The sequence below is a fragment of the Alligator mississippiensis genome, chromosome 10 (assembly GCF_030867095.1).
Source record: "Alligator mississippiensis isolate rAllMis1 chromosome 10, rAllMis1, whole genome shotgun sequence".
NCBI classification, from domain to species: Eukaryota; Metazoa; Chordata; order Crocodylia; family Alligatoridae; genus Alligator; species Alligator mississippiensis.
The window spans coordinates 44,752,298-44,856,582 of NC_081833.1; the positions used below are offsets into that span (position 1 = coordinate 44,752,298).

The window sequence follows — 104,285 nt, forward strand, 5'->3', positions numbered from 1 at the left end:
CCCAGAGGGTGCAGGTCCCAAATCAGTCCAGACTCTGGGTGGTGGCAGCATTACCCCCAGTCTTGTGGGTGTGCTCCAGAAAGGGGGTCGGCTGGACACAAAGCACCCCCGGGGAGGCACTCAGAGCCTGGAAGGTGGTTGGGCACAGTGAGCTGGGTGGCTCAATTCAGGAGCACCCTCCAATGGCCCACCACAGCCAATACTGTCAATTTTCCTTATATTGGTGCTGATCTGATATGGGACTGATGTGTCAGTGCACCTGTACTATTAACCCTTAATTTGAATTGAAATTCGATTCAGACTGTGTGATGTGAATCAGTTTAAATGGTTTAGAAAATGGTGAGTACATCTACAAATGGCCAACGTAATGACTGAACTCAGAGGCCGCATCCAGATGAGAGGCCATGTCCACATAGTGCACATTCAGCTGTTCCCCACACTGTAAAGTACCAGCACGGGGGGGGGGGTTGACCCTGGGAGATCCTGGGGTCCAAAAAAACTGTGCAAAAAAGAAAAAGCAGAGTGGCACACACATGGGGCAGCATGTGCCACCCAAAATCAGAGCCTGGCCAGCCAGAGTCATACTCTGGCTGCCGGCCAGGCTCTGAGTGGCAAAGTCACCAATGCTGTAGCCCCAGGAGGCCCCCAGTACCCCAAGTAAGGCTTCTGGGGCCAGCCCAATGCTGTCCCCAGCCTCCCTTATGCCAGCCAAGTTAAGCTGCCATGCACCAGAGTGTGCATGACACAGGCATGCCCCAGGAACAAGTAGCAGCAGCACAAGGTGTGCTGCTTTTTCTTGTCCCTGGAGAAAGAAATGTCCATGATCATGTGGACACCGCCATAGTGATCAAGTCTAATAGCACAAAAGGTGGCTACTCTCAGATCATGATTCCTAAGCCTAACTAAGCCTCCTGCCCCCTCCATCCTCCCACAACACAGGAAAGATCATATCCAAGCAAATTTTTAATCCTAAAATGTTTTAATCTATATCTAGCTTGCTAAATAGATGGGGCTCGTTTCTTCAAAGGTGTTCAGCATTTGTAGCAACCAATGGTTTCAGCAAATGGCCATCCTGAAGAAAGTCCAGTAAATACCATTCTTTCATCTCATATGCAGGAACTTCAAATCCTTCCAGGGAATAGCAGCATATTGAATGAAAAACTGCTGAAGACTAGTCATATTGCAACCTCAGGCTTTCAACAACCAGTAAGTATATGAGAAATGTTATTAGAGAACCGTTTCTGGAAATGCTCTCAAAAGGCAGGTTGCCAAAAACCTAATTGCCACAGTACTCTGAAAAAAAATGGTGGGAGAAAAAAAATGTTTTCAGTAACAGTAATGTAAACCCCACACACATCACAAATGTATTACTAGAAAAACTCTCTATAAAAAAATGTTATTGTGATTTACTGGAAATTGTTTGGCAGCACCAAGCACTTTCCTTGCATATCCAAGCTGAACAGGATATGCATATCTGGCAGCTTGTGAAGCAGTAGAAAGTGGATGCTGTAATCATGTGGATTAAGGATCAGTTCACTGGGTTAAATATTCTGGTGACAATGGGCATAACTTCTGTTGAAAACAATGTATCTGTACTCTTTTGTAACAGCAGATCATTTGGCTGTTAGTCTTCAGTTAATAAAAATACTCTGTTGGGGGAATTTCTTGTCCACCTGACCCATACTAGCATCACCTGTCGGCAGTGTTGGTATACAGAAGTTGCATAGCTAACCCCATAGCTCTGTCTCAGGCTTCTGAGCATTCTTCCTAATTAAATATTTTTCTTTGGTAATCTACCCATCTTGATAGTCTTCTCAAGTGCTGCACATAGGAAAGCCTTAAAATTAAATACTCTAATCCCTAAGATCCAGAATGAAATGGAGATTTATGGAGGGCTCTTACTTTTCAGTCATAGTCTGATTTTGAAACTAGTTTAAGATAAGCCTGGATGGATGTAGTATCAGACTTAACTGATTTAGGTTAAATTGGTTTATTGAACTTCTGTCCCAGATTCCTTCCAGATTCATGTTAACTCACAGTACCCCAGTATCCCAGGATGTTTTGCACCACTCTCCCCCCCACAAGCCCACCCTTGCAGGGTGTGCAGGTGCACCTTGGCCCAAGCTATCTGCTCCAGCCAAGCAGGGAGGCATGTTCTAGAGCCCCCCTGGCTTCTGGCCTGGACCACTGGAAACATGTGGCTGCATTACTGGAAGCAAAAGTAAATGTCTGTTCAGCTGCATATCAGTTCAATCTATACAGCTGGGACTAACCTGTGAAGATTGAATCAATTCAGCCTTGGGCTTTTTGACTGTCTGTACTTAGCCCATATGTCCAACACAATTCTAGTTCTCCTTTCTGTAGTCAAAGTTAAGAATGGTAGAATTTTGCCCTATTATCACTAAGAAAGTATTTAATAAGACATCTATAACAGAGAGATTGTTATGCCTCAGCTCTGTGTTCTTGGGCAACCCTGGCACAGGATGCAGTCTGTCTGACTCACAAAGGACTCACCCCCCTCCCTCCCCTCCTCTACCTAAACGAAACTGATTAAGATGCAGTGAGAGACACTGATTAAGATGCAGTGAGAGATGCACCTAAAACTCTCCAGATAAGGGTGATAAGAGTGAAACAACTGCCCTAGGTCTCATTTACATCCAAGATGGAACCAGATGACCATTCATTTACATGAGAGATGGAAAACAGAAAGCCTGAAGCAGAGACTGCAGTGAATTCTGGGACCAGAGAAGCAGGAGAGCACTGCATGATGGGGAATCTGTGCTTCCAATGTTAATCAACCCATGTTCACACACACCCAGCTCAGCATTTATCAGACCAGTTCTAATCTGGATTTGCTAAGGACTTTTCTCCCCCCCAGACACACACACACAGCTCTAAGTTTAATAGGCATCTCAGGCCGTACATTCCCCAGTCCCCACTATGGGAAGCCTATTTAAACTTGATTGACTAAAACTCGGTTGCCGGGTTAGGGAATGCTGAGGCAAGAGACCGGGTCTGAGGGGGTATGGGCAACATTTGAACAATGGTTAAGGGTTCATCACAGCATCCAGCCTGCTGGAGCCCTAATCCCAGGTGTTGTCGTATCTTTCCCGAGATGACTGGTGGAAGTCCTCTCCACAAAAGGTTATGAGCACCCCAATAATTGCTTTAATCTGGAAAAGTCATGCTAAACTGAGGCTTGTGCACAAGTAAAAATCCCAAATCCTGATGCTGCAAGCTATCTATTGTTCCTGAAGAAACCATGAGATATCCCATCAGTATATCTGCCATCCATAGAAATCTCAAGCTGGCTCCCAAGTATTTGGTTACTCCCTAATCTTAAGTGTTTCCTGCTTATCAATCAGTTTCCTGAGATGGTCCAAACCAGATAACCCCTTGTCGATAGAAAAGACAATGATTTACACTACTGAGGGTGCTTCAAAGCAGCTGAACTGAGGGTATAAAAATCTGTAAGTGTGTGTGCTTAAAAAAGAGAAAGAAAAAGAAGAAGCAGGAGGAAAGAGGGAGAAAAGGAAAGAAGAAGAAAACTCCTGTGCTGACACCATCCCCTGTCATTCTTGGGACGCTGGAAGAACAGATCATCTCTCTCTTCAAGGACTGTGCTACGGACTGTGCCTGTCAGCTTTGCAGCCTGCGTACCGTGGACTAGGTGAGATTCCCAGCATTCTCTCTCGTCTGTCTAGGCATAAACTTCTGAACCTGCACAGTATTAGTTAAGCTTGAGCTAAGTTTCCCCAAATACTTAGTGAAACCAGAATATTATTGTCATTGTTTGTGTTTGTTTTTCTTTTGCATGTCTATTACTACTAGTACTATTATATATTTCATATGCTTAGCAATAAATAACTTTTATAGGCAAACTGGTAGTAATTGGGTATATTTTTCCTTCTCTGCTTCTTTTTCCTCCTGTGCTCTGCAGCAACGCTTCTTTTACCTATGCTAAAGATCCCTGTGAAGCCTAAATTATTGTGGGGTCTGCTCATCAAGAGGCCAAAGATTGGGACGTGCTGAGTTTGAAACACATAAGGGGATCAGCTTGTACAGGCTGATTGACCCAGTTTGACTCAGATGTGCCCTTATGAACTGAATGCTGGCCCATGAGGGTGTCAGCTGGACACCCAGCCGGATTCAGAGGGATTCTGTTTACCTGTGTGCTTGTGTCTGACTGCATTTTATTGTTGCTCTTATGAACTGATTCTTGGCATATGAGGGTGTCAGCCTGTCCATGCTGATCAGCCCGGCCAGATCAGGCGTGTCACGTTAATTTGTGTGTGTTTGTGTGTATGACTGATTTGGTGACTGGAGGAACCCAGTCCCATTGAGATTGAGTCCTGCAAGATAGCTCCACTGGGGGTGAGGGCTTGCAGAAAGGAGAAATACAGCTCCGTATAGTAACACAAGCAGCACATTGACAGAATCACCAAGACCCTAGAAACTATCCCTAATAAATGAGCACACCCCAAAGTAATGGGCAAATTCGGTAACAAGATCTAGCTTTCAAAGCAATGGTATAATATCTCAGAGATTAAAAAAACAGGGTAAATGATTTTATTTTACTGATTCATAGTATTTGGCAAGGGAAATATAATAAGAAAAATATCCCTGACAATACTGCAATCTGTGATAGGCCCCATGCATTCACAAATCTACACATGCAACTTGAATGTGTCATACCATCCTGATGTGCAGGAAAAATAGTAAATATAACAGGTGACCAGCTTGGCTTAGCTCTTCAATGACCTTAAACACAAAAAGGAAGCTTAAAAGTAATGGAAACTTGGATAGATGACTAGGGAGTATAAGAATACTACTTGGGTATACAGGGATGAAATGCAATTAGAGTTGCAGTTAGCAAGGGCTGTAAAGGGTAACAAGAAGAGTTTCTACAAGTATGTTATTAGTAAAAGGAAGGTCAGGAAAATTGTAGGTTCCTTACTGAATGGGGGAGGTAACCTAGTGACAGACACTGAGGTAAAGGCCAAAGTACTTAAAGCTTTTTTTACCTTGGTCTTCCCAGGCAAGGTCAGCTCCCAGACTACTTCACCAGGCAGCATAGTTTGGGGGAAAGGTGAGCAGCCCTCCATGGTTAAAGAACAGGTTAGGGACTATTTAGAAAAGGTGGACATGTTGCAAAAACCCCAGTTTTTCTTTTTTTTTTTTTATTTAAAAGTACATTCCCTCCCCTTCCCCAACCATTTCTGACTTTCTCTCTGCCCTCTCTATCCCTTATAAATGATTACAAATAATAATAGGTAAGCTAAAATAAGTTCTTATACTCCCTTATAATAACAAGCCCCTTTTATTTTGTAAATAGTGTTCTATTATGTTTGTATTGATTTTTACTGTTTTATATTGAATTTATATGATTTAGGCCTATGCCTGTAAAGTAATGTCAAGTTTCCATTTTCAATGTCAAGCCTCCATCTTGTGTCCTCTGCCCGAGTGTAACCTATGTTGTAACTGTGACTCATGTCTAACCAGTCTCACGTAAGTTCACTCCTGAATGAATGGGAGTGAATGAGGGTGCTTGAGATACAATGGTAGCAGGTCTCTACTGAATGATCAACTCAACAACTGGACCACCAATTCAATGACCGGACCATTGCCTTGCATTGACTCACCCAGGAACCACGGACCTCACCCAGGAACAGAACAGAAGCCCAGCATTTGAAAAACAAAGAACCTACAGGAACCCAACATTTGGAAAACAAAGACCCTACAAAAACCAGCAAACTCACCATTGTGTCCTACCAGACAATGAGGACATCTGAATCTCCACGTAGGCATCTGAGCAGGACTGTCCTTGCCTGGACATGTCCCTCCCATAGGAGACACACATAGCCCACCCCTATAAAAGGGGTGGTAGAATGTGACCTCCTTGGGATGCCCTCTCCATCTGGACCAGCACTGCGCCACGCCACCTATCCACCCAGAGGCCCTTCCAGCAACCGCCTCTGGACAACACCTTGCTGGAGAAGACCCTGATTGGTCACCCTGACAACTCACAGCCCAGGATACGTAGCTATCACCCACCTTCCTTCCCTAAGCAAAGGACCTGGACTCTGTCCCTACACACTTTAACTTCAATCTTTCCACCAAGGCTTTTTCTCTCCTGCTACCATTGTGTGTGTGTAGTAACCAATAACTTTGTGAGCTGTATAGTACATTGCCTGTCTAATAAAACTGATATTTTTAACCCTGAGTTGGTCTCTATCTTGCTGCAGGCTCCCAACTAAATCCCTGTCTCTCTGACCTCCCTCCGGGCTTTATTCCTCTCTGCCGCTTCTATCTCCCCCAGCTCCAACTTTCTCTCCCTCTCTGATGACCTCCCACCCCAGCTCTTTGGTCTCCCAGTTCTAGCCCCTGCTCTGCCCCCCATCTCTTCCTCCCTATTCCTCCTCATTGACCTCCTGGCTTTCCGTTTTGTGTCTCACCACTTTTGCCTTCTCCCCGATCCCTGTCTCTCTCTGCAGCCTCTCCCCAATCTTCCCTGTCTCTCTCTGTTCCCTGTTTGTGTCCCGCCACCTCTGCCTTCTCCCTGATCTCCCTGGCACCTCCTGTAGTGTCCCCTGATGTTCTGGCTTGTCCCTGCTGCCTCCAGCGGCTCCTCACTTTCTCTCTCTCTCTCTTCCCCAGCCTTTCTCCAGCTGCTGCCTCTGCCTCCCAGCTCCACCCGCAGTTTCTCCAGTCCCCATTCCTGGTCTCTGACCCACCTCCCAGCTGCCCTCCCCACAGCCTTTCTCCTGCATCCAATGCCTCCCACCTCCTTCCCAGCTCCCCCTGCAGCCTTTCCCCAGCACCTGGAGCCCTGATCCAGCTCCTGGCACCTTGACCCTCTCTCTGGCTCCCCTGCAGCCTTTCCCCTGCACCCAGAGCCCCCCTCCCCCTCCTGCAACCACCCCGGCACCCATAGCTCCTTCCCAGAGCCCCCCTCTCCTGACAGCCCCGACCTGGTTCCCAGCTATCTGCAGCTCCCAGCACCCATAGCCCCTACCCAGTTCCCGGCTGCCCACAGCTCCCCCGCAGCACCCAGATCTGGCTCCAGCACACGGTCTCTCCTTATTCTGCCCCCCAATCTAGCTCCCAACATCCATGGTTCCCTTGCAGCCTCTCCTCAGCATCTGAGGATCCCCCACTGCTCCCTGACCCAGCTTCCGGCTCCCCTACCTGGTTCCCAGCTACCCGCAGCTCCCTCACAGCACTCTGATCCAGCTCTGGCACCCGGAGCCTTCCCCAGCTCCCCAGTCTGGCTTTTCCCAGGACCCACAGCCTTTCCCCTGCAGCCTGTCTCCATTCTCCAGCTCCTAGCATCTGCAGCCACTCCCCCGCAGCCTTTTCCTGGCACCCAGAGCCTTGATCCAGTTCCCAGTACCCAGAACCCCTCTCCAGCTCCTGGCACCTGCAGCTGCTCCCCCACAGCCTTTCCTTGGCACCCAGAGCCCTGATCCAGTTCTCCTGCAGCCTCTTCCCTACAGCCCCTCTCCAGTCTCTGGCTCCCAGCACCTGCAGCCTTTCCCCAGCACCTAAAGCCCTGATCTGGTTCCCGGCACCTGGAGTCCCTCTCCAGCATGTGCAGTCTCTCCTGGCACACCTGCAGCTTTTCCCTGACACCTGCAACACCCACAGCTCCTCCACTGCTCCCTGACCCAGCTCCTGACTCCCCACAGCCTCCCTTGGCTTCCCTGCAGCCCCTCTCCAGTTCCCCATCTCCCCCCAGTCCCAGTTTCCCTCTCCCCATACATTTTGGCTCCCCCACAGTCTCTCCACTCCAGCTCCAACCCCAGCCTCTGTGCCGGCTTCTCCCCGGCATCACTCCTCCACTCTGCCGGCTTTCAGCTTTTTTCCTTTAATTAATAAACACTAATTAACCTTAAGTAACCTCAAGCCCCAATAACCTTAAGTAAGCCCAGGGGCCACAGTAACCTTAAGTAACCCCAACCCTAAATGACCCTGAGTAACCCCAGGGGCCACTTGACCTTAAGTAACCCCAAGCACCAAATTACCCCAATGCCCCCTACTGTTAACACACAGCCATGAAAGTCTGTGTTTGTGTGTTTGTGTATATGTACATGTGTGTGTGAACTCATAGTGGTGTTTGTGTAGTTTGTGTGTGTGTATATAATTTTCTATCATGCCCTCCTAACAGCACAATATTGGGATCCCGAGTGTTGATCTGGCGTGTGTCAAGTCAACAGATGTGTACAAGTAAATGAAGCTGAATGAAATGCATCCAAGAGTGCTGAGGGAGTTAGCTAATGTGATTGCAGAGCTGCTGGCCATCATCTTTGAAGACTCATGGTGATTGGGGGAGATCCCAAATGATTGGAAAAGAGCAAATATAGTGCCTACCTTGAAGAAAGAGAAGAAGGAAGATCCAGGGAACTACAGACCAGTCAGTCTCACCTCAGTTGCTCGACAAATCATGGAGCGGATCCTCAGTGAATCCATTTCTAAGCACTTGGAGGAGAAGCAGGTGATTAGGAACAGGCGGCATGGATTCACCAAGAGAAAGTCATGCCTGACCAACCTGATTGCCTTCTATGATGAGATGACTGGCTCTGTGGATGTGAGGAAAGCAGCGAACATGATATACCTTGATGTTAGCAAGTCTTTTGATATGGTCTCTCACAGCATTCTTGCAAGCAAGTTAAAGAAGTCTGGGTTGGATGAATGGACTTTAAGGTAGCTAGAATGTTGCTTGGATCATAAAGCTCAATGGCTCAATGTCTAATTAGCAGTCAGTATCAAGTGGAGTGCCCCAGGGGTCAGTCCTTGGCCCAGTTTTTTCAATATCTTTATTAACAATTTTGAAGATGGGATGGAATGCACCCTCAGCAAGTTTGTGGATTATACCAAGCTTCAGGGTATAGTAGATATGCTGAAGGACAGGGCTAGGACTCAGAGTGACCTGGACAAATTGGAGGATTGGATCAAAAGAAATCTCAGGAGGTTCAATAAGGACAAGTGCAAAGTCCTGCACTTAGGGTGGAAGAATAACATGCACTGCAACAGGCTTGGGACCAGCTGGCTATGCAGCAGCTCTGCAGAAAAGGAACTGGGGGTTAGAGTGGACAATAATCTGAATATAAGCCAACAGTGTGTCCTTGTTGCCAAGAAGACTAACAGCATACTGGGCTGCATTAGTAGGAGCATTGCCAACAGATCAAGGGAAGTAATTCTTCCCCTCTATTCTGCACTGGTGAGGCCACACCTGGAGTACTGTATCCAGTTTTGGGCCCCTCACTTCAGAAAGGATGTGGACAAGTTGGAGAGAGTCCAGCAGAGGGCAATAAAAATGGTTAGGGGGCTGGGACACATGACTCAGTGTCAACTCCCCAGGCACTGCTAGGGAACAGGTACAAGGCCCTGGCAGCCGTGGAGAAGGAGGTAGGAGAGGATGCCTCCAAGGGAACTTATGCCACTCCAAGCATGGCACAGGCCAAGAGCTACTGGAACACCAAGAGGAAGAGATGCCAAGTTTCATCATCAGTGATTCCATCCTGAGAGGAACGGAGGGGCCCATCTGTCACTCTGACCCCATGGCACATGGGGTTTGATCGTGACTGGAGTTCAGATTGGAGATATCACAGAGATGATCTTGGACCTCATCTGACCCTCTGAACAATACCCCATGGTCCTCATCCATGTGGGAACAAATGACGTGGCCAGGGGCAACCCGGACCACATCATGAGAGACTACAAGGCTCTAGGGGCAAAGCTCAAGGAGACAGGGGCACAGGTGGATTTTTCATCTATCCTTCCAGTGAGCAGATGCAGATGATGCCATGAGATGTGCATTGCTGAAGTCAACCAGCAGCTTCAGAACTGGTGTTACCAGGCAGACCTTGGGTTCTTGGACCATGACTCACATTTCTGCTCAGAGGACATGCTCGGGTGGGACGGGCTTCATCTCTCCCCAAAAGGTAAGCATGTTTTTTCTTCCAGGCTGGCTGATCTCATACAGTGAGCTTTAAACTAGGTTCACTGGGGAATGGGGATGCAGAGGACCATGAAGACACTTTGCTGTCAAGCCAGGTGACGTGCACAGGTAGTACCCAGGTAAGTGACGGGGGCAGGGCAGGCTTAGGAGCAAGGGGGCAGCATGGGCACCTACAGAAGGCCTCAAATGCCTCTATACAAATGCTCGAAGCATGGGGAATAAGCAGGAGGAACTCACCCTCCTGCTAGCTAGCAAAAACCCAGACCTAGTGGGGCTCATGGAAACCTGGTGGGATTCTACCCATGACTGGGCCTTGGACATTGAACAATACAGGCTGTACAGGTGAGACAGAGCAGGAAAAAGTGGGGAGGGGTGTTGTGCTATACGTCAAAGAGCAATACACGTCCTCAATGATCAAGATGGGGTTAGAGGAGGGGTAAAATGAGGCACTCTGGGTAAGAATGCAAGGGGGGCATGGGAAAACGGACTTGATAGTAGGCATCTACTACAGTCCGCCTCACCAGGAGGACGAGCTGGACCTGGAATTCTCAGGTCAGCTCACAGAGGCTGTAAAGTCAAGGGATGTGGTTGTTATGGGTGACCTAAATTACCGACCACTTACATAGGTTCCTAGCCAGGATACAGGACCTCCACCTCACCCAGGAGGCGTATAGTCCCACCAGGGGAAATGCCTTGCTGGACTTGGTCCTTGCTACACACGATGACCTGGTGAGGGGTCTGCGGGTATTTGACTACCTGGGTGACAGTGATCATTGCCTGCTGGAATTTACTATCCAGCGCAGGGTGGTGAAAGCAAGAAGCAAGGCAGAGATCCTCAACTTTAGGAGAGCTGACTTCTGTAAGCTAAGAAGGTTAGTAGGAGAGGCATTGGGGTCTCAGAGCTTCAATGAGATGGGAGTCCAAGACGGGTGGTTGTTCCTCAAGGAGACGATCCTCTGAGCTCAAAGGGAGTCAGTCCCAATGTGCACCAAGGGGGGCAGGAGTGGTAAGAAGTCCCCATGGCTCAACAAAGGCATCCAGGGGCCTGAGGGCAAAAAAGGAGGTGTACAAACAGTGGAAGCAAGGGGCTATCACCAAGAAGGATTACACCTTCATTGCTTGGGACTGCAGGGAGGCTGTTAGGCAGGCCAAGGCAAAGATAAAGCTAGGGCTAGTGATCAGAATTAAGGATAATAAAAAGTCCTTTTTCAAATACATAGGAAGTAAGAAAAAGGCACCAGGTAATGTGAGGCCCCTACAGGATAGGCTTGGCAATCTGGTGATTGCAGAAAATGATAAAACTCACCTTTTTAATGAATTATTTCCCTCTATATTCCTGAACAGGAACCGGGACATCTCCCCTACTAGAATTGCAGACAGACCCATGGGCGGCACTGCTATGCCTAGGGTCAGGGACGACCTACTTAGGGAACTTTTAGAGGGGCTGGATGTGTTTAAATCAGTAGGTCCAGATGCTCTTCACCCAAGGGTGCTGAGGGAATTGACAGGGGTCATAGTGGGGCTCCTGGCACAGCTCTATGAGTGATCGTGGGGCACTGGCCAGGTACCAGAGAATTGGAAAAGGGCCAATGTGGTCTCCATTTACAAGAAGGGGGAGAAAGGAGGACCCCAGCAATTATAGGCCAGTCGGTCTTACCTCGGCCCTTGGGAAGAGCTTTGAGAAAATTATCAAGGAGCACATCTGCAAGGGCCCAGCAGGGGAGGTAATGCTCAGGGGCAACCAACATGGGTTCATTGAGGGCAGGTCCTGCCTGAATAACGTGGTTTCTTTTTATGATCAGGTCACAAAGTCCCTGGACAAGGGTTTCAGGGTGGATGTCATCTTCCTGGACTTTAAGAAGGCCTTTGGTATGGTTTCCCACCACATTCTCTTAAAAAAGCTTCAGCCTTCACAAGAGAATTTACAAACTCACCAGGGGGGCCAGTGACAATTGGAGAGGCTTTGTTCCCCCGAGCACCACCCAGGGTTACTAGGAATAATGGCCACAAATAGTTAGAGAGAAGGTTCAGGCTGGACATCAGGAGACATTACTTTACAGTTAGGGCTGCCAGGCTCTGGAATGGGCTCCCAAGTGAGGTGGTACTCTCTCCTACTCTGGGGACCTTCAAGAGGAGGCTGGACAGATATTTGGCTGGGGTGATATAACCCCAGCACCCGTTGCTGCCCAGAGCAGGGGGTCGGACCTGATGATCTGTTTAAGTCCCTTCAGACCCTAAGCACTAAGCACCTCGATCCTGGGTAAGCTTTTTGAGAGAATTATCCTGGCGCATGTCCTCAAGGGGTCAGCAGGGGAGATTATGCTTAGGGGCAACCAACATGGGTTCATTAGAGGCAGGTCCTGTCCAACCAACCTGGTGGCCTTCTATGACCACGTCACAAAATCCTTAGATGCAGGTGTAGCTGTGGACGTAGTCTTTCTGGACTTTAGGAAGGCCTTCGACACTGTCTCTCACCCCATTCTCATTAAAAAACTAGGAGACTGTGGCATCGACACCAACACAGTCAAATGGGTCGCTAACTGGCTGGAGGGCTGCACCCAGAGAGTGGTGGTGGACGGGTCTTATTCAACCTGGAGGGATGTGGGCAATGGGGTTCCGTAGGGCTCAGTCCTCGGACCTGCACTGTTCAACATCTTCATCAGCGACTTGGACGAGGACGTAAAAAGCACCCTGTTCAAATTCGCAGATGATATTAAGTTGTGGGGGGAAGTGAGCATGCTAGAAGGGAGGAATAGGTTGCAATCAGACCTAGACAAGTTACAGGGGTGGGCGGATGAGAACAGGATGGGTTTCAACACTGACAAGTACAAGGTACTGCTCCTGGGGAGGAAGAACCAGCAACATACCTACAGGCTGGGGAACTCCCTTCTTGTCAGTGCAGAGGCAGAAAAGGATGTTGGAGTCATTATTGATGCCAAAATGAACGTGGGCCGACAGTGTGGGGATGCGGTCAGGAAGGCTAACCATACCTTGTCATGCATCCACAGACGCATCTCAAGCAGGTCCAAGGAGGTGATCCTTCCCCTCTATGCCACACTGGTCAGGCCGCAGTTGGAGTACTGAGTCCAGTTCTGGGCGCTGCACTTCAGGAGGGATGTGGACAACATGGAGAGGGTCTAGAGGAAGGCCACTCGCATGATCAGAGGGCAGCAGGGCAGGCCCTACAAGGAGAAGCTAAGGGACCTGAACCTGTTCCGCCTCCACAAGAGAAGGCTGAGGGGGGATCTAATGGCCATTTACAAACTAGTCAGAGGGGACCAACAGGCATTGGGAGAGCCCCTGTTCCCCTGAGCACCACCAGGAGTGACTAGAAAGAACGGTCACAAGCTGGCAGAGGGTAGATTCAGACTAGACATCAGGAGGCACTACTTCACTGCCAGGGCGGCTAGGATCTGGAACCAACTTCTGAGAGAAGTGGTGCTGGCTCCTACCCTGGGGGTCTTTAAGAGGAGGCTAGATGAACACCTTGCTGGGGTCGTTTGACCCCAGTACTCTTTCCTGCCATAGCAGGGGTTCGGACTTGATGATCTGCTCAGGTCCCTTCTGACCCTGCCAACTATGAAACTATGATACTTATGAGGAGATGCTCAGGGAACTGTGCTTATTTAGTCTGTAGGGCTAGGATAGAAATTACACATAAACCAGTATAAGTGATTGAAAACCAGTTCAAATCTGTAATACAACAGAAGTTCAGTGCATATAAACCACTTTCAAAATGACCAAAACCAGTTTAAAATAATCCTGGATGAATTATTGGATTTAACTGAACTAGGTTAAATTGGTTTATTGAACTTCTGTCCTAGATCCCCTCCAGATTCAAGTTAACTCTCAGTCCCCCCAGCATCCCAAGATACTTTGCACCTCCCGCACAACCTCTCCCCCACCTTGTAGGGTAGACGGGCTAGCCTTGGCCCAAGCTGTCTGCTCCAGCTGACCAGGGAGGTGTGCTCTAGTAGCTTCCATACAGGGCCACTGCAGGCATGTGGCTGCATTTCTGGACTCAGAAGTGAATGTTTGTTCATTTGCTTATTGATTCAATCTATGCAGGTTACACTAATTGGCAAAGAATGAATAGATTCAGCCTTGGGTTTTTTGACTGTCTATACCTAGCCCGGAAGAAAAGACTGAGCGGGGATTTAATAGCAGCCTTTAACTACCTGAAGAGTGGTTGTAAAGAGTATGGAGCTAGACTGTTCTCAGTGATGGCAGATGACAGAACAAGGAGCAATGGTCTCAAGTTGCAGCAAAGGGAAGTTTAGGTCAGATATTAGGAAAAACTCTCTCATTAGGAGGGTAGTAAAGCACTGGAACAGGTTACCCAGAGAGGTAGTGGAAGCCCTGGCTGGAATGATCTAGTTGGGGATGGTCCTGCTTTGAACAGGGGGTTGGACTAGGTGACCTCCTGAGGTCCCTTCCAACCCTAATTTTCTATGATTGTATGATACATAGGGCTGTTGAAAGCACAGAAAAAAATAGTGATAGGCATGAAATAGTGATAGGCCCAGATCCAGCAGATGAAACTTGGATAATGCTGGGGATTGTGTACATAGCGATGAAGTTGGATTCAGATTTCTTGGGCCACACCTAATCTTTTGATTAAACCTCAATCAATCAGCAATTGAACTCAGACAAAGTTTTTATTGGATAGGAACATTGCAGCTCAAGTCCACTAAAGCATATAGGAGTCAGGAAAGATATGCAGCAAATTGCACCACTAAATTAGAAAACAATAGTGCTATTAGAGCAAAGCATAGTCAACTAAAGCTGACGTGAACAACAAAGATAGTTTCAGTAGTACTGTGGGTAAATACTGCACAGCTGTGTTAATGTACTGAGGCTCCAATGACAGGAAATCAGCAATCATGAAGAAACAGAACCTGTCACACATCACTGACAGTTTGGGGAAAGGGCTGATCACTGATCACTCTTTCTAAGATCTGAAACTGAAACCTTTACATGCAGTCAGGCATCACATAGTACACTAAGAAAACAGGAAAAAGACCACAGGAGAAAAATAGCACATCAAAATCACTAACTAGAAGCAATCAAGGCTGAGTGACACTATCACAGGCAACTGCTGCTATAATGTAAGCAGGCAGCAGTGCATACAAAGCACACAAAGATACATCTCTACCATACAGAAGGCATCCGTGCTGAGTAGATGACAAATGAAAATCTTTGTGGTGAGGCAACATCCAGTATGAGAAAACATCTGGGAAACAGTGACACAGCAGGGTCTTTGGTTGAAGATGTGGCAAAAAAACATGCTTGTCTCTCCGCTCTAGCACAGACTTAGATGAAGGAAACAACCTTGTCTTCCAGGAATAAACCTATTAATTTTATTTAGCAAGTGTTTGGAAATAGTGGTCCAAACAGTTAAAAATATTTAGCATGATGCTAACAGCAATCTCATTTACCTTGAAGTAGAATTTCACCAGCAGAAATTAATGATAAGATGACTTGTCAGACATAGTCATATATGCCTGTAATAAGGGAGACTATTATTTGGTCAAGCCAGCAAGAAATTACCAGTAAGGAGTCCTGGATTCTGTTCCTGATTCTGTGACTGACTCACTGTGTGATCTTAGGCATGTTACTTCAATCCCCTGTGCTTCAGGTTCTTCTCCTGGAGAGCAGAGATGACATTTGTTTGTTTTGGGGCTTATTTCATGTGATATTTTTAAAACTCATTGAAAATGTTGCAAGAAATAGGCTGAAGTGAAAATAGTTGATGCAAATTGTGTTTGGTCTTGCATGAAGCCACACATTAGTGGCTTTGTTAGTAAGGGCTATAAGTGTACAAACCAAACAAAACATAATATCAGGAAGGGAAAAGTAGCATATTTTGTTGCCAAATATCATATCTCTACCATCCTGAACTATACACAGATTTTTCACACATTGAGGTTCTAGTACAAGTGTGGGCAATTATTTCAGCTGGAGGACCATTTCACGAGTTTTGCTAGGGGAGTGCGTGTGTGTGTGTACATGCACATGCATGGGAGAGCTGCCTGGGCATTAGGGCACATGCAGCCGAGTTTGCTCCAGTGGTGCGGTGCAGGTGCAGGTGCGGCCTGCAACTGCCCCCACAGTGCTCCACATGGTGCCAAACCCCACCTGGGGCAGCCCGCACCACATTCCCATCCACACCTCCTGGCCCTGGCTGCAACCAGCATGCATGGATTCCTGGTAGGACTGCTTCCAGTGCAACTGCAGCCACCCAGATGCTGCTCAGCTCCTCCTGCTGCGCTGCTCTGGGAGGAAGGGGAGGCTGAAGTCAGGAGGCTTCTGCCCCAGTGTGCAGGGCTCCAGCTCCTGGATACCTTCCACTGACTCAGCTGGCCACAGGTGGCTGCTCATTATGCAGGGCAGGTGGAGTGGGCAAACAGCAGCTGGGAGCTGGAGTTGGAGCCCTGTGCACTGGGGCAGGAGCCTCCTGGCTTCAGCTTCCCCCTGCCTGAGTGGGACAGCAGGGGCAGGAGGAGTAGCCATTGGAGGTGAGGGGAGCTGAGCAGCACCTCAGTGGTTGCAGCTGCACCAGGACAGCCCTTCCAGGAAGCTGTGCATACTGGCTGGGGCCAAAGCCAGTGAGTATGCATGGGAGCACGGAGCAGGCTGCCCTGGGTGGGACTTAGCCCCAAGCAGAGCACCGTGCGGGCAGCCACAGGCTGGATCCAATCAATTAGTGGGCCAGATATGGCTTGTGGGCCATATTTTGCTCACCCCTGTTATAGTATATATTACATTTACTTGACTGTAAGATAACACTGATTATTAGATGACCCCCAATAATTAAATTCTATATATGGAAAATTTATAAATATAATATAATTTTCCAGGTATGGAATCTAATTTTTGCAGATTTGTCTTGAATTTGTCCCCCTCCCACTACTACAGCAGGGAAAATCTTGGGGGGTCGGGTAGCCCTTTTGCCCTCTGCTTTCCCACAGCTTCTTCACCCTGCAGCCCGTTTTTCCCCTCCTTACTATCAGACCATGGTTTCCCTAGGCACAGGGAAGCAAGGAGCAAATTTGAAATAACTGGCCTTGAAATAAATATAGCTGTAGTAATTTGCATATAGTACCTTAAACTATAGACTTAGTTCATTCAGAATTTATACATTTTACCTTTTTCGAAACTACTGCAGATTTTAGCAGAGGTATTCCATAAACAAACTCTTAAGCAGCACTTTGGCACTTATATGTAGAACAAATGATGCATGATATTAGTTCAAAGCCAAAAGGCTCACAATTTACCATATAGTTCATTGGGCTGGGCCTCAGCACAGTCAACAGCATTTCAAGCCATGGTGATCCTATAGCTCAGCACTGCTCAGTATGTGTGAACTCCAGATACCTGCCACAGAGGATGCATGTGCTAATTAACCCCCCACTCATTACTGCAACTCAGTGTTCTTGTCACAAGTCCTGGGATCCTCCAAAAATTTATATGCAGATGAGGTACAGGGCAACCTGGTCTGGCTTCACTGCATGGAGGGCAGGGTCACGTGCAACAGGCTAACAGAGCAGGCAACAGAAGGATTCTGGTTGAAATGTTTTGGGCCCCACTTGGTGATGTTTGTCAGATATTTAAGGCTGGTGAAAAACAAGAATAATTAGAAATGGGAAAGAAAGGCACAGCTCAGCTGTGCAAGTGAAGAGGAAGTTGGAATATATTGAACGTACTGGCTCAACATGACTTGAAAAAGAATCAGTGCTGAGGGGGACTCCATTTAACGGGGTCTCCCATATGTCATATTCAGATGCGCTGCACTAACTTAAATCAAGGGAAGTACCATGAACACCAAAGCAGTTTTCCTAGTCACACCCAGGGATAACCACTTTTCTGGCATGGGGTAGTACCCACAGAGGTAATGTATAGTAAACCTCCCACTTGCTGCTCCAGATGGAAGATCTTGGCTTTAAGACCACTTTATGGAAATGGGAGACTCCTCCCTAGCTTGGTCCTGTGGCCTTATGGCTGAGAGCAAGTGAAACTTGGGGGCATCTGAACCCCACACCTCCAGGCTTGGGCCTGCATGTAGGATGCCAAAGCATTTGGAAACATTTGAAGCCCCAGATGGGGTGAAAGATGTTTGCTGGTAGTAGGGCCACTTATGATTCTTGACTGATTCACAGATTTGGAATTGATTTGGCTGGTTTGGATTAGAACACAAAAAATCTCTGAAAATTATTTTTTTTTAATCTAGGCCTTTTAAAAAAAAATTTTTAAAGCTGCATCTAGGCCTTTTAGTTAAAATCAAGCATTTTTGGCATTAAGGAGAGAATGTCAGGGGAGGCTCTGGCCCTCCTAGTACCAGCCTGGTACTGCAGTACCTCCAGGCTCAGTGCTAGTTCCCTACAGAGAGAGTCACCCACCCATTTTTTAAGGGCCACACACATACCACCCCCACACACACACAGATTCCATTAGCATTTTTGGCACCAGGGGAGAGTGTTAGAGCTTGCTCTGGCCTCTCTGAGTGCTCACCTGGTATTGCAGTACCTACAGGCCTGGTGCTCATTCCCTCCTGGGGAAGCAACTGCCCATTTTTTTTAAGGGGCACAAAAAAATGGTTCCCATCAGCAGGCTTGCCCAACGTGAGCGATGTACTTTATGGTTATGTTCAGTGTTGGCTGCATTTAATCAAATTCATAGTTGGTTTCCATTACTGAACACATGCTGCTTTTAGTAGGAGTTCAAAGTTAGATAATAAAGTTAATGAAGTTTCCTTGTATGTGAATGTAAGCGGTCAGTGACATGCCTCCTGGAGCCAAGTTGTCTGTCCGCTGGAATTGCAGTGTTCTGTCCTTCAAAAATCTCCTGCCACACCTTGATGTGAGTAAGAGAGAGGTACCAAACACTTTTGGGAGACAAAAGGATCAGTTAAAGGCTCAGGAGGTCAGTTTATCTTTGCAGAACTCCACCATCCCCATACCCTGCCCTAACCACACCAGATTTTCCAGGCCTCTTGTTGCTTGCCTACTGGACTGAGGGTCCAGTCCTAGTCTTATGGACTCCTTTGTTGAGGGATCCTCTTCTAAGTTGGCTGCTTGCCCCATTCTTCCCTGCACAGGTCCCAAGACAGCCACCTCTTAATTCTAATCCTGCCTTTACCTTCAAGGTCAGGACGGATTTACCTCTGCTTGGGGTGTAATCTTGTCCTTGTCTCTTTTCTCTTCTAGGATCCCAAAGCAGTTATCTCCACCCCTCGGGACTGGATTCACCAACAAAGCAGTCTCCTCCATCTCTTTGCTGGCTCTATCCAGGTAAATCCAGGGATCGGGGCTTTTCTCTAAGCCCCGGGGTCAGTTCCTTCTCCTGACATGTCTTGACATCCTGTCTATCTTCATCCTGCTCCCCAACTCTCCAAACCAACTGTGGCAGGGACACTGCCACGGACCAAGACCTACCTCTCAGCTGGGACTGGAAAGAGGCACAGAGCTGGCGGGACACTGCCTAAGATCAAAGGCGCAGTGGGAGAGAGGCTGCCAGGGGAAGACAAGTTGCACCAAGACCGGAGGGAGAAAAGCAGAAGCCGCCAAGCAGTCTGCAGGACAGCCGGCACGTCCAGCTGCACCAGTGTGGGCACGCTTTATGGCTGCATGCCGACACCGGTTTTACTGCCGGCCCTTCAAGGGGGGTATAAAAACTCCACCAGCCGGCGTTTGAGGAGGACCAGAAGTGAGTCCTCCGGAAGACCCAGAGTGGCTGGAAGTGAATGACTGCCTTGACAAGGGTGAGTGGTGGCAACCCACAGAGGCAGCCACCTTGTCTTGTATTTGAGTAAATACAGTAAATAAAGAAGGCTTAACAGAGGGTTGATAAAGACTTATCCATTATATATATGCTGCTGCAGGCAATGAGTATCCCTGCCAAAAGAGATACAATAATAATGTGAATTGATAAATAAGCAACCTGCATGCAGGTAAAATTTTCATTTTTCAGATGAGTTAAGGAAGCAGTGTACCTGTTGTGAGCAGACCATGAGCTAAAATGTTCAGAGCTATATCCTCACGCATTCTTGGCATAGCTAGTTACAGGATGTTTCAGCCCAGATATGATCTTTTTAAAACTAAATTACTATTCTTTCCAAGTTCAAATGTATTTGGATATGGAATTTAGAGTTAAGCTATCTGTACAGGGTAGCTCCCATTATAATTGCAGACATTAACTACCACCTCAGTGTAGGAACATGTAATGAGAGGAAAGTGTGATGTGTGCTGATACTGGTATTTCTATATGATTGTATTACACTAGGCAAGGAAAGAAAGCTCTAAACAGATATCCGTTCAGCGCTGGGCATTTTGCTGAGGTTTGTAAGGAATACTTGACAGTAAGCTGCTCTATTATGAGCTGCCCTAAACATGCAGAAATGACTCTTGAGTTTAAGTATTCTGCCAGTTCCTGAATACAAATAAGCACAATACAAGTGTTAGGAAGCTGGTAATGAATGTAGCACCTGTTTCTACATCAAGGATTCAATAAATGTCATAAAAGGAAGGACATTCTACACATCAAGAAACATTCAAATTGTCGTAGGGCCCAGGACAGGCCTGAGCCAGAAAGCCTGCCTGAAGGAATCCTGTATATTTAAAAATAGTTTAGGTATTGCAATAGTAAGTGATTAATACTACCAAACAAGTAAGTAAATTAAAGAGCACTGGAAGGCAGATACACTAGAACAGATAACAATGCTGGTAGGAACTTACAACACTTCCTTTGCTTGGCTGTCTATTCCATGCCCATTTCATTCCTACCTTTATAACCTTGCCCCTCCTTCAACTGTGCTCTTATTTCCCTGTATACTTGTCTGCCTTACAATATTCAACTTTCATTCCTTCCAACTCCTGGCTTCCTGCATGCTAACATCTATCTTTAAGTCTGACACAGTCTGTGTTCTCATGTAGTAAGCAGCTTTTGCTTCCTTCTTCCTCTGTATGGTCCAGATCCAGTCTATGAGGTCAAATAAATTAAACAGCCCTATATTGGTGTAAGTAAATAAAATCCCAAAGTCCAGTTGTGCTCCAGGGGTTTGCACTAGTATATGTGAAAGCAGAATTGTGTCTGTTATATATCATACAAAATTTAAATATGCAAATTATTGGAAATTTAGAAAAATATAAATTGTTGGAAATCACATCTAATAATCATGATCAGAGGCAAACTGTAGTTGTTCCTATGAACAGGCTAAATGGGTCAGGTCATTGACCTGACAAAGAACAGCTAAATACAGATTTGATAGGCTAAAAGTGAACGTGACATGATGTTGTAGCCAGGATGATCCAGGAAATATGCCAGAGGCAAGGATTTCTGTAGGTGATATCTTTTATTACATCAACTGCACAGTTAGGATAGACTTAGACACACTTTCAAATGTAATGTGTAGCAGGCTTGCCTTTTGGAGCTTGGGTTGAGTCCCAGGCTTGAAATCTTACTATTTTGATTGGTGGAGCTCATCCCCCAATCAGGGTGCAGCAAGAGGAGTTCAGTCATGCCCCTTTCCTGAGGGGAGGGGTAAAGGAGTTCCCCACCTCCCCCTGTGGACCTGATTGAAGACTGCAACACTCAGGTCCGGATGACTTTGGGGTGAAGCCCTGGAGCATATACAAGCTGCGCTGCACAGAATGTCCCATGGGACTGATGAAAGACCGATGCAAAGTACCCATTTAATAGGTTAGGTGTGAAAGTGAGGTAATGCCTTTTATTGCAGCATTTATACAGTTAGGAGATACAAAAGTGACAATCTCTCAGGCTTCAAGAACCCCTCATTAGGTCTGAGAAAGGAGCAGTCACAATTGAAGCGAAGTACAAGTTATAACAATTACTCCCACTTAAACCCAATTTTATTAATCAGTGGGGTCACTTCAAGGAGAAATGGGTAGTAATCTCTTGTGGACTCAAGCAGAGTCAACAGAGAGAGGGGTAAATCATAATGGACTCTAAGACTGCTAAATTCATGATATTTAGCATCCAGTTAAGCTATGTATTTCTGTCTTATGAAGCCACTGTGTAGGTTTATTTTGAGAATAAAGACTTTAAAAATCAGCATGAAAATGGCTGTTTTATGAAAAATGTTTTCACAGTGTTGATAAGGTGTTTTTTCCTTTATCATTTTTCTGTGAAGTTCATTCTGAAGCACTGTGATTGCTCCTACCTATATAGTTTCCACACGGATCTTTGGTGCATGTAATAATGCATCAGGGTCCTTGGTGCATCCCAGGTTGAGATATGCCTGTGTATCCATAAATGCTGATAGTATTGTTCTGGGACTATTTATCATGGTACTAGTACTGGTACTATGAGATGTATTGGCCTGTTTTACATTGTTTGTTCTATAATTGTCTCACCCCATTTGTAGTCACTGAGGAAAATAAACCTATCTACAACCTTCAGAAGATCATTGAATCATAGAAGGTTGTAAGGGACATCATCAGGTCATCTAGCCCAACTCCCTGATCAAAGCAGGACCACCCCCAACTAGATCATCCCAACCAAGGCTTTGTAGAGCAGGGTCTTAAAAGCCTCTAAGAGTGGAAAGACCACAGCCTCTCTGAGTAAGCTGTTCCAGTGCTTTACTAACCTCCTAGTGAGAGAGTTTTTCCTAATATCCAAGTCTCAATTGCAGCAAGAGTTTTTCCCTTGCTGCAATTGAGACCATTGCTCCTTGTTCTGTCATCTGTCACCACTGAATACAATCTAGCTCCATCCTCTTTGTAACCACCCTTCAGGTAGTTAAAGGCTGCTATCAAATCCCCCCTCAGTCTTCTCTTCTGCAGACTAAATAAGCCCAGTTCCTTCAGCCTCTCCTCATAAATCATGTGCTCTAGTCCCCTAACCATTTTTGTTGCCCTCTGATGGACTGTCTCCAACTTGTCCACATCCTTTCTGTAGTCTTGGGGGGGGAGGGGGGATGTCAGTAGCACTTGCCACAGTTTCTTCTAGGAACTGAAGGACGCTGCTACTTAAAAGTGGCTGGTTCACCAGTTCCCCCAAGTGTTGAAAATGGGTAACTTCATGGATAAGTCAGGCAGATCTTCATGATGCTTTAATAGCAGCATTTATAGCATTTTATATGCTGCTTTATAGCAGCATTTCTCAATCTGTGGGTCATGACCCAAAAGTGGGTCACAAGAATATATGAAAGGGTTGCAAACAAGTTTTAAAAATGGATCATCAAACTCAAAAAATGGATTCTCCTGTACAAGAGAAAAATATGGGAAAGCGTGGCTTTTCCCTTGCAGGCTGTCAGAGTTCCAGCTTACAAAGGTCTGCTTGGGCCGCCCCCCCCCCCCCCCCCATGCCCCACACATCCTCCCCCCACCCCACACACCCACCCCCTGCCACAAACAGTGGGAGGGTGGGGCCTGGGGGTGGGGGCAGTGGGTCGGAAGTCAGGGACACTGGCCATCAATGTTTATAGGTGGGTCTGGGTGCAAAAAAGGTTGAGAACCACTGCTTTATAGGATAGCGTATGCCTGTAATATCTAATGTATATAGCAGATTATACAACAAAGACAACACAGCAAAGTATACAACGAAGAGTGAAATATCAAGCAAGTTCTTAATATGTGGAGGGCAACTTTCTGGATATGATTAGATCTTGGATTTTGTTCTTACCAAGAGGGAAGAATTGGTTGAGGATGTGAAGGTGATGGGAAAGTGACCATGAAATGTTAGAACTTCTATATCTAAGAAATGGAAAACATGAAGTTAGCAGAACTGTGATACTGGATTTCAAAGGGGTGGATTTAAACTGATTTAAGGAAATAGTAGGCAAGGTCCCTTTGCCAGGGGGATAGACTGAAAGATATAGGTGTCTAGGAGGGCTGGTAGTTTCTAAAGGGCATTGTGTTGGAAGCTCAACAAAAAACTATTCTGACATAATGGAAACATAAGAAGAATGGCAGGAGACCAATGTGGCTGCATAAGTTGGTTCTTGAATGCTTCAAACTTCAGAGGAAAATATACAGGTGGTGGAAGGACAGACAAGTCACTTAGGAAACCTACCAAGAATTACCAAGAACTTGCAGGGACAAAAATCAGAGAAACAAAGGTAAAAATTTAGGTATACCAGGCAACAAGGGTAAGGGACAAAAATAAGAGATTCTATAAGTATATGGACCATAAAAGAAAGGCCAAACTAGCTATGGGTCCACTGGTAAGTAGTCTGGGTGGGTGATTAATGAAAGATGCATATAAGGCAGAGATCTGCTCGACAGCTACTTTACTTCAGTCATCACAAAATAAATAAGTTATAGGAAATGGCTGGGGGTCCACTGATCAGCCCAAATTCAATACCCAGTGAATTACTGGAGCACATCATAAAGAGGTTAATTTGTAAATATCTGGAGGAGAAAAAGTTAATCATGAGCAGTTGGCATGGATTTGTTAACACTAAGTCATGCCAAAAGAACTGTCTGTCTCTGACACAAAACTAGCTAGTAGGGCTCTGCAAAACACCATCATTTCATAGATTCATAGATGCATAGATGTAAGGGTCAGAGGGGACCTGAACAGATCATCAAGTCCGACCCCCTGCACTGGGCAGGAATGAATACTGGGCTTATATGACCGCCACTAAGTTAAGCTCATATGACCCCAGTCAGGTATTTATTGAGCCTCCTTTTAAAGACCCCTAAGGTAGGAGCCAGCACTACTTCCCTTGGAAGCTGGTTCCAGATCCTGGCCGCCCTGACTGTGAAGTAGTGCCTCCTGATGTCTAGCCCAAACCTACTCTCAATCAACTTGTGGCCATTACTCCTTGTTACTCCGGGAGACGCTCAGGGGAACAGGGTCTCACCCAATCCCCTCTGGTCCCCCCGGTAAGTTTATAGTCAGCCACAAGGTCCTCTCTCAGCCTTCTCTTGTGCAGGCTGAACAGGTCCAGGTCCCTTAGCCTCTCCTCATAGGGCCTGCCCTGCTCATGTGAGTGGCCCTCCTCTGGACCCTCTCGATCCTGGCCTCATCCCTCCTGAAGTGTGGCGCCCAGAACTGGACACAGTACGCCAACTGTGGCCTGACCAGTGTTGCATAGAGTGGGTGGATCACCTCCTTGGACCTGCTCATGATGCATCTGTGGATACATGACAAGGTGCAGTTAGCCTTGCTGACCGCATCCTCACATTGGCAGCCCATGTTCATTTTAGAATCAATAATGACTCCAAGATCTCTTTCTGCCACTGTGCTTTCAAGAAGGAACTTCCCCAGCCTGTAGATATGCTGCTGGTTCTTACTGCCCAAGTGCAGTACTCTGCACTTGTCAGTATTGAGTCCCATCCTATTTACATTTGCCCACCCCTGTAACCTGTCCAGGTCCAATTGTATCCTGTCCCTCCCTTCTAGTGTGCCCATCTTGCCCCATATCTTAGTGGCATCAGCAAATTTGAACAGGGTGCGTTTCACCCCCTTGTCCAAGTCGCTGATAAAGAAATTGAAAAGTACGGGCCTGAAGACTGAGCCCTGGGGGACTCCACTGCCCACCTCCCTCCAAGTCGAATATGACCCATCCACCACCACTCTCTGGGTGCAGCCCCCTAGCCAATTTGCAACCCATCTGACTGTGTAGGCATCAATGCCACAGTCACCTAGCTTTTTAATGAGAATGGGGTGGGCAACAGTGTCAAAGGCCTTCCTAAAGCCCAGAAAAATTACATCCACCGCGACAACTGCATCTAATGATTTTGTGACCTGACTGTAGAAGGCAACCAGGTTGGTCTGACAGGACGTGCCCTTAATGAACCCATGCTGTTTGCCCTTGAGCATCCTCCCCTCTGCTGGTCCCTCCCAGATATGCTCCTGGATAATTTTTTCAAAGAGCTCCCCCAGGACCGAGGTAAGGCTAATGGGCCTATAGTTTCCTGGGTCCTCTCGCCTCCCTTTTTTGAAAATAGGGACCACATTGGCCTTCTTCCAGTCTTCTGGCACCTGGCCAGAGTACCACAAGTGCTTGTAAAGCTGTGCCAGGGGCCCTGCAATGACCCCTGCCAAGTCCCTCAGCACCCTAGGGTGGAGAACGTCTGGACCTGATGATTTGAACATGTCCAGCCCTTCCAGAAGTTCCCTAACTTGGTCCTCCCTTACCCTGGGCCTGGCAGAGTCACTCCTGAGCCTGACCTGAATCCCAGTGGGGGAGAAGTCTTGGTCCCTGCTCAGAAAAATGGAGGCAAAGAATTTGTTAAAAAGGTCTGCTTTTTCATCTGGTGCAACCACCAGATTGCCAAGCGTATCCTGCAGGGGCCCCATGTTGCCTGGTTCCTTCTTTTTACTCCCTATGTATTTAAAAAAGGACTTTTTGTTGTCTTTGATCCTTGTTGCTAGCCCTAGTTCCGTCTCTGCTTTACCCTTCCTAACAGTCTCCCTACAGCCTCTTGCTATGAGGTATCATCCCCTTTGGTGATAGCCGCCCCCCCCCACCTTCCACTGGATGTATGCCTCCTTTTTGGCTTTCAGACATTCCTGAATGCCTTTGGTGAGCCAAGGGGGCTTTTGAGCCCTCTTGCCCCCTTTGACTCGTGTTGGGACTGTCACCCCTTGGGCTCGGAGGATCGTCTCCTTAAAGAATGACCACTCATCTTGGACACCTAGTTCCCCTGTTCTCTGGGACCTCTGGGACCTCAATGCCTCTCCTACCAATCTCCTTAACTCATTTAAGTTGGCCCTACTGCCTTGCTGCAGACCCTTGACACCCTGTGCTGGATGGTAAATTCCAGTAGGCGATAATCACTATCACCCAGGTGGTAAAGGACCTGGAATCCCCTCACCAAGTTGTTGCCTGTGGCCAGGACCATGTCCAGTAGGGCATTCTCCCTGGTGGGACTGTGCACCTCCTGGGTAAGGTGGAGGTCTTGTATCCCTGCAAGGAACCTACATGAGTGGTCAGACCTAGCTGACTGCTCCTCCCAGCAAATGTCCAGGTAATTTAGATCACCCATGATGACCACATCACTTGACCTAACTGCCTCCACAAGCTGACCTGAGAATTCCCGGTCCAGCTCTTCCCCCTGGTTGGCTGGTCTGTAGTAGACCCCCATCGTTAAGTCCCTTTCCCTGCAACCCCCTTGTATTCTGACCCAGAGTACTTCAGCCTGCCCCTCATCTGTCCCCATCCTGTTAGTTGAGGATGTGTATTGCTTTTTGACATACAGTGCCACCCCCACCTTTCCTCCCCGTTCTGTCCCGCCTGTATAGTCTGTAGCCCCTAATGTTTACCGCCCAATCATGGGTTGAATCCCACCAGGTTTTAGTGAGCTCTACTATGTCTGGGCTTGTACTAGCTATCTGGAGGGCAAGTTCCTCCTGCTTATTCCCCATACTTTGAGCATTAGTGTAGAGGCATTTAAGGCCTCCTGTCAGTGCATGCACCACCACCCCTGATTCCTAGGACTATCTGGACCCTTGTCACTTTCCTGGGTACCACTTGTGCTCATCACCTGACTTGGCTGGGAGGTGTCCTCGCGTCCTCCTGTGGCCCCAATCGCCCAGTGAAGCTAGTTTAAAGCACACCATACAAGATCAGCCAACTTGAAAGAGAAGACACACTTGCCTTTAGGGGAGAGGTGAAGCCCATCCCACCCAAGCATGCCCCCTGAGCGAAAATGCAGGTTGTTGTCCAGGAACCTGAGGCCTTCCTGGTGGCACCAACTCCAAAGCTTCCAGTTGACCTCATTTATGCAAGCCTTGTGACGCTGTCCGCATCTACTTACCAGGAGAATAGAGAATACCACCTATGCCCCGCCTCCTTGAGCTTGGCCCACAAGGCCTCGTAGTCCTTCATGATGCGGTCTGGGTTACCCCTGGCCATGTCATTTGTTCCCACATGGATTAGGACCATGGGGTATTGGTCCGAGGGTCAAATGAAGGCTGGGATCCTCTCTGTGACATCCTGAATCCAAGCCCCAGGCAGGTAGCAGACCTCCCATGCCATGGGGTCGGGTTGGCAGATGAGAACTTCCATTCCCCTCAGGATGGAATCTCCGATGACAAGGACTCGCTGTTTCTTCCTCCTGGTGCTCCATCTCTGTGCCGTCTGTGTCATGTGTGGATTGGCATCGTCCCCCATAGAGACATCCTCTTCATCCTTCTCCTCCAAGGCTGCCAGGACCTCATATCTGTTCACAAGTTGTACCTGGGGAGCCTCCACTATGCTAGCCTGAGCAGCCCTGGGTCTGGTGGGCACCTTCTGGCATTCCTCTGTTGTGCATCTCTCCTGGAGGGGTCTGTACACAGGACAACTGGTCCTGCAGTGAACAGAAATAGGTATCAATCTCATCCTCTGCAGCCCTGAACCCCATAGCCTGCTCACCTCAGCCTGGAGCTTCCCCACCTGCTCCCCCAGAGCCCGAAGTTGGGCACAGGAGGGGCAGGTGAGGGAGCCACCAAACCCCTCTCCCACCATAGGCTTCTGGCTCCCCGCCAGGCCACCCATTCATTTCAACATCCATTTCACTGTTTCAAATTGCAAATTGCAAAGATGGTAGCCCCATCTTTGAGGGTATAAAGTCTGCCAAGTTTCAAGGAGATAGGTACAGAGGTTTCTCCGAAACTGCACCTCAAAGTCTTGACAGCAATATTCATGACACTTGCTGGCAGCCTCCTGTCATCCGGCATGCAGATCCAGGGGTTCACACTCTCAGGAGGGCTGCAGGGCTATGCCAGACTCCTCCTGGGGTGCAGGCCCCTGGATCTGTGCCAGATGACAGCAGGCTGCCACACCTGGGACTGGCGTTGGGTGCAGCCTGCACCCAAAGCTGGGGAAGACTGATAATGCTGCTGGCCCCAGGCAGCAGCGGCAGCCTCCTGTCATCTGGTTCAGGGGGCCGCACCCCCAGGAAGGCTGCAGGCCTGTGCTGGACTCCTCCTGAAGGTGTTGGCCCCCAGATCTGTGCCAGATGACAGGAGGCTACCACTTGGGAGTGATCAGAGAGCAGCCCAGTAGTGGGAGGTGGGGAGAGCTGGGGTTGCACTCCACCTCTTGCCACCGGGTTGAGGTCTATGGGGATGGTGGAGCCAATCAACACACAGCCCAGTGGTAGGAAGTGGGCAAAACCAGGGTTGCGCTCCAATTGACTCCACCAGCCCCATGGAGCACAGCCCAGCAATGGGAGGCAGGGAGAGCCAGAGCTGCGCTCCCCACTGGGCTGAGCTACATGGGGCTGTGAAGCTACTCAGAGCACAACCCTGACTCTCCACTGCCTCCCACCACTGGGCTGCTTCGAAATGTTTCAAAATTTTTTAAATGTTTTGAGTGCCCTCCTTTCATTTCGAAGCTGTTTTGATGCTTTTTGTTTCATTTCAATTTCGCTGTTTCAAGTGCAAAATGCATTGAAGCAGCTTCGAAATGAAACACTCGGTGAAATTTCGCACAACCCTACTAATTAGGTAGATGAAGGGAATTAAATAGATGTAGCATATTTGGACTTTAGTATGAGTTCTGGTAAAGTTCCACATGACCTTCTCATAAGACAGGAGAAATAAGACAGGAGAACTTTTTAGAAATAAAATTACTAAAAAGTGTATATAAAATTGCCTTAATAACTGCAAGCAAAGGGTAATCATAAATAGATCCATGTCAGAATATCAGGTTTCAAGTGGGGTTCTACAGCAGTTTGTCCCGGGCTGGTGCTATTTAATGTGCTTATTAATTATCAAAATGTCAGAAGAGAGAGCTTCCTAACTAAATTTGTAGAGGACATGAAACTGGAAAGGACCACAAACCCATTGGAGGATAGGAGTAACATTCAGAAGGGTCTTGGCAGCTTGGAAAGCTTGGCTAGCTTTCCAACAGGATGAAGTTCAGTTCAGACAAATGCAAGATAATACATCTGAAGAAGAACAATCAAAAGCAGAAATATAGAATGGAAGACTTGTGTCACAATCCAGCAGGCTGGGCATCCTAGTAGGGAGAGCCAGGTATGGAGCTGGTGGTTGCAGGGTCAGTGGTCAGAAGCCACAAATTAGGAGCCAAAATGCCAAGCCAGGGTCAGGAACAGAATCAGAAACCTAGTTACCAAGTCTGAAGGATAATTCACAGGGTGAAGTCCAAGAGTCAGCGAAGAATCCAAAAGCCAAAATCCAGGTGGAAGCCAAAGACAGGGTCATGAACCAGGGAAGCCAGAGATGTTGCTGGGACAGGAGCTGTTCAGAGACTGAAGTCCAGTGTGCTGTGCAGCAAGGTTTGGGTGCTGGAGAAGTCCTTTAAATGCAACTCTAGATCCAAACCACCAGAACCTCCACCCCACACACAGATTGGGGGGGGGGGAGGAGGAAGCATGCCACCCCAGGCCTCCCCTGGGGTGCATACAGCAAGACCCCCCCACCACACATACCTCTGGACAAGCCACCCAGGCTCTGTGTCCCATGACCCAGCCCGGCTGGGGCCCATTCACCCCAGTCCCTGCCCCTGCCCCACTCCCTCCCTCAATGTGGGGACCTCAATCTGCCGCCCCACCCAAACCTCTTCCTCTTCACAGAGTAGATTGACACTTGCCTGCCAGTCAGCACTGCAGTAATCCACATGCAGGGCTGCAATTCTAGCTGCGAGCTCATTCCTCCCCACCCCTGCTGTAGCCACCCAAAGCCTACATCCAGGCTGCCCTATGGCCCTATCCACTGCCCCGTGTTTGCGGGGGCTAAATCCCCATTATCCCTGGCCTTCCGCTGCATCAACAGAAGTATTAGGTGTAAGACAAGAGAAGTGATAGGGCCACTCTACTTGGCTTGGCCTCATTTAGAGTAGTGTGTGCAGCCCTAGCCTCCACGTTTTAAGAAGGATGTAGAGAAGTTAGAGAAGGCCCAGAGGCAGGCATCTCAGCTGAGAGAGAACATTTTCAGATTGCTTTTGGATGATTGCTTAACATTAAAAAGGCCTAGTGCAGGGCTGTCCGAATTCTAAGTAACCAGGGGTACCAGGAGGAATTACACACCCCAGCGGCTGCACTACCATAAACTATGGGCCCTTGGGCAGCTCCCACTACCTAATGCACCACGTGTACAGGTGGTTCCCAACACCAATGTTGCACTGCATGCACTGTCTGCCTCTGCCTTTTCTCCCCATCTACTGGCTCCCCTGCTGCCATGTGCTGTGCTGCCCCACCCTTTGGGAAGGGCAGCCAGCAAAAGCTGCAGGGAGAGATGTGGGACCTGGAGACCTAGATGTTGCTGCAGCAGAAACTGAGGGGAGCAGCAGCCATGTGGAAGCCCAGGGATTGTAGTTTAACCCCTTGGTTGGCTGCTAGTTGGTCAGCCCTGATCTAGTGGATCAAAGACACCATTTCTCTGAACACAAAGGATACAAGTTAAAGAGGCAATCCATCCCTTTTAAAATTCTCATCTGCTACTCCAAGGAAGGGTAGCTTTCTCATGGCTTTCACACTCTGTCTCTTGTCCAACAGATTTGTGAAGTAATGTGTTTGTGAGTTTCTTTTTGCAGCAAAAATCAAGGTACTTATATACTGAATATTTTTGTGAAGTGCTCAATATTATTTGCATTTCCAGATTTTGCACATTGTCAGTTAGACTGATGACCACAGAGTTGATGCAAGTTCAAGAATACCAGAGAGAGGTATATCCCAATGAAGAGAAAACCTGATACTGATGAGGCCAGGTGAAGCTTATCTAGCTTTAACCCAGGTACACAAGAAGAATGTCTTGCATTTAAAAGCTTATCTAACTTTATCCCAACTATATAGTTGATCCAATAAAAGTTACCACCCTGAGAAATCCTTGCCTCTTGCATAATTTCTGGACCATCAAGGCTACAACTCACTCTTACACTACCTGAGGGCAGAGGCACAGCTCTTGGCCTTTACACTCCTTAGCACAGGGTGAATTCCATCCAACAAGCACTGTTTTTCATGAAAGAAAGAGGCACCCTTAGCTTGAGTGGTTTTCTCACTCAATTGATCTGAATGTGGGAGGGTCCCTCTCCAGGGGGGGCTATGAAGCCCCTGGAATCCCTACATCCCTCATTTTGTGGGCAATCACACCTTCTATTTGCCTACCACCCCTTGATTTTTGTTATTTTAACAAGGGAGTGTAGAGGGACTCAAGCTGAGTGTCTGTACCAGGATGGGCCTATGCACTTTACATTCAACAGGTGTCTCACACTCTTTCAAATCTTGCCCATCATGACTTGATGTAGTTGAGAAGAGGTATAAGGAGGTACTCCTTAAAGAGAGCCAGCTGAAGGTGGCATGGGTCACTGATGTAGTCTTCTGTGGGGCTCCTCCTCCCCTATACCCCACCCCTTTCCACTCAGGGTTCCAGTTGGTGTTGGACACACACAGTTGGCCATCCTGACCAACCACCTTGCAGCTCAGACAAAGACGCATTCAGGTTGACCAGAGTCAGTGTGATCTGATTGCTGACTGGATTCTATTGCAAGTTCAGGGTCAGCTGGGTAAGGCCAACATAAGGAAGCAAAAAAAACTAGTAACAATTTAAATGACTATGCTCTAGGCTCTTCTCTGGCCCTCCAGGCAGTTTGGTCACCTTTCCTCAGGCAGTCCCAGTCCCACAGTAGTTGCCCTGTACTTGCTTAGTCTGTGTGGGCCTGCTTAACCTAGGCAGGTCCCTGAAGTAATGCAGGGCCAGGGATGTCACGAATTCAGCTTAGCTCCTAAGGGTACCTGGCTTCTCTGGCAGCGTGGAAATCCAGCATTGGTTTGGTTAACTCAGATGCTTTGAGTCTTGAGTTTCCGGCTCCTTGCCCCCATGGGGAAATGCGATGAGAGTCCTCATCTGTCTGTTTGTTCCCCCCATCCTGGGGTCGGTGCATGCTTACATAGGGGTTTCTAGGTTGGTAGGAGCCATCCCAGCCCTTCATTTGCCTCCATGTGCCTGACTGCTTTTGACACATTAGGATCTCCTGATCTCATCATTCCTGTAGCTGCTGCCTCCAGGCCCCAGGTTGCCCAGGTTGTGCTCAATGTACCAGCTGCCTGCTCCCTCTCTGCACTGCAGTGTAAGCCTGCATGGAGCTGGGGTTCTGACCCCCACTCTGTTCTGGGCATGGGGCCTGGGGAATACCCTCTGCATGCTGTCTGGCTGTTTGGCAGTGCAACAGAGTATGTCCTAGGTGCATGGGTTCACCATTTCCCCACGAGCCTGATCAGGATCTGCTGCCTGTGGGGTATACCAGCAGCCACTGTCCTGGTGAGTATGGGGCTTGGCTGGGCCCCCGCTACAGGAAGGCTGCCCCAGGGTTTCCTAAATTGTTCGTCTAAATGACCAACAGATGCATGTGGTCTCCATCTTATGAGCTAATTGCATGACTCCGTTGCTCCACTACACCGTGCCCCATGCCTTGCAGATGTCATCCTTGTGTTTTCTTTCACTTAAGCCTCTTCTAGGGTTCCTGGACATTTTCTGGTCCCACATCCTCAGCCCCTCATTAGGTTCTGGACCCTCTCTGGGTCCTTAGGCACCTCCTCCTCCCCTTAGTTCTTCCCCAAACCTCCAGACTGCTTTCAGTGCTCTCTCCATGCTGACCTTCTGGAGCTGTAGCCATCCTGCTGTGGAGGTATTCTTTCAGCAGGCTCCAAGGGCATTTATACACATGCTCCAGGAGTATATAAATGTTCTCTGTACTGCTCTAATTAAAGCTCTTAGAGTATCATGTGTATCAGTGTCCCCACGCTGTAAAATGGCAGTGGGGATGATTTAACTAAATGAGCTTTAGTTCAAGACCCCCACTGCCATTTTTAGTACAGAGATGCTGATATATGCAATGCCTGGAGTCTACTGGAGCATGGTAATTACCATGCTCCAGCAGACTCAATTAATCAATGTCTGCTTCAGTGTGCTGTAATAACAGCACATCAGAGCAGCCTCCCTGCATGTCTATAGGTACTCTGAGATGTTACTGCCAGCTTCTCTCAGGGCCTGGACTTACGCCTGTTGGCTCCCTGGGTCAGCTGACCCCATAATTAGCCCTGGCCTGCACCTGCCAGCAGCTTTGCAGGCTGCCTGGCCTCTTAAAGAAGCAGGCACCCCAAGTGTCCTGCCACACTGAGAATTACAAATGTGATAAGAAAGATCCATGTGATGATAGAAACACTGTTGTACTATCAGATCTCTCCCAGCTCCCCTTCTTCCTCTAGTCCCCAAACAACAAATCAATGCAAGGCATACATTAAAGACAAATGATTCTGACTTAATTCATGCTGGTGTAAATACACATTAACTCCATTGATCATAATAGATCCAGATCAGAGTTATTAGGAGCAAATTCTTGATTTCTGAGCATTTACTCCGTGGTTACTTGTGTCCCATAATCTTCAATTAATTTGTAGCCCTCCCCCACCCCTATCCCTCAGGCAGCTCTATGTTTATTAATGAATTTCACATCATTTTCACATCATAACAATTTTTTTTAGCAAACATTTCTTTGATAAATTTCCAATAAAATGTATGTGTTGTATACAAATGAAATAATGCACAATACCATACAGGTTCAAATTAAAATACAAGGGGTATGAGAGCACCAGACTTTTTAAATACATAAAAGAGGTATAACAGATATTTTTATTAGTATTTATTAGTAATAGGTGATAGAGATTATACTGTTATTTTTACTAGTATGTTGCTTTTTAACTCCATGTAACATACTTGTGGCCACAGGGGCAGCCGTGACAGCCCCTGGTGGCTGTAAGCCCTTGCCTGGCTCAGGCTTGACTGTAGCCCTCCCTGGATCACTTGTTCTTTTTAAAGATTGTACAAAGGAGGCTGCCCATGGGCTCTGAGTTAGCCTGAGCCTGTCAATCATCACTAGGCCCCTCCTGAGTCCCCTTAGTCACAGCCCTGCCCCCTGGGTTAGCAGGCCCTGTCCATACCTCTGCCAGGCACCTGTAGGCTTAAAGGTAAATTGTGTGGCTCCATTCTTCCCCCACACCATGCCCCAAGCTTCACAGGTGTTACTGTACCATCACATTCTAATGTAGAGGTTTTGGCTTTATCGGCCTCTGCCCCTCTTGCTCTCGCTGGGCTCTTTTTAGCACATACCCACAGTACCGGACCTGGCTTCTAGGCTCCAGCCTCCTTGACTGCAGGTCCCAGCAGTGGCCCCCTGGACCTTTGGCCATTCCTGGGCTCTGACCCCACTCCTGGGCCAGTCAAGATCACCAGGCTAGCTGGCTCTGGCAGTCCCCAGCTGCAGTCTCTCCTGGACCTTAAGCCCTTCCTGGTCCCCCAGGCAGCTCCTCCCTGAGCTCCTGGACCCTTCAGCTCTCCCCAGGCAGCTTCCTGGGCTACCAGTTCTTTGACTATGCCTTGAGCTGCCCTCAGGAGGCCCTCAATTTCAAATTTGATACAAAGAAAGGAGCACATCACTGCTTTTTCTGTGTGCACATTTTTTTGTAAAATACCCTTCCAATTTCAGTTCTCCAAACCTTAACTATTTTAGTTGTTGCTGCTTTTTTAGTTCCTTATTATCCCCCTATAAGAATCAAAACTTCTTAAAAAAAATATTCTGCCTGTGTCTTAGTGGTTAAATCCAGTGTAAATCCAGAGCAGGCTTCTTATGTCACTGGAACTGTGATGAGCTTGTTGCACTAGCGTTTAATGAGAAGAGGGGAGGACGGCACTGTTTAAAACAGTTTCTTTGTCGAGGACAATGTAAGGTATGGTAAAACCATTTTCTTGCCTTCCATACAGAACTTGGAAATCCTCTCATTCTGACTCCTCTTCATATTTAATATATAATTTCATGTTCTACTTTTTTGCTTTTTCTTTTGAGTATAATCTTCACCTACAGAACACTACCTTGTTCATTCCAATATTTTACTTCATCTTGTTAAGAACTTCTTATAAACTCTGTAACTTATACTGAAGTAGCAAGCTTCTTAAGAGCAGGAATGTAACAACTAGTGCTCCAATTCTCCTCTTGCTCTCATTTGAATCAGAAATACATCCACTGAAGTCAATGGAATTATACCCATACATAACTGGCATGAATATGAGTGCAGAGTCAGGCTTAATGCTTTCTTTTGTTTTATATTTTGCTTTGTAGGCATGCAGTCTTCCTAAGTAACAAGAATAATGAGACCAGCTACATGCAAGAATGAGCAATAGGATGTGAACTTGCACTCTGTATTAGCCTCCTAATCATTGGTTCTGATCTGTAATCTTATGCCCTCCAGTTCAGAGCATTTGATAAGGTTCATCATTTAAGGCTACAGAACTAGAAGCACAGTGTGCATAGCAGAGAGAACAAGTAACTAAAGCAAAATGAGCCAAAATGAAGAAGCCAACAGCCATCTGACATGGTACATTGGGAAGTCAGTTGTCTGCCTAATACTGAGCTTGTCATTCACCATTGGGATCCCTGGCAATATCATTGTCATCTGGACTGTTTGTAAGAAAATGAAGCAAAGATCTTCTACAGTCCTCCTTATCCTAAATCTAGCCATTTCAGACCTCCTGGTGCTGGCTACCTTACCCATCTGGATTTACTCCTTTGCTGATTCCTGGGTATTTGGAGTCCCCATTTGCAAAATGCTGGTTTACATGGTTTACAGCAGCATGTATGCTAGTGTGTTTGTCATTACAGCACTGAGTTTGGAGAGGTTCATTGCTGTGTTTTATCCATTCTCAGTTCAAAGATGGAAAAATAAAGCATTGATTTTCAAAGTTGTTTTTCTCATTTGGATCCTGTCTTTTGGTTTTGGAGCTTCAATTATTCCATTTCAAGACATACAGGAAATTAATGGTGGTCTTCAATGCCTTGGTCGCAGCTACTCTTCTAATCAACAGAAGGTATTGAACCTTTTACTAGAGACCTTTGTGGGTTTTGTGATCCCTTTTGCCATCATCTGCACTTGTTACATGTGTGTTGGGAGAAAATTGAGACAAATGTCTTACCAATCAAAGCAGCGAACAGAAAGACTAATCGTCAATGTGGTTGTGGCTTTTGCTGTATGCTGGTTCCCACATCATCTATTTAACATAATAGACATTGTTTCCATGCAGATAGAAGACTCTAACCAGAAGATATTCTCGGCCCTCAATCAGATTACAGACATAGGGGTATATATCTCTGGAGCACTGGTGTTTATTAGTAGCTGCACTAACCCTGTGCTTTATGCATTTGCTGCTTGGAGCTTTCAGAGTCACCTAGGATTCACAAAGATATCCAGGCTCTTTGAAGAAATGACTCAAAATGTAATACAAGAAGTGAAGAAAGACAATTCTCTTGAAACTGTACAAGACATTTTAATAGGCACAGGCACTGTCTAATAGGAAGCACATATTGAGTGACTGATGAGAATCTTAAATGTACAATCTTTACATCTATGCTGTTAATTTTGTCTTGCTAAAGAAAACAAATTCAGAGTCATGTGTTCTAATCCAGCCCAATTTGTCAGTGACTGAAAGACATTATCCTGAAGGTTGTTCAATGCATTATATGGAATGAACTGGCCGCCTTTGTACAAATCATGGGCTGGGGTCCACATCATAAAATCATCACCACTGTGTGCCACACTGGTTGGCAGATGCCGCAAAAAAGGTGATGGTTTGAAAGAATATAACCCAGAAAATTTTGAAATGTGACAAAAAAAAAATTACTTTTCAGTTTTCAAGCTTTCAATCCACAAAGATCTCTTTTTTTCCCTTGTGATTAGTCTGCTCTGAAATTTCACTTTATGGAGTCTACCTCTCTGTTAATAAATGGAGAGGATTTAATGAATATTCATAGACTTAATCAGACTGGAATACTTTGTCAGTTTAAACATTATTCCAGGATCAACTCTTTATTGAGGACAGAATTGACATTTTCAATGAAAGCTAAACACAAGCACTTACATGCAACAATTGATGGGAGTCTTGAAATTGGGAAATAAATGCAATTTGTGTTTGAAAAATTAGCAAATTAATAAAATTAAACACTGCACTTATTGATATAATCCTGATTTTTTTAATGCAATGAAAGCTGACATTTCCAAGGAAAGTCAATTTATGAAAAAATCTATTTAGCTGAAACTCAGCTGTTTTTTTATTCAAAAAAATTTTTAGTGAAAACATTTCAACTAGCCTTTAAACATTAGTCAAAAGCTTCAAAGCAGATTGCCTAAAGATAAACTCATCATATAGATGGGCTGAGCATCCACATATCCTATTCCAGTCAGTTGGAAACTGGAAGTGCCAGCAACTTCGGAAAATTGTGCCATTTTCATTTTAGGTACCAATGTCTGTAACTACAGATTTTGCATCTGTTATGCAAAATGTCTTAAACTAATAATTTTCATTCAAAAAAGAAATATTACTACAGAATTGCTTACAGCAAATACAGAAACTGGACCATAACTTGTAGGAAACAACAGATTGCTGTTAAGAAGGTATATTATACAAATTCCACTTTTTGCACCATGTATAAAAGTGTGCTATTAGGAAACTGTATGATTAGTTAAAGAACTTAGCCTCAAATGTTTGCCTTGGTAATATTTTACTAAAATTGTAATTCATTGTAGTATTTTCTATACTTCTTTGCCTATGATTCATAATTACCAAATGAAGAATACTATTCCTTACTTAGAAATACGCTGTAATATCCAGCAAGCTATGTTTAGTCCTGCCACTAAGTTACTGTGGAGATAATAATATATAACTTATCTCTTTTTTAACAATTGCAAACCTGTTAATAACTGAATCCACAATAACACTGGGCATGTCTGCGACAGCCTGGTTACATCTGAGATGTATTCGTTTGTGTGTATACATTGAAATAAAATAATTGTCTTCAATTAGCATCTTTGCTTTTTAAAGTAAAAATATTTCTCTAAGCATACAGCACGATCATGCTCTTAATTGAAGGGAAAAAAACAGCAATCAGAACAAATATTAATGTTATGGTCTTTCTTTCTTAATGCAGTTCCTTCCCTAAGGAAAGCAAAAACCACAGACAAAGTCACAGACAGGGCTTCCGCATTGCAGCAGAGAAGGAGGAAGGAAATAGAAGCTTCATCATATCTGTCCACTCACCCATCATTCCCTGTTTGTCAAACATAACTCAACAATCTAGGGCACAAAATGGTAAAATGACAACAGTAGCACTAGTTAGAAGTTAAAGCAGCAATTCTCAACCAGGGTGCCTTGAGATCCTTTCAAGGGTGCCACAGAGTCCTGCACTATGTCAGCCCTGCTAGGTGTGCAAACATAACTCACAAGATTAACCTAGATATTCCAAATAGGAATCCATAGTGTTAAAAACATTCTGACCTGTTGTAGTCTTTTGAGTTTTTTGCAAAAGAGCTGTTTTATTTTTCCATAGTCAAAAATGTGAAAACTAAGAATTAGTATTTTCTGAGGGGTTCCTCAGGCCTTCTGAGGTGTGCCTCAAATCTACTGAGTGTCTTAAGTCTAAAAAGGTTGAGAACCACTGTCTTAGACAATTATTTTCCCAATCTGTGGGTTAAAAGCTATAGTTTTAGTAACAAACTGCCTGGAAAGGGGGAGTTACTGTTCAAAAGAGTTAGCATATGAAATGGCAGGATGTTTATCATCACACCATCTTCAACTTTCCAGTTCTCCCCCTTTCATGCTTTTTGCCTGCCCCCAGACACTCTTCTGTACTGTTATCCAGGGCTTAATGACTCCCATCTGATACCAAGAAGGAAATATAAGCATGAAAGAATCAGTTCAGCTATTAAACAGAAACAACCACAAAGCAAGAACAAGACAAGGAAAAGACAAGAAAAGAAAAAAAGAAGAAGAAAAAAAAAGAGCAAAATTAAAATTAATACATTACTTACCTTTTCAAGGATCATGCTTAAAGAGGTACATGCTCTTTCAAGAATATTTACAGGCAGCTACGGTTAGCTCATGGAAGATACAGAGGCTGGTGATGACCTTCTACTGCCATATATGCAAATATGAAAGTTTAACACTTGCCCAGTCACATCACATGTGCAATTCACTGGGCAGGGCCCAGGACAGAATAATCAAGATGCAGCTCTGTTCATTGAAATGGAAAAGTGGATTTATTCCTGCATTAAACCAGTGTAGGGCTATTCATCCACTACTATATGAAAGCTGAGTCAGGCACATTGTGTGTGTATATGTGTGAGTGATATAAAAAGCACGCACACTCAAATAAAAGCTGCTGAGAGAATTTGTTAACACTGCATTTTCTGCAAAGGAAGAATCATAAAAGAGGAATCATCAGAGTAAAAGCATAAAAGAGGAAATGTCTTTGCCATTCACGTATTCGAAGACAGTGAAGTTGTTAACTAAAGCAGAATCCTGAAACAGGACTCAGAACCTCCTTTTAAGAAAGCTTGGTATCTGCATCACGGCCTTTCCTAAAAGGAAGAACAGACTACATATAGATAAAACTGGGGCATGTCTCTATGCTCCCTTTGCAGCACTCATCTGAGCAGTGCCAAGAAGCATGCCCTGGCCACATGTTCCTGCTCTGTACATGTCAAACCTGGAAATAAGATGGGGAAAGTGCCCTAAGTGCAGCTGCTGCCACTGTTCTCAAGTATGCAGGAGACAGAAATGGTAAGAGTGAGGTTAGTAGGGGTCACCTGCAGGGCAGCTTCAGGAGCATGCAGGGTCTCTGTGCCTTGACAGAATCACAATGTTACTCACTCAACCTTGCATATTTGCCAACAGTGCTCCCATGCCCTTCTTCTGATAAAAGCAACACTTCTCCACCCAAAAGGAACCAGAACTCCTGGTAGAGGTGGTGTATTTTATTAGACCAACTAGATATTTTCAAAAACATTTCTTCTCCACCCAGTCACAGAGACAGTGACAAGATGAGATTGCAGGAGCTGGTTTTCATTGGTACAGTGTTTACATGCATTTTATATTTTTGAAAGAGAAACCTACCAGTGAGTGGATATACCACATCAGTTACTGAAGCCAAGAAATGAAGTCCATTTGTCTTCCCAAAACTTGCCTCATCCTTTTACAACTCATCCTCCTTAAACATGCACCACTGTCCTGTTTCCCCAGTACTTCAAAGAAGTTGCTGTCAGACTCAAAGCAAAGGCTTATGGGATATTTCATCAATCTCAGCAAGAAGCTACGAAGTAGTAAATGTGAATGCAGGAAACAAAGCAAACCCACAGCTCCACCCCGCCACTTCTGATAAATTCTGGTTAACTCTTGTCAGGGTCACTGCCAGCAGATTGAGAACAGTTGACAGAGGTTTCACAAATTTTTTTTTCTGGAAAATGCTGATTTTATAAAGTTGGAGCTTTTAAGAGAAACATACTGGTTTCCATTATGCTTCTTTCAGGAAAACGATTCAGGTCCAAGATGGAATCTCTGTCAAAACTTAACCACTTAGGTTATGCAGGTCTCTCTCTCTCTCACACACATTTGCTCAAAAAAAGACTTGACAGGCTTATTTCTTCCCAGTGTGAGGTAGAAAAAATGTTAAATTTAGGAATTCTTTGCAGGGTGGGAAACTGTTTCCTGTCCAGGAATATTCAGAGACACATAGCAGAGTGCAGCCATCCTGTATCTGGGTATGACGCAAAATTCTGTGGAGTTGCTCCTCCTCTGTTTTTCAGATTTTGGTTTTTCTACCTGTATGTATTATTCAAATGTAAGGGAGGAAGCAGGAATGGACAGTTAAAAGTGATTACTGGAAGAATAATGGGAAGCAAAGGGAGCCAAAGTATAACTAGAATGTTTTATTTACTTAAATGCACATCATAGTGGCCACATCTGGACGAGACACTGACTGTGCAGTAGCTCATTACTACTTTATAGTAGCGTCACATGTCATGAAGCAAGATGTGATGCTACTGCACAGTAATAACACGCTACTGCACATTCAGTGTCACCTAAGAGCCATTTGAGGACATTACTGCACAGTAACTCCTGTTACTGAGCAGTCATTTAGTACTTGTGCATGCAAATACTAAATGACTGCGCAGTAACAATTAGTATATATTACATGCGCGTTTCATTTTAATCATGGAAAAATGTGGATTTGGGGTTACTTTTTTAATCTGAAAATTGGGGGTTTATTTTTAATCAGAGAAAACCAGGATCCTTGGTCATCACTACCTGGGCCCATTTCAAACAATGACTTTGAGGGGGAAGGCACATTATTAATCTCTTTCAGCACCAATCTCTTTCAGCCTGCTCCAATACCATCTCTGGGAGGCTGGATCTGAATTCCTTATATTTAGCTCACTTCCGAATTCCTCAACTATGGTTATTCTATATGACATGAGAATTTTGATATCTGCTGCTCTCTCTTTGTAATAAATTAATTCACGACCATTCTCCTAAAACTCAAAATATATTACTTGCATTGCAGCAGGACCGAAAAACCCCAGTTGTGAACCTGGTTTCAGTTGATCTGGTTGTGGTACAAACAAAACATGAAGTCAGTTTTTCCCCAAGGAGTTTCAACTTCAGCATAAGCCAAAACAGGGCTGTCCAATTTCTAAGTGGCTAGGGGCAGCATGCTTATCAGGCCACATCAGTGGGGGCCATATGTGAAAGCTATAGGCCCCCCTGTTCTGTGTGCCCCCCACTCCCACCTGTACTACATATCTGCCCCCTTACTACATTGCATATCTATGTGGCCTCCCCACCATTTCCCTCCAACCACTGCACTGTGCATGCTGCACCAGTTCCCTAGGACACAGACAGGAAACAAGCTGGAAGAGGGAGGGGGATTCTGGAGACTCCAGTTGTTGTTACAGAAGAAGAGATAAGGAGAGTGGCAGCTGAGCAGAAACCCTGGGCCTGCAACATGCAAAATGCTGGGAGCTGGCATTAAAATTTCTAGTGGCATAGGTAGGTAAGAGACACTATATTTTAGAAATGGTATGAAGAAAGAATTGGCAACATTTATACATAATATATGTCATGATCTAGAACAGGACTGTACCAGATTATGTCCAGATTACAAACTTGTAACAGGAGTTTGGTAGTGGTGTCCAGAATGATTAAAAAAAGGAGGAGAGGAAACTTAGTAAATATAAACATATATAAGTATACAAATATACTTTTAAAAGTTTATCCTAAAACAGGAAATTAAGAAGTTCAACTGTGGTTTGGAAGCTGATTTCATAACCGTGATAAAAAGGGAAGTGGGATATGTTTTGCTTACAGACAAAATGCTTTCAGGTTTTCAGAAGTGTGACTCAAGCCAAAACTCTGCTCTTGATCTGGAAACTCCCAATGTGATATTTTTATTAAAAGCATGATTTAAATAATATATATTATAGCGTTAGGACCTTGACCAGCAAAGTGATGACTTCTTTCACTCTCTCACTGAAATTGGAAGGTATGAGTGTTTGGGTAACTGGAAAATTGGACCTTGGTTTCCACAACCTCAAATACCTGTTTATTATTTCAAGGATCTTCTTCAGGCTGTACTGTGATCATATTACATACTCAGGATTACAGCTGATTCTTACAGTATTACAGTTGATATTATAGCCGATTCCTACTCGTCTCCTTTCCCATTTCCATACTGCTGGTGAGACATAGTAAACTTTAATATTTGCAACTATATTCATCTTAGTTTTTGATAAATTGGGTGTCTGATGAAATTATCTCAGAACTTTTTTTTCTTTTTTTTTTTTTTTAAAGAGTGAGGATCATTATCAATTCACAAACTTGGGCCCCCAAATTATAAAGATTAACAAAGGTACTTAACTTTAGGCATACCAGTACTCCCATTGGAGACTATTTGGAGACAGTCTAAATAGCATATACCATTTATTAATGTAACAGAGTCACAGCTGCGACCCTGTTACTAAGAAGGGGTAACAGCTGCCGAAGATTAAAACATCCGGGAAATGGGAAACACAACGCCGCGGGGAGCCAATGAGAACTCAGAAGGAGAAATAAGAGACGGAGGAAATTTCCCAAGGGTGTCTTCGGGCACGCATGGAGTGAAGAAGCGGAGGCGAGGAGTCCCATACAGCGAGGCTACGACAGGGAGTGAAACTCCCCTCCCCTCCCCTCCTGCAAGTGGAAGACGGGATCGCAGCACCTGGGAAGCTGACACTCACCTGAGAAACAGGCTCCAGGGGTGAGTCACGAGCACGGAGCAGGGAAGCGGCGACAAGTCACGGCTCCGAGGCGGTGGGGACTTGAGAGAGAGAGAGAGAAGAGGAGCAAGCAAGGAGTCCTGGAGAGAGCTATTTACAGCTATTTACAGCTGTTTACAGACTCAAGCCGTGGCCAGGGGGAATCCCCGGTTCCGGTGTTAATTAACCGCTAAATTGGTGATTAGCGGCTGAGATTAGGGTAACGTTTAGTGTACTGACTGTGATCATTTCCCAAGGGGTTCCTTGGCATATCCCCACGACTTCTTTTTCCTGGCGTTCTCAACAAGAGTAAGACCAGGCTGTAGATAATAAAGCAACCTTAATCAGAGATCCAGCCAGCGCGTTCCTTACCGCGGGTACTGGCATGTAGCAACTCTTCCTCCCCAAAATTTTGTATTAAGATCAAGTCATGGCAGGTGAGAATTGCAGGAAAAGCAGGTCCCCAGGACAGACACGCTGACAAAGTGGTGCATTGGCCAGGAAAACGTGGAGGACTGAACAGATGCCGTGGATAGTCAAGAGCCTACAAATTGGCAGCAGGCCCATAGCCTCACCTTGTGCCTCCTCCAGGGCCAGCAGGCTCAGCTAGAGGAAATGATGAGGTTCAGGACCCAGGAGGCAGAAGCCCAGATACAACTGTGGGCGAGGCAGCAAGACCTCTGTGAGAAGCTCGCGGTGCAACACACGCCCAGGGTAAGAGAAGGAGGTGGGACAGGCCTTCCCCGAATGACAGGGGAAGATGATGTGGAAGCCTACCTCGAGGCATTTGAACGGGCAGTGATGGCCACAAAGTGGGATCCAGGGAGCTGGACTGCTAAGTTGGGACCACTCATTATCGGCCCCACGCAGGCTGCATACCGAGCTTCTAATCGGACAGAGGACAGTGACTATTCCAAGGTAAAAGCAGCCATCCTATATCGATTAGAAATTTCGCCAGAAACATACCGGCACAAATTCAGGGCCAAGAAAGGACCCGAGTACAGCCAGCCCCGACTCTTGGTGCAGACTCTCGGGGATCTCGTGAAGCGGTGGTTACAGCCGGAGGAACATACTGTGAAGGAGGTGGTAGACAAGAAAATACTGGAACAATTTCTTACAGACCTTACGGGCAGTACACAATGATGGGTCCGACGCCACCAACCAAAAACGGTGGAGGAGGCACTCCATCTGGCAGAAGATTATACCATAGCCGAAGGGGAAGGAGAGAATCCCAAGAGAGAGAGGTGGGGGACCATCTTCCACACACAGAACAAGCAACCCAGCAGCTCCCTCTAGAAGGGTGGAGACGGCCTGCAAGGAGGGACGCCCGGGAAGCTACTAGGAGGTGATCTGCTATCGATGCGGAGAAAGGGGCCATATATCCTGGTTTTGCCCCAGAGCTACCCGGGATTTGTCTCCCATGGTCGAGGGACACGACAAAAAAATAGACTGCAGCTTTGGGCGACACCAAGGACCAGGCCAAAAAAACAAACCTGTAGTGGAGGTCCGCATAGGCAATACCATCATTCCGGCTATAATAGACATGGGATGCTCCCAGTCCATGGTACATAGTGATTTGGTGCCCTCGCACTTAGGGGTCCTAGGTACCCCAGTCTCTGTGGTCTGTATGCATGGGACCATATACATCTACCCGAGAAGGAAACTGGAGCTCTCCATATCGGGGAAAACAAAAGAGATTTTGGTAGGGCTAACTAAGACTCTCCCCTGCCTGATGCTGCTAGGGTTGCATTGGCCACACCTGGAAGAGGTGGTCCGCCAGCAGATGATAGCCCCGGGACCAAGGCAAGGAAACCCCGGATGCTTTGCTTTGGGGATGAGGAGGAAGAGCTAGATATTAACCAGATGATAGAAGGTGGGAATTTCCCTCGGGAACAGCGACAGGAGCCCTTGTTCCAGAACCTATGGAAAACCCAGTTGGAAGAATCAGAGCACGCGATGGGACCAATGCCGAAACCACCTCGGAACCCATGATACGAGGTAAGGAGGGGTCTACTCTACAGAGTAGAAGACCTAGAAGAAGGAGGTGAGAAAGCCCAGGTACTGGTACCCCGAAGATACTGGGAGGGCTTACTACGGATTGCCCACACCTTACCCATGGGGGCACATCTGGGACGCGATAAGACGGAGGCCCATTTCAAACGTCAGGTCTTTTGGCCTGGCATTTATAAAATGATGGAAACATTTTGTGTGGAGTGTCCAGAATGTCAGAAGACGGGGGGGGGGGGGGGGGGGGGGGGGGGGGACCAGCCAGAGTGCCATTGGTCCCTATGCCCTTGATTGCCCAGCCATTTGATCACATAGCCTTGGATAACGCTGGGCCTTTCCCGCGTAATAAACTGGTATCCGGTCTTACATTAGTAATCATCGATTATGCCACAAGGTTTCCAGCATTCCACTAAGATCCGTGACTGCTCCAGCCATAGTAACAGCCCTACTCTAATGGATAGCCTGGGTGGGAATACCCCGTGAGATACTAACTGATCAAGGAAAAAACTTTGTCTAAAATCTTGAAAAGGGTGTGCAAGGTCCTAAAAATAGAACAACTATGCACAACTGTATACCACCCACAAACGGATGGGTTAGTGGAGCGGTTTAATCTCAAGGGAATGCTTAAGGCATGTATTCAGGGGGATCCACGAGAGTGAGACGCGCTGTTACCCCCATTACTATTTGCCATAAGGGAAGCTCCACAGGCCTCAACGGGGTTTGCCCCGTTTGAACTAGTTCACGAACATAGCCCCTGGGGCCTACTCGACCTAATATGCAAAGAACGAACACAAACCCAGAGGGATGATTCTCAAACCCGGGTGATAGGAGAGTTCAGAGAGAGATTGCAGAAAGCACTAGACATCACACAGAGACACCTCAGCCAGAGTCAAGAGAGACAATAGCAACAGTACGATGCACGGGCCATTGAGAGAGAATTACAGGTAGGGGATTGGGTGGTGGTATTACTTCCAGATAGCACTCACAAGCTGACAGCTCAATGGCAAGGACCCTTTCAAGTAACCAAACGGATGGGACTTGTGAGCTATGAGGTATTGCGTACAACCCCTACGTGGCATAGGCAAGTATACCACATTAACCTCCTGAGGAAATGGTGACAAGGGGAAGGATGGTTGGTGAAACCAGAGGAAGAGGGAGAAGAGGAAGAGGCTACTACAGTACAAAGCCTGATGGGGGCCCTGGAGGCACCCCAAGTAGACGACCAATTAGATTTAAGACAACAGGCAGAAGTGAAAGCCCTAATCTCCGAGTTTCAAGATGTGTTTAAGGAAGTGCCAGGGGAAGCAAAAGGGATCTGTCACCATATTGTCACCCCTCCCCCCCCGGAAGAATAATTAGAGATCATTGGCGGAAGTTACCACGATACTTGTGGCCGGTGGTCCGGCAGGAGATTGACCAAATGAAGAAAGTGCCATCAGAAAAGCCAATGGCACTTTATCGTGCATCAGCAGATGCATGACGAATAGGTCCAGGGAGGTGATACTTCCCCTCTATAGGGCGCTGGTCAGACCGCAGTTGGAGTACTGCGTGCAATTCTGGGCGCCACACTTCAAGAAGGATGCGGATAACCTGGAGAGGGTCCAGAGAAGGGCAACTCGTATGGTCAAGGGCCTACAGAACAAGCCCTACGAGGAGAGACTAGAGAAACTGGACCTTTTCAGCCTCCGCAAGAGAAGGTTGAGAGGCGACCTTGTGGCTGCCTATAAGTTCATCACGGGGGCACAGAAGGGAATTGGTGAGTATTTATTCACCAAGGCACCCCCGGGGGTTACAAGAAACAATGGCCACAAGCTAGCAGAGAGCAGATTTAGACTGGACATTAGGAAGAACTTCTTCATAGTTCGAGTGGCCAAGGTCTGGAACGGGCTCCCAAGGGAGGTGGTGCTCTCCCCTACCCTGGGGGTCTTCAAGAGGAGGTTAGATGAGTATCTAGCTGGTGTCATCTAGACCCAGCACTCTTTCCTGCTTATGCAGGGGGTCGGACTCGATCATCTATTGAGGTCCCTTCCGACCCTAACATCTATGAATCTATGAAACGAGGAATAATTGAAGAGTCCCAGAGTCCCTGGAGAAGCCCGATAGTAGTAGTAGTAGTAGTACCTAAACCAGACAGCTCTATCAGATTGTGCGTGGATTACCGAAAGCTAAATGAGATAGCTAGATTTGATGCTTTCCTGATGCCTCAGATAGATGACATGCTTAAGAAAATTGGTCAAGCCTGGTTTATATCCACCTTGGACCTCACGAAGGGTTACTGGCAGATCCCAATGGCTGAAGAAGACAAAGAGAAAATGGTGTTTGGGACCCTATGGGGGCTCTTCCAATTTAGGAGAATGCAGTTTGGATTACATGAAGCAGCTGCATCCTTCCAATGACTAACGGAACAACTACTGGCCCCACACCAAGGATATGCCATGGCCTATATTGACGATATTATTATATTCTCCCCCAGTTGGGAGACACACTGCGAACACCTAAGACAAGTACTGGGCAGCCTCCGACAGGCAGGTCTGATGGCGAACCCACGGAAGTGTGCATTGGGGAAGAGGGAAACACAGTACCTGGGGTTTATAGTTGGCCAAGAAACCATAAAATCCATAACAGAAGAAGTGGCGGCCATAAAACGACAACCTCTCCCTAAAATGTTAAAGCAACTCAGATCATTACTGGGATTCGCCAACTATTATTAGCGGTTCATCCCTGACTTTTTGGAGAAGGAAGCACCTCTAACCGAGTTGATGAAGGGGATATGAAACCCGATAGCCTGGAACCCAGGGGCTATAAAAGCCTTCAACCAATTGAAGGAAGCATTAGCCCAACATCGCATCCTGTACACCCCGGATTTTCGGAAAACCTTCTTTCTCCAGACCGATGCATTGGCAGTAGCACTGGAGGCAATATTATTCCAGAAAGACCAAGGAATAGAGAGGTCAGTAGCTTTTGCCAGCCAGAAACTAAAACTGGCAGAGACCCGTTACTCTACTATAGAAAGGGAATGCCTAGCGGTCCGCTGGGGTATAGAATTATTCCAATATTATCTATTAGGCAGGAGGGTCGTGCTTATTACAGATCACACACCCCTGCGGTGGTTAAGAACAGCCCAACTAAATCATACAAGACTTATGAGGTGGTCTCTGGCCTTACAACCTTTTTTCTTTTCAGTGGAACACCAAGCAGGGAAAAGAAGTGGAAATGTAGATCTCCTATCACATCCAGGTGATGGTCCGGGTAAAGATGCAGCAACGACCAAGCAGGACACCGGAAAGTCATGCACCAAGTCCGGGTCTCCAAACGGGAGCAAGATGCATTGGAAAAAAGATGAGCACAGGATAACATAGAGGTAGAAAGGATTTTTTTTCGTCATTGTTATTGTGGGATCCTTTTCAGAAAGAATTGGGGGGGAAGGGACGACCCACCTTAGTTGATACAAACATTTGCAGAGAGACTTGAAAAAAAAAAAAAAGAGGGGGGGAGCTACAAAGCGGACAACACCATGGAGCAGGTGGACTACATAACTGGAGGGGAAGGTATGTAACAGAGTCACGGCTGTGACCCTGTTACTAAGAAGGGGTAACAGCTGCCAAAGATTAAAACATCCGGGAAATGGGAAACACAACATCACGGGGAGCCAATGAGAACCCAGAAGGAGAAATAAGAGATGGAGGAAATTTCCCAAGAGTGCTTTCAGACACACACGGAGTAAAGAAGAGGAGTCCCGTACGGCTAGGCTGAGAGGCTACAACAGGGAGTGAAACTCCCCTCCACTCCCTTCCTGCAACTGGAAGACGGGATCGCAGCACCTGGGAAGCTGACACTCACCAGAGAAACAGGCTCCAGGGGTGAGTCACGAGCACGGAGCAGGGAAGTGGCGACAAGTCACGGCTCCGAGGCGGTGGGGACTTATAGAGAGAGAAAATAGAGAGAGAGAGAGAGAGAGAGAGAAAGAAGAGGAGCAAGCAAGGAGTCCCGAAGAGAGCTACGTTCTGTTTATGGACTCAAGCCCCGGCCAGGGGGAATCCCTGGTTCCGGCATTAATTAACCGCTAAATTGGTGATTAGCGGCTGAGATTAGGGTAACGTTTAGTGTACTGACTGTGATCGTTTCCCAAGGAGTTCCTTGGCATATCCCCACGACTTCTTTTTCCTGGCATTCTCAACGAGACTAAGACCAGGCTGTAGATAATAAAGCACCCTTAATCAGAGATCCGGCCAGCGTGTTCCTTACCGCGGGTACCAGCACATAATAACTCTTCCTCCCCCAAATTTTGTATTAAGATCAAGTCGTGGCAGGAGAGAATTGTGGGAAAAGCAGGTCCCCAGGACGGACATGCTAACAATTAACATAACCCATCAGGTTTGCCATAACTATATCAACTATGCCACCATAAAATTAGAGATAGTTAAAAATAGATCCTTTAATATCCAGCCAGAACATCTGAGTCGCAGTTTTACACATGCTCTGGGACATGGCACCAGATGCTTTAGTTAGTAAACCATGCTAATTAAAAGTGCCTGTGCATCACATGTCTCAGTGTCTCCACACTGAAAAAATGGCAGTGGGGCACTTTAAACAAAAGCTTATCAAACATGTTTTATTTCAAAGCACCTTGCCAGCATTTAATCAGCACAGGGATACATGGGGATGCTGATACACATGACATGGAAGGATGCTGGAGAGCATCAATTTCCATGCTCTGGGATGTGCTGGATTTCCAGGGCGTCGGAGCAGGCTCCCTGCATATCTCTAGGAGTCCTAGATATTATGACACCAAGCATCAATATAAAAATTTAAGATATATGTCCTGCAACTGCAGATTCCATATGTTGACTGTACTGCAAAAGTGTAGTAATACCCTACTCCCCAAAACACCAATTAACTTCAAATGTGTTTCTAAACACTTATTAAATAATTAAAATTTTAAAAGTATATTGCAAAAAATCTTCTAATTATGATAAAGGAGGGAACCATGTAAACGTATGGTTAGATTTAGGTCTCAGAACAGGCTACCATAATGCTGTCTGTTTGCATGACTCATCCTCTCCTGCCACCATGTGGCCAGTATTTTGGATAATTTAGGATCTGATTTTATCATCATTAGTTACAAAACTCATACTTCAATCAGCATGCAACCCTATCCTTAAGCTATAACAGCATGTGTCAGGTAAGGGTTTTTCTTTGTCACCTGCCTTATTTTTAAATTTTTCACTTAAATCTGTTAATTTACCTAAGGATTTCAATGCAAAAAGCAAGGGTTTCTTGGGATGATATCTTTTATTAAACTAACTATATAGTTGGGATGCCTTTGAATGCATGACATTTTTCTTCAGGTCTACAGATCTCAAAGCACTTTGCAGACATTGGTAACTTAAGTTTTATAGCACCACATGCAAAAGTGCTAAATAAGAGTTGTGTTTTATATCAAAGATCTTGGGAAAATATTTTGAGGACTCCTAAGATGTTCAGTCTCTAAATAGCATTCTGCCCTGTTGGACTTGTTTTGTATCAGCTTTAGCAAACCCTTTGTCAAGAATCAGAGAGAGAGAACAACCCATTCTACAGTACCTATCAACTTTGACCCTAGCTCTCTCATAGCGCTGGTGAGTTCACTGATCACAAAATTAGTGGTTATTCTAGGATGGATCTTTGTTCTTGAAAAATATCAAAAGGTCTTAGTTTAATCCAAATGGGAACAGGGGTTTTGTCTTTATTTTTATTTTTCACAAGGTGGAGAAAATATCCTGACCACCTTTACCCAAAAGTCAATGTATTAGAAACAAGGTACCCTAGTTCCATATTCCTTTTTCCTCTGTGAATGTATTTCTCTACTGTAATGCTTTTAAATTGTCCATGCCCATTATGAGCAAGGCTTGTTGTTAGTTCTCCAAGCCTTACTCATATTGAATAACATCACGCTGTTTGATTGCCTCTCCACCTACCTTTGACATTCAATGTTAGAAGAAACGTATTTGGCTAACCAAATTCCCAAAAGCAACTCTAGGAAAGCAAATCCATGATCAGATAGCCTCCATCTCTATCATTCCCAGAGGATCTAGTGTTCTCTTAAAAGCTGCCTTGGTATGTGGAGGCAAAAAAAAGATGCAAAAAAGGTAGAGATTTGCACCTGACCACAGTTAACACATTTCTTGTCCTATTCATTATTTACTTGCAGAACACCTAGCCTTCAAGGAAAGACCAAGACAAAAATTCAGGAGAAGAGTTATTCAAGTAACTGAATAAGGATGTGGCAACCATCAATCTTCCTGGAGCATGGTGCATGCATGAGGGCCACCCAGACCTTTGATGTGTATGCCTAGGGAGGAATTTTTGGAGGAGTAGAGGCTGTCCAGACCTTCCATCCTCCCTTTAGGCCACTGAGACAGAATCCAAAGACCAGACTGAGTCCAGATGTTTGCTGCATCCGTGGCTGTAGTTGTATAAGCGTCTGGGAATTGAACCCAGGTCTTCTGCGTGGTAGACAGAGGTTCTACCAAGGATGCTGAACCACAGGGGACTCCACTGAATAAGAATAACAAACATCAATAAACATGGCCTCTTTTAAACAAACATATGGCCTTAACTGGTCACCAGAGTAAAAACAAATTAGGACCTTCAGGAAAAAAATGCCATTCCATAGGCTATCCTTGACATTTATTTCCTTATCAAGCTGGAACAATCCTTTACCTAAATAAGAATAAATCAGTTATCTAATGGACACAAGAATGCACATATATCCAACATAATGTACCCAATATCCAGATTAATAATTATAGCAAACACTCTAATCTGAGCAAAAATAAGATCAAATTCTAGTCATACATAACTCATTGGCTTTATATGAATATCTTCATTGCTTTAATAGGACATGGGGGCAAAAATTCATAGAATTAGGTCCCCACCATTCCACAGTCTGAATTTTATATTCGCTCAAAAAATTCATACACATCATATGAAGTGGAACACCATTTTTTAAGTTAATTAGAATCAGGAAGGTGTCCTAATGTGAGCACATTAGAATCCCTTACCAAAATGAACCATGTTATGTTTAAAAGCAAACATTCCATGTGTTTACAGCTCTTTGAGCTTTTCATCTCTGCTTGATTCCAAGTCATCCCTGTTAAAGCTAACTATGTCAAAAGCATTAGATGCGGGGCTGTTTTCGTTCTGATGTCCTTCAGTTCTTAGTACCTATCTGCTTTGCTGTCAGTAATAGACAGCACGTCTGAATCTCAACAGCCCTAAAAAAAGCTACTTGTATTTAATGATATCAGTCTAAATTAAACCGGTTCTCCAAGTTCTGGTAACCAGTGTTGCCTATCACTTACATCTTGTATGCAGCCAAATACAGTCAGACTTTCAAGTACTCAGCTCCTACTCAGCCATATAAGTAAGGTCAGATTTACAACAGAATTCATAACCAGCAATTTCCCTGAAGAAACTTAACAGACAGATTTTCAAGAGCACTCTGCACACAGCATCCTGAGAGCTCCTTTGGGGGAAAAAAAACAAAAAAAAAAAACTTTATTGTGATTCCTAAAAGGAAAATTAACTCATCTGCAAAATCTGGCCCTCTACATATGCTCCTAAGGACAAATCAAACACTGGCTAGAAAACAAAGCACAGCTGTGCAGCCTCTCTTATACTATCCTTGTGCTTACTGCCCAGGTTCTCAGAATGGATGAGACCTGGAGGGAAGGGCCCTGATCCACCTACAATTATACGTACACACACACACACACACACACACACACACACATACATATACACGCACATACACACTTTACAAGACTTACCTTTCCATTCAGAGAAGATTATAGCAATATAGTGAGATGGTTCATATGTATCCTATTCAAATGACAGATACTGGTGATTATTTAATATTTACTCCAGTGTCGCATCTTATCTTCTTACCCCTAAACGGGACTCTTTTGGCTACTTCTGTCTGAATACTTAGTTTGCCTTTCAACAACCCATCTCCCTTTAACCTTTCCAGATAGGTCAATTGCAAGGAGGGGTGGGGAACTGTGCTGAAAACGGTCTAGAATGCCTATTAAAAATAGCAGGAACAGTGAGATAGAAAACATCTCATTGGATGCTTTGGGTCCAATAGCCTGGAAATTTACCAGGATTCACCAGTGAAGTCAACAAAGATGCAGCTAGCTGGGATCTGAAGTCAAGTTGGAAGGAAAATATTCTTTGAAACCTGTGTCAGGAAAGAAGGATATAGGAAGTTACATGGGAATGTGAGGTTTGGCCAGGAGACTTTAGATGAGGGAGGAATGATGAATAGGGTGGCCTCCACACAATTAGATACTAGACCTAACCGCTCCTACACAATTCTTCATCTTCTGTTATTTTTAAACATTAGGCACTTAAGCATGATTCTGTTTCACCCTGCTTGAGTCCCTGAAAAACTGTTCATACAAAAGTTATGGGTTTTTTTACTTAGGGTAGAAACAAATGTCACATGACATTGCATTTGCACCACCATGAAAATGTTTATGGAGAGACAAATGGTGATCAAATACATGTCTCTATACATCATCATAACATTGCAGGCAAATCAGCGGTGTAACAAAAGGTACTAATAAAAAAGTGTGCCACTTTATTGCAGTGTAATAGACATCCTGTGCTGCTCACACTTTTATGCTGCCCGGAACAGGTGTCCTGGGGGTTTAAAGAGCCCAATTCTGCAGACTCCACACACTGTGGGAATTCCCCTGAGTCCCCCAGAGAAGGGTTTCTCAGCCAGTGGGACACTGGTAGGACATGAAGGTCCTCTAGGTGGGACTCAGGTCGCAATGGCAAAACTGCCTCTGGGGGACCCTTCCCCCTCACTCATCAACCAGTGGGACCAGGATTTTTTGACCTTACATAGGTGGGATGTAAGGTGCAAAAAGTTAACTGCTGCCCCAGAGCACCTGCCCGACTTACCTAGCATCATCAAGGGCACACCTCTGTAAGTACGGAAAGCCTGCATTGGTCTTAGCATGGAGGCAGGGGACCCAGGGAATCCCCAGCATCCTGTGCCTCTACACTGGGATCTGCTTAGGCAGACCTGTCCCTGGGATCTCTAGGAACCTGTCTAGGTAAGCAAGGAAAATTGAGGTTTCCTCGCTTACCCTGACCCATTCCCATCTTCCCCTGTTTACCCAGACACATCCCTAGAGATCCTGGGGACATGCCTGAGTAAGAGGAGAAAGCTGAGTGACATGGGATGGGATCCTCAAGGACAGCCATGATGTCCCAAGGCCCCTTGACCGTGCCAATTTGACCCAGTGGGCACCCTCAGTTCTCACCTGCCACATCTTTGATGGAAATATAAAAATAGGGAGGCTGCCTTTAAGTCCTCTTGGACATGGTTTGATGGACTCTGAACTCCATTGGTTCCCAGACCCCTTGTAGGTCCTGTTTCACAATGGGTCTTTTGGGGGCACCCTAGCCTTATGGGTTATACGTATGGCTCGCAGATGGTACTGCTATTGTCTTGCCTAGGCCTCATTATAATTTGACCCCTTGTCCTCACTGGGCTCTCCGGAGCCCTTGTCACTATGCCCCTTGGCACTGGGCTTTCTGCAGCCTCTGTCACTACACCGCAAAGTGCCACGCCCTCTCTGGCGCCAGGGTCTGTGCCCCCCAAATGCCACGCCCCCTCTGGTGCCAGGGTCCCCACACTGCTGTGGGCCCCCAATGAGGCCTCCTCCTTCCCCAAATAGCTTCATCCAAACCACTGGTCTTATAAACGGCAAACAAAACATAAGCCCCTGCGCTATAACATAACACAAACTACATAAGGTGTGCTCAGCCCCTTTACATTACCCAGAGCAGAACTTAGTCAGGCCTCTTCCCTTCTCTTGCTCTAGGAGGGCTCCTTCTCCCTTGGCCACCAGCAGAGAACTTACCTCCCTAGTCCTCGTCCTGGGGTTTATATGGGCCCAGGGCCCTGCCCCTTCTGGCTAGCTGACCAGGTACAGGCTAATTTCCTCATTAGCTGGTTGCCATGGCAAGCTGCACCTGGGCTCCTGTCTGGCTCTTTGGGCTCTTCCTGGGTAGTTTCTGCTCTTTTAGGAGCAGGCACCTAAGTGCCCTGTGACACTGAGCAATCACCCCCAGAGCTTCAGAGGCCCAATCCAGCCCAGGAATTCCTGGGGTGCACAGGACCAGGCTCCTCAAGCCCTGGGAGAATACATTGCCCCTTATCCTACTGCCTCAATGGGTGAGACAAGGGGCCACACGTATTTTGCCCAATGAAGCAGCACAGCTGTGCCATGACACATCATGAGAGAGCTGATCTGCTTCATTGGGCAACGTACAAAAACAGATGCATTCATGAATTTTCAGGGACTCAAACAGGATGGAATAGGATCACACCTAGAAGTCTAATAGTTGTAGTAACTGGTACTCAGTTATCCATCTATAAATCTGAGTGTAACAACTCTGGAGTTCTCCTTTCCCCATGTTTTAAGCTTTCTATACCTTAGTTTCTTAATGCTTGAAATAAAGAATATGCTGCTGCCTCTGAAGTGTGTGAGTCTGAAATATACAGTAATCCTAATGGAGAAACTGCTATAGGAACACCTGCTGTTCTGATCATGATCACAAGGCACTATCATACTATCAAACATGTTATACTTGCTTTGGCCCACTGAACCTTCTCATAATCTATGGAAGACTTATACTACAGGGGAAAAAACCCAGAAAAATACCCACAGTCCAACTACCAAAAACTGGCTGGGTGATACAATCTGTACATGTAATCCAGTGGAATGCTGCTGAGCATAACAATATGATGATGAAATGCCCTATTCCTGCAGTCTTAAAGAAGCAAGAATGTTGCACACCTCAAAGCAAGTTTGCTTTGTGCTAGCTATAAATGAGAGGTGGACTTAAACCATGGACTTAGTGTAGCAAAATACTTACGCATGTCTATAGTTTTAGACACATAAATAGTTCCACTGGAATATACTGGAGTTGCATGCTTAAGTTATATGCTATGCTACATCAGAGCCTAAAACCCTTGAATCTAAATATGGTGTTGTAACTTTGATGTGCTATTCTTGCAGTTTCTTCTTTGCTTGTTATTATTAAGGTTAAGCTATTTACAGTTTATTGAGGTTGTAGCAGCACAGTACCTCAAGGCTTTGAATTATCATGATCATATTCAGCATGTTAGGCATTTGGAGTCTGCCTATTACCTGGTAAATTTAGTTTAAATTAGTCTTATAGACTTATAAAGCTCTGAATAGGACAAACCTGCTTATATCTGACACTTCTTCCTTGAGCCTCATATAATACACATACTTCCTTCTACCTGAATGTAATCGTCAAGCCAGAATCTATGGTAGTGGCTGTGACAGGGGGAAGTCCTAAGGCCAATCACTACATCAGTCCACCCACCTTTCTCTCCTGCCATGCCTTTGATATAATTAATAAGTTGTTTGTAGGTGGGAGGCTACCCCTTTTATGCCCTAATACCAAGGGCATAATTCATGACTCTAACCTCCCCTTTACCATGTCCCAAGCCTCGCAGGTGTTATACTACTATCTGTTACCTCTGCGCCCCTCTGGTGCTGGGCTTTTCCTCCCTGTGTCTCTGCACCCCTCTGCCACTATGGATCTCTGCACCCCTGTGTCTCTGTGCCCCTCTCTCTCCACGCTTGTTACTAGGCTCTACTGGAATAGAGGAGCTTTCTCCAGACACTAATAAGGCCTCCAAGCCTCCCCTTATAGCCTCATCCTGGTCCTGTGGTGCAAACAGGAACACAAGCATAAGCCCCTGGGCTATAACTTAAACACTAGCAATGCCAACAGCGCTATGCCCCTTTAAGGGGATAAATTTCCACCCTTAGGGCAACATGCCCCTAGCCCAATGTACTAGGAGTATGCAAAAGGTGCCGTATTCAATTTGGATTTGGCCCGAATCAGGGACAGAGATTCAATTAACTGACTCAGATCACTGTCCCCTATTTGATTTGGCCAAATCCGAATCTCAAGATTCGATGCTGATTTGGAGAATAGGCAATTCAGCCATAGACACAGCTTTAAATATTTTTTCTACATGCCTTGAGGTACCAGACATGGCTCATGAACGCTGCAATGCTGGGGCAGATGGAGCATCCTACAGGAATGCGGGGGGCCCCCCACATGCTCGGTGGCAAACCCAGAAGTGGACCAGAAGTACTTCCGGTCCACTTCTGGGTCTGCCCCTGAGTGCACTGGGGCCCCCCCACACTCCCTTGGCTCAGTGATTGGCCACAGGGGGATCCCAGTTGCCCCCCCAGACCCAGGAGACACCAGTCACCAAGCTGGGGAGGCACAGGGGAAGAGGGGCCCACATGCTCCCTGGTGGACCCAGGAGTGCTTCTGGTCTACTTCTGGGTCTGCTGCCGAGCACGCTGGGGAGCCCCCATGCTCCTGTGGGACGTTCCATCCACTCCAGCATCACAGCATTCACAAGCCATATGGTACCTTGAGGTATGTAGAAAAAACATTTAAAGCTGTGTCTATACCCAAATCGCCAAATTATTCCAAATTGATTTGGAGGGTTCCAATTCGATTTGGAAAGATTAAAAGGTCTCCTGATTTGATTCTGATTCAGAGATTCGGCCACCGAATCAGGCCAAATCTCTGCTGAATCAAATCAGGGACCGAAGCTTCGCACAGCCCTACCTTGGAGGCTTCTGGAGTCTTGCTGCACTTGGGTAGTAAAGCAGGCATCACCAAGTCTCAGGTAGCTCCCTCATGCAGGAGCTCCTTCCCTGGCAGTTGCCAGAGACAGTGTCCCTGCTAGCTCAAGCCCTGAGCTTATATGCCCCCAAACCCTGCTTCCTTCCAGTCATGTGATGCCTGCAGGTGCTGCCCAATTACCCCCTTAGTCTGTTACCCCAGCTACCTGCAGATGTGGATCTCTGCTTAGCTTGCAGAGCTCCCTGGCCAGGCTACTTCAGCTTTAAAAGAGCAGGTACATCTCAATGCCCTGCTACAGTGGCCTACACTCTATCCACTCCCCCAAACCCCACCAAATACATCTCTTCACAATTAAAAAAAAAATCACTTAAAAACTTTTATTTCTCCTGAAAAAATGTTCTTAAATTACTACCATTATTGTTGTTTTTGTGTTCTGCTTACCAATTTGCCTATAGTTTTGTAGCAGGTCTAGTATTTCTAAGTAAAAAGTAATTGTTTTTATGATATTGCTCAGTCCCCCTGAACCCTTAGGATATTTCTAGTTTTAGCTTTACTATGTAACAGGTGTGCAAATCAAAATTTAGTCATGTGCTTTCTTTTTAATATAGCAAGAATCCCACTTAAAGTTTTATGTCCTAGAGTGCTCTCTCCTGCTGTTTAAATTTCAGGAAAAAGTAAAAAACATTCATCATCAGTGACCCCTCACAGTTGAGGATGATCACTCCCACAGGTCAAGTACAGGGTTGTAGACAAGGCATCACCATGTGTCCCTGTCCCAGGCTAGTTTTTCCTAATTTGTGATATCAGTGTCACATTTCTTAATGTTCACCTTGAGGATATCCTTGAAACATTTCCTCTGGCCCCTGCATGTCCTTTGTCCTTGACTGAATTGGGAGTATAGCAGTTGTTTTGGTACATCAGGCATGAACACAAAATGCCCTGTCCACTGTAGCTGGTATTGACTAATCAAGACTTCCATACTGGTGGTGTTAGTGTCAGTGAGGACACTGGCATTTGTGCAACAATCCTCCCACTTTATGCCAAGGATCTTCCAGAGGTAGCACTGGTAAAAACATTCCAGGCCTTTCAGATGGTTCCTGTAGGTCACCCAAGCTTCAAAGACATAGAAAAGAGTTGGAGTTACCACAGCCTTATATAATAGGAGCTTTGGTCAATTCAATATGGCTGTGCAAAGCTTCAGATCGCTATTTGGATTTGGAGATGATTCAGGTGATTCAGAGGCCGAATCTACAAATCTGAATTGAATCTCTAGAAGCCTTAAGCATTCTGAGTTGATTCAGAGCTTCCGAATTGATTCAGAAAAGATTTGGCAATTTGGAGATTTGGCCATAGGGTATAATGTGGAATCAATGAAATATCTATAATTTTGTTGTTTTTTGGCTGCTTTGGATGAAACTTACAGGGATGGTAGCCTATGCCATGGGCATGCCACATGCCAAGTTTCAAGGTGATAGGTGCAGGAGCTTCTGGGAAACTGCACCTCAAAGTCCTGAAAGCAAAACTCAAGTCACGCGTGTGTGTTAAGCAGTGCCAGACCAGCCTCTGGCTTCTTTACTATTCCTTCCATCCAGGACCAGGAGACACACCAACTGCCCATACTTCCTCAGCCTGACAAAGGGTTTTTCAACCCAAAAGCTTCCCAAGTTATATTTTTCTATTTCATTTTTTTTCATAATAAACATAAAAACACAAGATAAGCCATCACACACCATGAGTAACATATATCCAAAACTTTACTTCTTGCTGTCAATTCCTTTATAAAAATCAAGGCATTGTCACAGTTCCATCTGGGTACCTTTGTTGCTGCTGGTGCTATCGGTGTTGAGCCAGCTAAGTTATTTTGACCTGCCATAGTTTACAGTGGTGGACTGAACTGAGGCTGTAGGGGAGGAGCAGACCTCATGGGGGCACACTGCCAAGTTGTGCAGAGTCCCCAGTGCCAGGAAGGGTGCACCTTAACGCACACACAGTCCCACAAGCACCTATGTCCTGAGTTTTGCCTGCTTGCAGCCAGAGGTGCAGGGCCCCAGAATCCAGACTCCCCCTACACCTATCTCCTTGACAGCTGGCAGGCTTCGTGGCTGCAGCAGGCCCTATCAGACCTGAAGTTTTTACCTCACTGTGGCTTATCACACACACACGTGACATGAGTTTTGCTTGGCAGCAGCTTGAGGTATAGTTTCCCAGAACTCCCTGCACCTATCGCCTTGAAACTTGACACACAGCATGCCCTCAGCATGGGCTACCACCCTGAGAGTTTCATCCAAATCAGCCAAAAAACAACATAGGTATAGATATTTCATTGATTCCCCATTATACCCTATGGCTGAATCTCTGAATCTCCGAATCTTTTCTGAATCTTTTCTGAATCGATTCGGCTGAATCAAATTGGAAAAGTGATTCAAATCTCCAAATCAAATTGGCCAGATCCGAGTTGGCTGAATATGAATCCGAATCAAATAGTTGCCTATTCGCACAGGCCTATAATTCAATATCATGATCATTGAACACATGATAATACAGTCTTCTGAAGGCAGAGCTGGCACTTTGGATCCTATAGTGGATCTCCTTATCAATGTCAGCCTTCTTTGAGAGATGGCTGCTGGGGTATGCAAAGTGTTAACATTCTCCATTGCCTGTCCATCAATGAGGATCTTTTCTGGGGGAGTTAATTGGCCTGAAGCAGGCTGGTGAAGCACCTTTATTTTGCTGATGTTAAGGGTCAGGTCCAGGCACTGGGATGCTTGAGAGAAACAGTTAAGGGCCAATTGTAGGTTCTCTTAAGTTGGTGCAATGATAATACAATAATCAGCATATATCAGGGGTGGGCAAAGTCCACACTGTGGGCCAGATCTGGCTGGCAGTGGACTCCATTTCCCAGCAGCCTCTGCCCTCACGGTTGGGGCCAGTTTCCAAGAAGACCACAGCAGTAAATGCACTGTGATAGTGCAAGGCCTGGGTTTCTGTGGAGACTGGCCCCAACAGCACTGGTAGGGAGCAGCGATGCCAGCCTCTTCCTGGTGCGAGGGCTGAGGGAGGGCTGTGCTGTGGACAGAAGTGGGGTGGCCCCAGTGGTGGTAGTGCTGGGAGGGTGGCTATAGGGTACCTACAGGGAATTTGGGAAGGACAGAGCATGCACCAAGGCATGGAGCTGCTCCGGAGCCAGGCCAGGATCTAGCAGCGGTGACAGCATGGTCCAGAGCCAAGGCAGAGTCATGATCTGCAGTCTGCATGCTAAAGGCAGGGGAGGCAGGCAGCAGATTGTGGCTCTGCCTTGGCTCTGAAGCATGCTGTCACCGCTGCAAGGACCAGGGGCAGCACTGAGATCTGCTGCCTGCATGTCCCTGCCAGGCGCATGCAGGCTGCAGATGGCAGTTCCGCCCCGGCTGTGGATCATGCTGTTACTGCCAGGAGATCCCAGCCAGACTGCAGAGCAGCTCTGTGCCCTGCCACACACCCTTTGAGCACTGCTGGAGCCTGTCTCCGTGGAAACCCCAACCTCGCACTATCACAGTATGACTGCTGCTGGGGCAACTGGAAATTGGCCTCAGACTTGCATGCAGGGGCTGCTAGGAAATGGAGTCCATCCACTAGCTGGATCTGCCATCTTGCCCACCCTTGCCATATACAGTTCCTAATGATGTTCTTAGCATTTTTCCTGGATCTGCCAGGCTGAATTAAGACTTGGGAAGGATTTCCTCCGCAAGAGGGAGCAATCAGTTCAGCAGAATTGAGTGAGGATCTTCCCATCAATGCAGAGGAAGGCAATATCTCAATAGTTTCCATAGTCAGACCTATCTACCTTTTAAAAAATGGTGACAATATTGGCATTCCTTGGGTCTGCACTAATTTCTTCAGTGTTCCAGATTTTAAGAAACAGTGTAGGGAGCTTGTTGGTCATAGTTGCTAACTTTGAAGATCTCAGCTGGTATGCCATCAGGGCCAGAAGCTTTGTTTTTCTTCATCTGTCTTATCACCTGGTGGACTTCTTCAGAGGTTGGTAGATTGACAAATGCTTCCCTTAGTGGATGCACTGGGATTGATTCAATTATTTTATCAGTTACCATCAATTATCAGTTCAGGAACTTTTGGTAGTGCTTCTTCCAGCAGTTTTTGATGGACTTATTGTCTTTGAGCAGTGTACTGTTGTCTTCAGATCTAAGCAGGGTAAGTCCACAAGAGCTTGGTCCAAACAAGACCTTGGTCCAAACACTGCCTGAATTGCACTAAAGAAGCTCTTCATGTCATGATTGTCAAACAACTGTTGGATTTCTTTCACATTCTCTTCCCACCATTTGTTTTTGATTTCTCAAATCTTCCTTTGGGCTTCAGCTTTAAGCCATCAAAAAGTTCCCTGCTTCAGACTGGACATAGGATGGTTTTTGCTAGTCACAGAAAGCTTTTCTTTTCTGATCAAGAAGGGCTTTGATCTCAGCATTGTTTTCATCAAACCAATCCTGATGGCGTCAAGTGATAAAGCCAATCGATTCTTTGCAAACCTCATGGATGGTCTCTTTTAGAGTTTGCCATGTTCTTTTGTACCTGTCACTTCGTTTGAAGATAGTGTTAGTAATGACAAGGTCATTAGGCCTGTACACGTAAGCAATTATTCAATTTGGCTTCGGATCTGGCCACTTCAGATGCCAGTAATCTGATCTGGATCTCCGGATGGGTTTCCTGCTTCGATTCAGCCGAAGTGGCTCTGAAGCTTCGGAGCCGCTTCGGAGATCTGGCCATAGGGTATAATGGGGAATCAATGAAATAACTATAACTTTGTTGTTTTTTGGCTGATTTGGATGAAACTTGCAGAGATGGTAGCCTCTGCTGAGAGCATGAAGCCTGACAAGTGTCAAGAAGATAGGTGCAGGGGTTTGGGGAAAACTGCAACCCAAATTCTTGAAAGCAAAACTCAAGTCACATGTATGTGTATCACCACAGGGGGGTGAAAACTGCAAGGGTGGTGGCCCCTGCTGAGGCCACGAAGCCTGTCAGCTCTCAAGGAGATAGGCGCAGAGGGAGTCTGGTGTCTGAGGCCCTGCACCTCTAACAGGTTGGCTGCTAACAGGCAAAACTCGTGATGTGGGTAGGTAACACTGTGTGTTTGTTAAGGTGCACCCTTCCTGGCGCTGAGGCCTCTGCTCAACATGGCAGTGTGCCCCAGTGAGGCCTCCTCCTCCCCAACAGCCTCAGGCCCAGTCCACCATTTTACATAACAATAGGTTAAATAACTTAGCTGGCTCAACTCCAGTACCATCAGCAACAGCATCAAAAGTACCCACACGGAACTGTCACATAGGCTTTCTTTTAATAAAGGAATTGACAGCAAGAAGTAAAGATGCTGTGTTATGTTGGACATATGATGTTACTCTTGGTGTGTAATGGCTTATCTTGTGTTCTTATGTCTATATGTTTATTATAAAAAAAGGAGTACTTAAAAATATATCTTAGGAAGCTTTTGGATTGAAACCCCCTTTGTCAGGCTGAGGAAGTACCTGCAGTTGGTCCTGGATGGAAGGAATAGTAAAGAAGCCAGAGGCTGGCCTGGCATGCAATGTAGGCAAGAAAGCCAGTCAGTGAAAATGGAAATGGAGGCATCAGAGGGTGAGGGACAGTTTGGGGTGGGGGGAACAGGGGATATAGCAGCACAGGTAGAAGTGCAGAGGTGCCTGGGGTGTCAGATGTTTGTCAGGCCGCAGCGTGCCAGAATTCCACTGTTTATATTGAGTCCATGAGTTTCTGTACCTACTACCCAAGAGGCTGATGAAGTGCAGTTCATAAGCCCAGCTCTGAAAAGTGGTTTGTACATTCAAACAAGCACCTAACATCATCACCAGAACAGGAGCCAACTTCCTACAGCTCACAACAGAAAACCTGCCAACTATCTCCAGTACCCCCACAAACTGCACACTACAATCTATCAAAGACAACAAAACCCAACTACCTGTGGGGGCACATTTCTCACCAAAAACACACTATGCCTCCAGTCTCTCAGGCCTGATCCTGAGACGGACCAAATTACAATGCAAACCACTTTTCAGAGCTGGGCCTGCAACCTGCCAGACATCTGACACCCTAGGCACCTCTGCACTTTTACCTGCGCTGCTACATCCCACTTTCCTCCCTACCCCCCACCCTAGCCTGTCCCTCACCCCCTGATGCCTCCATTTCCATTTTCACTGACTGACTTGCTTGCCTGCATTGTGGGCCAGGCCAGACTCTGGCTTCTTTACTATTCCTTCCGTCCAGGACCAACTGCAGGTGCTTCCTTAGCCCGACAAAGGGGTTTTCAACCCTAAAGCTGGCATCCTGGGCAGCTAAGCAGAGCTCACTGGGAACCTCATAACTGGACTGCAACTAGCAAGCTTCAGGCTTGTCAAAGACGTGACAGGTCTGGGCATTCCCCAGCCAGAACTTTATGCATGCATGCATTAGCTGGCAGTTACGCATTAGCTGGCGCCTCCTACCCGCGTTTCACCAGGGCATTATTGCTCCTGGCATTTATGGGGCTGCCACACCACCAGCAGTCCCACCAGGGCTCCCTACCCTGGCAGGGTTCAGTTTTGTAGCAACACCCCCAGTTTTTCTTTTTTTTATTTTAAAATGCATTCCCTCCCCTTCCCCAACCATTTCTGACTTTTCTCTCCCTCTCTATTCCCTATAGATAAGTATAAGCAAGCTCAAACTTAGGATAAGCTTTAAACATTTTTATTTTGCTAGCAAGTTTTTGGTTTTGGATATCCATTGTTTTATATCATATAATTATTAGGTTTGTATTAATTTTTACTGTTGTATATTGTACTATTATCATTTTTGTATTGATTTTTATTATTACATACGGATATAGTATGGTTTAGGCCTGTGTTTTTAAGTGAACCAAAGTCATGTCAAGTTTCCATTTTATATGTCAAGCCTGTATCTTGTGTCCTCTGTCTGGGCATCCCATGTTGCAATAATATGATTCATTGTACCCCTCGCATGTAAACTGGTTCCCCAAAGAATGAGAAAGATTGGGAATGACTGAAATACAATGGTAGCAGGCCTCTACTAAATGGCCTGTAATGACTGGGCCATCACCTCGCATTGATTCACCCAGGAACCATGGACAAGACCAGCATTTGAAAAACAAAAAACCCTGCAGAACCAGCAACTATCATTGTACCCCACCATTACAGACACCCAAAACTGCACATCCCTGCATGGAGCACACATGCTCAGTACATCAGGGGCTGACCCTTGCCTGGGCATGCCTCCTGTCACTAGGGTCACACACGGTCTGCCCCTATAAAAAGGGGCAGTGAAGACAGACCCAATGGGAACGCCATTTCCATCCGGACCAGACCAGCTTCATGTCACCTATTCACCCCAGAGGCCCTGCCGGAGACCCCCTCTGGACAACACGGAGCTGAAGGAGACCCCGACTGACCATCAAGGATCAACTTCCAGCCTGGGATAGGTAGATATTACCTGCACACCTCCTCCTACAATTTGGACTCTCTCTTTCTCTCTCTGTCTCTCTCCTGGACTTCAGTGGACTTCAGCCCCTGCACCAAGCCTCTCTGCTGCCATTGTGTGGGTGTGGGTGAGTGGGTGTGTGGGTGCAAGGGAACCAATTTGGCATTGTGTCACCATCTCCCCTGTTCAATAAAACCACTGTCATTTGCAACCCCGAGTTGGTCATGTTTTACTGAATCCCAGTCCCTTCCTTATCTTAAATTCCAGCCTCATTCTCTCTCTCTCTCTCAATTCCAGCCCCTACCCCTCTCCACTAGTTTCCCGATCTCCTCTCAATTCCTACTGCCTTTTCCCTGTGACTTTCTGCTGTCTTTCTCTGATTTCCTGCTGCCCCTGCCGCCTTTCAGTCTCTCCTGCTGCTTTTCTGTGATTTTCTGCTGTCCATCTCTCTGGTTTCAGGCTTCCCCCCCCCTGCAGCTTCCCAGACTTCTCTAGCTGCCCCAGAGCCATCCTCTGGCTCCCCCACACCCAGAACCCCTCTTTAAGACCCACGCTGTCCCTTAGCCCCACTTTCCCTCTCCAGTACCTACCTTTTCAGCCTCCCCATAGCTCTGGCTCCAGTTCCAGACTCTGTACTGGCATGCTTCCCTGTTCTGCAGGCTTTGGGCAGTGTCTTTTAATCAATTAAGATCAATTAACCTAAAGTTACCCCCAAGCCTCAGTTCTTCAGCCCAGGCCCCTGCAGTTTACTGGTTCTAATCCCAGTCTTGGTAACTTTAAATCTTTACACTTTTACTTTCTTACTTTAACCTTTTCCCCAGGTATCCCAAGTACACCAAGCATATACATACATATACATCACAACACCCAACTTAGGAACTCACTTGTGTGTATGTGTAGGTGGGTAGTATGTGTGTGAATTAGTGAATACACATATATACACATATATAGATATCATTGTGTGTGTGTGGTATATGAATTAGTAATCCATGTATGTGTATTGGATGTGCAGGTGTTGGTAACTGGTAACTGATTCTGTCTAAATTTGGTGAGTGTGTGTAACGTGTATAGACTTAAACTAGTGATAGGTGTGCATGAACCTAGACTAATTATTTTGAACGTGTGTGTATCTGAGCTGCTAGTCTGAGTGTGTATACCTAGTAGGGGTGTATGCACCTAGTGAGTATATGTGTGCTTAATTGATTTTTATGTGTGCATGTGCAATTGTACACCACACCCTCCTGTCTAACAGCGCAATATTGAGATCGTGAGCTTTGGCCTGACCCCTCAGGGCAACAGTTTTAGTGGTCATGCCCAGGACCTGGGGCCTCCTCCTTCCCCATAGCCCTAATCCCATACCTCCAAGTTTGTCCTGGCAGGGGACATGTTCTTCCCCTGCTGGTTGGTGATGCAGTTAGTGCCACCTCCAGCTGAGAGTGGGGCATTACTTGGCTTTTAAAAAACTCAAAAAAGGAAATTGGTGCAGACAGAGTGAGGAGGGTGGCACTCAGTCCGTCTGTAGGTGGAGCTTGGGGAACCCCAGCAGCAGGAGGTTCACCTTTAGGAACACCGGCTGCTCCACCAAAGTGGGATCCAAGAAAGTGTGGTGGGGTGTCACAACATCCCCAGCAATGCTGAACACCCTCTCACTTGGAATACTGGTCAATGGACAGGACAGGTATTGCCGGGCAACTGTGGCCAGATCCTGCCACATCTGGCTGCAGCTTGCCCAGTAGGCCAAGGGGTTGCAGTCCAGTGCCTCCATATCCTCAGTGAGATAGGTAGCCACCAAAGCCTTAACATTACCTGCCCAAGGCTGGGGTCGGGTGTGTTTGGACCCCAGCATTAAAGCCATGCCCATGGCCCACATTGGCAGTGGCTGGCATGGAGGAGACTGGCTGGTGCTGGTGCTGGCACCAGTGCTGGTGCTGGGAGTGCTGGCACGGGAAAGTAGATCCCTCTCTTCCACATCCCCTCGCCTCTGCACTTCGGCCTCCCTGACTTTGTTGACCAGCACCTGTGTCCAGTGATTGAGGGTTTGGGGGCTGCCAGTACACATGCTCCCCTTCAGCCTCGGGTCACACATGCCCGCCATCAATTGGACCGTACTGGACTGCAAGGGATCCAGCCGTCTCCTGATGCCCTCCTTCAGCCACCTCACCGGTGCCTGCAAGTCTGGTGACAGCAGCCTGCCCCAGCCAGGAACATTGATCCCCTGCAACTTCTCCATTTGGTTCTCAAGTCCCTCACTATGGGGATCACCTGGCTGAGGCAGGCATCGCCAGCGCTAAAGGTCTCGGTGGCCTTGAGGAAGGGCGTGAGGACCACCAAGATCTGTGAGATTGTACACCACTCAGTTCTGTTCAGGGGGCCACATCCTGCATTATATTGTGCTGCGGGATGCTCAGCTCTGGCTGTTTCTCCCACAGCATCTGGCCCCCCCATGATGCTGTGGTGGAAGTAGCCCACCACCTTCCTGCCTTTCGAAATCAGCTGGCCTGTAGCAGTAGTGGTAGCAGCACCATCACCAGCAGCCCTCTCCCCCTCCAAGGCATCCCTCACAATGAGGTGCAGCCTGTGTGCCACACAGCGGATGCCAACAAAGTTGGCATTGTGGACAGCCTTCACCATATTGGCTCTGTTGTCAATGACCACAAACCCACGGTTCATGGGCCCCTGGTGAAAAAGTGTCTCACATCCTTGCCATGGCTCATGTGCCTTTGGCAGTGGTGGCAGATGGCAAATCTGGGATCATCTGCCAGCTCAAAATGCTCCCACACTGCACTACTCCCCCACTTCTGGGTTGAGGGTGAGGATCCTGCCTTATCCCACTTCTCAGCAGGCTGAGGCTCAACAGCAAGAGGAACTGCCTCAGCTGAGCCACTTGCCTCCACAACCTCAGCCTCCTCCAAGGTGCTGCTTTCCAGAGGAGACCTGGGTCTAGGGGAAATTTGAGGGGTGTGCAGCACAAACTCTGATTCCCCCTCAGTCCCCAGAATTGCTTGAGCCAGTGCACTCAGCATCCCTGGTTCCAGCTCCTCCTCTGGCAGTGGGAGGCTCATGCTGAGAGATGAAATTGGGGTGGGGGGGACAGTTATTCCACTGCTAGTGCTTACTTCTGGACTGAGGGGAGGTGATGCATGTGCAGGGATGTCAGGTGCAGACACTGCTCCCACCTCCTTGCTTCCACTGGCAGCACTGATGTCATGGCTGCTTGGGAAAAGGCTTCCAGCTCTAGCTGTCCCCCTACCGCCTTTCCCTCCCCTGGCAGAAGACCTAGCACCTGCCTTTCCAGCACACTTCATATTAATCTTTCCTGTGCTGCAAAAAGTCTGTGTGTATGTGTCACTCCTTTTGTGTTGTGTGTTTTATTCCCTCTGTTGCATGCATGTACTGGACTCTTCTTTGATTGCTTGCTTCAGTAACAAGATCTGTTAAGAGCTATGCAAAAATTGTGTGCTGTCTGTCTGTCTGTCTTCTTCTCCTATGAATATCTGATTTTTCTTCTTCTATGTTATAAGTGTATGTGTGTGTGTGCATGCGTGCAATCTGTGTGCCTCCCTGCACAGTGATGAATCACACGGGCAGGGAAAACACAGCTTTCTTTTTTCAAAGTTTGCACACACAAAAAAAGCAAATATAAATTGAAATACATTAATTGAATAGTAGTAAGATATGCTAAGCTAAGCTAAGCTAAGCTAAGCTAAATCCTACCGAATCCTTTCTAACAACAAAAAGGAACAGGCAAGTTCAATTACTGACTAAAGCGAGCCAGGCTGAGCTGCCTGTCTGCTATGGTACCTTCCTGACGCAGTTCCTGAGACAGAACAAGCTTCTAAAAGGCACAGCACGCCTGGAAACAGAGGCTTTTATGCTGTTTCTAGGTCCCTCCCCCCAGACACTGTCATTGGAAAGGCAACCAGAGAGAAATCCTTTTCACTGGCCACCTACACATGTCAGTCTTCCCCCTGCTGATCCCCCTCCCCTCTCCCAGCTCCCCCTCCCTCTTCTAACTTTCACTTTCATACTTCCGAAGCATCTAAAGCCTCCAAAGCTTTTTCAAAGCAGTTCAGAAGCTCTGAACCTCTTTGGAAAGCCTAAAGAAGCCAGTGCTTCGATTCAGGAATGCTACTTTGGCATCCAAAGTGGCCCTGGATCTGAAGCACAGTCCGAAGCCTCACACAGCCCTAAAGGTCATGTTCTGCACATTTACAGAGTAAAAAGGATGCTACTGGAGTTGGCCATGCCCACTTCTTCCTTCCCAATGGTGCCCCTCCACATGTTAAAGTCCCAGCCAACTCTCTCCAGATATGAGAGTTGCAAGAGAGATGAATGTACAAACCCTACTGGATGACCCAAACAGTAACAGACCTGAACGTAGAACAGCTATTGTCATCCCAGAACTCTCATGATATAACATCAATATCACTGCTCTCAGCAAGATCAGACATGCAAACTAAGGCCATCTGAGGGACGAGGGGGGAGTCTATACGTTCTTCTGGAAAAGGAAACCTGCAAATGACAGGCAAATACATGGCATTGGTTTTGCCATTAAGGACCAGATTGTCAGGTGAATGACCAAATTCCATGTTGACATTAACAAGCACCTCATGATGACCATCCGCCTTCAACTGACCAACAATTCATTTGCTACCATCATCAGTGCACATGTCCCAACACTTGATGCTGAGGAAGAACAGAAAGAGTAGTTTTATGCTGATCTTGATGAAATCCTGAATGTCATCCTGAAAGAGGACAAGATCATCCTCCTTGGAGACTAAAAACCATTGCATTGATCAAAAGAAGCAATGAGCTTAGGGCCAGATTCTGCCACTCTTACTCAGTTGATGAATACCTTAGTCTGCAAGTAGCCCTTTGGAAGAAAGTGAGACTGTTCATTGGCTAAGGTAGAATTAGGCCTGTGGTCATTATATTAAACACATATTGCAAATATTATGACTACTACATATGAAAATATGAGGGATTACTGAAGTTCTGTAGAAACTGTCACGGCAGGGTCCTCTCGGAGGGCCGTGATCTCCTTAAGGTCCCTCGCTCCGTGTCAGGCCGGCCCAAGGCACCCTCCAATTCTCGCCCGCCACGTCTTGTTGGAAAATGTCATAGGGAGGCTGCCTATGACTCCCTGGGCACGGCTACTCGGGACCTCTGTCCCCACGATTCTTCCGGACCCCCAGGGGGTCTCCCGATATGGTGGGTGTTCCCCGGACACCCTAGCTGTATGGGCTATGCGTGGCTCCAACCTCCCCTGATACCACACCCCAAGCCTCGCAGATGTAATAGACATTGGTATGTCTGCACGCCCGCTTCCCGGGCCTCCTCTATGATCTAGCCCACTCTGGGCTTTCTCTAGTACCCAGCCTCTTACTGGGACTCTCGCCTAGCCCACTCTCGGCCTCCCCTGACGGTGTGGTCCCGCTCAGGGACTCCCTAGCGGGCCCCGGCCCTTCCGGCCAACCGCACGGGTACCCTCTCTGATACAGGCTCACCACGCTGCTACTCCCTGTCTTCTCGGGGCAACCGCAGCGCCCTGCCTCGGTCTGAGGGGTGTTGCCGCACTAGCCTGCGGCCGGGCTCGCTATGCCCGTCTCGGGCTCCTCAATATGGCCCCGCTCTAGGGCTCCTCAGTATCGCCCCACTCTAGGGCTCCTCAGTATCGCCCCTCCTTAGGGCTGCTCCGTATCGCCCCGCTCTAGGGCTTCTCAATAATACAATGTGGTGCTCCCCCTCTTTGGGGCTCGCCGTGCCCCCACAGGGCTTCTCAAGAATACAATGTGGCGCTCCCCCTCTTTGGGGCTCGCCGTGCCCCCACGGGGCTTCTCAAGAATACAACGTGGCGCTCCCCCTCTTTGGGGCTCGCCGTGCCCACCCTGGGCTTCTCAATGAAATTGCCCCTCGCTCTGGGGCTGGGGTCTATGTACCCCGCATGCGATCCGGGGTCTATGTCCCCCATCTGCAACCTACTGGTTGTGCCTGCGACCCACTGGCCGCGCTCCTTGCCGCCAGTTGCTCCCGCACTGGCGTGCAAGCTGTGCCTTCACTGGCACTGTGAAATTAATGCGCCCTCTTGACGCTAGGGCACCCCACACTCTCTGGGGTCCCTATGATTGAGGCCTCCTCCAACCCCTACAGCCTCACCCAAGCCTCCGGGTGTAATATCACAACATCAAAGCAAACCCACAAGCCCCTAGGCTGTAACACAAATGCAAGCTCAAGCCATCTGGCTATAACTCAAACCCGAAGCCCTATGGCCATAACAACATTGCTCCATTTGACCATGGTACTTGCTGCTAGGCTCCTTTCCACATCCTCACTCCCAGAGCTCCTGCCTCCCAGGCTGCTGGCAGAGAACTGCTAGCCTGGCTTCAGCCCTGGGCTTCATAAGGGCCAGGCCCTGTCCCCTACAGGCAGCTGGCTCCACTTAGTTGCTCCGGCAACCTGCAGCTGTGCTCAATTGGCTCTGCCAGGGCTCTCTCCCTGGCAGTTTCTCCTCTCTAGGAGCAGGCACTGGGGTGCCCTGCGACACACCTCCCCCCTTAAGATCGAACTCACCGAGGAAGATCTTCATTCTTGTTACATTCAGTTTGACTCGGCGGCTCTTCTCGGCCTCTCTTCCTGCACCCGGCGTTTTCTACACAAGTGGCGGAGGTTTTAAGGTGCCCCCTGCTCGCCTTTTCCCCAGGGTGCACTGCGTGGGATTTTCCGGGAGTTACTCTGCCAAAGGTAGTCCCCCCACACTAGCTTCTCCCTGGTAGGGTGTTACTCAGGCCTCTCTCTTGTTCTCTTTCACCGCCTTTACCCTGTGGAGCCAAAGCCCCTTCTCTGTTGCTGGGAGAGCTGTTTCCTGCTACATGGGGTGTCTCGCCCCTCTTCCTCCGTCTGTGTCCCAGATCTTCTCTTTTCCGTGTTCTATTCCATACCTCCCTCCTTTCCTTGGCTTCCTGCCAATCCTGGAGCTTTCCCCAAAGCTCCCACTGCACCTTAAGTTCCTGCCGGGCATCTTCCATCCTCCAAAACTCTCTTTTCCCCTGGCCAGTTGGTCTTCCACCGGGCCCTGTATATATTTTCACCCATGCTACCCCTCTGACTGGTCTCTACTATTTTCCTTAGTGTCCTCCACCCGACTTGCCGTGGGAGATTATTAATATAAACATAAGGTCGTCTTTCTCTCCTTTGTCTTGTCTCCCACTGAGTTGCTTTAGTCATAGCTGGACCTTCTACCTTTTTAGTTGGACCTGCCGTCTGGGTTTGACACGGTCCCTTTTGCTTCACAGAGCTGGGTAGCTCCGCTCTAGGGTAGAGCTTGGGATGCACCTCTCTTCCCCCCTTAGCTTCCTTGGGGTTTCGGTTTCTCTGGTCCTCTTCAGGCCTCTGGACTCTTCTCTCACCAGGAGATTCTATCGCCTTCTCCCCTATAGCAGCCGCCCCTTGTCTGCTATACACCTGAATCTGAGCTGTCTCCGGCCCCTGGTCTAGTTTCTTCTGTTGCTTTTGTTTTAGGGCTGCCAATCTTGCAGCATCACCCCCACTAGCAACTTTTCCCAGCTTTTCCCGGAGGTCACTCATCTCAGTAGTGTATTGGACCACTCACTGACTCCATCTCTGATTGAGACCCTCCATAACTGCAGTGGTGATCTGTTCTTTCAACCTCATGGGGTTCACCCCTAAGAGTACCTCCCCCTTTGCATTCCTTTCTTGCTGCTCAAGTTCCTTTCCTTCTCTAAGGATCTGTAAACTTTCCGTTCTAGGTGGCTCCTGACTCTTCTCCTCTTTCCGGAGCATGGGCTGCACCGCTTTTAGCATTTTCTCTGCATCTACTAACACCTCTTTCAGGCTTTTAAGCTCCTGGAGGTGCTCCTCATATTCTGCCTTGACCCTGGAGGCCTGTCCCTCCAACTGACTGCTTATTATGGCTAGTCTTCCGCACGGTATCTGAGCGGTCTGTACAGGCTGTTGTACCACCCTCTCTTGCAATGCCAGTTCCCTGGCTGTGCTTTCTTTTAACAGAGTCTTTAGGGACTGGATCTCTTCCCCCTTTTGGTCATGGTCCTTTTCTGCTTCTTGCAATCGAGCTCGCAATTCTACACCCTCCTTGGTGCAAGCTCCCACCTCCATTAGCAGGGACTGTCTCTGTTCCTGGAACGTTTTAATCTGTTCCTCTAAGGCCTGTACCTGCCATCTCGAGGTTTGCATCTGCTGCCGTAGCTGCTCCCTCTCAGTGTCGGTTGCTGCCTCTTTAGCCAACCTCTCTGCTAGCAGGGCTTTAAGGTGCTGTACCTGGTCTTCCAGGCAGCGGTTTTCCGCCTCTGCGGTCTGCAGCTGAGACTGCAGCTTCATGTGCTCTACCGTTTTGTCCTCCAGGTGGGTTTTAAGGGCCCGAATCTGTTCTTCACAGAGGTCCTTTTCCACTGCCCCTTTTTCCAACTGGGCCCGCAACTCTTCAGTCTCTCTCACCTTGGTCTCTAACTCTTTCTCTCCCCTTTGACACTGGGCCTGCAGCTTTATATGCTCCTCTGTTTTGACTTTCATCTCAGCCTCAAGGGACTACTTCTGTGCTTCTAAAGCCTCCTGACTGGCCGTATATTCTTTCACTCTCTCCATCTCTCTTATTATCACCTTCCTGGTTTCTTCTACCCGTGTATGATCCTCTGCCAGCTTCTTTCTAAGCTCTTCAGCTATGCGTTCTGCCTGGTCGCACCTCTCTTGCCAGAGCCCCCGGCTCTCCTCCAGGCTTTCTATCTGTTCTACCTGGCTATAGACTTCTTTCTGGAGGGTTGCTATAAGGCTTTTAGATATTTCAAGCTTTTGCATTACCTCCTTTTGTTCTCCTGTTTGGTTCCTATCAGGCTCTGGGGACTTCCTCCTCCATTCAGCCAACTCCTCCTGCATCTCTCGCAGCTGCTCCTCTCGCTGCCTGCTCTTTTTGGCCTCCTCTGCCACGAGCCGTTCTAATGCTCGAGTCTTTTCTGCTCCTGATGCCATCAGGCGCCTTATTTCTTTGGAACCGCCTTCTTTCTTCCCGGGTTGTACCCGCAACTCTAAGGCGGCCACCTTTGCCTCGGCTTGTTCCTTCTGTGCCCTCATTATCTCTAAATCCAGCTCTAGACGGGCAGCTTTTTCCTCTGCCTCATCCACCCGCAACTGCCAGGTGAAGGCTTCTTGCCACCTGTCTTCTAGAGCTACTATTCCTGCCATAGCTAAGCCTTTTTTTTTCTTTCTCTAGACCTAACCCCACGTCTTTCTTGTTATACCTTTCAACAAGCAGTCTCTCCTTTGATCTGGGCTTGCCTCTCAAGCCCCTCAATCTCAGTGCCTTGTCTTTCGGTATGTCCTGTCCTAGCCCTAAGGTTCGTCTCCCTTCTCAGGGACACGGGTTCTTTCCCCGTGCATGGCCGATTCCCGGCCAATGCACCAGATGTCACAGCGGGGTCCTCTTGGAGGGCCGTGATCTCCTCAAGGTCCCTCGCTCCGTGTCAGGCCGGCCCAAGGCACCCTCCAATTCTCGCCCGCCACGTCTTGTTGGAAAATGTCATAGGGAGGCTGCCTATGACTCCCTGGGCACGGCTACTCGGGACCTCTGTCCCCACGATTCTTCCGGACCCCCTGGGGGTCTCCCGATATGGTGGGTGTTCCCCGGACACCCTAGCCTTATGGGCTATGCGTGGCTCCAACCTCCCCTGACACCACGCCCCAAGCCTCACAGATGTAATAGACATTGGTATGTCTGCACGCCCGCTTCTCGGGCCTCCTGTATGATCTAGCCCACTATGGGCCTTCTTTAGTACCCAGCCTCTTACTGGAACTCTCGTCTAGCCCACTCTCGGCCTCCCCTGACGGTGTGGTCCCTCTCAGGGACTCCCTAGCGGGCCCTGGCCCTTCTGGCCAACTGCACGGGTACCCTCTCTGATACGGGCTCACCGCGCTGCTACTCCCTGTCTTCTCGGGACAACCGCAGTGCCCTGCCTCGGTCTGAGGGGTGTTGCCGCACTAGCCTGCAGCCGGGCTCGCTATGCCTGTCTCGGGCTCCTCAATATGGCCCCGCTCTAGGGCTCCTCAGTAATCGCCCCGCTCTAGGGCTCCTCAGTAATACAATGTGGCGCTCCCCCTCTTTGGGGCTCGCCGTGCCCCCACAGGGCTTCTCAAGAATACAACGTGGCGCTCCCCCTCTTTGGGGCTCGCCGTGCCCACCCTGGGCTTCTCAATGAAATTGCCCCTCGCTCTGGGGCTGGGGTCTATGTACCCCGCATGCGATCTGGGGTCTATGTCCCCCATCTGCAACCTACTGGTTGTGCCTGCGACCCACTGGCTGCGCTCCTTGACGCCAGTTGCTCCCGCACTGGCATGCAAGCTGTGCCTTCACTGGCACTGTGAAATTAATGCGCCCTCTTGGCGCTAGGGCACCCCACACTCTCTGGGGTCCCTATGATTGAGGCCTCCTCCAACCCCTACAGCCTCACCCAAGCCTCCGGGTGTAATATCACAACGTCAAAGCAAACCCACAAGCCCCTAGGCTGTAACACAAATGCAAGCTCAAGCCGTCTGGCTATAACTCAAACCCGAAGCCCTATGGCCATAACAACATTGCTCCATATGACCATGGTACTTGCTGCTAGGCTCCTTTCCACATCCTCACTCCCAGAGCTCCTGCCTCCCAGGCTGCTGGCAGAGAACTGCTAGCCTGGCTTCAGCCCTGGGCTTCATAAGGGCCAGGCCCTGTCCCCTACAGGCAGCTGGCTCCACTTAGTTGCTCCGGCAACCTGCAGCTGTGCTCAATTGGCTCTGCCAGGGCTCTCTCCCTGGCAGTTTCTCCTCTCTAGGAGCAGGCACTGGGGTGCCCTGCGACAGAAACATTCTAGCTCTGGTTTCTGGGTCACGGAAGTTATGGGAAAGTAAGACTGAACAGGACCTTCTGGGCCATCTAGCTCAGTTCTCTGCCAACTTCAGGCATTATTTGCTTCCTTTCATAAACAGCTCAAACTCCATCTTAAAGCAATTTAGGGTTGTTGTCCCCACTATACCCCCTTGGAGGTTTGTTCCAGGACTTCACTGTTTTGATGACAACAAATCTCATTTCCAGCCAACACATATTCCTGAAGTTTACAACTATTTGATCATTTTATAACATTGTCCTTTAATTTATATAGTTCTTTTCTTTTCCAGATGTTCAACTCCCCTAAAACTTTTTATAGAGCAAGTTCATCTCCTCTCAGCCTTCAACTATCATGCAGTAGCCCTTTTAAATTCACCTTTCCTAAATGGGAGAAACCAGGACTGTACACAGTATTCTGACTGAGCTCTCATCGGTGTCTTGTATGATGGAATTAACATTTCCCAATCTCTGCTGAAAATATATTGAACGATACACCCTAGGAACAAAAGGAATATGTTTTTCACAGTTTACCTTACCCATTTCACACTGCATCATATTGGTAGCTCAGGCATTCTGTGACTATGTGGGTCTTTCTCCACTTTCCTTGTTCATAACTGAATAGCTTACAGCAGAAATTCTTGTTTCTAGTACAAAGTCCAAGGTTATGCATTAGAGACTACTACATTTCACCCCAGTGATACCGTCCTCAAGATTATCAAATTCTCCCTGGCTATTACAGTCTTCTTCTGTAATAGAAATGCCCATCTCCTCCAGCTTAATTAATAGCATAAGTCTGTAGGGTGTGCCTCTGAAGAACAATTTGCAAATCAGAACTTTATGAACAGCATACTATAGTGCCAATATGTTTTCTATTAAAGGAAGACCTGACACTGCAGTCAAAGCTTGTGCAGCTTATGTAAACATATATGAATCAGCTGCTCGTTCCCAATAGAATTGTTGATCTGGAACCAAGTGCAGGCTAGGACAATGTACCTGCTTATACTATGAGGAAAATTAACAGCAAAACAAAGAGAATGGTGGGCAGAAAGAAAGAATGTATTGACTTGAGATTGGCATAAAGCAAGCAAGAGGATTTCGGGTCTGCATGTTGTGCGGGCCGGGTGCGAATCCGCGGCCCTTGTTGCGCTGCGTGCGGGCTGTGGCCGGCAGCCCGGGCACGCCGGGTCAGAGAGGGCGGGCGCCGAGCTAGAATTAGGCACTGACGCGTAATGGTAGATTTTAAAATTGTTTACTTACACCGGGATGGTCGCGGTGCAGGCTGGAAAACTTGCTTGAGTTGCGGTTACAAACAAAAAGAACATGAACAATCACGTGGAGTTTGCTAGGCTCCACGCAAACAGAACTCCAGATGTCCTGGACAAGCGCACCACCGAAATGGAAACTTGTAGATACGTCTTATAATGTTTTCGTTCAAAGACGGGAAGAGGTGGGCGGTGGATCAGGCCGCCAAACTCCTTTGAATCTCACACAGGGTTTCTATTGCCCTGCCGTGTACCCAGAGTCCCCACGAGATTGATGTGGAGTCCTCCTCAGCTTGGGCGGAAACCGCTCAAGCTTCTTGTACGGCTAGCAGGCCAATCGCTAGCCGCCACGTGGGAATAATTTAGAACTAGCCAATAGCGGAGAACAAATTTGCATACAGGTGGCGGGAAATCCTTTGCACCGTGCATTTCTGTCGCAACTTGAGAAATGCACCCTGCAAAGACAGCTGCAAAGTGGCGGGAACTTTTCCCTTGCACGCGGGTTCTCTATGCAGCAAAACTCCACCGTGCAATGAAGCTGTAATTCAACAGGGATAATTCTAGTGCCGAAGCACACACAAAATCATACCTTTGGGTCATGACATCCCCCCTTGCTGAAGGCACAATAGAATTATACTATATGCCCATCATCCGGGTTATTAGTAGCTCTGTTAACGGTTCGTGAAACTAAACGAACAAATACAAAATTAGCTAACAATAAAAGGTCGTCCTCAAGGGATCGAATCATATAATAGCCGGCACACACACATATACACATAATTACATTCGTAACAAAAAACTGGATGATCATTGCTTCAGTGGGCGTCATGGTGGAATCATGTGTTAGGCCCTTGCTCCCTTCGGTGATGTTGTCCCTCTCGGGGCCTCTCTCCACCACACACTCCGAATTCCGGATCTATAAAAGAACTTTCTTAAAATGGTTATTTTACTAATATTTACAAAATTACACGGGACAGCACGATAATGCAGTCAATTAAACTTACTATCACTATTAAATACAGATATTTAAACACGACTCTATGCTAGACAGCTCTCTCTCTTTTTTTCACACTCAGCAACTCGACGAAATCGTCGAGGAGTCATCATCACCTTCTTCTAGGTAATGAAAACCTAACTCGTAGGCTAGTTGCCATTGTCCCGCGTCCCCCAAAATCCGAACCTGTCGCTTATTAAGTCCAGAACACTGCAGGAGGAATCCAAACATGTATCGCTCCTCTTGCGTTCTCTGACGTAATACTGGACGTTCGGATTCGCGGCGTCTTGTGTTCTAAGCCTCAGTTGGGCATTGACATTCCTGATCACTGGACAGTTTTGGCTCCATTAAGACACGCAGTCTTGGCAACTGATGAAGGAGACTACTCACAGGGTGGTCGACCATTGGGTTAAGCCCAATTCGCAAAACCACTATGTTCCTCTGCCCATAGACCTTAAGACAACTGTCTAAGCTGTTGATGGTCACTGGAACAGTTCCAGGGTCTCGCAGGTGACAGTGAGGCCATGGTCGCATTCGCTGGAGCGGTGTCAGTCCCAGTGTACATACTCTTGGGTTCCAGGCATAATACGAGACCCCTATGATAGCCAGTACAAGCTGTTCTGCACCGGTGTGCTCTGGTCATCCATCATGCCATGCATGGGCCTTTTGTTCGATTACTGCTGCCACAAGCGCTGGAATAGGAATAGGCCAGTGGACGCTAAACGCCACCATGTCGATGTCAGTGACATGTCCCCTACTCCATGAAGCTTGTCTCACCAAGAAGCTTGCTTCTTCCTGGTCCAGGAGGTCAGACCCAAGCTCCACGACCAGACGTCCCAACCACACAGCCAGAGTTTCCTCGGGTTGGATCCTGGATTCTCTACACAAATTCTGCAGTTCGGCTCTGGAGCGAGCATAATAAGTAGTAGCATGAACTGCACTCTGCGGATTGATGACTTGGCTGCTTGATGCTGCAGACTGATCAGTTTCTTCATGAGTCGTTGCTGTTGTTGTTTCTGTTGGAGCTGTAGCTATTGTTACTGTGGGGGTTGTTGCTGTTTCAGATGGGAGGGGCGGATGCACTCCTCCGCTTAACTCCCCCTCCCGTCAGCAGAGGGGCGTGGTTGGCAGAAGCGGCGCCGTGTCGCTGGGCGGAGTCACCGCCCGAACCCTCGCGGGTTCCTCTGAAGCTCCATCCCTCTTTTCCGGCTCCTCCACGCGGTTTTCTCTCTGCTCGGCGCCATCTTGTCGTGGCATTTTAAGATCCCCTCTCTCAGCCGCTTCTCCGACCGCCCAAACGGCCATACGCAGCTGGGTCTTCAAACTTAGAGTTTTGTTCATTAGATCCGTCATGGTTTGAAAAGTTGCATTCAATTCTCCCCCCTTGTCGCACCGTAGGACCACTCTCTCATCTATGGCGCGTTCCTCCGTCTCCGGGTTTTTGCGGAGCTCGGATGGAAGATCGCGACCCCTCAGTCTAGGTATTACCATGCAAGGGGAGAACCAGCCGATCAGCATTGGCTCTCCCATCTCCCGGGCACATTGTGAGCAGCGGGCACACTCCCAGGTGAGGGTCGGGCGCACTGCGCTCACCGGGTTGACTTCGGCGAGGGACACAGCATCGAGGGGCCTGTACAGGACCCGCTCGTTGCTCATGATACACCCGAACGCCACAGGGTGAAGACACACCTCTCTCCCTTCTAGGGCTCCGTTTTCAGAAGCTCCCTCTTCTCCCTTTAGCAAAAGGCGTCCGCTGATACATCTCTTACCCGTTCCGCCCGCCTGGTGGTAAGCGATATGCACTTCCAGTTCTGCGACGCTTGCTACGTCGTGTCTCCCACTTCTCCAAGGACAGTTTTCAACTAATTCTAACTCTAGCGAGCCCTCTCCTGATCCCATCCTGGTCGCCATGTCTCGGACAGCCGGAGCCGACCCGAGGTGATTTAGAAATTGCTCGTTCGTCAGGGCAGGCTGGTGAATGGACAGGCAGACGAGGTTTAATGGTGGTAAAAACTTTACTTACGTCGCGGGTGGTTACGATGGAAACGGTCTGGTCGTCTGAACAACAATGTAAGTTGTTCCAGCTGGCAAGGCCAAAGCCAGCAAATCCGTCCATAACTTAAGCCGGCGGGAAAAGGGTACGTCTGGGATTGCGCTCGGCGACGGGAAGAAGGATCAATAGGTGATCAGTCTATCGACCAGCTAGCCGCAAGTCGGATCTCTTTAGAGGCACTCTGCAGCATGCTCAAAGTTCTTCGACTTGGGTGGAAGTCGCGCTAATTTTTAAACGGCCAGCAAGCCAATTACCAGCCGCCACGTGTGAATAATTTAGCACTAGCCAATAGCGGGACACAAATTTGCATTCGAATAGCGGGAACTCTTTGCACCGTGCATTTCTGTGCTGCAAAGGGAAAATGCACCCTGCAAAGACAGCTGCAAATTGGCGGAAACTCTCTCCTGCACGCGGGTTCTTTATGCAGCAAAAACCCTCGCTGTGCAAAAGGCTCTCATGTGACAAGAAAATTCCATAGTGCCGAGGCACCAAAATCACTGGGTTGTGACACATGTATGCATGACTAAAAAAAAATGTATTCAATGTCATAAAGGTTAAACTTTAAAAACTGAGGGCCTTTCTGTCTTTCCATATACACATGAAAACACAGGGACACTATGAAATTGAAAGACAGTGCATTTAAGGAAATATTTCTTCATTCATGTTATAATCAGCCTATGGAATTTCAAGGTGTGGGTGGTCTTGGAAACAAATAATGTAGCAGGAATTCTAAGAGGGCTATAATTTTATGACCAGTTATGCAAGCTATGCATTGATACAAAGTAACCCAAACTCCTTCAGGGCACAAGCTGATCACCTGTGAGGGTCAGGAAGGCGTTCCTTTTACCATCCCTAGCATTGCACAACTGGGGAGGGGGATTTTGTTTTTCTAAAAGGAAGGACCCCTTCTTCAGAATTACCAGAGGCTGGATCCAAGATCCTGGACTAAATGGGATCCACAAGAGATTAAGTGTTGAACCCCCTCTGTCTGTATCATCAGCCTTGACCGATTCTACTGTTAATTTAAACAAATATCAACCTACATTTAGGCCTGTATTATTTCATCAGTGCATGCAGCTGGAAGATATCTGCAAGAGACCTAGAAGAGATCTGCACATATAAAAAAGGATATGCTGTATCCATTGTATCACCCACTCATATACCAGGATCATAATAAGCACAGATATAAATTACATTTGTCCATAGGTGATGCGTAAGGGGGGAGGGACATGGGGAGGGTATGTGCCCTCCTTGAGAGTGCTAGTGCCCCCTCCCCGAGAGGAAGTGAGCCTCCCACTGCCAGAGGAGGAGCTGGAACCAGGGATGCTGAGTGCACTGGATCAAGCAATTCTGGGGACTGAGGGGGAATCAGAGTTTGTGCTGTACACCCCTCAAATTTCCCCTAGACCCAGGTCTCCTCTGGAAAGCAGCACCTTGGAGGAGGCTGAGGTTGTGGAGGCAAGTGGCTCAGGTGAGGCAGCTCCTCCTGCTCTTGAACCTCAGCCTGCTGAGGAGTGGGTTAAGGCAGGATCCTCACCCTCAACCCAGAAGTGGGGGAGTAGTGTAGTGTGGGAGCATTCTGAGCTGGCAGATGATCCCAGGTTTGCCATCTGCCACCACTGCCAAAGGCACATGAGCTGTGGCAAGGATGTGAGACACTTCCACCATGGCAATGCTGCTATATCTGAGGAGGCAGCACCCCTTGCCCTTCTTCCTGCTCAGCCTGGCACCAGTGTGAGTGTGCTGAAAGGGAAGTCCCCAGCTCGCTCCAAAGCCCCCTTACCCCCAAAGCAGAGGCAGACCATGCTGGATCATTGGGGGAAAGGTGGACAGAAGGGGGGCACGTTCCCAAGGCAAGCGAGATCACCCAGAGCATTGGAGAGATGCTTGCTCTGGATAGCCAGCCCTTCTCCCTAGTTGAGTGGCCAGAGTTCAGGCGGTTTATAGCACTTCTGGCCCCATAGCCTTGCACTTCACCTCTGACATCTGGAGCAGCTGGAGTGGCGATCACACCTAACCCTCCCTCACAGGGCACTGGTGCGATCAGTCAGGCCACTGGTGGGCTCTACTGCAAGCCGTGGTGCTGGATGAGTCCCACATGGCAAGGGAGATCATGGGGGCCATGAACCGCATGGTGCAGGGGTGGCTCATTGGGCAGGCCAAGCTCACTCGCGGGTTCATGGTCACCAACAACGGGGCCAATATGGTGAAGGCTGTCCACAATGCCAACTTTGTTGGCATCCGCTGTGTAGCACACAGGCTGCACCCCATTGTGAGGGATGCCTTGGTGGGGGACAGGGCTGCTGGTGATGGCACTGCTACCACTACTGCTACAGGCCAGCTGATTTCGAAAGGCAGGAAGGTGGTGGGCTACTTCCACCACAGCATCACTGTGGGGCAAGATGCTGTGGGAGAAACAGCCAGAGCTGAGCATCCCGCAGCACAATATCATGCAGGATGTGGAGACTCGTTGGAACTCCACATATCTGATGCTCAAAAGACTGGTGGAGCAACAGAAAGTCATCCATGAGATGGCCTTGCTTGGGGAGATTGGGATCAGTGGCCCCCTGAACAGAACTGAGCGGTGTACAATCTCACAGATCTTGGTGGTCCTCACGCCCTTCCTCAAGGCCACCGAGACCTTTAGCGCTGGTGATGCCTGCCTCAGCCAGGTGATCCCCATAGTGAGGGAACTTGAGAACCAAATGGAGAAGTTGCAGGGGATCAATGTTCCTGGCTGGGGCAGGCCGCTGTCACCAGACTTGCAGGCACTGGTGAGGTGGCTGAAGGAGGGCATCAGGAGACGGCTGGATCCCTTGCAGTCCAGTACGGTCCAATTGATGGCGGGCATGTGTGACCCGAGGCTGAAGGGGAGCATGTGCACTGGCAGCCCCAAAACCCTCAATCACTGGACACAGGTGCTGGTCAACAGAGTCAGGGAGGCCAAAGTGCAGGGGTAAGGGGATGTGGAATAGGGGGTCCACTTTCCCATGCCAGCACTCCCAGCACCAGCACCGGTGCCAGCACCAGCCAGTTTCCTCCATGCCAGCTCCTGCCAATGTGAGCCATGGGCATGGCTTCAATGCTGGGGTCCAAACACACCCGACCCCAGCCTCGGGAAGGTAGCGTTAAAGCTTTGGTGGCTACCTATCTCGCTGAGGATGTGGAGGCACTGGACTGCAACCCCTTGGCCTACTGGGCAAGCTGTAGCCAGATGTGGCAGGATCTGGCCACAGCTGCCCAGCAACACCTGTCCTGTCCACTGACCAGTGTTCCAAGTGAGAGGGTGTTCAGCATTGCTGGGGATGTTGTGACACCCCACCACACCTTCTTGGATCCCATTTTGGTGGAGCAGCTAGTGTTCCTAAAGGTGAACCCCCCACTGCTGGGGTTCCCCAAGCTGTACCTGCAAATGTACTGAGTGCCACCCTCCTCACTCCGTCTGGACCAGTTTCCTTTTCCGAGTTTTTTAAAAGCTGAGTAATGCCCCGCTATTAGTTGAAGGGGGCACTAACTGCATCACCAGCCAGCAGGGGAAGAACATGTCCGTGCTGAGCTCAATCCCCTGCCAGGACAAACTTGGAGGTATGGGATTAGGGCTATGGGGAAGGAGGAGGCCCCAGGTCCTGGGCATGACCACTAAAACTGCACCCTGCCAGAGTACGGAGGCCTGGTGGGACTGCTGGTGTTGCAGCAGCCCCATAAATGCCAGGACCAACGATCCCCTGGTGAAAGGCGGGTAGGAGGCACCATAATCTCCAGATAATGCACCCACACACAAAGTCCTGGCTGGGGAACGCCCAGACCTGTCACGTCTTTGACAGGCCTGACACTTGCTGGTTGCAGTCCAGTTGTGAGGTTCCCAGTGAGCTCAGCTTAGCTGCCCAGGATGCCAGCTTTAGGGTTGAAAACCCTTTGTCAGGCTGAGGAAGTACCTGCAGTCAGTCCTGGATGGAAGGAATAGTAAAGAAGCCAGAGGCTGGCCTGGCCCACAATGCAGGCAAGCAAGTTAGTCAGTGAAAATGGAAATGGAGGCATCAGGGGGTGAGGGACAGGCTAGGATGGGGGACAGGGGGGAAAGTGGGATGTAGCAGCACAGGTAAAAGTGCAGAGGTGCCTGGGGTGTCAGATGTGAGGCAGGTCGCAGCGTGCCAGAATTCCACTGTTTATATTGAGTCCATGAGTTTCTGTACCTACTACCCAAGAGGCTGATGAAGTGCAGTTCATAGGCCCAGCTCTAAAAGCACCTTGAGGTGCAGTTCCCCCCAAACCCCTGCACATATCTTCTTGAAACTTGGCAGGCTTTGTGGCCTGAGCAGGGACCAGCACCCCTGCAGTTTTCACCCCCCTGTGGTGTAACACATAGACATGAGTTTTGCTTTCAAGAATTTGGGGTGCAATTCCCCCCAAAACCCTGCACCTATCTTCTTGAAATTTGGCAGACTTCATGCTTTCAGCAGACGCTACCACTCCTGCAAGTTTCCAAATCAGAGACATAACAACAAAGTTATAGATATTTCACTGATCCCCATTATACCCTATGGCGGGATTTCCGAGGTTGCTCTGAAACTTCAGAGCCACTTCGGCCGGATTGAAGCGGGAAACCAATCTGGAGCTCTGGATCAGACCGCTAACATCTGAAGTGGACAGATCTAAAGCCGAATCGAATACCTGTCTATTCACACAGGCCTACAAATTAACCCTCATGATATGAGGGTTCAAATGAAGGTACTCCAAAGCAGAGTGTCTTCATTAACTTGGGTCTGTTCTGGCAGCTGAGCTGCTTCAGCGCAGCGCCTCCCCCATGCTGTCTCAGGATGAGATGGAGGAAGATGACAGGTGAGGGCATTCAGGCTGGTGTTTGCCCAGCCTGCATCGGAGTGGGAGCAGGAGGATTGGAGTCTCAGGGGGCTCCAATCCACCCAACCCCACTCCAGCATAGATAGGAGCTCCCTCCCCACCATTCTCCCTGCCTCCCATCCTGAGACAGCACTGGAGCTGGGAGAGCAGGGAAGGGCTAGAGGAAGAGACTAATGACATGCAGCCTTTCTTACCAATTCAGTTCCAAATTGGAGCTTGATCCTCCACCCTCCAACTAACATCTGTTGGGTCAGAAGAATTGGTCTTACTCATGGTGCTTTCTGTGAAGCACCATGATCTAGACCGGGGGAGTTGCACTTCTGTCTGTGCCTTATAGATGCTCCATCCGGTTTTGAGGATGGAGCAAGGATGCAGTATAGAATAAGTTACTCTCTGTAATACTGTTCCTTGTTCAGCTTCTAGATTTACATAAGAGAATACAGAGGGAAATGACTGTAGTGCCCTCTCCTAATCTTCTTATCTTGAGGATCAAGATTTATGTTTTCTAAAGTTACAGATACTTGAATCACTATGCTGCATGAAATTCCAATTTTTATATAAAGTTTCTCATATTTCTATGTTGGTATAGAAAAGCTTGAAAACTTGAAGTAAGTATGCTTTTAATGCTCAAAACAAAGAAGACAAATATAAAGAATCAAACTTTTTAAAATATTCTCTTGAGTTTTAGGCACTCAGTATTGGCAAGGAAAGAGCTGATTTATGATTTTTAATTGCTTGGGATTACAACACCTTTATAAGTAAATCTTTATCACCACTCCCATATTCCTGATGGGAAAAGGCAGAGGCAATGTGATTTGCCCCAGGCTATGTAGAAAATTAACAGCAAAGACAGGATTTAGATATCAAGATTTTCTCATTCCCAGTTCTTGCCCCATTCAATTAAGAATCAAATAAATCAGTGGATTTCAGGGCCCCTATGTATGACATACTAAGCAACAATGCTTTTAAGTTATTATTATTAAAAGTCAGCAGAAAACATGTCCCTCTCTTAGCTTACTTGAGAGCTGTCTATTTTTCAAGTCAGTCTCTGCATGTTAAACTGGCCAACTACAGTATTGAGAACATACTGCATTTACATTTTCCTTGCAGCTAGGTGCACAAGCCTATCAGATATTATTTATTTCATAACCAGTTTTAATGTTTCATATTTTCCATATATACACGAGAACCCCGGGATTGGCTTAAAAACAGGTTATGCAGAGCTAGTGAATCCTTGTTTCACTTTTTGCTCAAAATCACCTAACAGACACAATCAAGCAGTCAGTATACAGCAATACTCAAATTAAGTGCTCTACAAGTCTTGACCAAGTTTCCTGTGGTTGGGTTATTTAGCTCATATGCTTAGCTCCGCTCACATGCTTAGCTCCGCTTCAACGTTGCCAAGTGCGCCTCCCTGCACATCGACGGGAGGCAGAAGAGCCGTGTCCTGGACTCCACCCTCATGATCCAGGGCCAGGCGATGACGCACCTGCGCGACGGCGAGGCCTTCTGCCACCTGGGGACTCTCACTGGCCACCGGGCCAGACAGATGCCAGAGGAGACCATCAACGGGATCGTGCAGGATGCCCACAAGCTGGACTCGTACCTGCTGGCCCCCTGGCAGAAGATTGATGTGGTGAACACCTTCCTCATCCCCTGCATCGCGTTCATCCTGAGAGGCTCAGCGGTCCCCAAGACCCCCCTCAAAAAGGCGGACACCAAGATCCAGCGGCTACTCAAGAAGTGGCTGCACCTGCTGCTAAGGGCCAGCAATGAGGTCCTGCACATCCCCTACCGGCAGGGAGGCGCCAACGTGCCCCGCATGGGAGACCACGGCGACATCGCGGTGGTCACCCACGCCTTCCACCTTCTGACCTGCCCGGACGCAACGGTAAGTATCATCGCCACCAGCGCCCTGAAGGAGACCGCCCGCAACAGGATCAGGAGACAGCCCACCAGACGTGACTTGGCCACCTTCCTCAGCGGCTCGCTGGAGGGCGAGTTCAGCCGAGATGGCAGGGACTTTGCCTCGCTGTGGAGCCAAGCCCGCAACGCCATGCACCGCCTCAGGAAGCGCATTGGCTGCACCTGGACCTGGACCGAGGAGCACCGGGAGCTGGAAGTCTCCTTTCAACCAGCCCCACACACTGACCCTGTGAACATGACGCCCTGCACGAGGACCTTCCTGGAGAGGTTCCTGAAGGATGCCATCCGCAACAAGTATGCCGGCGACCTGAGGGCCAAACCCGACCAGGGCAAGGTCTTCGACGTCACCTCGAAGTGGGACTCCAGCAACCACTTCATGCCCAGCAGGAGCTTCATGCGCTTCGCGAACTGGCGCTTCCTCCACCGCGCCCACCTCAACTGCCTGCCTCTGAACGGGGCTGTCCACTTCGGCCACCGGGACAAGAGGTGCCGACGGTGCGGCTACACAGCTGAGACCCTCCCCCATGTGCTGTGCAGCTGCAAGCCTCATGCCAGGGCCTGGCAGCTCTGCCACAAAGCTGTCCAGGACTGCCTGGTGAGGGCCATCCCGGCTGCAGCAGGGCAGGTCTTCATGAACCGCACTGTCCCGGGCTGCAAGAGCCAGATGCGTCCTGACATAGTCGTCACCAACGAGGAGGCCAAGAAGATCATGATCATGGACGTTACCATCCACTTCGAGAACCAGCGCCAAGCCTTCACCAACACCCGGGCTCGCAAGTGGGAGAAGTACACCCCGCTGGCCGACACCCTGAGGGGCCGCGGCTACGACGTGACGGTTGACGTGCTCATCGTGGGAATGCTTGGAGCCTGGGACCCCAGCAACGAGAGCGTCCTGCATGCCTGCTGTGTCTCCCGCTGCTACACCAAGCTCATGCGCTGCCTCATGGTGTCTGACACCATCCGTTGGTCCCGTGACATCTACGTCGAACACATCACGGGCCACTGCCAGTACACGGACCCCACCAGAAGAACAGCCGCCGGACCGAACCCAGAGGGGACAACCTGAACCCCCCCCTCCCCCCGCAACAGACGGACCTTCACTTCGAGAGGATTCTTCAGCAACGGATGACCCTGCTCCACCGGAAGAGGACCCCCGCGATGAGACTGTATATGGACTGAGACACTTTTTCTTCCGACCGCTTCTTCCACCATTGCGGACCATTGTAACGGGTTTGTGTGTATCTTTCTTCTTTTTCTCTCAGCGTCGCGAACCCCCTCCCCCTCCCCCCGGGTTTAGTTGGCTAACATTGTATCGCCTGTAACCTAGTTGCGTTCCCCTCCTCACCCCCATCCTTCTATTGTTAGTCCCTCACCCAGGCACTATGTATTTCCTTATTGGCTTTGTCACCTTTTTTTTTTGGATTTACAATCCTAAACATCTACTAATAAAAGTTTATCTGATGTTTTCTATCAGTTTTGTGACCTTGTTTCAATTTTTACTGCATTAGTTTTTGTATTGACCTGTAAAATATCTCTTGTTTTCAGTATTTCCTCTCTGCTAACTTTTGTTTGCTAGCTATGCTTTTCTGTAGCTATTTTGACATGCACATATGAGTCTTCCACTAGATGTCTTCTGTGTTATTTGCTTTCCTGTTCCTTACCTTTGCTTGTTTTTTTTTCATATAACATATTTTGTTCCACTATTGCTTTTCCACCAAGAGATGCAGGAAATTGTAACAGAACAAGCAATTACTAATAATTAGGAAAGGCCTCAGGAAAAAAAAGTAGAAATTTGCATTTTCTTCTCCTCCCTATTTAGTTAGCTGCTGCCAAGAAGAATGAGTCAGAACTAAGATTTTTTTTCTTTGTGTTCCCACTGTTAAAAATTGATTAGCTGCAGAAATCCTCCAGCAGTCTAGAGCAGTGATTCTCAACTTTTTAGGTTCAAGGCACCCCTCATTAGACTCAAGGCAACTCTCAGAAAATGACAGCACTTAGGTTTCACTCAGTTCTTGACAACAAAAGAATAATAGAGCAATTCTGTTGCAAAGAACTCAGAAAGACCACAACAGGTCAGAATGTTTTTGACACTGTGGATTCCTTTTTGAACTCTCTGGGTGCATCCCCTTGAGCAGCAGCATGCTAGTTGTCCCTGGGCATGCCCCTGCATGCATGCTCTGGTGTGTGGCAAATTGCCCCGGGGTGGGGTAGAGGAGGCAAGGGCCAACTGCCTTACTTGGAGTTTTGGGGGCCTCCAGGGGCTGCAGCAGCAGCTATCTAGTTATGCAGAGCCTGGCCAGCAGCTGGAGTGAGTATGGCTCTGACTGGCCAGGCTCTGGTTTCCAGACAGCACACTGTAGCCACATGCCTCACCCTTCTTTTTTTGATTTTTTTTTTTTTTTGGCATAGTTTTTCTTACACCAGGATCTCCTAGTATCAAAAAAACTCCACCATGCTGCAAATTAGCAGTGCAGTATTCATGCGTTGTGGCATGCACATATGGTACGTGCAGGTTGCAGTGCCACAAACTGCATGCATGTGCTCTTGGGGCACACCCTCTGGGTTTATCTTGTGAATTATGTGTAGCTATTTGCACACCTAGCAGTGCTAATACTGTGTGGCACCCTTACAAGGGTCTTGTAGCATCCTGCTTGAGAATCAGTGATTTAGGGATACATATAGCTTTCATCCCTGTGGTATGTGACCTTCAAAAAGTCAAAAGTCTTCCCAATTGTAACAGCATATAGAGCTAGCAAGAAAAAGGTAGGACAGTTTCTGTAGCCAGTAGCACACAATGGAGTAAAATGGCTAGCATCACATCCATCTACCTTTGATTCTCCAGACCAGTTGCCCAATTCAGCCAGGTCAGCAGCAGGCCTCATTTGGTATATATCCAGGGATCAAACTCATACCTCTGGAGACACTTCAGCTATTCTGCCCCTGCACCTCCAGTATCTGGGCTGCAAACTATTTATAGATTTTTATCTTCCTACAGCCCTTGGAGACAAAGATGTATTTTCTTGACATCTCTTTTTTTTTAAACAGATGAAGAACACAGAAACTTGCTATGTCAAGTCAGTCAGGGGCATACTTCTTCATAATCCTGGCTAATATAGGTATATCAGTAGAAGTCTGCAATGTAGACATAGCTTTCATTTTATTTTTTACCAGACTATACAATAATCTTCTACTATTTTGTTTTCAAATCTTTCATGCTTTCTGTCATTCTGTCATTCTAGGTATTGAATCTTAATGCTACTCCTAAAGCAGTCTCAAATGCATAAAACTTTCCTAGAAGTAAACAGGAAGTCCTCAAAAGATCTTCCATCCATAGCTATAAAAATCTAACTCACTTCTGTGTGACTGAACACACTCATATTAAAATTACTGTTAGTTTTTCCCTGCTTTCTGATTCGTCAATATTTGAACTGACAATCAGGATCCTACAAAACTTCATGTTTTTTGGCAAATTCAATCAAAATATTAGACTAATAGAAGATTAGGACCGGAAGGGACCTCGAGAGGTCATCTAGTCTAACATCCTGTTCAAGACAGGACCATCTCTGTCTAAACTATGCTGGACAAATATTTCTCTAATCTTCCAACCTTCTGTAAAAACTTCCAAGGACAGAGATTCCATAACCCATTTAGATAACCTGCTCCAATGCTTAACCACCATCATAGGTGGTTTCTAATATCCAAGCTAAACTTCCCTTGATACAATTTGAGACCATTGTTCCTTGTCCTGTCCCTGTGGCCACAGAGAATAATCTATCCCCATCCTGTATACAAACACTCTTTGGGTATTTGAAGATTGTTATCAAATTCTCCCTCAATCTTTTCTTCGGCATACTAAATTATCTCAGTACCTTTAGCCTTTCCTTGTAAGTCCTACTTCCCAGATCTCTAAGCATTTTTGTTGCTCTCCTCTAGACTATTTCTAACTTGTTCACTTCTTTCTTAAAGTGTGATGCTCAAAATTGGACACAGCACTCTGGATAAGGCCTCACCGGTGCTGAATAAAGCAAAAGGGTTAATTCCCTGGATAGGAAAGTGACACTCCTATTAATACAACCCAATATGTGAATGGCCTTTTTGTAACCAGAGTACACTGTTGGTTCATATTCAGCTTGTGGTCCACTCTAATCCCTAGAACCAATACATAATGGCTGCTTCTGATCGTCATCCTGTTCTCCTCTAGGTGCTTAGAAAGATTCCTTAATGACTTGTTCAATGATCTTTTCAGGCAATGAGATCAGACTGACTTGTCTGTAATTCCCTATATCCTTTTTCCCTTTGTTAAAAATGGGCACTATAGTTGCTCTTTCCAGTTACCTGGAGCTATCATTCTGGGCACCATTAAGAGAGGATGGAAACAAATAGCTTTGAACTAAACTATTGAGGCAATGGGATTTGTGAACCAAACACAGACTCTGTCAAATTTTGATCTTGTAAAACTATCTAAACCAGTTTTCATTCTCTGGTTACATGACTTGCATCTTTACTTGTTAGACCTGCAAACTATTCCAGAAGCACACTGTACTTGAACACATAGTCCACTTCATAGAATCATCAAGGCTGTCTAATGCTGCACACAGAAGGATACGTTTTCAGAAGCAGATTAATTCTCCACCTGCAATATTTTGTGTGTTCCACTCTCTTATAATTTGTACTGGTAAATACATGACAAATCAGGCAGTTCTTTGCTTGACTTTTTTACTTGAGTTGACAAAACTAGTTAGCTTTGAATGTGGTTGAAAATCTGGCCTTGAAACTGTTGAAACAAAACAAAAACAAAGTTTGTCAAATGCCAAGCATGACTTTCTGCCTGGTATTGAGTTGACTTTACTATGTGCTTTTGGGTAAGGTATTTTGTGGATGCTTTGAGGCGTATTGACCCTCAACATACCTTGCTATTTCCTTGACACACTGAGGCAGGGATTCTAAAGGAGTTTCCCAATGATCCATGGACTATTGACATTTATAGATCATAAGAAATTACTCAATTTGTCTGGGTTAATGGATATGTAGAGAGACCTTCGTTTACTAATAATAATCTGGGCGGGGGGAGAGGCTCAAAAGAAACTGTTTCAATCTGTCAGTGTGTAAGGGAGTTTTAATATTTTAAATAGTTACATGGTACAGTTCTGTAAAATCCTACATAATTGTGTCACTCCACAATAAGATTTTATTCATTCACAAGGCAACGATCAGCCCTTTACCAGTGTGTGTGGGAATGGGATAGCAGGGAAGTATATTACCAATGGATGGAATACATTTCATTTCTCATTCTATAACTCAGTAATAAGATAAATTTTCCTCTTTGGAAAGGGCATTATATATTGTGAAACACTATAAAGAATCTAATGAGTTTGTTGTGGAGAAACTCAATTTAGCTGACCTGGCAGCATGTTCTCCATTAGGTTACCTCACTTCAAAGCAGATCACCAAGAATGTGGAAGCAGGAGTGAGGTGAGGAGGATGGCCTGGTTACCAGGCTCCCTTTGAGATGTAAGATCACGAAGTAAAAGTTAATTTTATTATGAGTCACTAATAAAGAGAAAGAGGAAACAAGCTGTTTCCAAAATTAATTACAAACAGTATGGTTGAAACATGGTGGCTAACTGTCTATAGGGCCACAAATGTGAATGGCTATGTAGTTCATTAGGCAAAGACAGTAGTACATTCAAGCACTACCAGAAAAAATGAGGTATGGTTATTATGGAGCCAAATTCTCCCTCTATGTTATTTGGGTAATTTTAGTATCCAAAGACCCAATTCAGGACCGTTGTGATGGTTAAGATTCAGGAAATAGGTTTAACCAAGGGAATAGTGGAGGGGGATGCAAGCACTGGGAATAGGAACATACATCTCCTAGGGTAGTTATTGGTATAGTGAACAGCATTCAAGTCTGTTTTTTATAGCTACAAGTGAGCAAGAAACATTAAGAATATCCATCTTCCCAACCCTCCTTTCCATTTTCAATTGGCACTTTACTAACAGCATGGCAAAATAAATCTGCCTTGGAGGACTTGAAGGTGGGCATCATAGGTACTGACTTAATGGGTGCTCCAGGGCTCAAATGCCCAGCAAACAAAATTAGCTGGTGCTCAGCACCCATGAGCAATGGATGTTTTGATTTTAGAAGTTAGATCTCTGTGGCCACTTGTAGACATTTAAAAAAACCAAACAAACCAGAAGTGTCACAACCCAAGGGTGTGATTTTTGTTTGTGTGCGCTTCAGCACTGCTGAATTATTTCCCGCCACTTGTAGCTTTCTTTGCAGGGTGCATTTCTTCGTTGCAACGGAGAAATGCATGTTGCAAGGAGTTCCCGCCATTTGTATTCAGATTTGTGCCCCACTATTGGCCAGTTCTAAATTATTCCTACGTGGCGGCTAGCGATTGGCTTGCTAGCCATATAAGAGGCTTGAGTGGTTTCCGCCCAAGTTGGAGGACTCCACAACTATCAGGAGGAGGAGAACTTCACGTCTCGTGAAGATCTCTAAGCGCTGCGGAGCCTATCAGACCCAGCGTGTATCTCAAGAAGGCTATAGGGGTCTGATCAACCTCTCGCCTCTCCCCGTCGCCACCTGACCCCTCGACGTACCCTTCCCTGTGCGCAAGTTCCACGGAGCCTAGCAAACTTCATGTGAGTGAATCCAGAGCTCTACCCGGGGTTTGAGTCCTGCAGTTTTTTTTCTTCCCGTCGCCGAAACCCCATTGCAATGTACTCTCGAGGTTTTTGTTCATCTCCCGTCGCCGAAACCCCATTGCGACGTACCCTCATGTTCTGCAGGTTCAAGTTTTTTGTTTTGTTTTGTAACCGCAACTCAAGCAAGTTTTCCTGCCTGCACCGCGACCATCTTCGGTATAAGTAAAATAATCTTAAATCAACCACTAAGCGTCCGTGCCTAATTCTAGCGTGCCGCCTGCCTTCCCTGACCCGGCGTGACTGGGCTGCTGGCCACAGCCAGCCGCACGAAAAAAGGGCCTCGGACCGCACAAGAAGAAGCAGGGAGTTACTTCAACCTGGCTGTGCAGCAGCTGTAAAGATTGGGTGCTTCAGTGGTGCTTTTTGGCACTTTTAGCTAAAGCTGATTCAATCAGCTATTAGATAAAAGCACCGAAAAAGCCCCACCAAAGCACTCAATCTTTACAAACGTTGGGTGAACACAGTTAAAGTAACGTGTTGCCTCTTCAGGGCTTGCGCAGAGCTAAGCATAGAAACGCAAAAAAAAACCAACAAAAAAACCCACCCACCGGCAAAAACCAAAGTCGGTGCCTATGGTAGGCAGGCACCAATCATTTTGAACAGTCCTTTCTATGTACAGGGTAGGGATACCTAGCATATGGCCTGTGGACTGCATGCAGGGTCATCCATCAGAAAGGGAGCCTTGCTAGTGAACTTTGCCCTCAAGAAATCTTTGAGTTGTGCATCTCTGTGATAGGAAATGATGTGAGTAATGTTTGTGAGCAGACAAATGGGTAATGAAGACTGGTGTCTTAATGGAAGGGATGTGAAAAGAGGTGTGCAAAGACTCTGAAGGAGAGCTCAAGTTCTTAAAGGACTTTAAAGGTAAGAATAAAATGTGGCAGAGAAGGAGGCAGCCTTGTCAGGACCACTGACATCATAGAAATTAATAGAAATCATGATAAATTCTGACTACTGCATGTATTTGCCTGGCCCAGTCCTGACCAACCTTGTGGATGGCCAAGTTAGTGCCAAACAGTGTGCTGATTGTCTAAGCATCACTATGGGGTGGGCACATAGTCAAAAAAGCTTGCGAACAACCTCCTTGAACATTTATCCATGGATACTGGTCTTCTACCCACTGAAGGCAAAGGCACACTAAGATTCTGAAGCCCAGCACTGCTCCACAGTCAACAAATGGGCTGTGTCCAGATTAATGTGGCTATTTGGTTCCCCAGGGACAACTAGCAGCAGCACACTTTGTTGGGGGCCTCCCCAGCAGCGGTGATCTGGGTGTGCGGAGCCTAGTCAGCAGCTGGAGTATGGCTCTGGTTGTCCAGGCTCCAGTTTCAGGAGGCATGCCCTGCAGCCACATGCCCCACCCTGCTTTTTTTTTTTTTGCTCTTTTTTTTTTTACACCGCACTTTGTGCCACTGCTAGTTGTCTCCAGGGAACACCCATACCATGCATACTCTGGTGTGCGGCAGATTACCCTGGGTGAAGTAGAGGAGGCTAGGACCAGCAACTGTGCTGGGGTCCTGGGACCAGCAGCCTTACCTGGGGTCCTGGGGGCCATGCTGCAGCTGTCGGTCCTGCAGCTGGGAGCATGGCCCACAGTTGGCCAGGCTGTAGCTGGCCAGGCTCTGGTTTTGGGAGGCACATGCTGCCTTCACGTGTGACTAGGACTCACTTGTGAAACCCCATTATGTCATCCTTTTAACATCTACTTTTCCTATTAGAATGTGAGGATACATCTGCTCTCCATGTCCATAGCCACACACCACACATTCAGGTTTTTCCTGCTACCTTGTAGTGAGGTGGGGGTTTTTTGACCCCAGGACATCTGCACACCCCCCAAGCCTCCAGGCATCATGCAACAGGAGAAGCTGCCACTCCCTCCTTTTCTACTGGGGCCCCAAATTTACCTACTGGGAAGGCACATGCATGCCTGCGCACATGCGATCAGCCCCCCCAAATAATTTTTTCTCCCTTTGCCTACGGACAGTATTAGCATGTATCCCAGCATTCATTTTTTCTGGATACGTATATTTGTGTTTGCTACCTAGATAGCTGCATTTTCTAATAGCTAGATACATAAACTGTGCAATCTTACCATTTAATTTACAAAATGTAATTTATGGGATTACAAAAACACAGTTTAGGAGTTTAATGCTTCCAAGGCTTCAGAAAAGAGCCCTTCCAGACCACAATAGCCTAAGTTGTAAGCAATGACTTACAGACTCAGTTTTTCATAGTAAGCACTGTAGAGAGAGTGGACATCATTTTAGATTGTAATCCTAATATGAAAAGTAGACATTAAAAGAATAACATAATGGGGTTTCACATGTGAGTGTTAATGATTTTGGATTTTTTTTTCTAAGTGTCAGTTCTATAAACTCAACCTGGAATCTGAGAGTAAAGATAGATAACAATAATAGTCCAGCACATCCAGTTAGACCATTGGTAACACCTATGCAGGTCCATTGCTTTCATCTGACCTTGTAACTGAAGTTTATTTTATAAGCCTGATGCAAGAAAAGAAACAGAATATAGATCATACTCTGGGTGAAAAATGAAGTGAACTGAAATGAAAAATTGAATTAAATGAAAAATAGTAATATATTTTAGGGACTATTATTGTTTATTTTATTATTATAGTACTTTGTAGCTCTGGTCAAGAGATAATGTGCAAACACGTAACACAAAGATGCTTCCTGTCCAAAACCAGTGGGTAAGCTACCATGTTATATGCTTTTTGGCAAAGAAGTGTGCCAATGTACACATATAAACCACCAGAGAAAAGGAAAGTCCTCTTTAAAATGTAATTTAAAGTCAGAAATGTGACTAGAAAAATAAGGATTAGTTGAGTAACAATGTAAAGAAACCTCTTTCTTTTAACACTGAACAAGAAGCCTTGCTATCCCTAAAGCTACTCTGAGAACCTCACTACTATAGTGTTTGCTTGGCATCTTTTTATGCCCATTCTGTCCTGTCTCTCTGCTACAGAAGAGTTATCCCTAGTTGTAACAAAGGATAATCTTGCATTATTTGCCATTTTTTACACATCAGTAAATGTACTTCTAATTCACCTGAGCATAAGGGGAGGGAAAAAAACAGACAGACATAGGACCACCAGTCCATGGTTAAAGACAACAATGTTCCTTGGGGAATTTTGGAGTGCTCTTCTAGACCACGCTGCACCTGGTGCATAGGTATACAGCTTCACCCTCAGGGAGCAAAAGACTCTCAACAATCAACTCTGGGTCCAATTAGATCTCTCTGGTAAAAGCAAAGGCTACAAGGATTTACCAAGAGACTGTTGAGGCTGCACAGGATATGGTGGCAGTCCCTCAATGTTGAGGATAATGTCTGTCAGGCTTGATGGGTCCTCAGGTGACTGGGAATGGGATTCACAGCCCCGAGTTGGTCTCCTTCTCCTTCTTCCCCCACCACTGTTCCGCCTCAGGATCGAGTCATTGGGCTTTGAAGTGGAACGTGCCTTGGTGGACCACGTGGTGTGGTGCCAAACAGTCAGCAGTTTGCTCCTCCCAACCATTGGTGTCGATGCCTCTCTGCTTCAGAGTGACCTTGAGCATGTCTTTGTACTGTTTCCTTTTGCCGCCCTTTGAGCATTGGCCAATGGAGAGCTCGGAGAAAAGAATCTGACTGGGAAGGCGGTTCTTGGGCATCTGGATGCAGTGTCCCATCCATCGGAGTTGATTTCTCAAGAGCAAGGCTTTGATGCTGGTGAATGCAGCTTCATGGAGAATGCTTGCACTAGTCCAGCAGTCCTCCCATTTGATCTCCAGGATTTGATGCAAGCACTGTTGGTGAAAGCCCTCAAGGGTCTTAATGTGGCATCAGTAGATGGTCCAGGCTTCACTGCAGTAGAGGAGGGTGGTCAGCACAACAGCCTTATAAACCAGGACCTTCGTTGACTTCTGAATATCTTTATTTTCAAAGACACATTGTTGCAGCTTGAAGGCAGCGGCACTGGCACAGTTGACCCAGTGCTGGACTTCTTCATTGCAGGCATTTTTTTATTTCTTGAATCCCAGTACAACAAATTCTGCCAGCATTTTTTGCCTTGTAAGCATATTTTAGCCGACACAGTTTCACCATCAAAAAAACTAAACAGGATGCAATAAAAGATATTCTATGACATTAGTTAGCATAAATGCTGCCCCACAAACTGTTTGATTACCCTGGATTTATGAGAAGCCATCTTTAGTAATCATCTGGAGAGAACAATAGGCTTGTGTAGACACCTGATAAATGTACATTTAAGAAGAGGGACAGGTAACAGAAGCCCTTGGGCTGTTCTGTGTCTGGATTTCAGAAGCTCCCAAGAATAGTTTCCTTTATGTGTGTGTTTAGCTTAGGTTTTCTGCAGAGACAGGTAGATGCAAAGGGAGAGTAAAATCTTGCACGGTGGGTTTTTTTTCTGATTCCAAAACATCTATCTAGGCTATTTTTTTTATCTCTTCGAAAACTATGGGTCTTAGCATAATGAGAAACTTTCATCAAAACCAGATTAAGGCAACATCCAATTCCATGTGTTGCTGACTAGGATTTCACTCTTTCCAGTGAGCTCAATTGAACATACCTAACATATTTGCATGCTGACAGGTGGGGCAGCAATTTTCCCCTGAGGGCTGGGTTGGCAGATCAGCAGCTAAAGGTAAAAACATGTTTGTTGCAATGAGTAATTGCTGCAAGGGGAAACTTGCTTGAACCACGGATTTACCAAGATTTGTGAAGCTGCTGCCTCTTCCTCGTCTGCTCTGACTAAAATGACAACTAAAAAATAAGCAGAAAATCCTCATCCAGAACTTCAGGAAGAAAGTGAATGAGCAAAGTGATTAGGCCTTTAAAGACTTTAATAATGATGAAGATCAGGGAGTATTATATAGTACTCTAAATACAATACTTTAAATATTTTTCCCCTTCTCTTGAATCTTTGTAGCAAGATCTAGTGATATGAACTTAAAATAAGGTACCAGGATCTCCTGAATTTTATTCTTAGTTTTGTCTGTACAACTCACTAACAGTTTTCTTGTCCATGCACGGAGAGGAACCAACATTCCTAGAGAAACTGGTTGTTCAGCTTAGGGTTGCTCATATCTGCAAAAGTCTTGCACAGCTTACACATGTGAGTAGCCCTCTTGAATGCAATAAAGCTAATGCACCTAAGCTTGTATGACCAACACTTCTAAGTAGTAAGATTTACTCATTTAGGACAACAAAATCTGACAGTGATACTGTTTCGTATTCTGGTTCTCAGATGCTAGTTAGTACAAGTCTTATTGGTAGAGTGTGCAAAGTAACTATGTACTAAAGAAAAATTGTTCTATTTACCTCTCATTACTGAAAAGCTTTATAGTAAAATGCTTTCATTGCTCATAAGGCAAACTAGTTGCTTGGTTTGATAAAAACAAAGATATTGCCATTATATTCTGGCAATAAGAACATAGAATAATGAGTTGACTCTGGCCTTTTCTGTAGACCACAGAACACTGCTTGCAGGTACTAAGGGATAACTGTGCAAGAGGTCCTGCACTATTTTTAAATAGGTGTAATGTTGGAGACAGGTAAGGGAGCAGGAGCAGGACAGAGGTCTGGGGGAGACTGGGCTGCTTCACAGACCATAGGCAACACTAGGGAGACTGCTGTAAGTTAAAAATCATCTTTGAAGATACCATAACTTACGCCAGGAGCCCCTTTGACTCCAATCACAGCATGGAATTTAGAAAGCAAGAAGGCTTCATAAAACTGCTTTTGCACTCTCTTGTAGGGTCACCATATTTCCAGATTCAAAAAAGAGGACACCTGTTACAGGTTGAGTGGTGGGGGGAGGCAATGACATGCTGGTGCCCTGCCCTGCCCTGCCCATTCTGTTGCCCCTTACTGACAAGCCACCCCCCCCAGCCCTGCTGCTGCCCCTCACTCTGGACCCACTGACCCCAGCCCTGTCAGTGCCCCTCACTCCCAAACAGCAGTACCCTGCCCTCTCACTCCCTGCTGGTGCCCCTCACTCCCAACCCCCAGGCTCCTGCCCCCCCAGCCCTGCTGCCTATGTAGCTCCCTCATTGCACATGCAGGCTCATACACACATACTCTCTTGCTCTCTTGCTCGCTCTCCGTCTCTTGCCTGGGATCTTGCTGGAGCCTGCGCGGGGAGCACGTGACCCCCGACAGCCAAACACATTGCCTGCTGGTGCCAACCCCAGACAGCCAGCCTAGGAGAGAAAAAAACCCAGATGTTTGGTCTTATTTTAAAAACCCACCTGGACACAGCACAGGGGCCAAAAAAGAGGACATGTCTGGGAAAACCCAGATGTATGGTAACCCTACTCTCTTGGCCTCTTTTTGCTTGCAGCTCCTCACAAAACCCGGAACAGTCGCAGTCTTTGATAACATGAGGTCCTAACCATAGAATCATAGAAAGTTAGGATTATTTATGTTGAAGTTGTTATGAAAGATGTGTACCTATGCTTTTCCTTTATGCAGAGATAGCTCACATTTAGCCTTGGCTGGAGAGAAGTGAGAGAGAAAATGGGATTTAATTATAGATTTCATAGACATTAGGGCTGAAAGGGACCTTGGAAGATCATCAAGTCCAACCCTCTGCCCGAGGGGCAGGACGTCAGCTGAGGTTATAGGATCCCAGCAAGATAATCATCCAAATTTCTCTTGAAGGCATTCAATGTAAGTGTTTGAACCACCTCCGATGGCAGGCTATTCCAGACCTTGGGGGCTCGGACAGGAAATAAATTCTTCCTTATGTCTAGCCTGAAACGGTCTTGTAGTAGTTTATAACCGTTCGACCTTGTCATCCCTTGTCATCTGGTGAACCCCCAGATCCTGGTGAACACCCCTGATAAACTTATGGGTGGCCATCAAATCACCCCTGAGCCTGTGCTTTTCCAGGCTAAAGAGTCCCATGGCTCGCAGCCTGTCATCGTAAGACCTGTTTTCCTGACCTCTGATCATGTACGTGGCTCTTCTCTGGACTCTTTCAAGCTTCTCCACATCCTTTTTGAATTGTGGAGCCCAAAACTGAATGCAGTACTCCTGCTGTGGCCTCACCAAGGCCAAGTACAAGGGGAGAATGATGTCCCGGGATTTGCTTGAGAAGCATCTATGGATGCAAGCCAACATTTTGCTCACTTTACTAGCCGCAGCATAACATTGAAGGCTCATGTTCATCTTGTGGTCAACGATGACCCCCAAGTCCCATTCATCCATAGTGCCAGCCACCGTAGCATTGCCGAGCCGATAAGGATGGTGCAGGTTTTTCCTCCCAAGGTGGAGAACCATGCATTTTTTGGTGTTAAACACCATCAGGTTCTCATCTTCCCATTTCCTAAGCCTGTCAAGGTCAGTCTGAATTGCCCTCCTGTCTAAAGGCGTGGATGCTTTACCCCAGAGTTTGGTATCGTCGGCAAACTTGGCCAGTCCGCTTCTGACTCCAACGTCCACATCATTAATGAAGATGTTGAACAATATGGGTCCAAGGACAGAGCCTTGGGGAACCCCACTGGTCACAGGGCACCATGGCAATTGACTTCTATCAACCACCACCCTCTGGGTCCGACCACGGAACCAATTCCCCAGCTAGCGGATCGTGGTGGACCCAAGGCCACAGTTGGCCAGTTTTGCCAAGAGGTGATCATGGGATACCAGACCAAAGGCTTTTTTGAAGTCAAGATATATGACATCAATCTCCTCTCCCTTGTCCAGGTGATAGGTCACCTGATCATAAAAGGAAATAAGTGGTCAAGCAAGACCTACCCACAACAAACCTGTGCTGGCTATCTCTCAGGATGTTGCCATTGGCCAGTCCTTTAAGAATGGCCTGTTTAATAATCTTTTCTAAGACCTTGCCCAGGATAGAGGTCAGGCTGATGGGCCTGTAGTTTGCCGGATCCACTTTCCCCCTTTTTTTGAAGATAGGCACCACATTGGCCTATTTCCAATCTTCGGGCACTTCACCAGAATGCCAGGAGTTCTCAAAGATCCATGCCAGGGGCTGGGCTATGATGCTAGCCAGCTCCTTGAGTACCCTGGGGTGTAGATTGTCAGGGCTGGCTGACTTGAAGGTGTCCAGCCTCTCAGCTGGGGGTTCAAGGATCCCCTAGAGTTCTTACAATTCAACTGATCTGTTTGTTTGTTTATTGGACATGGCCTTGTATCTTTAAGGTCTTGGTATCCAGGTAATCAGTCAAGTTTGCATTTTTCATCCACTTTTAATTTAATGTTCCAAGCAATCTGTCCCAAGGACACAGGATCGGGCAAGGGGAAAGCCACACCCATAGGCAGACCCCAGATATATGACAAGGAAGAAAACCTACGTATTGCAGGGCTCCAAAGAAACAAATCTGGCGCGGTTTATCAGCTGCGCTCATCTACAGCTGAGGCTGGGTGATGTCATCAAGAGACGTTACCCAGCAGGGATAAAAGCCGGCCCCAGGAGCGTGGGAAAAATCATGCCAGCAGGAACAAAGAGTGCAGTGGGGAATCACTGCAGCAGAGGCTCCCGGTGCCAGAGAGCTGGCAGGGGGTGGATCGGTGGCTGCAGCAGGGGCTGTGAGCCCTCCCCACCCTGGAGAGAAGCAGCACCAGCCGGGAGCAGAAGAGCCGGTGCAGAGGTGAGCAACGGTGGCAGCGGGAGCCGTCACAGCCAATGCCAGGAGTGACCAGCTCAGGAATGACCTGGAGGAGCCAGACAAGAGATTGGCGGCAGCAGCAGCTACCAAGCGCAGCGGTAACAGGTGGAGCGGAGGCACTGAGCTAAAGAGGGCTCCCACAAGAGCTGAAGCAGACCCCGATCAGGGCTGGAGCATGGGTCCCAGCCCAGGGGATGTGCCCGCTGAAGGCACTGGGGACGTGGAGTCGGTGAGCCTACGGCACTAGGGTGCCTTCCCTTCCCCCCCACCGTTCCTCCTCCTTTTTTTTCCTTATTGTGTTTTCCCCTCACTGCTTTGTTCCCTCTTGGTCTTCGTTGGTGGGGTTTGGGGGTTCTCACCAACGGGCTTGTGGCATGTTGGTGGTGTAGATTCTTTAGTTTTTCTTTTTTTCATTATTTTGTTTTCTTCCCCCGCTCGGCGCAAGTTTACACAGTGCTTTCTACTGAACTTCAGGAGACCAGGGACCTTGATGGAGGATCACAAAATGTTATGAGCATGGCAGCAGTCAGTGGCATCCTCCTGGAATGTCCAGAGAGCATCTAGGAAGACAGGATGCCTCGAATCCCCCAGACCCAGGTGGAACCTCAGACATTCTTCCGCAACGAAGGGGACAAAGGTGCCGAGGAGGACGTTGTCCAATGGTTGGTCGCAAAGAGATCCGGAGGCCCACCTCAAAGGGTGGCATATGGCCAGGGTGAAGGGGAGGTTGGAGCCCTGTGGACACTTGCCAAGGTACGTGACAACT

The 104,285-nt window shown here is 47.2% G+C and overlaps 3 protein-coding genes and 1 long non-coding RNA gene across 4 annotated transcripts; 2 read left to right on the forward strand and 2 right to left on the reverse strand.

Annotated features, from left to right (window-relative positions):
* Positions 1–35,466: 35,466 nt before the first annotated feature.
* On the forward strand, positions 35,467–38,724 carry LOC109285670 (leukotriene B4 receptor 1-like). Its single transcript, XM_019497442.2, has 2 exons — positions 35,467–35,601; positions 35,991–38,724. The coding sequence occupies exon 2, from the start codon at positions 36,209–36,211 to the stop codon at positions 37,214–37,216; it is 1,008 nt and encodes a 335-aa protein (XP_019352987.1). The 5' UTR covers positions 35,467–35,601; positions 35,991–36,208; the 3' UTR covers positions 37,217–38,724.
* Positions 38,725–43,824: 5,100 nt separating this feature from the next.
* On the forward strand, positions 43,825–56,537 carry LOC109285677 (uncharacterized). The gene is made up of 3 exons (XR_009455243.1): positions 43,825–43,991; positions 49,180–49,357; positions 52,187–56,537. It is a non-coding gene; the product is annotated as an uncharacterized LOC109285677 (long non-coding RNA).
* A 16,035-nt stretch (positions 56,538–72,572) lies between these two features.
* LOC132243587 (cilia- and flagella-associated protein 45-like) lies at positions 72,573–76,445 on the reverse strand. Its single transcript, XM_059713758.1, has one exon. It carries the CDS (start codon positions 74,719–74,721, stop codon positions 73,780–73,782), a length of 942 nt encoding a protein of 313 aa, XP_059569741.1. The 5' UTR covers positions 74,722–76,445; the 3' UTR covers positions 72,573–73,779.
* Positions 74,737–75,387, reverse strand: LOC132243501 (tropomyosin alpha-3 chain-like). The gene has a single exon (XM_059713297.1). It carries the CDS (start codon positions 75,385–75,387, stop codon positions 74,737–74,739), a length of 651 nt encoding a protein of 216 aa, XP_059569280.1.
* Positions 76,446–104,285: the final 27,840 nt, after the last annotated feature.

Excerpts from the sequence above, each read along its gene's own strand:
- LOC109285670 (XM_019497442.2), top strand. The coding sequence starts at position 36,209 with ATGAGCCAAAATGAAGAAGCCAACAGCCATCTGACATGGTACATTGGG.
- LOC132243587 (XM_059713758.1), bottom strand. The coding sequence starts at position 74,721 with ATGAAAGTCAAAACAGAGGAGCATATAAAGCTGCAGGCCCAGTGTCAA.
- LOC132243501 (XM_059713297.1), bottom strand. The coding sequence starts at position 75,387 with ATGGCAGGAATAGTAGCTCTAGAAGACAGGTGGCAAGAAGCCTTCACC.